Below are 133,034 nucleotides of genomic sequence, written 5' to 3'. Positions count from 1 at the left end.
ATAAGAAACACAATACATAGCCCCTGAAGCACCCAAAGTGCTCTTCTGCGCTTAACAATTCTCATGTTCTCAGTGAAGCGAAAAATATAATATCTCGATGCGATGTAGAATCTCCTAGTCACTGCCAATCATGCGCAATCACCGCGAACTTTCTCACCGTTTGTTCACGTAGCTGCACTCTTGCATAGACATACATGTATTGCTATATTACAATGTTAAACACTGCGCTAAGTCACGTAACCATTCAATGCCTGTTTTTGCGTTGACATAACCACCAGTTAGCGGCCCTTCCTTTTCATGCACGGTCTTTATTACACAATTGTCAAATTCAAACTTGCACTGTGCTACAGTGCAAAGCCTCCATGTTCACAGTTACCAATCTCAAGCTGTGGGACCACCTCTTACCCTTTGAAATTGAACAATGAGTTTCTGCAGAGAACGTTACATGTACCTAATGTGACATCAGACATTCATAAGAAATGCATCGTCTAATGTTTTCGGCATCACAACTACATCAGAGACTGAAATGCCAATGCACCTTATGTTTTTTGATGAGAAGACTACAGCTTTCTTGTGTTATTGCTAATGTCAAAGTACATCATACATGAATGTGTACGATGCCAAGTAGTGAAAAATTTTTTGTAATGCGATAGCATTAAATGGCTCAAGAGGCGGAAAATCCGGCATCGTCGGCGTGAGCACACGATGTACAAAGAGGTCACAAACATTCAGCCTATCATGGGAGTTGAACCCACTACCTTTGGTGGTAATCAAGGCTACGAACACACGGCCTTTGGTATTGATTAAGACACAATTATTTAAGATATAGTTAACTGATGCACTCGAACCCACTTCCCTTAGTGGAAGTTGAAGCCTTGACCTTTGGTGTTAATGAAGGCGATGTTAATTAACGCGCAGTTATTTATTATATATGTAATTAAGGCACTAGAACCCAGGACCTTCGGTGCTAATGAAGGTGATGTTAACTAAGGCGCAGTTAAGATACAGTTATTTGAGGCACTCGAGCCCACGGACTTTGTTAATGAAGGCGATGTTAATTAAGGCACACTTGACTAAGATATATTAATTAAGTCACTCGAACCCATTACCTTGGGTGGGAATCGAAGTCACGCTCTTTGTTGTTAATGAAGGCGATGTTAATTAAGATACTGTTATTTAAGATATAGTCAGTTAAGGCGCTCGAACCCACGTCCTTTGTCGTTAAATTTGATGTTACTTAGGCATATTTAATTTTTATATTGTTAATTAAAGCACTCATACCCATGATCTTGTGTGGGATTCGTGCCCACGAAATTTAGTGTTAATGAAGGCGATGCTAATTAATGGGAGTTAAGATGTTGTTAATGAAAACACTCCGACCCATGACTATTGGTGGGAGTCGAACCCATCACCATTGATGTTAATGAAGACGATGCTAATTCAGGTACCGTTAATTAGGATATATTTAATTAGGGCACTCGTGCCCTTGGCCTTTGGTGGGAGCGGTTCAGATTCATCTTTGGGGCAGTCTAAGATACAAAAATGAAGAAAACGATGTAACACAGCGTGAGCGCCGAGTGCTCTGGAAACGATTCCGATTTATCAGGACTAGGCACAAAACAGCGACGTCATTTCTTTTTCTTTTTAAAAAGCACTGTCAGTTCGTCTTAACTCATTATCACATTTGGTGAACAGTGCAAACCTATAGCGTATGCCTTATTCTGCGCAGTTTGATTTAACGGCTGTGTTACTTGTCTTTAAGTGGCAACCGACATGTGTGCAGATTGACATGATCATGACAAGGAAAATTTCGCGTAAGCGGTAGCGTCTATTTGCTGGAACGCACTGTAGTACTTGGTTGGAAGCTTATCGTACACCAGGGTACATTTCTGGCACATACCACACAGGAGAAATGCCCGCTGCCGAGACATATGAGTTTTTCGATGAATCTTCGTGGATCGCACGATCAACACCGAAGGCACGGACGACAGGAGTGCAATCCGCGCACATTAAACACACTAATACGAAAGCAAGATACGGACGACAGGGGTGTAAGCTGCGCCACACGAGCAGATTTGATGCTTTCCCTCTGACACTGCTGCAACGGCCTCTGAAGCATCGCAGACTGCACACGTGTCCCTCAGAGATCGCGTCGACGATGTCTGAGGCTATTCAGTTGATCTTAACGACAGCAGGAATTTATTTAACATGAAGTAACAGCGTAGATGGCACAGGGAAGAGCGAAATGCGTAAGTCACGGGCTTTAAGAGAGGTAACCGAAGTCAAAATCGTTCGAATAACGCCAGAGCAACGGCTTTCTATAGGGATAACATTTTCAGATCTCGAAGGTTATGCTTTTCCTGGCTGCAGATAGCAGAAGCGATTCAAATTGAAAATGCATTATAGAATTTCTTTCTATGCCAAACTATAGCTTACGATATAGACTTATCTGTGGTTCTGTTTGTCTTGCAACAGCTATGCGCAGTTAGGCAGCCGCACAAATGCTCAGGTGACGCTGGCCGAGGCATTGGCTGGCCCAAAGCGGCCTGTTGGTGGCGCCACCCACAACCCCGTTTCAAAAGGGACGCTCATACGATCCATCCAATTAGCCTGTCGCCCTGTTTACGAGTCGGTCGGGCGTGCCAGCTGCAACAATGTGCTTGTTTGATCATGTGTTTTTGTGTTTGCTGTAACGAAATCTGACTTAGTTCGCATGCGCATGAGTGCCACAGACAGCTTGTGTCTCGCTGCAAGCTCACCGTATGCGTGGCGCACCAGCCAAATGTGGACGAACGATGTTCATGCCCTGGAGTGCGTTCGCTTTGTCTCTGGTTGTCATGGAAAGTTGGGTAGGCGTCGCAAAGAAATAATGCGTATTTTTAGCGTGCCACTGCTCGTCCACTATGCACAGGCCTGCATGCTGAGAGTAACGTCGCAGTACCGGCAACTTGGAGGGCGCTGTTCAGCCGCGTCGTACCATTCAAAAGGTGAGTGACCGTGCTTGCTAACTACACATGGGCTGTGCGTGCTTCTCGTGTCGGCATAGGGTGCATTGGTAACGTAGGAAAGAGAACTCCCACGGCAACAGTGAAACCTATGCCGATGCTTGGTGGGTGTCAGAGTTGCGCGAATTTATTACCTTAATGTGGTATTGAAAATCTTGATAAGCGTTTCTGATGATGAAACGCTTATGATGATGACAATCATCATATGACAAAGATTACGTTCGGAAATAATCATGCTCATCATGCGCGCTTGTGCGTGAGCTCCCACTTTTCTTCTGAAGTCGCATGATAACGACTCGTCTACCTCTTGACCGATTCTTACAGCAATGACATTTCCTCGCTTATAAATGATTAGACGTTGTAAATAATCTCTGCTTACAAGGTTTTCGGATTACGAGCAGTATTAGGGAAAAAATGTAAGCAATCACAACGTGCTACTGGTACAGGTTTGTTATCAAGGAGTGTTGCCATAACTTTGACGTAACTAATCATTACATGGGCCAGTTACTTAAAGTCATGAAAGAAACACTGGATTTGTTATGTAAACAAACATTCATGTAATGCGCTGCTGCTGCTGCTGCGTGTGAAATTTTGCTGTGTTGAAGGGGTCCCTGTTATCGTGACATTCATCAGTGAACTCGACCTTGTGCTCTGTTGCCACCCTGCACCAGTGCAGGCATTGTTTTCGTGACTGTTTTTACATGCCCCTTGCATGTGTTTACGATGTGATAATCTTATCGTGCCACAGCTATAGCTTAACACAGAATTCTGTTTGTAGCCGTGAAACCGTGACCCACAACAGTGTCCATATAACCGTGGCCGTGGCCGCAGCAGCACGGAATGTAATCTGGACGGACATGCCAGATATGCATTAAGTGTACGCGTTCACAAAAGTGGGATCTCAGTATCATTATTGGATAAGTTTATCGACATATTACTTAATGCAGCTTGCTAAATAGGCTTAATATTCGTGCAATTTTATTCTACTTGCTGCTTATTTGTGTTTGTAGACATCATGCGCACATTATCTTGTTCTGTTAAAACTACACCTCGCATGTCCTGACGTTTAGTATTTTTCTCTCATCAATCACTTGGCTGCCAGTTCAATTTTATTTTTGCCTATTACACATTATATTTCTTTTTTATTTTGGTTTTATTTATTTGGAACTGTTTCCTATGCTATAGCACATATTTACATATTTTCCTTTCTGCCTATGCTACATACATGTGCAGTTTCTGTCCATGTAAAAATTCGAAGTGTAGTGTGCCATATATGTCACAAATCTAAGCACGGGTTTACAATCAGAACACTGGCGTCTCCTACTGCAAGCCGACCTCAGCTACAGTGTGACAACAAGCTATGACCGCTGGATACATGACAACAGATTCCACATAACACTGCTTCAATTCATACACAACACAGGCCTCACAGCACACATATAATACACATATACGCTCCAAGAATTATGCCTTAAGAGGCAAGTCATTATCGCAATAAAAAAAGCACGCAGTGTGCACAACATTGTTTAACATTGTTATTTACAATTATGTCTGTCTTGTTCTCAGACTAACTGCCACTGGCAAATACACATTTGATGAATTCGAATTTCTGGAAATGAAATAGGAAGGCTAGTATTCATTGTGCTGCAGTTACCCACACACTTAAGGTGTTTACGGTGTACGTACAGTAAGGTGTTTTCTGGTAAGCTTGCAGTATTTTATCTCGCCTTAATTCTTCATATTCTTTTCTTTGCAAGCTGCCCCTATATATGCTAGTAGGCACTGTGGTAGTTGTGAGTGTGTCTGCTGCAGCAATGTCGCAGCTAGTTTGCACACACTACAGGATGCCAACAGATAGTCATCACTGTTTTTGTGCATTTCTGAGAACCAGCCGTGTCCACTCGGCGACACTTGTAGTGTCCATTTGAATTTGCTGGTGAGTTCATGCAACTTTTCAGGACAAAATTTACGCAGCGTGGGAAGGGAGACCATAAAACATGACCTTGGCTAACAGCTGACTGTTTAAGTTTATGGAAGTATTAACAAAAATAGCACTGGATGTGCGCTTCTGTTGTGCACCAGTTAATTTGAGAGGGAAGGCAGAAGTTGAAATATAAAGGCATAAAATCACAATAAACGGTGTTTGCGTAAAAATGGCTGTGGAATAGCTAAGGTTAAGCCCAGGATGCGAAGCATACTAGCCTTTATTTTAGTTGTTGAACCACTGTGTAGCCTGGTGAACTGCTGTTGCTTGGCTATGTTTGGTTCGGCTAGACGAACAAACAACTCATGCAGGCGAGCGAAACGAGCTGAGACCCGGGCTATATAGCTACACGGCCGCAAGCGAGCGTACGAGTTTAGCCTCCACTTTTGCAGCTGTTATGACGTCATACGGTAGCTACGCGGCCGCGCGCGGCGCAGCAAGGAAGAGCGTGGTTGTGCGACTATTATGCTTCGCATAAAAGAAGTAAGTAAATATGCCCAGGCTAATTTCTATTCCTTGTAATCTACAAAGGACGCCTTTCTTCATGCATTGACAAGGGGGGCTAGCTCAAACTTCTTGTTATTTATGTGGTGTGTCTGACTGATTTCTCTTGCCAATTTTCAGCCATGGGTGAAAACATACACAATCCTAATCCGGCCTGAAGCCCCCTTGCAGATATGTGTGGCCAAGTCGGACGAGCATACTGGTCTTTTGAGTGAAATATGGTGATCTCATAGGTACATATTTAGGCACCAGCCAGTCCGCCCTATGTACATTTGATCACATGTGAAATGAATACAATACAGTGCCTCTGACAGCTACCGGACAAATTTGGTGCTACCTTTAACCACGCACGCCTCGCTTGCCTCCTTGCCTTTCTCAATTCAGTTGTGAACTGTTGCGCATATGCTGCCTAATTTATTTTTGGTGGAAATATATATCATTGCAGTCCTCAAGTGAATTGTCAAAAGCACCCAGGCGTTCGAGTCTTGCTTAGTTAAAGATACCGGAAATTTGTCTCGTATCTGTAAGGAGTATGTAGGCTATTCTTTTGATCACGTGCATATTTGGTCCAATGTACATCGGGCATGCAGACTAGCCGGTGCCTCAGCATGCGCCTAGGAGAGCACCATAGTTCACTCATTTGCACCAATTCACTCATAATTCACCCATTTGACCATGCATTGACACGACAAGCTGCGCACTGGATTTAGATTGTTCATCTGTTTTGTTCGCCTATGGCAACCGATTGATACAACAAAATCAGTGAGGAATGCCACATCCAAAAATGGGACGTGTGTCAGTGAACGCTTATTATGATTGCATGACAAAGAGGTATACTCTCTAATGACGTGGGATAGCAATCACCATACTTATTTATTCTTTTTATGTAAGCTTGTTTATCACAGTTATATGCATTTGTTTTTTCAACTTGTGCCCTCCCTTTGAAAGCACCGCTCGGGTGTAAACGATAAAAAACTCCAGACATGGTGTGGTGTATTTCTTGATTGGGATATGTGCCATCATATCGGAGGCTAACACAGGCATGACCGTAGGCTTGGAATGTATGAGAACAGTGCCGATAGCTGATGCACATATTCTATAATGACTGGCACTTGGATGTCTCGGGGATGCATTGGGTTTCCCGTACACAAACACTCCTATGCTCATTTTCATGCCAAGTAATTAGTGAGATTTCCTAATTCCCACTAGCAATCCACAGACACTGCTGTCCTTTTTCAAGTGGAAACCGATATAGCTGAAGTAGTTCGCAACATGTACACACGCCTCAGCTGATCCACGTTGCACGTTTGTACAGCCAAGAGCAATTTCTGCTTACTGTAGTTACTGCTCCACCCAAAGGCCACACAGTGGTTCCTCAACAACTTTGTGCGAACCGACATAACATAATGTTTTCGTAGAACTAGCTATACCATCTACAGATCGTTCTGCAGCATGTGATACAGCGTGCATTTCTGTGGTTGATTGCCAAGTTTTGTTAATTTTCTGTACTTTCTACCATGCAGGGTACACGTGCACTCACTGCAAGACGACGACCCTCCACCTCAAGAACAGCCTCTCTCAATGATAAGCAGCGTGATTATATGAAAAGAAAATATCACATCCGTAACCAGACTGACACTGTGTTTTCCCTTCATTTAACCTCCTTCTGCATTTAACGAAGTATTGATATGCCCAATAAATGTTTTTGTTAAATTTCTTTCGTTGAGTAATGTCTAACATGCAGCATAAGTACGGGCCCACATAAATGTTGTCAAAAGCGCTGCATCTTCGCTGGACATGCATGCATGCATACAGGCTGCATATATCAAGCACCAAAGACAGTCACGCACAGGACGCTTCTTTAAATAAGGTTTGACTGCCATTGGGACACATCAGAAAATGTCACCAGACGCGATGGCCAATTTTGTTGTAGGAGTGCTTTGAGCACCAGCAGTCTAATGTATAAGCTCAGTAGATATTCATTAGGAAGACATGAGAAAGTCGTAAGAAAACTGCTTTGGAGCGCACATTAAGAAGACATTTCATGCTCACAAGAAAAACACTCATCAAGAATTCAACATAAAGACGGTGGCCAATATGTTTTATATTGACCTTAGGAATACATCAGAAAATTACAAAGAAACTCATCAGAAAGTCTAATGGTTGTGTTGTCAAAACTCATCAGACTCATGTGAAACTCATCATCTCATATTTTCTTAATGGGCGCCCCTCAACATGTGCGCAGCGCTTACAAAAAAGACGTAGGTGCAGAGCGCTGGACTACTGTGTGTAGTTTTACTGGTTTGGCCGCTACTAGTTTAATTTTTCCAATGTTTACGAAAACAGAAAAATTCGTTTTATAAGAGCGAGCGAAAAATAGGAAGCTCCGTGTCATTCATAAATTTCAGGTGGCAACTGCAAATCGTAAAGCGAATTCTTGTCACAGCCCTTTTGTACTACCATATCTTATTGAAAACCAAGGAGGCACCACTGACTCATTACTGTGAAGATCGGGTGAGCCTAAAACTGATTGGACTAGGAACTATGCTCCTAATTGACACCGGTGTTGCCGCCGTCTGTACTTCGCAACTGACGCAAGGAGCGCCTCATATGTCACCGAAACGGAGTCTATTTTAGCGGTCACTTATTCATTCACTTTCACCACAAGTAAACCAAGTTCTTAGACTTCATGTAAGTGCAACTGAACTGTTCATACCGCTGCTCTCACCAGGTTTAATGTTTTAAAGGGAAACACAAATTTGATAACTTGGCGGAAAAGCAGTGGAAGCCTACAAAATTAATTACATTAGCCAATAGCACCGCGGTAATGTTTACTGCTTATGAAGAGATCCGATCCGTTCAGCTTACAGGTTCCCACAGATTGGATTCCATTTGTTGAGACGGTAACAAAGCAAAACGGACACACAGACAGTGACCTGTACTCGCCACGATCATAAACCTTATCAGTTTGGTTATTTCCAGTAATCGTTGACTACAATCATGGTTATTCGCATCAAGCGCCTGTCACACGCAGAAGTATGATGGGCGAATGGGCCTAATGATGCGAAAATCTTTGCAACGATTATCTCGCGTACCAAACGTATTTGACCATGTGGCAAGAGGTGGAGCTTAAATGTCGCCGTGTTCTTCTTTTTATTCTATCACAAATGTCCAATAAAGAACATCACATGATTGGGCATATGAACAATGTTTCAAAATATCTAATTGTCGGTGATAAATTGGTGCTAAGATGTCATTTTAAACAGCTCATGCAGCTGTGGTAATGGGCGCGGGAATTTGAATGCAGCGCCGTGTTTGTAGTTTGGAATGATCGCTGAAATTTGACTACGTGAGCTCGCAGCGGGTAAAGCGAATTCACGTAGCTAGACCAGGCGATCTATTGATAGAGCTGAAGTGGAATAGTGCGATATGACATTGTTGGCGAATGAGAGCATAAACAAACTTGTGGCGATTGGCCGAGATAAAGAAGCTTTGAACCCAACTGCTCCTTCCGGAGAGGTTGATACATCGGCGCAGTTGAGGGCTGAAAAGCAACAAAGACGCCCCCCAGTGGTGGGCTCTGGGTTGATTTCAGCAACACGACCTTAGTCATCCTCTACATCTAAAGTACCAGCACAGAAGCATTCTTGTATTCTCAAGCCATGCAAGCCTGTATATGCACACACAACTTTTCAAAAAGAAGCAGCTGAAATGGAAGCTGAGCTCAACTATGTCACTCCTCGCTCACCAGTTTTGATACTCACCCTAGATAGTTCTACATATAAAGATATTCTATTTTTTTCTTGTACTCCGTGTTAACAAATCTTTTACTCAACGGAACAACTTTGCATTTCAGGTCCCATCAAGTTTATTGAAGTGGTATATACTGCATACTATTCTAACAAAACCTTCTCGATCTCGCGGAAAGTCCCTTGGGGTTTATATCAGCCGTGCTTGGGGATGTGTATGCGTGGCGTGGAAGATACTGGGTCACTGTGCCTGTGTTTGCGTTACACCACATAGTACGTGCCTCTTCGCGTAGCATTTTACTGGCTAGAATTACGACCGTTTTCGAAAGTAAAGATTGTTGGGCCGTGGTCGTCCGTGTGGCTGGCGTATGAAAGTAATGACTCGTATTCAGCACGAAGCAAAAGCTCTGACGAAGATAAGTATTCATGTAGTAAAGTTGGCTCTACCCTATTGTTTCTTTTTGCCTTGTTTAATCACTGTTTGTCAATTCGCACAATATAGGCAACTTTCTAAGTGGTACTTAAGAGGAACTGGTGCTCAGTAAGTGCGTGCGATACGTAGCGGAAATGACTTAGAGAGACTAGTAACACGACGCGGACACGTGTTTCAGCCTTCATGATAAAGCATACGTATTTGCAGCTTTCGACTCGGGCCAGTTGGTGCGAACACTTCAAAGACCACAAAACGACCGTAGTTTCCAGTGTGCGAGACGTTAGAAATAATTGGCGCTATGTGTGGCGGTATTCAGCCCTCTAGAATATGTGGTTGATGTAGCGAAGTTAATTATATAAGGACGACTAGTTTCGACTACCCTCCTCTTCGATATAAGTAATCGAATGCGTTACCTCGAAGAGCAGAGTGTGAAGCGTACGCACCTACACAGATCCAAAGTTATGCGGTAGTTATTGTTAAGACGATGTTTATGATGTATAAGCCCGATATAACAACTTCAAATGTTTTTAATTAATTATATATAATTATTTGGGTTCAGTGCTTCCGAGTTAGCAATGATGACGCCCTTTAGATAACAAGTTATAGATGCAGCAGATTGTCTGTTCTCTGTGGTAAGGAAACTTGATTTCGGTGCGAGTCGAAGACCAAGAAGTTTTTGCGTAAGCGGTGACTTTCGTTCTTGTTCTCAATCAATGTGAAGGACACTTGACAGGCAACCGGACGAAAATATCAAATAGCTTTGCCGTCGGCATGACCACTTTTGAACCATTCATTGCATTTGAATCGTATTCCCGTGCTAGAACCACCATTTCTCCGTAATTTCTCCCGAGTAACGGGTGGTTTTGAAACAGCTACTTAGACTGCTAGCCACAAATAACTGGGACGGCCTGCCTCGAACGCGTTAAACGCGAATACAATAGTGATGTGATAAACTGCTTCTGACAACATTTATTGACTTAATCCCATCACTTGTCCACTAATAGTACCACTTCTGGGTATATCCCATAAGTTCGTAGCACTCCAGTCATCCTCAACAACCAAAAAATTACAAAAAGCGCTGGTGGGAAGATTGATGAGTGAAGCACATGGAGGGCTTGCATGATAACTATCCCGTCTGTGTGGCGGAGACGCTGTAGGTGAGAGAGAAGGAGATTCTTGATGGGAAGGAAAGGTTGGGGTAAAGTGCTGCGCAGTAACTGTCGCAGTTAGTGCGCAGCACTTTACCCCAACCTTTCCTTCCCATCAAGAATCTCCTTCTCTCTCACCTACAGCGTCTCCGCCACACAGACGGGATAGTTATCATGCAAGCCCTCCATGTGCTTCACTCATCAATCTTCCCACCAGCGCTTTTTGTAATTTTTTGGTTGTTGAGGATGACTGGAGTGCTACGAACTTATGGGATATACCCAGAAGTGGTACTATTAGTGGACAAGTGATGGGATTAAGTCAATAAATGTTGTCAGAAGCAGTTTGAAGTGACGTGAAATGCGAGAAGGTTTCAGTGAGAAGGTACGCTAGGGGAGCGGTCGGTCCTAGTATTTTCAGAGGTTCATTAAACACCGTGCGTAGCTCGGCTTCGAACAGATAACATCAACACAAGGACTCGACAGGCCATGACACTGCAAAGAAAGAAATCTTCATTTCCTATTTTCCAGTATCTGCGACGCCTCGCTGAGGATGATCAAACACTTCCTGGCTCAGCTGTCCCATTCTGCCGGTAAGCTATCAAGTGCTAAAGTCGATCATGCATTCATGGATACGTGTACCCAAAGAAAGAGATTTTATTGTTGAGTAACACTCCAGTGAATCCGCATACCACGGCTTTCCGACGCCGAGTCTTAGACATCTTTTGTCAAACCTCGCACAAAATGTTTTATTCACAAGACCAACCATTTGCGTTATCCGTTTCCTGTGCCTCGGGCTCTTCGTATCACAAAATCCACTGAGGACATGTCTCATGCCGAATGCTCATAAAGGTATCAAGGTGATTTGCATACAGGAGGAGGGGGGCCATTGCTGGGGCGCACCCTTCAACTCAATGGTCATATTTGCATTCGCTAAAAAAACATCTGAATGTTTGCAAAACAGCAATTTCAGGTCTCTTTGTTACTGTCAGATTTGATTCTTTATAACTAAACAAAACCAATAGTAAAAAGGGTATGCATTTGGGATGGTTAACTCATGACTAATGTGGTCTCTGTCCCTATCTTCTTCCTTCTCTTTTTGCTCGCAATAGTCAAAAAATGTGCTTCAGTCAACATTACATTCTTTTTTATATATCACTGTAAAATATTATTGCATCTCCTTGTTCTCCCGCAGATAAGTTAAGGTTTTTCGTATACTTGGTACTCTTTTCTATTACTTGAACTATTCATTATTATGTGCTAGCAAACTTGTTCTTTAATGTCGTGCATTGTATCTATGTTTTAACTGTTAGAACACACATATTATTTGCGAATAATGTACTTAAATAATTTATTTTAGAAGAGAGATGTGTATTTGCGCAGCCACAATCTGCAAGTTCATCTTTCTTGCAATAAAATCAAGAGCGCCTTTCATTCTAAGCATGCACTCATTTTGTACAAAAAGACGGGAGTGAGAGCACGTGCGTGTCTTCCTTCGTGTTACCGTCCTCGAAATAGCTAGCACGGTATCAAGGCACCAATGTCTTCTAAATATGAATGAATCGAAAATAAGGAGAACCTTCTTGCTTAAGCAATCCGCCTTTTGCGACGCCGAACTGCGCATGCGCAGTGCCCTAGCGGCTGAGGAGCGAAGCGATTTGGCAGGCGCTAGAGCAGACGGCGGACAGCCGGGGCAGGCGCTGCGATTCTCAGCTGCGCTATTCTCGCTGCCGCGCGCACGGCACGCCTTCCTAACATATTGACATCGAAATTTGGCGCGATGCCAATGTCGTGTGTCGCGTACGGCTGCAGCTCACGTGACAGTCCCAGCAGGACAGTGCGGTTTTTCCGATTTCCGTCGGTAAAACGAGATCGACAGCGCCGTGAAGCCTGGATTAGGGCTGTGAAGCGGCAAGATGCGCAAGGGCGTCCATGGCAGCCGTCAGCAGCATCTCAACTCTGCGGGAAGCACTTTGTGACAGGTATGCATCCACATACGTAGTTCTCTGTTTTTGTAGTTACTGACTCATACGAATAATCTCGAGAAAGACGCAAATGTGTTTGAGCTAGCGAAACAAACGATCTCTTGCTCGCGCGAGCCGGCCGAGTGAAACGCGGTGCTTTATTTTTTTTTAAATTCTTTTTTGTCGTCATCTCTGTGCGGCCGCCGCGTTGTGCTTTACTTTGTTTTTTTTTGCTGTCATCTCTGTGCGGCCGCCGCTAGAGCGCCGTCTTTAGCAACTTTACACCGTGCACACTTTTACTACTTCATAAGCGTTCAGCGAGTGCTCGTGATGTCGGCGTAGTTATCTGTTGGAGCCAAGCGCGCCTGCACTGCCGGGCAGATTTGGAAACGGCGTGCACTGTTTAAGTAGCTGATGGTGCTAGTTAGCAATCGCTGCTATTTGTCGTTTCATCATTCTTGTCGACACCGAGTATAGTAATATTTCTTGAAGAAAGCTTATGTTCGTTTAGCGAATAGCGATGTAGTACGGTTTGTACTATGGCTCATTTTCCCGTGCTGCGCTTTCTGGAGTCGAGTGGCGCGTCTTATTGTGTAACAGACACATTCCAGGGGCACCTTCACTGTCACCCAGACATCCGGACTTCATACCGACGCTGTTCGTGTATACAGACCAGTTCAGAAAGAAGGACGCGGTCGACCGCCATGTTCGTACCGCGGCGCGTTCCAAGAGGAAAACAGGCGCTCCACCAACAGCAGGTATCACCGGTTCCGGGCATACTGGCCATTTTCTGGCATTTTTGTAGGTGTACACATACTTTATGTGGGTAAAACACGTATGCAAACTGACATTCTGTTGGCCTCCCCATTGCCTGTGTATGTACGCCAAGCACATGGCACACTATAAAGGAATATATGCAGTGGTGAAACGTGATATTTGCCCTAAGAACTACACTTCATGCCCTATCCGAGTCATGCGTTTTTGTGTGTACTCATACTATTTTATTACTCACTTTACGTCACAGGTACAGAGGTTTCAGGTCAAGGAGGAACTTGCAAAGGTCTCAGTGATGGGGAACCAGACACGTCCTGTGTTCAGGGTGAGCAGTGGCTTTTGAACTAATGGCAAGCACACTGTCACATTATGCAGCTGGAAATGTTTTCTGAGGCTCACCTTATGTTGCTCATTGCGAGTCTTGCACGTTTGCGACATATGAATTATCCATAATTTGCTTTCAGGTGACCAGGTCATTAGAGTAGTGCACTCCGCACAAAGTGCGAATGCTCAGAGTAAATGTCAGTGTTCAATGAATTGTGTCTAAAGCAATAGCGTCACTTTATTGCATTTGTTGATGCAAATGCAGGTGCAGACTCTTCATTCGACGAGGAAGGAGCAGCTGATGCACTCTTGCTGCTTGCAACATCCCCAATGCTCACTGAGCCACAGGAGGTCCTAGAGCCAACGCCCTTAAGCAGAGAGGAGAACACTGACCACGTATTAACTGAAAATGTGGTATTACAACGGAAAGTCAGGGATCTAGAACTGCAATGCAGAAAGCTAAAACGCTGCACGTTTTCTGTGGATACTATTCACAAATCGTCTTTTAAGTTTTATACAGGACTGCAAAGTAAGGAACAGTTTGAAGCACTCTTTAAGCACATTGAAAAACATGCAGAACGCATGGTTTATTGGGATGGAGGAAAAACACAAGCAAAGGAAAGACAGCTCTCCAAGCGCGAAGAACTTTTCATGGTGTTGTATAGGCTCAGGACTGGTGTTTGTGCCAAGGAAGTGGCTCGAATCTTTGGAATTTCTCAGTCATGCCTTAGTCGCATCTTTTGTACATGGGTAATTTTTCTCGATAAAGAGCTCTCAGCATTGACAAGGTTTCCCACATTAGCAGAGATCAAAAGGCACATGCCAATGGCATTCAGTGACTTCTCAAACACTAGAGTCATCTTTGATTGCACAGAGGTGAGAATCCAAAGACCTTCAAAACTACAGGCACAGAGGCATACTTTCTCCTCGTACAAGCATTATAACACGTTCAAAGCACTTGTTGGGGTAACACCAGATGGCTACGTTTCATTTGTGCCAGATTTGTGGGGTGGGCATGTTAGTGATAGCGAAGTTGTCGAAAAATCGGGCCTACTGGGTTTATTAGATGCGGGGGACGGTGTGATGGTCGACAAAGGCTTTAGGTTGGAGGGCGTTTTTCCACCATCTATTCAAATCCACATGCCACCATTTAAAATGGGGAACCAATTGTCAGCTAGTGACGTGATTGCCACCCGAAAAATAGCTGGCGCTAGGATCCATGTTGAGCGAGTCATAAGACGTATCAAAGAATTTCATTTTTTAGACAAACCACTGCCAATCAACATGCTCGACATTATTGACAGCATTTTTAGGACTTGCGCCTTTTTGTGCAATTTTCTACAGCCAATCATTTCAATCAATAATGAGAACAAGTAGCCAGCTCGCACATCTCTACTTCAAATGAGCCTCCTTTACCATGCTTATGACCAGAAGAGACCAGACTGTGTAACAACAGTGTACTCTCATACTATATCACGTGTACTTACGACGACGCTGTGTACTGTGCTACCTTCTGAGGAAATTTGTATTTTCTATCTCTAAATAAATGATACTGCTTTTTCAGTTATCTTCCATGTACACTGCACATTTATTTTGTTATGTCTATAGACGTAACGGCTATAGTTATCACCAATGCTACACAATTTGCTTAGGCCATGCTATTTCTTTTCATTTTGCCATAGAAAACAAAATACTTCGAAACAGTTTAGCCGAGCTACGAGCCGAGTTTGAAGCTTTTGAGCGCACGGCAAACAACAGCACATCACAGCAACCCATACAAATTGCGGACCGCACTTCCAAATCACCACCACAAACATCACTGCAACAAAGTACCGCCTCCAGCACTCATTCGTTAACGCTGCAACAGTTAGCACAAAACATGCAACTAATGTTCGCAGAGCTACACAAACACCACACAATTCTTTTAAACATTGAGGCAGTTAGCCGACCAATCCGCTCCATGTGCCAGGTTGGATTTGCGGCCTGTCCAATCGTTGACTCGAGAACAACTGCTCTGCCGTCCACCGAGAGGGCCTGTATAGCTGCAAAAAAAACAGTATTGTTAATTTATAGGTTTAGAATCCGGTTTACAAGTCGTACAGCAAGCATTACATTGTATTAAAGCAATGAGAAGTAGCATGACGTCAACAAAGCATCACTTGTCATGGCAATGTTGAGCTATTTGCTGGGGATTCATCGTGGAAGGAAGTAAGGGGTGCAAACATGGACACAAGAGAACCAGACAACACAAACACTGCAGATAGGAGCTAAGTGTACTAGAAATGAAGCTTAAAATGAGAGAAAGTTCAGCTAGTTTGTAGCGAATCGCACTAAAAGAAAGTAACGCATGCAAACATGGATACAAGAGAACCAAACTAAGTAAATGCCATGTTGTCTAGTTCTCTTGTTGGTGTTTGCACGCCTTACTTTCTTTTATGTTGAATCACTTGTCAGAAACTTAATACCATTAGGTTAGCTTTTATTTACTCCTACAAAGAAACCCCTACAGGCCTACTCAAAGAGGCTAAAGTACTTAGGTTGTGTCAAATGACACAACTGCATATTGCAACGATTAAAATGTAGGTAGATACTAATCTCCTACAAAATTGTACAGCTTACTTTCACAGTGACATAAGAATTTTTCTGCAGCTTGTAACTTGCATGTGCTAATTATGTTTTATTTTTTTTTCGCTAATTATGCTGGTCAACATAGCTAAATCGTAGAGTTGGTTCAGTATTGCAAGTATTTAAACATGCCTAAAAACAAGAGCAAGACAAATGTGCATGCTTTCAATTCCATGCTCTGCTAAAACACAGTCAACATATATATATGACAAATGCCGTGCATGAATCCAGGTGATGGACTCATGCTAAAGGAACATCCATTATACATTCACACAGTGCTTCACAAACATGCCATAGATGAAGCAGATATGTTTGAGGACCCTGTGGGTGCTCACACACATCGAGTTATGCGACAGCCCTGTAAAAGTTAATAAATGACAAGACACTAAGTCTAAAAGTGACTGCTGCATTATCTGCTGCTCAGTGGGATACTTGTGAAGGTGATGCCCAGAGACATAGGTGGGCATTCTTATATAAATGAGACAGCCTCAGAATGACACGTGCCAAGACAAAAAGTTGCGAAAAAAGTAATAAACAAGGAAGTGGACTTTCTTACCATCAAACCTCTCTTGTATGAGTCTTTGACAGGTCTCACTGTGGATGTCTTCAATGTCTGAGACCAGTGGAGTGTCTGAAGCTTCTGGTGCCACTTCACTGGGACTGTGTTCATCCTGGAATATAGTGCTTTACATTAGACAGCGCAGATAACATGCAAATGTTAGCTTAGTGACTACCTTGAATAGTAGTGCAGCTTGAAATATACGAAGCAGCATAGTAAAGATTTGAGGATTTTGTAAACAGGTCTTCGACAGCATCATATTGCGCCAGTGGTGAGAAGCGCAACAAAATAGGTTCAGATTGTGGTCTCATACCTGGCATGCCTTATTGCGCATGGTTGTTAAACAAGCAAACTCAGTATTGTACTTCTGAATCATTTTTCACATTTTATTTATTCGTACTCTAAATGCCTTCTTTCAGGGTGAGCAAAGAACAGTTTTGAAAGTAAGCAAACTACAAGCTTACTAGCATTAGAAAATTAAAAAAAAACATTCAGATGCAGTGACATGAACTCGTGCTAACATGTGCTGTAAATCAAGAGCAAATGTAAATATGAAAGTGCAATAATGTGCATGTTGCAGAAGGGGATAGAAAAAACTCAAGCCATACGTAGAGGTAAACAGTAATCAATGCACATCAGATATGCCAACGCAAGATTTAAAATTCTTTAAAATTAGGTTCAGCAGCTCTGTGTAGAGAAGTTATTCCATTCAGCTATAAAGCATGGTATGAAAAATCAAGGGACACTTAATACACGTAACTAAGGAAACTATGTACAGATAATTTAATAAGACTTGCCCAGCATGCTATACTCACATGCTTTGCTGCATAAGTTGCAGGTGATTGGACAGTCTCGCATGATAATTATGTGAATCACATGTGGCTATAAGAATTTATGAAGCAGGCACTGGGGAGTTCATCACCGACTTGATACCTACAGTATTACAGGAGGCGTCAAAGGTCTTGTCATTTGTAAAGGCACACAGCATTTGAAAGCCCTTAAATGTATCACACTTTGGAATTCACAGTCCCTTACTGCTGTCATGGACAAGACAAGCTATAGAATGGAAGTTGAACAGATGTTTGTGTCAGTTTAACAGTGTGTATGTGCATGAATGCTCTCGCATTATTTCAGTCATCACGAGATAGGTTCTGCCAGAATTTTTAAAATAACTTTGGCTTTAAAGAGGTTTAGTTGCCTCAATTAACCAAGACTTACATCACAGGTTTGCTGCATCATATCATTGCTAAGCTTGCAGATTGTTTAGTGAGATATAAAAAAGAAAGTCACCGTATATAAACACTACTGACATTAGTGTTATACTGATGCAAACTGTACTTCGCATAAAAGCACAGTAAAAGGGGCTCTCAAACTGTTCCTGTCTGTCGTCACATGCTGATGGAACACTGCTAACTCTTATTTTAACAGATCACAAGCATACAGAGTTAAGTGTAGCACTTACAAGTGATTCTCCTGAGTTTTCTTTGCTCATATAACGGAGAAGCAGGCAGTTTGCTGCCACCTTTTCGAGATCGGCAGCAAGCAGAGATGGGTCACTCGGTGAGAGCCCTGGCAGTGGATCAAACCGCCGCCTTTTCGCACCTTCATGTTTCCTTGTATGAAAAGTGATGTCTTGCAGAGGCAGAGGTGGCTCATGCTTTTTGACTGAAAAAAAAAAGTTTTGTTTGTACAAGTACAATAACGAAATTTTAAGTGCTTCCTGTGATGTTTAGCCAACGACCACATCCATTGTAAGAAAATTAAATGTTGCAGTTTGGGATTATTTTTTCTCTATGCAGGTCTTGTAGTTAAGAATTTATGAAGCGACACCAATATGTGTTCTTAATTAAAACCAGTAGCCTATATTTGTCCACATACCAATACTCATGTACGCTGTAAACAATGTAGCTGTGTGAATGAGTTGATATTCAACAGCTGCTACCACGAATGCAAACTTTACAACACGTTAAATGGTCAACACGGTGCCACAAAGAACCGTTTGCAGAAAGGGGCCGGAAGTGTGATCACAGATTTTTTAGGCACTTTTGCCGCCTCCTATGTTAACTAATGCTTGCTAAGTAGTAGCATTCTTACCTTGGGCAGGAACAATCCAAGCACATGGAACTTCCGTGCACGTTGCCGCATCCTTTTGCGCCAAGTGAATGGCATGAAGGATTAACCCAACAAAATGTTGGCATGTGCCGCTCAGGCTGCAAGAATAAAATGGAAGAGGAGATGAGTTTTCATGCTCAACAGGTATTCATCAAGGAAAAGATGGGATCAAGTGTTTATGAATTCGAAAGAACGGGTTTAAGTTCACGTCACTCAACGTGAAATACATGCGCCAATCTCAGACATGAGCCGCACACCACCACTCGCGCGTTGGCCTTGTAACACCATGTGCACACATTAACAGCATCATTGAACGATGCGATGCGGCTTGTCAGACAGCTATGCCGGCACGAAGTTAGGTACAACTAGCGGTTTTACAGTAAACAGCCAAACTTGGAAGTCATTCTCGTTATATGCCTCTAAATAGTGTACTGTGTGATACCGGCAATCCAAGGCTGTGTACGGTCGCAGACAAGTGCAAATTGGTATGCTGCACGACCGTGTCGATCGGTATACATGCAAATGCGCAAAAACAAGAACTCCCCGCTTTCTTCATTTACAGTATGTGTATTTTTTCAACATTTAAGCAACCGTACCTTTATATAAGCAAACAGCTAGCCCAAAACGGCAGGGCCGGTATAGTTATGAATTCCAAAATTTAACCCATCAGACTTAAATGTCCAGCACGCGGTTCATGCAGGTCGCGCTCCAGATGTAGAATAGAAAGCTTGCTCACCCTGCGGGGCAGAGGCAATGACCAGCCAGGATGGAGCCCGACGCCTTGGAAATCGCGGCGTGCACGATGTAATAGCCGCCTTTCATTGACGGTAGGCAGATACTACGCAAAAGTCCGCACGTGGATTCTGCTGACACGTCGTTGTACATGACGTTGCGCACGTATCCTTCTTCTTGGAACATCGTTCCTTTCATTTGCTGTCGCGCGAAGCGCGCTCCGCTCGACACCATGTGTTTTTCGAGCTGCGCTTCCGTGGGTATTTTGACGTTACCGAAGCGCTTTTTCCAGCCGTTCGTCACGCTGAAGAAACCTCCAGGTACAAAGCAGTCACCAGCGGGCTCCATGGCTAGCGGACGGCGACAAACTGTGCGCACACGTTGTTGCAGTTTTCACTCACACGCTGCTTGCTTGCACACGTGTCTCGCGTGCGGCGGCTGTCTGTCGCGGCGAGAGCGACGCCTGCCAAATCGTTTCTCGTGGCCACCGCACAGTGGCGCCACAATGCATCGCAAAAGGCGGATTACACATGTGTCGAAACTTTCTGAGGAGAACATGGAGAAATTCTGCTAGGGGAGAGAATGAGACAGCATCCTCAAGAGATAAATTTAATAATGAGTTGTAGCCTGCTAAACAATATGCGCACTGTGGGAAATGTCATAGTGGAGGGCCTCAATTTATTTTTGCCGAACTTGGGTTCTTTATTGTGTGCACCAGGAGCTTAGCACATGGTCAGTTTTAGCACATGGTCATTTGCACCTTTCAAGATGCTGCTGGAAATTGAAGCCGCGTGCGAGGACTTTACTTAAGAAGCAACTCCACATATATAGGGTGTGCTGGCTGTCATGCACTAAGCCTTTAAAGAACGGAAGCTTTCTATACGGATGAAACCAATTGCATGCCGTTAGCAACAACCTGAAGTATGTACTTCTCTTTTAAATAAACATTTCGTAGCTAATAATATACACGCATTATAATTATTATCCGCTTTGTTAACATTAGGTCTCGGAGCGAGTGTGAAAACATAAATTTAATTGTTTGCCACACGCTACCTTGTGCACAGTGTTTTTTCTCCACGTGTTAAATACATCCCGTGAATATTAAACGAAAATACGCCATATTTACTGGTTCTCAAGCACGCGACGCGTATGGGTCCAAAATCAAACTGTTCGGTTGATGCACAAGTTCTCTTCATTTGACTGACCACCAGAACTAATTAACGCCAGTGACATTTTGTCACTCAAAGCAAGGAAAGAGAACTTGCGCTTTCAACTTCTCAAACAGCCAATTATCAGAAAACTAGCCCTCATCGCTTCATCGTATGTAACATTACTTCTAATCAGTCGTACTGGTTACCACCGCCAGTATACCCGATCTTCCTAGTTCGCCATAACTCACTCACATACTACTTTCTCTTCTCCAACTCACCATCAATGATTGGATCTGTTCAGACTACACAATTCCACCTACCGCTTTGTTTTCTGCTAGCAATTAGTTTTTGTTACTGTGTTTTATATTTTACAATTTTTATCCTTACTCAGGTTGGATCTTCAGTCTGCCGTATGATCTTCAGTCTGCCGAGAGGGCTTTGATACGCTTGGCTAGGCATTGGCATGGCGCGTTTCGGTTTGGTCTCACCGAGGCGCTGTTAGAATGCAGGCTAGAGCTTGCGCGGAGAAGCAACACGCGTATACCAACGGTTATCGAGGGTGAGAGTGAAGGTAATGGGGCGTCACACAACACCTGAAGCGCTAAGCGGCAGCAGGTCTTCCCTTCCACTCACTCTGCACCATCGAGGCGCTGAGTACGTGGCGTCACAGCCAATGGCAATTAAGGCGCCGTTTTTCGCTTGTCGAGAGGACAGACGATGCCTCTTTTGCTCAATGGGCGCCATTTTGTGCTTCTGCATCAACAAAGAGTTAGGAAGAACCTAATAAACACGAGACAATCTTCCTAGAGAAACGAGGCTTCTGCTAACGACATGCAATTGGTTTCATCTACACAGAAGGCTTCCGTTCTTTTTTTTTTTTAACAAGGCGCATGATATTGGGGATACCAGGTATACTGAGCGACAACAGCGCGCTTCTGTAATAGCGGCCATGCATGCACCTACACGACGTGTCGAATGTTAGACTCCATAAACTTAAGCGTCGACTTCCAATATGGAAACTGCTTTATCGTCACTGAAAACCTGTACCAAACTGTAGCGCGTTATATTAGCAGTGTTTGACCTTTCTTCTTGGTTGCGTTTTTCTATCTCCTGAGATTTCTGCTTGAAAACCGTGAATTAGAGTGACAAACTTCATTTTCTATGAGCAAGCGTAACGTTTTTCGTTTTCGTAGGACTCTCTCGGTATTTACACAGTCCCGGTTTTGTAGTAACAATCGCATTTACGCCACTTTTCATGCCTTTCGAGAAATAAAAATAATGATTTTCAAATATTGTAGTATTCACTTCCTTTTGCTCATCGATAGATTTGCCAGAATCCGTTTCCGAATGCGGGAATGAATCATTGCCACAAGGAGCTCATCCTTTGACTAGGAACTGATGTGCATGCACAATAATGCACATCTAATAGAATTGGTCGTTTTAGAACAAAAAAAAAGCGTGAACGAAACATACGATACTGCAGAGAAACGGACAGTTCTGGTTTTGAGACACTAGTGAAAGTTTTGATACTACAAAATAGGTGAAAACTTGTGTACCGAAAGCAAAAAAAATGTATATTAAAATTAATCACTGACAGAATCGAACGTCTATTCGATAGACACTTTACAATGTTTTCTAGCATAAATTGCTGTCTAGCACAAAGCTTTGGAGCTTATTTTACATGCGACGGGTTTGCAAGAAGTGTGGTCTCGCTGTTGAGTCAAAATGACTGCACCAACAGGATTAACATTTAATCTGCTAACGCCGCAGTGTCCTGCTGAATGGTAACGGCAAGATACTGCTTAGGAATATATTCACATGTTGCTTTACATGCTTATTAATACAGCGACCACTTCCACTGTCAGTGTGGTAAGGCGCATTAACAGTGATAGCGAAAGCACCATGTCAGGTAAAGCAGCTGCAATTCGTCGGCAGAATATGGCAAGAGGCTGTCTCACGTGGCCTACAGCCTACCTACATGTCCGAATTTAAAAGCAGTAATTCACAATACAGCCACTGTTATCACCATCTGTTGACATTGCCATGTTTTCACTGCTTTGCGCAAATAACAGAGGTGTTATTAGAAGCGAAAAAAAAAAGAAAACACCCTCCGATATTGTTCCGGGCACACAAAGGTGTTTATTTGAGGATCAGATTAGATTATGGGGTTTTACGTGCCAAAACCACTTTCTAATTAAGAGTCATGCCGTAGTGGAGGTCTGGAAATATCGACCACCTGGGGTACTTCAACGTGCACCTAAATCTAAGTACACAGGTGTATTCTCATTTTGCCCCCATAGAAGTGCGACCGCAGTGGCAGGGATTCGATCCCGCGACATCGTGCTCAGCAGCCCAACACCATAGCCATTGAGCATCCATGGCGGGTTTATTGGAGGAGGCTGTACGGCAAGTGCCATACGGTATGCGACGTCATTTTTCTCTTCATTCGTCTTCAATTTCTACTGCTACTCCGATCGCTTCAACATCTTCGAAGCACTGTGGCCTTGCTGCTCACACCGACAAAGCCCTCCGGTTAACGAGTCATTTCGGCAGCCACTGCGTAAGCTGCTTAAGGAGGGCGATATGCACAATTACGTCGCTGGGTGCATACCTTGCCCACACTTCTATCCGACGGTTAAGGCCCTGTAAAAGGAGTTTTTCTGAATAGGTCACACGGGAAGTTGTTATTGCCTTTATCGTATCAACAACTTGCGCTCGGCCTCTGCAAATGCGAAGCGGTATCGTATGCCTGGCATTCTACAGTGTGCCGTTTCGGTTGTTTGTGCCATTGCTTCCTCTGCCTTAGCACACTGTGGCAATGTTACCAGCTGGCATACAAAGCCAGCTGTGACTGCCTTTGCATGTAGCAAAGCAAAGTCAGTATTGGACGATTCGGTACGTACTCTACATAGATGCATCATTTGCACCTGCTTCTCAACTAACACTTGCCATAATTACCAGAAAATTATAAAGACGTCAAAATAAAACATCTGCATGCTTTCCACGACAATTTGCGTTGGAGAACACAAATTTATAACCAGTTTGTTGGAGATAAAATCAACCACTTCAGAGACTCGTAAGAGAAAAAGCTGTTTTTATATAAAGAATTTAGCACGCTCTTAAAAAAACATACGCAGTGCGACTTCTATTTTCGTTTCAACTCGAAACGGTGTTTTTAGAGCATTCAAGGTTTTTTGGTTTTCTCGTGCCCATTTTACCGCGACAGCTGTGGCATTCCCAAAAATCTGGGTTTGAAATGTTGTAGTGGCTTGTAGGCGAGCTAGTTTGTTTTGGGTCAAAGGGAACGTCTTTCAGATCGTGTTGATCAGGTTTTTTTATTACGCCTGCGTCTTTCTCGGTATCATGTCGTTGTCTTCATCGTGCATTCTCGTCATCTCTGGCGCCACCCCCGTCACATAGCGAAAGAAAGCAAAACGCTTCCCGGCCCATGTGGTCAAACTTTTACCCAAGATGTACTTGTCTCCCAAAAGGAACCGCGACAGCGAATTAGCTTCAAATTGTATATAAATAAAGCTATGCAGGGAAGTTCGTAATTAAAGAAGGGACAAGGTTGTGTTCACGTAGGCTGACTCGTACCTGACTTCATAGTGCATGATCTTTCACATATGGGGAATGTGGAGTTTAGGCACATCCACGTGCTGGCCTCGTTCACATGCTCACTCGACCTACATACTGTCGGTGAACCACGAGCTTCGACCGAAAGTCGCCCAAGCGACAATTTTACAAACCACTTGCCTTGTACGTTCTATCAACGCCGCCATTGTGGCAGTGGCGAAAAAGGTGCACAGTTTTACTTAAGCATCGCCTCCGAGAACGTGCAGCGCCTCCCAATCTCTGAGGTAATTACTGAAGCGAAATGCGTTCAACACCTAATGGATAAGCATTTATAATAGACGCGAGCCCATTGACGTTCGGTACAGAGTTTTATGGGACAAATAGCTTCGCGGTGCATAATAAAACGTATATTGTTCGCTCTCGTTTGGGGTCAGAAATAATGGCAAGTGGCGTCCTCCAAGCGAAACAGCGCATTACGCGCAATTGTGACATCTACCTACGCCAACATGACGAGGCTGCCAGGCAATAAAGAAGCTACACAAGTTGGTGGCCGAAAGTAATGGGTTAGATATGTTCTGATATGGCAGCAAATCCACTGCCCCAGAGCCTAATAAAAACGCATCAAGCTGTGCAAGTTCATCGGCTCTCCAGTGAAATATTTGAGCAGCTCTGGCGCCCCGATGAGCGACCTTCAAAAGTACGCATACGCCTACCCACGGCACGCGTGTGACCTCGTTCAAGTTGCTCTCAATTCTACAGAAATCTTAAGGAATGCCTAGGAATGATTTCTGTAATGATAGCCGCTAGTATATATAGTTGCATTTGTCAGAAAATACGCTTTATTATTATTTTTTTTCTCTGGAAATGCCGTTTTCAAAACAAGGACTGATAACAATTAAGTCTCGTGAGCAATTTCAATGTTCTTTCCTTTACGAATTCTTACGAATGTTCTACGAAATTTATTGTAGCAGCTTGCTATAGAAGCTATAGGTTTAAACGTGTTGGGCAGCTAAGCACGAGGTCGCGGGATCGAATACCGGCCATGGCGGCCACATTGCGATGGGGGCGAAATGCGAAAACACCTGTGTAGTTCGATTTAGGTGCACGTTAAAGAACCCCAGGTGGTCGAAATTTCCGGAGTTTTCCACTACGGCGTGCCTCATAATCGGAAAGTAGTTTTGGCACGTAAAACCCCATAAAAGAAGGTTTAAACGTGTAATCGCATGGTAACATTTATAGCCTAAATTTTAGCAATGTAAATGTTTCTTACGGCTATGATCATGTTGTTTAATGCCCCATATAACTTACTTATTTCAAGACACAGAAATATGTCTGTGCGGCCAAAGATTGAACTGCAAGCAATATTCAAAGTCGAAAGCTCGAAACTAGTGCCATGTGCATAAGTGTGGTGACGTCGGAAACTATGCACGTTCATACCACATGCGTCCTACAGTAATTTGCATGTAATTGTGTGTGTGTTTGTGTGCGTGTGTGTGTGTTCGTGCGTGCGCGTGCGTGTGTGTGTGTGCGTGTGTAGCTTGCCGAGCATATCGCACATTGCACCTCAGTTCTTCATTGCCCGTTTTGAACACTGCAACTTTGCAGGTGCTTGCAATGTTTTCCTCATAATATTTATGCAGTCCAAAGAATACATTCTTAAAGGCGGAAATACCTTCTCGCCAAGCGATGATCCTCAGAAACTGTGCACATTGACACTTCGACCATCAGGAAGTGACCAGATGTCGTTGGCACGGATGTACGGCTAAAAATATAGATAAAAAGTCACCGATGATTACGATGCTCCCTGATGCAAAATTTGAGTGCAGCTCTATACGTGTTTTCATTTCGCGATGTACTCATTGGCGCTGACAATGTCTCGTGCGGCACGTTGCAAACAGAGCGTAGTGTGACGTGACTGCCTATAGCTAATTGAGTGATCTCGAAAGGCAACGCGTCGGAGTGATTTAAAGCAGCGGCCGCAGACAGACCACCGCTCATGCAGCGCTTTGTTTTCATATGTCTGACGCGCACTACTCTGGCGCCATCTCATAGCCATCATCGCTGTAGAGCCCGTCTTGTACATAAATAAATATACGAAAGTTATGTAGCAGCTTGCTATAGAAGCTATAGGTTTAAACGTGCAACCGCGTGGTAACATCTATAGCCAAAATTTTAGCAACGTAAATATATCTAACGGTTATGATCATGATCATGTCCGTGATATGACCATGCCCTCCACCTTCACTTTCCGCGTGATGGTTTTGCGGCACCCTCCTCTTTCGCTTTTCTACTCGCGCTCTCTTAGCTATCGCCATCTTTCATCACTCGCTGCTCTCCGTGCGCGTTCGCTCATTTATCCTTCGCTATGCTTGTTCGCTCGTTTACCAAGTACGCCTACGCTCGACGCAGGAACGGGAGCCAAGAGCTGCGCTGTAAGAGCTTAGGAACTATCCCAAGGCAGAAAGCAAACATCTACGGCACAAGAATCACGCAGATTATTACAATCATATCATAGGGCGGCAGCAGTTGCGGCGGCATGTCCTCCTTCTAAGAAAATTCTTCTTGCCAACAGGTTGATCAGTGGCCTGTGTTCCTGCTCGTCCTTGGTTCCTGCGTCGTCTGTGGCCACCGTGGTTTCATGTCCACGTGCGCTTGCACTCGCTGCGAATGCTTTCAAGCGCCGGAGCCCTGTACTGCCTGCTGCATCTGCGCGGACTGCACGTGACTTCAACGAGGGCCATATAATGACGCACCTAACGGCACTGGCTCAATTTGGCGGCATCAGTTGCGGCGGCATGTCCTCCTTCTCAGAAAATTCTTGCCAACAGTTTGATCAGTGGCCTGCGTTCATGCTAATCCTCGGTTCCTTTTCTTCATGGCCTTGCTCTACCCCATTGACTTAAAATCTCGTCTTACCGCAAAAAAAACGATCACTCATTCACTTCAATGCTGGTAGCCTTCGTAAGAACATAGATGCAATTAATAACTTCATTGCATCACTTCACCATGTCTTCACTTTTGTCTGCATATCGGAGACTTGGCTTTCTGATTCCGACAACAACATGAGCGGTTTGCATCTTATCAACCAGAGTATTGTCATCGTCCAAGTAATAGTCATGGTGGTGGCGGCATTTTTTTTCACAAGATGTCACCTACACTCGTAGATTTGATCCGGCAGTTAACGTGAATCATTGTGAGTCAGTGTGGATAGAAGTCGACCGGTCATTCCTTAATCACAATAAGAACTTGATCCTTGGTTGCATTTATCGCTCACCGTCTTCTTCCCTTTACGATTTCTTGCTTTCTCTTGATGCAGTATTGTCCGAGCTAGCTTTCGAAAATAAGGATGCACTGATTGTAGATGATGGTAATATTAACTTACTTGGCACTGAAGCTACCTCGTGCACAACTTACACTGATTGTTTTGCTGGATTTGGTTTTGAATCACTCATTGACTGTCCAACTAGAGTAGTCTACCGTGGGAACAGTACCCTCATTGATCCCGTGTTATCTAACATTACACCATTGCCTTGCTCCGGGGTTATTGATACTGACATAACCGATCATTTTCCTGTTTTTCTTACATTTAACCATGAAATACATGAGAGAGTATTAGCTACTTTACTTCCGTATTTACTGCAGGTACCTTTATTGAAGGTATCAGGGAAACTGATTGGTCGCCAATTAATTCTCTGTCTGATCCCGAAGCAGCACTAAACAAATTCTGCACTTTATTTTATTGGCTGTTTCCACTAGCACACGCACTGTAAAATGTGGGAAAAAGTATAAATATCCGCACAACCCATGGATGACGGATGGTCTTCTAGAAAGTTTAAGATAGAAGGAAAACATGTACAAGAAAACTAAACGTCAGTCATTTATTACTGGACTAGCTAGACGCTATAATAGGTGCTGAAAATTGCTGAACGTTTTACTTACACAGGAGAAAAAAAGGTGCTACGAAAATAAATTTGCTCAGAATAAAGATAACCCCAAAAAGCAATGGCAGTTATTGAACTATTTTATTAACAAGTCATCTGTTGATGCCTCTATAACAAAAATAAATTACTATGGTCTCAACCTGCCTGAGCCCAACGAAAGTGGTAATGCTTTTTCGGACTACTTTTCTTCAGTTTACACTAATAACAACCTACATGTGCAGTTGCATAATACTTTGAGCCGAACGACACAATCATTCTTCTTGTTACCAGCTACACCAAATGAAATGTGCTCCACAATGGCTAACCTTAAAAATACAGGGTCTGGCTTAGACAATATTTGTGTCAGACATTTAAAACTGGTTGCGCATTTAGTTTGCGACACGCTCTGCAATATTATCAACCTTATGTTTAAAGAAGTTGCATTCCCTTTATGCCAAAAAATGCCAAGATTGTTCCTGTTTTTAAAAAAGGCGACAAACACAGTTAATAATTACCGACCAATTGCAACGATTTCCTGCCTTAGTAACCTCATTGAGAAATTATTTGTTAAACGTTTTAATAACTACTTAACAAAGCTTAAATTGCTAAAGAACAATCAATTTGGTTTCCGCCCTGGAAGTTCCAAGAATCTAGCCGTTCTATCTCTGACTACATAAAAAAAATTTATTGATTCAGGAAACTTAGTCGGATCTTTATTTTTAGACTTCAGTAAAGCTTATGACACAGTTAACCATAAAGTCCTCTTTAATAACCTTGACTCTTATGGTATAACCGGTCCTGCGCTAACATTCTTACAAAGTACTTACTTGACCGGCCATATACAGTACATGCAGCGAATACTTTCTCAGTAACAAAATGCCTTAACCAAGGTCTACCACAGAGATCAATTCTGGGCCCTTTGCTTTTCCTTCTATACATAAATGAACTTCCGGATTCACTTAACTGCACCAAATACGTTCATTGCGTTTTATACGCAGATGACACAACCATTTCTTCATCTGACAAATCTGTTCCTACTCTTACTTCTAAGTTAAATATTTCATTAGGTAACATTATAAAATGGTATAGCAACAATTAGTTCTTAGTCCTTTAAAAACTAAAGCTATGTTATTCAAAAGTGGCTCAAGGGTTGTAATTTATATTCCTGAAGTACAGCTTGGAACTCATTCAATTCCGTTTAGCACCGATGTCACTTTTCTTGGCATACATCTTTACGCTAACCTTACATTTCGCTCTCACTTCCAAAATCTCAAGCACAAGACTGCGTTTGGTATACGTGCATTAATTAAAGCTCACCCTTTTTTTTCTCGTGAGGCTCTGCTAGCGTTGTATTATGCGTTCATTTATAGTCACAATAATTACGCCATTGTTTAATGGGGCAACACGTACGCTTGTCACTTATCATCAATTCAACATATCCAAAATCAGTCAGTACGCATTATCACTTCTAGCTCCATGCAATCCAATGTCTCTTTGTTACTTCGCGGGTATAATATCTTGCCTATTAATAATTTGTTCCAGTTTAACATACTCGTCTTACTGCAGAAGTTGCTTCATAATAACCTTACGTTTCCGTTCATTGCAGTTGACATTTTGCAGAATAAAAATATAACCAGATTTCTGGCTAACAACAATTTCTTGTTACCCATGGTTCATACCAATTATGGCAAAAAAAACATCTTTTCGCTGCAATTTCTCTTTGGAATGAATTACCATCAACAATAAAATCCTGCACTTCTCTTGAAATCTTTAAAAATCACCTTAAGCATCACTTCCTGTGATAACTTAACTACGATCTGGCGGTGTACCTTTGACTTTTCTCTTACATGTCATTTCTTGTATTTCATCCATGCTTTTTTCCGACTTTCTTTTATAACGTGTTTTTTCGTGTTTGATTTAAATGACATGTCTAATGACCTATTTGATCTGTAGATAGTGTTTATAATAACGCTAATTTGCTGACTATTCACGTAGTTGTTATTAACCGAGGGTCCCACTACAGTTCTTTCACTTTGGGACCCTCGTCTGCATACTTGTCATGTTGTAATTACTTCTTTTTTTGGAACCAATAAATCTGAAATCTGAAAAAAATCTGAAAGTGCGCCGGCAGTAGAGATCACCAGCCCTTTAGCCTTTGTACGCTGCACGTTCCAAGAAATTGTGGTCCAGAGTTTCCGATGTGCTGGTTATCGTAGTAAGTGATCATGGTGAGCCAAAGGCGCCACTTTATTTGCTTCATAACATTGACCTAATTGGCAAGTTTTATGGTATTTACACCAAGGCCATCAATTTGGTCTCATCTGTACATAGCCATGATCACATAATTTCTAGCCATATATCTTCCTTTTGCCAACTTACTATTTCTAGGGATTTCATCTCCCCGATATTTTCCCCTATGCAGAATAGCGCATAGCCTACTGCATACAAGGCGGCAGATTTCTCTGCGTTTAATGAGCCTTTTTTTTCTGCCTGTCTTAGGAATCTGTAAAATTATTGCTTCTTTTCCGAAATTCTGTCGATAAAATGAATATATTGGACGGCTTCATCGTTGTACGTACGTCCCTTGACGTGGGTCTAGTGTTTTGTATTTGAGGCAGCCAAATCAGGAACAGTCACCGCCTGGCGTTCACTTGCTCAATCACGTGTAGTGTGGATTGCGCTGCGCGTCGTCTGCTAGGCCTCCCGCTTTTGCATATACGTGTACGGCAGGTGTACCTTAGAAGACCATTTCTGTGTAGTGAGATTACCGAATGCTCACATCAACCGCGTGATGTGTGAACGCGGCAACCTCTGTTCACTACAATCGCAAGAAGTTTATTGTCGCTTTGTGTTTCAAGTACACTACAGAAACCATTTTGCCTCATTTTAAACAGATCAAGCGGTCGCAGCGATTCGTGAATGCCACGCTTTAGCAGCTTATCTTGATGTGTTTATCACTCCACTATCTCTGTGATACCATGCAACATGAACAAGATGGCACGACTGTCTCTCAGCGACAAAAAAACCAAGAGTTGCAATGCACTCCGCTCATATAGCGTCACATAAGTTATATTTCGATCACTGCATTATGATAAGCCCTATGATTGCGCAAGTGTCGCTTAGTGGTTGCGCGATGGCTTTAAGTGTTTTTTAGCTTGTGGTTTTGATTCGAACAGGCTGAATTGGCTCAGCCTTGCACAACAATCTCTTTGACTCACTGTTTCACAACAACAATCTGTTTGTTCTGTTTTGACAATAACAATCTGTTTTGTTCAACGATCTGTTTGACAACAACGTTTTGACTCGCTGCTAAAAAAAGAAAGCTAAAATATGGTATCACATCACAATCATGTGTGACGCAAGACGCCGTGACACTGAGTTGAAAGGCAGATAATAGAATTTACTTTCTTTGTCCGGTGTGGAGATATTAGTTTGACGGCAAACAACGGCCATTATTAGCTTAAATGAAACAACCTAATGGTTTCAGCCTCTCAAATAATATCAACTTCTCCCCTAACAATACAAGGACAGCTTTGTACTTATATAACGTGCTTTTAGTGCTACTGCACTAAACATACTCTCGCCTGGAGCAACCAGGTGATCCTAATATCGTGTTTTTACCCACAGGGGCCTAGATTGTTCAATTGAACTCATTAACTATTTGCATTTCACAGCCATTTAAACACACTAAAAAGAAACGAATGTCTATGCTTACTATACGCGACGTCAAGTACGTTAACTTGTTACTTTACCTTCATCGTACAGATATGCAGACGCTTTTTAAAGCCATGGTGCAAGGTGCACAGCAAAGGTGTTATTCAATAAATTGCCCAACAACTTCAGCGCTGTAGGCGGATCACCAGCGAAACATACAGAGAACGCCTCAAGGAAGTGCAGAAACACAGATTGTTTCGCAGAGGGCCAGTCCCCTTTTGAATGTTAGCGTGTGCTTCTTTCAAGTAAAAAGGGACGTGCTGCAGATTTTGAGCAGATATTTTACATTTGAGAGCACTATATGATCAATTTACTGAATTCGGTGCGCTTCATTACCATAATATTGAGCCAAATTGCTCACAGCGACGCGTCACCTTGTACATTTCAATGCATGCTACCGATCACCTATCAACACTGACGCGGAAATTGTGCTGCCACCTGTAGCTCGATCTGGCCTCGAATAGTGGGCACTTGTGTCTTGACATTGCTAAGATCCCAAGCATATAACAGCCCGTTCACATCGCAACGTACGTAGAAAAGGCTCTGGCCCGTTTTTAATTCACACTGACAACTGGAATCCTTACTTACAGTGAATTCAAATTTTTACATTCAGATACATATGAAAGCAAAAAGTGTTCTCGTTAAACATATACTCAGCTGATTTGGATTAAATGCGTTGCATTCAACAGAAAAGACAGCACCATTTAATTTCACCGCTTGTGCGAAGATGTATATTGATTTGGCGCATGTCCCTTCATAGGCGCCACCTTCTGGGACTGTTACACAAACAATTTCTATGTTTTATTAGAATTGACGTAACATGGTCATGAAACGCTGAACGGATTTATACAACTATTTTCATGCTTGGGAATCGACTGTAGTAACGTACACTTCGTCGTTAAAGACACAAAACAGCAGCGTTAACAGTCCAAGATGGCGGCATCTAAACGTTTCCGTAAAATAGTCTATCCCTTAAATGTTACGGAAAATCGGTAAGAACAATAAAGCACCTATTTGCAAATATGTAACTAGACTTTGCACTTCTCCAAACTACACCTGTTGGGACATCTGAAAGCCATTAATATTGTGTGTGAATTGAAGTATTTATTTATTTATTCATTCATTTATTTACAATACCTACAGCACCCGAATGGGCACTATATAAGGGGGAGGGAGAGTACAGAAAAGCGGTAAGCAGATTAATCCGTACATACATCCGTATAAAAACGTTTCCAGAAAGCGCGTACACAGACAGATCAACAACACGCTTCATTACACATATAGAAAAAAAATTCAAGAATAGCATACTATTATACATATTAATATGAAAATTCTGCGGGACAAAAGAACACACATAAAAAGCCAAAGCGAAGAAAAAGATCAAGCTGCACAGAGCAGCTTATAGACAAAACAGTGCATCAGAAGTTGAACCACAAACGCTGCAGGTGAGTAGAGAAAGATGAGGGAGGAGCTGTGACAATGTGGTTTGGTAAAGCATTCCAGTCATGAATTGTTTTCGTAAAGAAAGCATACTCAGAAATATTCACCCTGCACCTGAATTCCCGCATTTTCATTGAGTGACCTGTTCAATGAGACACATAAGTTGGTGACTTAACATACATGTCCTTGTCAATGCCGGTTCTGCCACGGAATATGTTATAGAAAAGGCATAATCTGAGATTATTCCTCCTATATTCTAGTGATGGATAACGCAGATCATTCGGAATTGCGGTAGTGCTTTTCCTGAAGTCATAGTTGCAACAAACGAAGCAGCCTGCACGTTTCTGCACACGCTCAAGCTTATTTAGTTTTTCTTTGGGTAAGGTTCCCATGCAGAATGGACATATTCTAATACTGGACGGAGATTAGTTAGGTATAATAGTTATTTGAGTTCATGAAGACCATGCTAAGAATTCCTTCTGATAACGTTGAGCGCACGGCTGGCTTTCGATGATAAGTAGTGAATGCTTGTGTTCCATGAAAGATTATTGGCAAACATAACTCCCATATATTTATCATGTGACACCTCAGTCACGCGTTCACCGTGAACAAAATTGCTATTGATTTGAGGATGTCTATTTCTTGTGTGTGAACATGATTGTATTGCATTTCAACAGACTGATTGGGGGCCATTCTCCAATCCTGGCACTAGGAAATAAGCGTTACATTACAACTTAAGCTAACAGGAGAGTGCTTACGATGGTTTGGCCAAAGCTGTAATCATAGAATATCGGTTTCGTCCGCTTTTTGTTCCTCGACAGGTTTAGCTCACAAAACTGCACTCACCCTTTCTTATTTTGTATTCGCTCAATTTTAAAGTTCTTCGCATGCTGTTTTACTTATAAATTCCGGTGCTTTCATTGACACCTGTGCGAAGAAATATGGCTTAAGTCTAATTCAACTCTATCCAATTTCGACAATGTTTTTTTTTTGCCAAACATTTCGTCAAGCACTGTGTAGCGGTTGCTAAGAGAAATAATTTGTGTTTCCATGTATTCCATGTGTTTTAGTTCCTGAGGCTAAACTTTCCTCTTTCCATAACGTAACGTCGAGAAGAAAAAAAAAGCCCATCTCCATCACTACAAATAGTTAGGACACAAGGCACCTGCTTCCACGCCTACCTGCAAGCTTCACACAAGTATTTAAAACTGCAGCGGAAACATTGAGATACGGTGTGACACTTTCTCTTTTCTTCTACCATTCATTATAGTTTGAACCTCTAGTTCAAACTAGTTGTTCTAGTTGTTCGCTGCGGCAATTTCCCATTGGCGTATGCGTAGCGGCCGGGTTCCACCAGCCCGCGGTAGGTGATCCTTAGAAGAGCCGAGGTTCAGTATCCCTATAGCCACTAGACGGAAGCACATCTTTACATATTTTTTAACTACCTTCTATGTACCAGTAGCTAGCTCAGTCTGCCGCCACATATGCTGCAGACGTTGAACCATATGCCACGCGCGCGACCGATGGAGGTGCTCGAGCAGCGCTTCGGTGACGTCAGCAAGGGATTTCGCCGTTGTCGTGTGTTACACTTCCGATGAAATTGCTGCGTTTACTCTCGTGTACTGTCGCTAATAAAGCCAGCACGTGTAGGGTATTGCTCTGGATGCTTTGTCTATATCTTTTCGTGTAGTTACCCTATAAAAGTGAGCATTGGTAATGCAGCATACGTGACGACTGCATTTGTCCAGCTATGTCAGAAAACCCAAGCCGTTCTCCGTCTCGTGACTTTTAAAGACCCAGCAGCCAGATGGATTTAGAGTCTACGCTGCTTGGAAACTGAAGTATACCACATTAATGTTCGATCGCGAATCAAGCCACCATGTCGCTAATCGCAAAATGAAAGTTTTGTCCATATTTCACTCTTTGGAGTTTTATAATTAGGCTTATCGCGCAAAAATATTAAGATTTCACTGACATGTGGTTATATTAGCAACGCCGGAGCTACACTTCTGATGTTAAAGCGTCTTTTATTATCCCTCCCATTGAATCTCATACTCACTTTTGATTGCGCAAACGAAACTGAATTTGTCATAGCATTGTCTAAAGTTTCTTTTCTGCTATGTAAATTTCAGGAACCTTCTAATTAAAAGAACTTTAAGCTGGTGGAGCTGATATCGATTCAAACTGCGGATTGCACAAAAACCACATGTACGAAAAATGCACGGCACGACGAATCAGGTCGCAATTTTTTTTCCTTCAATCCCATTCTGTTACTAGCGCAGCCCACAGTATAGCAATTAGTGGAAGAACAGAAATAAGCAAATTAGCTTAACTATAGAAATATACGATTTCTCGCCCAGGCAAACGGAATGGAGATGCGCACACTCCCGCATGTCGTTGCAACACCCCCCTCTATGCTGTTTATCGCACAATGTTAGAAGTGAGCATGCAAGCTGGTTTATTAGACTAGACGAATGCTTAAATTTAACACAAGTAAATTTAGATGCAAAACAGATACTTTGCCAAGTTTCTAAAACCTACAGTAGCTCACTTCATGTTAGGATGAACCCATGAGTTCTATCAGTTCTCTCTTTTGTGTGTGTTTCTCGATTTGTGGTGAAACAATTTACACTTCTCAGTATGTTGTAGCTTGTAATATTTCCCGACAAACTCCATTACATTGGCAAACACGTATTTTTCAGTTACAATGATCGAACTGGAACACTGTGCTCTCAAGCTTGCACTGGAATCTGCATTTTCAATATTTTTGTTCTATATTTAACAACATATTATTAAACAGGCTAGGACAGTGATTTACTTACCACTGGACAGCATAATTCCTCCTTTTTTTACCGCAAAACCTTGTGAGAACGAGGCAAGCGAACAATATTTGCACCGAAAATCTTTGTATTTTCCTTTCCAAACATACATGTAAGCAACAGCATTAAGTAGTGCACTTGCTCAAATAAAGAAACGCCCCCACGATAAATAAGAAGCGAGCACTATCACGCTGCACATGAAGCAGGATAATCTGAAGAAAAGGGGAGGCAAGCTGTAGCATATTATTCGCATAAAGCTTAATAATATTTGGGGTTTTACGTGCCAAAACCACTTTCTGATTATGAGGCACGCCGTAGTGGAGGACTCCGGAAATTTCGACCACCTGGGGTTCTTTAACGTGCACCTAAATCTAAGCACACGGGTGTTTTCGCATTTCGCCCCCATCGAAATGCGGCCGCCGTGGCCGGGATTCGATCCCGCGACCTCGTGCTCAGCAGCCCAACACCATAGCCACTGAGCAACCACGGCGGGTGCATAAAGCTTGAAGAAAGAAAAACGGGCTGCGCTGGAACTTCCACTGAATAAAGCACATTGGCTCTCCACACAACTCTTATCTATGGGAAAAACAGATCTTCTTTAGAAGCTATACTTGCGTCGCTATAGAAAACACAGCTATAAGAAGTGAGTAGGTTTGAAGTCTGTGAAAGCAGAGCGCGACAACTTGATTTGAAAATAAATCTCGCCTCCATTATAAGAAACAACCGCTAAGTGCTTATCTTGATGGCTTTGTTTTGTGTAAGAGTAAGTACTTCCCCTTACAGGCATGCCTCAAAACTGCTGGGCCGGTAAAATCTAGCAATACAATTCGACCGATTCAATTTTTATCTTTCGCTCGCTGCCAGCCGATAAGACTGTGATATGGGCGGAGTGCTACTCCGACCAGCGACGCCGAACCGAAACGGGATTGGAATGGAGCGGCTACGTCATCATGGTTGCCTCTGGAGACCTCGATGCCAGGAAGAATCCACTTACAGCAGGATGCCCATGGCACAACGTAATTATATGGATGCGCGTACGGAGCATGACGCTACAGAAGTGAACTACGTTTCCGTGACGAGGCATATAAAGTCAGGTGGCCATGAGTGGGTCCCACCTCTGTGATTGTCCAATCGCAGTCTAAATCATCACCGCCACAGCCTGAAGTAGCCGACGTTACGCTGTTTAGGTGACCTCGGTTAGACATGTCTGTCTTCTCAGTCCTCACGCACGTTAAATGTTTCCAATGACGGCAGTTACTCGTGTCAGCGTGGTTTTCTCAGTTGACATCGTCGTTGCGAATGCAGAAGTGACTTGGTCTCACGCAATCACAGTAGGAACCTGAATGACAGTGACCTGCAACTGATAGTTCCGTTATTACGTCGAGCACTCTGCCACGTTTCCAGCGGACACGTCGCTGCTTGCACGCTCTTTCAAGACCGGAGACAGCTCCGCGCCTAGCGCCGTGTGCTCGTCATCCTCGGACTTGTCGCCTGAAATTTTGAATGCCTTCGACGTTTCCACCTGCGAATGGAAAAAGAATGACGCAAACAAAGGCATTTTTTTACATTCTCAGTGCATGTGTCAATGATATTCAACATGACTTAGACTCGAATACCTTCTATTATGCCTTTGGCGTTGGTCTTTCGCATGGGGCCCGGACGAGACATAAAGCAAATTCCGCCTATTAGCAAGACTGGTACTTTTTCAGGAACATACATCCTGACCTGGTGGGTAACCATACATGAGGCAAGCGTCACACCTCCCAGTTTTGTCTTTCTTTTGTGTACGTATGCAAGTGTAAATTATAATCTTGCGCCTAATGAATGCAATAACACAGGAACGTAATTTTAGGAGTGGTAAGGAACGGCATAACGATAAAAAATGAGCTGGAGAGTATTCTGCAAGCTTAATTAAGAAAGGAACAGATATCACGAATCTGTGATGCCTAGAACAAATAACAGGCCTCCGGTTAAGGTAAAAGAGGTTATATACCAGTGGAGGTGAACATCAGGGATGGAAGCTGAGATAAGGTTTGATTCCTTAACACTTCAAAAAGTGTCAGATTGGAGTATGTCACCTAGCCAAGAAGAGCTGTGGAAGAATACTTTTACAGCAGCCGAGTTATAACACCTAATGGTGATGAACGGTGTGCAAAGTTTTACCAACGGGAAACGTTGGTTATTACGAGAACGAGAACGCTAGACTTGTGCAGGGCCGAATGCAACATAATCTAAAATACTGATATGCGCGCTTGTTTATCGTTCTGGAGAGACGGCTTTTCACCGGCTAATAAATGTTAAACGTTCTCGCTCAGCGCAGGAAGTGCTTGCATGTATCGGAAGTGTCTAGAATGTTATCCGTGTTTCTATCCGTTGCCTGCTGTCTTCGCACCTTGTGTAATATTGTTGTATGCGCGACGCGAATTCGGTAGCACTTTCTCGAAGACACCCGGGCACCCGCGCTTACTCTGGAACCTTTGCTACTGTGGTATTTACCATCAATACTATGTGAAAATAATGTCCTGCGTATTCATGCAAGAGAGCGATCAATGCATTTGTTGTCTGCGTCCTCACCACACTTTAACTGCAGATATAAAACGAGAATACTTAAATAAGTAGACACAAGATTCAAAATGACGGTGCATCGTCATCTTATATCACTCGCCTAACTAAAGCTACACGACAACAAGGCTACTGGTTTGGGCTAATTGGTTGCGAAAAGAAGATTCGCAAAGTCGCCACTTACGTCAAATTTTTGACTGATGAACTTGAATCTTTTCCAGGTGTCTATAAATACAGGGCTGGTGAAGCGTAGCTTGTTTCTGGCCTTCTGCCTTCCACCTTGAGATATCGAAAGAAATATGAAATAGGAAAATTTCAGAGCTTTCTGTATATTACTCATTCATATACCATTCGTTAAATAAAAATGACACGTTGACAGAGTTCCCAAATTCAAAGAATGAACCGCGACCTCTGGTTATTTGTTAGAACAAATATTAAAGCGGTGAAGTATATTATGAATAAAAACAAAGACGATCAAGATTTTGAGTGACAACGCGATTGCAAAAGTTAGACAAAACAAAGCAACACACTTGAAACAGCATAAAATTATAAAGGTCACGTACGTAGAAATGTATGTACCAGGTGACCAGGAATTGCGTAAACTTATTTTGACAGGCTTCAAATATCTCAGTAGCGCATTTATGACGAAAAGGTAAAAGATGTCAAAGCACTGCGGCGATTGTACAGTGAGCAAGGTTAGACATTTTTATACAATACGGGAGCGCAATTGTTTTTAAGCATTGAATCAACAAATATGAAACTCCAAATTTTCGAAAAAATAATGTGATAGATATCATGGCAAAAGATATCACGCAGCAAGAACTTGCGCGTAATAATTTCAGTCACTTGTTGCGCACATCATAAATCTATAATTTTTTTCTCCAAGGAAGGAGAGTGACTGAAGCATTCACAACAAGCCTTTACACATGACAACGAACAGATGCGCCCTATTCGTTATCATCCCTTGAAACCTGCTAACAAAATATATGGTATTGAGCGATACATTCCGCCACACGGTCAGAAACGTACACTTGTATGCATGAGCACTTACGATGACGCTTACTTCTATAGTATTGCAATATCATGGCATACGATGCGTAGGAGAGCGCGCGGCCGGTGTACTTCTACTTTGTCTGCATTGTATACCTTATTTGACCAAGGACTATTGCACAATAAACGCAGCACAGCTATCGCGATTCGTCCTATTCAGTAATCTAAGCGATTTGTGCGCCAAAATGTATTAAATGCGTACCTGTTGCGAAGCTCAACACCATGGCAAGCAGTATCGTCAGCAGGGAACCGAAAAAGGAACTCCAAAAGAAGGAAAGGCGATACAGCGGGAAGACGTAGGAGCTGTAAACGGCAGGAAAAATAAGAGTACACCATCATGCTTCAAAACTGCTTTGAAAATTGCTGAAAACCTACGTGACCGCAACACAACACATTGCAATCTATAAAGAAAATTTCTGCGTGTTGTATACTGCCTTTGTATTACGGGTGACTGACTGTCAGACACGCGCAAATAGTCAGGCAGTTTGTCAGTGAGTCAGCCTGACTATATAGATATACACGACTAATAAAGCTTCATAATTTTCCCGTACCCAGCCCTATAACAGTCGCCAGTGTGTAACACGGTTAGCAGCTGGTAAGAAGGAAAAGCGAGGTGCATCTTTATGTTCCGTGTTCGTTGTACCGCGACTTGGGTGAAGAAAATAAAGCACGTTCTGACAGAAACGTATGTAGCATCTCAATCATGCCATCGATGCCAAAGGCCTCGAACCTGTGTGCGTCCGTAGTGTACAGATTCCTCGCTATTTCGGCGGTCACGTTTTCTGGTCCCGGGCACCTGTCGAGCGTTCCAGGAAACACGGGCGGCTTCACCACACTGGACAAGCTCCTGCCAACCGCGTGCCACAGCTGGAGCCCACAAACGACCACGCTCGCCCAGGCGGCACCCTGCGAGGCGAGAGGGCCCCATATACAGTGAAGCGTGTGAAGCGTAACTTCAATTAAGCGCACCGTAATGTGCACGTTCGTGTCCTTTCAGCGGAAACCCTTCGTTAGTATTCTAGCCAGTTTAACATCGATATATCGTATACTTCGTGAAATAAAGAGGCTTTTATTCAGAGTAATTCGCATACGTAGTAATAAATTAGTGTCACTCTTCTAGATTTCAGGCCAAATCAAAGCTGGTATGATTTCTTGAACAGTAAGCAGCCATATCCGCTTAAAGTGGACGACTCTGTACACCTTAACCGCATACGCATTTACCTTAAAATAGTGCCTACCTCATCACAGAGCAGAGCACAAATGGCACATAATACTTGATGTTTCAATATTAAAAGAATGACCAGATTTCTCTCTAACAGCCCTTACACCCTAATAGCCGGCCTTTAGGCTCTATATAAGTGCCCAGAAACAAAAAAAAAATTAGGTACTTTACACTAAAACACAGCAACAGCAAATAGAAAAGTCACAAAAGCAGTAATTCCTGGCTTCAAATTTTCAGGCGTCACAAATCTTTCAGCATTGCCTTGCAATATTCAATACTGCAATACTCGACATCCGAGCTATCAGTAAATATCGAACGCATTTTGTTCTGTTCCCTCTCGCGAAACACCCGTGACAAATATTGAAAAGCTTTAGGAGTACACATTGTAATCGTCCGCAAAAGAAAACGGAAAATTCATTGTACATTTCAAAAACACTGCAGCGATGAGGAGCCTCCAAATGTGCCTTGAAGTGCACGCTCGCTGCAAGTACTTGCTTTGTGGTTAACACTTCCGTTACACATTTATGTGTGCAGCTAAAATTCTGGATTAGTAATAGAGAAATAATGTACAGAAACAAAATTCATTTACGTATAGAAAAGCCACGAACCTTCGCATTGACCCATGGACTCGAGACAGCCAGAATGACAAGCGCTGCGAATGGTCCCGAAGCGGAGGCATAGAAGTTTAAGAACAGCTGTGGACCAAAAAACAGACATAAGACTGGACGAAGCGCCCTCACGCGTCAAAACACACGAGGCTAAAGAAAAAGATAAAGTAAAGATGGCGCACCCGAGTCGCGGTACCAATAGAGGGCACTGCGATTGCAAAAAGTGTCATGATCGTACCGCTGGCAAACGCTGAAATGAAAGAACTTGCATTAGTGAGCAACATTGAAAGAGACTAGAGAACTGTGTAGTTTCAGGGTGCTGAATTTCACCGATAAACCAACAGTAGTGTTTTAGAACAGAAACTAAAGTCATCTTTCGGATACAGTGTTTCCGCAGTGCAGCTTTAAAGATGAAGCTGAATACAAAAAGAAAATGGGCACTACCAATCCAACTGCGGAAGTAGCTGTGTGTTTCCTTCAAAGCATCATGCTTATCATTGCCTTATTCGTTTTTCAATAAATGTCTACGTTCTATTACTGGCCGAGAAATGCCAATAATGCTGAGAAACGATCATCCCAGTCTTTTCTCCATCCCTAGCTTTCTTCCGTTATCCATATAAAGGTCAACATATTCATAGCCTTTCATGAAAAGAGGCCATTCGCAAGAAGTGAAGAAAAGTTCCACGTACCAAGCAGCCGCATTACAATCAAGGCCTTCCCCTCCGATAAAATGTAGTACGGTGCAATAACGTCGATGAAAAATGTGGCCGCATGAGAATTGACAACTGATGAAACCGTGCTGCAACAAAGATCAATACTTATGTGTTGGTAACGAGGGATTTGGGACATGAGTTACTCAAACCACGTACCTTGTTGTTTATTGCTCTTTTTCTCACTACGGGAGCCCTCCATTGTTTCTGTTAAACATATGACGCTTCCGTATTTCTTTGACGCGTTCTTTTTTAGAGAGGACGCATACCATGACATAGGAGGACTTGAGAGCCACCATTCAGAGATTTTCTGAATGGGACAGCGCGGAACGTGCTGCACATAGTTCCCTCGGCAGTTACAAAAAATCTACAGCAGCTCTTCGAGATGCCTAAAACAAAAGATTCATATTTACTTATTCGTGGCTGCTAACATCGTGAAACAACAGCAATACTAGGGGAGATGGTTTCATGGGGGCCTGGATGTTGGCGCTTTTGTTCAATTTTGACCACATCGCGCTAATTAATTTCCCGTGTGCCGATAGCACACAAAAGAGAGCATAATGTCAACAAGCTTGCTACGTATTTAAGCCACCAGCTCCTATGATAATACTTAATACTCGCGAAGAACGAAGAAAATGTAACCGCCTGTATAGGGCTGGCACACAGCCTGTGAAGATGCAACATAGTCACGAACAATGTCAATGTCCACACTGAGGCAGAGAACCCCACACAGTGCAAAGAAACAGTTTGTCGCACAATGTGGTGTACAAGGTACAAGGCAGCCAACAGTACAAGGCAGCCAACACGAGATGTCCTTTGGTTAATCCTCTTGTCCCTCGTCTGCTTTTGTATCTACCTTTCTCTCAAACTCGTGCATGCACACTGGTAAGGTAACACATTTCCTCTTACTTGGAGCATGAAATCATTGCGCTGTCCTTCGAGGCGGACTAGGTGCTCGAAAACATTTGGGCCCTGCCACCCCATTAAGTAATGCTAATTATTCTCACGTCAATTCTGCATTAGGCTGCAATTAAAATAGCAAAAACAGAATATAGTGTGTAGAGAAGATAGTCTAAATAGTAAGATGTTGCTGGTAATAACAAGCATAGTTTATTATTCTTAAAACACTCCCGATTTCAAGACTGCAGAATTTCAGTCGACCCGCTCACCTTGTTGTAGCGCCTAGGAGGCCTGCGAGAAATAGCCCCCGCAGTGCTGTGACCTCCGAAAGACTTTCTTTTAGGTAGTAAGGCACAACCTGAAAGGCAGAGCACTTTCAATTTATGCTATGTCAATACACAGAGCCGTATGGTGATTCTGAAGAACGGCAACGACCACTCATAATGATATAACACACCACACGCCACAGCATAGCTAATAAAGAAAACGCCGCAGTCTCTATAGTTTGCAGCCGTGAATATCCAAATGTCATGAACTTGGTGTATACTTAAACGCAGTCCCCACTAATGTTATACGTCTAAGCTCTTTGTTTCGCATTGTTGGGTTATGATAGGCGCTCGCAAAGAAGTAAAATTGCTCATGGCTCGCTTACACTGACATCTTTGCAAAATATTTCTCTGTCGTTATATTTAGAGATATGGGAGAAGGTTTCTTCTACTTTCTTTATCTTAGTTAGGGCATATTTACTACTTGATTCTATTTACTGAATCCATATCTTTGTTGATGAAGCAGCTGAATTACGTAAGGGAGACAGCCATAATCATTCTATATTAGAAATTATGTTCAGCGCAGCGTTTTCTTGTTTATTCTTGGTAGAATATTTATTATAGCAGCTTTCCGCTATCCTAGAGTTTTCCTTGTTTAGTGTCCACCCTCCAAGAGGTATCCCCTTCATTAACCAGAGTTACCTGATCATAGCTCTTGATAGCGCCAGACAGGAGTGGGTCACAGTCTCTGTACCAATAAATTATTGTCCCACCAGCAACTCCAACTAGGAAGAAAAAAAAGACCACGAACACCGAACTGACGATCGCGATCCTGGAAAGATACAAAATATTTTATTTTCTGCGCGAGGCTCTGGGGAATAACCTCTTTTCGCAAAATAAATAAGGAAAGAAAAGCAGGTACCTTTTGGCATCTTGTACAGTTCTCGCTGCCATAAATCTCTGCACAACCATTTGGTCCAATCCTACCCGCACAAAAATGTACGGCAGGCCACCGATGAAGCAACTCCATATGTTTTCGTCGAGCGTCATATCCAAGTTTGATCTGGGGAATTAAATATATAACTTTAATGAAGTAGATAAACTGCCACATTAAGGTCATGTTATTTCGTGCTATGTTAAAGTAGTAACGTGAAAAAAGAAATAGTCAAATTTGTAAGCCACTCGCATTTCTGGCTTTCTGGCGCGGACATTTGATTTGATACGGTATCCCAGCTGGGTACATCATGAGGAAAGTGCAGATTTTAAGCTCATAAACAGTCAGAACTCTTAACTTCTTCCCGTTCACGTTCCCGCCTTATAAATGCTGTTTTTGTGTACTTCCGTATAGGTGCCACATTCCTAAGGATAGATATGGAACAAATAGCTCGTGCCAAGTAGCTTTCTTTATGAGCGAACAATGTCATGGGACAATGGTTGGCCGAGATATATTGGTGTTTGTTGCGTTCGCAGATCAATTTATCTCATTTCTACGAAAAATTCATTGATCAGAAAAGACTACCTTCAGCGCTTTATGAGCTGCTTCCATATTTTGGACATTATCCAGCCATAAGATGTAATTAAACAAAATTTTCAACTCGCTCGCCGTAACACTAGCATAGACTAACATTCTATTAATGTAAATTTGCAATAGGCATGCTCACTGATTAAGCGAACAGTAAGAACATTGTTGGCCGTTACTGATAAAGCGTTGATTTTGCAACATCTTCGCATGAAAAGAAGAAAGAGCCCTACTATTCATGAGACACTGTAGGCAGCCATGTGAGAATGCCACTAATGCTACGCATTTTGCTAATTACAGAGAAATTAGCCTAATAAGATAAATATCACTATTACCGTGGCCACAGTATGAATCCTAAACACTTTCTACTACAGTTTTAGTATGGGATCTTTTCCTGAGAGAAGTGCGTTCTTCACAAGCGTTTTTTAATGATATAAAGATAAAATACATTGAAATGACTGATTTTGCGGCTCTTCAGCACTTCTACGATATGCGCTAAAAATAAAGTATAATAACCCCACACTTCATCCTGTAATTGCATGTGTTACGCTGTGTGCGTACGTACGCATTCATGGCACCGTTATTCGCCCAGCAAGTGACATTTCAAAACATTAGGAGGTCGTGTAGCAAACTCACCTATACTTATCTGCTATGCGCAAATGATCTACTTCAATTTTTGACGACTCATATACTTCATTCACTATTCATGGTTCGCAACACAACAGTTCCCTATATTGGGCTACAACATTAGTAACACAAATCCTGATTGTCACTTGTGACGATTTATGGTTAGATAATTTGAAAATTTCGCTTATAGGATTATAGTTACAAATTGCAAACATCTTGAATTTTTCATTAACATTTTGCGAATGCATTACTGGATTGGTCATATACAAGGGCGACTGCAATGTCCTTGCACCTGTTTTTTTAGCCAAATTACGGCTGTAAACGCGAAGTCAACGTAACAATTCCCAGCGGTGGACCGTTTTTGGACCGGCCCGGCATTATCTGGCTGTAGCTCCACGACACGGCACTGTTGTCAGTTGTTTAAGATGGCGGTTGTACTTTACACGTCCACGGCGTACGAGCAACAAATTGTGATTCGTTTTCCATGGAGCAAGAAACAAACGCCCACCGAAATCCACAGGGAAATGCAGCCCACGTGTGGGTAAAGGTGTCTCGCTTTGAGAAATGTTAGGTGGTGGTGTTGTCCGTTCGCAAAAGGACCTTCACGACAGGGCGTCTAGAATTTAGTGCTGCGATGGGAGAAACGTCTGAACCGGTTAGAGGACCATGCGGAAAAATAATGTAAAGTACGTAGAATAGTACGTATACTTGGTACTATCTGTATATACCTTATTATGGCTAATGAAAAATAGGCGCAAGAACTTTCTGGTCCGCCCTCGTATGACCACTCAAATGTTGCTTTAGGTCGATGCTTGAATAGTCATATATGACTGAAATTAATTTCTGCTTATACACAAATTTCTCTAAGTGTTAACTCAATTGATCTGACGCCCTCCGACATCAAATACTGCATATTGAGTTATTAAAAGATACGTGAGCAAAAAAGAAGCACTCATTCAGAATAAACATTTGGCGATTTCATTGAATGAAATGAACTGGCACATTGAAAGTCACTTTGGGCAAGCCCACTTGTCACATGTACAAAAAAAAGAAAACTTTCCTATTGGCGATCCAAAGGTGCAACTATTTTCACATTCTAGTGATTTGTCAAACACTCTTAGCGTTCAACACATATCTCACCTGAACATGTACTCTGTAACATTGAGATCACGCATGGGTCTCAGCGGTGGATCCACGCGGCCAGAGTCGTAAAGGACCTTCGCAATAATCGTCAACGGCGCTATGAACATAACGAGTGCTTGTACGCAGTCCGCCCAGACAACGCCACGAAGTCCACCCTAAATGGAAAGTAAACGCACCGAAAGGTAATAAATATACCACCACCATTTACCTTTACTAGGTTTCTCAACTTTTTTTGCTTATGTCATTGACAGCACTGCCCTTTACGCTAAAATTGTATCTTCACTAAAGTGCATGCAGTTAACCTCCCGTGATATTGTCATTGTTCTATATTATGTGGCAGTAAAAGAAGGTACGCGAGAATAGTATATCCTTAACCAAGGAAAATTCTGACAGCAAATATTTCAACAAGAAACTTTCTCCACAAGCTCAAGTGATGAGAGAAATGCGTTTCAAATGATTATTACTCGTAAGACGTTTAAAGGTACAGTACACAGTTTACTTACGCAGCACACATATTCTGCGTTAAATAAATGTCGGATGCATGCAGGGTTAGAAGATCAACGGAGAGCTTTACGAAATTCATGCGATTTCATTTGCAGGGAGCTCTTATTACCCGTTGTCCTGAATATTCATGCGCTGAAGTACACAAATCATAATTTATCACTGAAACCTTTACGACAGCCGTGGCTGTGGCAGTCTTCGCGCACTAGATTGCCTAAATGAGCTGATATTGCTTCACACAGTACCATTCAATAATTTGTAGCGCATGCGGAAGCATCAGCTAATAACAAAATTGAATACTTGCGTTTGTTTTTTCCTTTTTGTTCTCATGTCGCCATTTATTGGAGCGAATTCTTTCCTCAAGTTCTCAGGATCATCCTATGTGGTGTATACTACGTATTTAACGACAACTGACTGCACAGCTTCATTCAACGTATGTTTTGACAGAAGGTCGTAGTTCCTTATGTCGCCTAAATATTAGATAAACCCTCTAGTTAAGTTCATTGCCATAAAGGACTTTACACGCACCTAATGCACCTGCGTTAAAACCCAAGGGACACGTGCATTACCTACGCGCAGGGTTTTCTTTTTCTTTCGCAGCCAACGGCAAGTCATTCCTTTTCTTTCAAGTGTACTGGTCTTTGAGAGAGTGACATGATTTTGTAGCGTGAAAATTCAGAAAAGGGAAAAAAGAACTAATGAAAGGAAAGAGCAAACAGAAATAGAATAGAATAGAATTTATTCACAGGAAAGACAGAGAGGTCGACCTGAGCTAGCGCGCTCTAGTCTGCTACTCTGCACTGGGGAAGAGGGAAGGAGAGTGAAAGTACTTTGATGGATGATGATGATAAACAGAAAGTCAACAGAAAGCAAACAGAAAGACATACGTTAAAATGGGACAAAAAGAGAGCGAGAGAGAGACCGAAAGAAAAGAGGGGGAAACAGAAAGACAAGCGTTACACTGGTTTTTCTTCCACTCAATTTTTCTCTTCTGAATTTTCGAGCTCGAAAATCTTGCAGTAAACACCTACTCGCCCACGAAGTAATCTTTGAGACAGAGATTGCCGGGGATGACAAAATTCTGTTGCCGTGCATAGGATATCTGGACAGATTATAGACAAACATATCTAACGGGAGGCCAAACAGCCGCTTCACCACGCGTACGTCGCGCGCAAGCATATGGGTACGCTCTGGCGTCTAACACAAACATAAGTAGGGGGGGGGGGGGCAATCTTGTAGCGATGTGGGGGATACATAAACAGTTGACGTAGTCGAGCAAGCATATGTGTGTAACAAGAGCCCTGGCGGCAACGTTGCGCGCAAATAAGAATTCTGCGGCATCTCAGGCATTAGTTGCTCGTAGAGCTATTTTTGTGCTCACTGAGCATACTTTGGCGCCAGGTCAGGTGCACCGAGATGTGTGAATTCCAATCACCACAGCCATGTGGAATTCCTTTCAGTGTTGGGCTGTTTGTTACACTGGAAAAAATTGCGTCCATAGTGTGGATTGCTCGTGGTGTCGCCTACTTAAGAAAAGGCATGCCACGTATAAGAGCTGATTGGTAAAATTTCAGCAAGAGTTAAAATAATTGTACCACCCCAATTCCCAATGGAAATCAAACGAGTGTGTAGAAATAAGTGATGGGTGCGAGCGAACTAATAATGGGCCGCAAGTAAGCAATGTATCTGACATGTTTTTCTTTTTTTAAATAAATCTAGATATTTGTGAGTCCGACTCCCTTAGTGCAATATGTCATCGGACGGGGACAATGACCACGTGAAGCACCGTGAGCCACGAGGAAGGGGACAACGAATTTAACTTTAAAGGCGTGTGATAAAGTAGAAGATCAACGCTTATTAATAAAACTTTCTCGCTTGAACTTTCACCCAAATGTCCTAGCATAGATAAAAAAAAATTATTAGTAACCGATCACAGACCGTCATTGTTAACAATACTACCTCAGAATTTCTTCCCGTAACATAAGGCGTACCCCAACGTTCCGCTTTTGGTCCCCTCTTGTTCCTAATATACATTAACGATCTTCCATTGCATGTTTCCTCTCAGATTCGTATTTTTGCTGATGACTGTGTTGCATTTCGAAATACCACTGACAGTAATGACTGCATTTATCTCCAAAATGACCTGAACAACGTTACAGTCTGGTGTGATCACTGGTTAATGGTCCTAAACACAAATAAATGTAAATCTATTTCAATTTCCCGCAGCCGTCATCGGCATGACCTTCTCTACACAATTAATGACATCCCAATCCAGACTGTAAACTCAATTAAGTACCTAGGTGTTACGATCACGCATGATTTCAACTGGTGCTCGCATGTAACCACCATCGTATCTTGTGCTAACAACTTGGGATTTCTGAAACGCAACCTCCGCAATGCTCCTCAATAGGTAAAATTACTAGCATATAAAACACTGCATGGTTAGACTAAAACTCGAATACACCTCACCCATATGGCATCCTCACCAGATTTACCTCAGCGACGCATTAGAATCCATACGGAATCGCGCAGTAAGATACATTCACTCGTCTTACTAAAATGATATCAGCGTATCACCATTAAAAGTAGAGTGTCTGGTTTGGACAGACTTGCGCACCGTCGCCGTATCGCGAGCTTATGATTATTAGATACATTTTACAGCAATTCGCTTCGCGACGCACCTTACATTTTACCACCTTCACCCATATCGCGGCACGCAGGCCACCCACTAAATGTTGCTCGCCCTAGTGCACGCACTGTCACCTGCTCATCATCATTTTTTCATCGCACAGCTGAAAACTGGAACGGCCTTCCCCACCACGTCGCCGTGGTCGCTACCTCATCTGCCTTCATGGAAGAAGTAACAAGTGTTATGAAATACCCCGCAAGCGGTCTTTAAGGAAATAAAATGAAATGAAATGAAACTCTCCTCTACACATAAGGAGAATGAAGTGTGACTTCGTTGTGTAGAACATAAAAGAAATATGGTACAATCTCCTACCCTCATGCAAAAGGCACATTTATCTGGGAATCGAAACCCAATAATTCAGACCAACCAAGTTAAGAGAATTGTTTGCATCTACCAACGCTCGCGTATGCGTGTCTTAAATTTCACTTGTCAAAGTTAAGCTGCTATAAGGCGATGGCGAGCCAGACGCACAGACTGCACATAGGCGAAAACAGACTGTTACGTTTCAGTTTCAAATCCCATGCATACTTACCAGGGCTGTGTAAATTGTTCCCGCGAGGCCAATTACGATATTGGAATACAACAGCGGAACCGAGAGCACTGAAAACAGTACAAAAAATTGGAAATTATGACCATGCAGCACTTGTACAGTACGCCGATTCGACGTTTTATTGGATGAACATTATAACAGGATAAAGTATTTTACACATGCTCTAATTTTGATTTGCCCATACAGGCACCAGCCGCGATTGAACTCTGAGCGCTCACGTAAACATCTGTATTTAGCCTTAAATTAACAAACCAACTTACGCGTTTTCAATTGATATGGTAAGATCTGGAAAAATTGGAAAAATACCCGACATCTCCCAATAACAATGCAATTCATTTTGCTCAAACTAATAATAACAAAACATGCGAAAACTAAAATTCTTTTTTTTTATTTTCAACGCACCATGCCCGTCAGCCGCGATAACAGGTTTTCACCACAGCCCTCCTTGTGGAAACAGAATGCTGAAGTAATATCTCGCTTTCAACCACTCATTGACAAAAAAAAGCAAAATAAGGTGAAGGTCTCATATCAACAAGGATTGAAGTAAGAACATGCAGTATTCTACCCTCGCTTTTCGCGAGTTCCAGGTTGGGCTAGCTCGTTCTTCAGACTTCAGGCAATAATATGGTCTAGGAGATAGCACAAACGACCAAGAGAAAGAATATGAGTACCGACCAACCAGAAAGGCTATCAACAGTGCCTTACGAACAACACATTTCAGAAATGACTGGTGTGGTATCTGCATAAAACGGGAATATCCTGACACGCATTTTCGTTCCCACAGTTTGAAACCTGGCAACGCAGGCCATTAAAGAAAGAAAAAGACACAACACTAGCACTAACTTCCTTCATTGGGCTCGTCTATCGTTCTGTCGCGTTATTCACGTTCCTCAAAAATACGAGGGGGTACCAAATCCTGAGATGGTATGATGAGGCCCCCCGACTGGCAGTTTCCAGGTAAATGAAGAAAACTTCTCTGCTTGAGCATGATGCATCTTAGCGCTGAAGCTTGGGCTTGTTGGTGATTCTTTGGAAAAAGTACACAGCGCAAAACATACAAGGACAGGACAGAGCGACACGCACACAGCGAAACCGTTGTAAGCCAGCGCTATGTGCGTTTTGCCCTCCAGTGTTCCTGTCTTTTTTCCGCTGTGTCCTTTTTCCATTTAGCATGATATAGCCAACTTTAGAAACACGATTTTTATTTATTTTTAAATCATATAATTGTGTTTTTGGAGTTACACACTAAGAGCGAAGCATTGATGAAGACTGTGTATTCAATTTAGGTGCCGCGGGTGTTTTGACGCAGGCCTCTCTATATGTGCACTTAGCTAATTGAAAAGACCTTTAGCAATTGCTAGCAAAGGTGTGAAGTTTAAGCTTTTGTTTAAGTAGAAATCAGAGGGTATGATGAACAACTAGTACGTACTTGTAGCCAATCCAATCGCAGCACTATAGATTCCCACGGCGCCAAGTGTTTGCTGAAAATATGACATGGGTTTCTGATTTCCGCACTGCTGCATCTTGACAGAGTCTGCATGCAGTGATTTCACAAGCATCGGCGACCTCATTTGCTACCCCTCCCGCCTTACAACGAATGTAAAACTTCAACCCGAGCTTAGCTGCTTAAAAGAAAAAAAAATTAAATTGATTGCTCTTACGCTTAGGACGAAATAGACGATGCTCGCCGTGATTCCGACCTTGTTGTCGAAACGCATACGAAGATACTTCAAGTCATGGAAAAGAAAACGAAGGAAAAGAGTTAGTAAGCACACTGCAAGTCACGCGCATGCCGATGCGGTATTACACGGTGTGTCAAAGCTGGTGAAGCAACGACCGCAGAAATGGTGCAGCGATGAAACGTAGAACGACGTTGGTTTCGTAGAAAGGAGTACGTTTTCAGGTAACGACAATAAAAACAATCGGGTCACGTCTTCTAATGAGCGTGGCAGCGCCTCCTGGTAACGACTACGACCAGGTTTAGCGGCAGCCATTCTCTCGTCCGGTGCTTATGTACTCCGCACAACCACCCCTTCACTGCGCTACGTAGAACGAAAAGGGGCTTCTACGCCGAGGGAAGACGACAAGTGTCAGGTGGTACTGGACGGCCTCGTGCCGTTCTTTCATGCCACAGTTTCTGCTGCTGCTGGCGGTGCTTCACCAGCTTTGACGCACTGTGTTATTAAATATCTGGGTGAACATACCACGAAAATACCGAAACCACAGTAACTCACTTTGCGAGTTTCTCCACAATTGCGAGCCACGTATGTTAGTTAGCCTTACATCAGAAATCTGAGCGAAAGGTGTGGTTCTTGAGAAGGAAATTACGCACTGCATCGCCACCTGTCAAACTACATTGTTACAAGACACTAATAACGCCATGCTTAGAGTGCGTCCATTTAATCTGGGGTCCACATCAAAAACATCTCAATAATAACATATACCGCATGCAAAACTTAGCAGTCAGATTTATATGCTCGGATTACTAAAGGCACTCTAATGCTTCAGGTTTGCTCGCAATTGCAAACCTTAACCCACTTTCGCGGAGATTAATATTTTAACCACTGAAATTCATTCATCAAATATACCTTAGCCATTTCAACATAGCACGTTCTGTTTACTTGCGAGACTCTCACAAGCACCGATCGAGACTAAATCATTCCAAAACAATCCGCCAGCCGGTCAGGTTAACGCTCACAAAAACTTCTTTTTTTCGTTCGCTATCTTCCACTCAAACAACTTGCCTAACGATATTGTGTGTTCTGATAATATTGACTATTTTATGAACCTAATGTAGTGCATTGAATTTTCAACAAGGTAAATAACTATTTTTATGTACCTTCTACTACTGACCCATTTATGTGTCCCCTCCTGCTCGGGTTGTGACGGGCATGCAGCACATCCAAATTAAAAAAAGTATAATAAAGCCACAGATCCCAAGAGAGTTTACAAAAACATCTGACCTCTTCTTCCCCCCGCCCCACCATTCAGAGCCACGGTTAATCTGCCTGTAACAGCGAATGGCTTAGGCGTCAAGCAATGACTCATGTTTTTTGTTCTCAGTATCGGTATCTGAGTGGTAAGATGTCCAGCTCGAGGGATATTGCCATGTCTCCATTTACATATTTTTTATTTTTCTCAAAAGTGGAAGAGTTTATAATTTGCGATTGGTGTTCAGTGGTGATTCAGTGATTTTGCAATTTTTCGTCCGCATAAATTAAAGTATACGTAATGGTATTATGAAAACAGTAGCGCTCATACTGTATTCATGTGCGACAGGCTTACGTTGCCACTTGCAATATGGCAGCTACGTATACTACAGCGTAGCGTTCAACATACAATGTTCAACGACCACAATTATTAGGTAGAGTTTCACACCAACCCAGCATACTTATAGGGAGAGCCAGTTTATTGCGTTTCCTTCGCACTTGGTCTTGATTACGGTCGATAGGTGGACTTTACAAAACTTGTGTTACACGCAAGTTTTACATGCCGGAATGTGTGCAGGCGCGTTTGAGAGGCCTAAACGTTTGTGGCTATGCGACACGTGGGTCCGGCAGCTAAAAACTGGGAAAAACTTGGAAACCAGCCACCTCACTCGACGGTATTTCTGTAGGCGTTATCAAATCAGTCCAACTAAAAAATTACCGCAAACGCGCCCGCACGCCGTTCGTTCAGTGTCATTAAACAACTCCTGTACAAGGGAGCTTGACCGCCCATTTTAAGTCCCAGAAGCTAGACTGTTCCACTTTTATAGAGAACTATACTGCGAGGGAATCAGGAGGCAGAAGAGGAGCAAATTTACGCGGTGCTTACAGATAAACACAAGATGGGTAAAGCAATATTGCAGAAGCTTGAAGAGACCTACATTCTGGGCGTTTTCATCGTCCTATGAAGCGTCTCCTTCGTCCTCGTACCCTGTCGCTCCGTAACAATGCAGTCGATACGAATTTACAAAAGATGAGGCTGCAATGGATACGTAATGTATAGTCTGACGTATAATATTCGCGTTGGCTTTCTCGGAGTGAGCAACACCGACTTTACCGCAGCTTGAAACAGCAATACGACAATAAAAATGCCCCATGCGTACATACACGCGTAGCGTAAAGTGGCTCTGGAGCTCCCTGGCCGCGCATGCCGACGATTGTCCGTCCTTTCGCACTTCCAATAAGTTACCAACCGAGAGATGGTTCCCATTTTCCTCGCAAGTTTCCACCATCCTCTTGGCCAACGTGCACTTCCTTGATACTTTAACACATTCCAATTAGAAGAAATTAAATTGATTCTTTTACTGAGAAATACTTACGAGCAAAAATTACGCGAAGAGTAAAGAGCATCGACCATCACTTACATGACAGTGTACATTTCACTGCCGCGCAATCTAGTGCAAACTCTGTAATGTGGCCCCGTGGTTATGCAATTGCGCTGATATGCATGATCGCGGATCTGCTCCCGGCCCCGCGGTCTATGCATTCCGGTGGGCGCGGAATACAAAAACTGTCGTGTACCGCACTTGAGGTGCACGGTAAAGTGCTCCAGGTGGTTCAAGCCATTTCGAAGCCCTCCCCTACAGCGTCCCTCCCAACACGCTCTACCGAGTTTCAATTCATTAACAGCCACAATATTCTAATGTATTGCAAAGCCGCGACAGCTAAACAACATTCAGGCGACCGACCAAACCATGATTTGAGTTTGCGGATTGCGCATCACATCAGCATATATCACCCTCTCCCACCGCGCTCGCACGGTCCGCACAGAGCACTTGCCCATATGGCGGGAAGCCAAATCACATTTGGGATTTTTGCCTACAACGCATTTGCGCTTCACGGTTGCTCCGTCCGCGCTTTCATCTTCTGTATAGTGCTAATGCTAGCTGTGAACTAATCCGACGTGCGACACGTGTAAAGTGGCTGGTAAGTCCGCGATCAAGTCCATCGAGAGAATTCAGCTTTACGGCAAGCGAGCGATTAAGCCATTTAGAAGTTATAGACGCCAGTTTTGACGTTGTACTCACCTGAAAGATGGATGCCACGCCGAGGCGATAAAGAAGCGGAACCATCACAACCACCGCAAAGGTGGTCGCCAGTGGAGTACCCACCAAGATCCACAGCGCGTGGAACCCGTGAGCGTAGTAGTGACCCACAAATCCGACCACGTTCATGCCGTTCGCCACGGACGCCAGAACAGATACGGCCAGGGCAGCGGCCGGGAGACTGTGGCCTCCCAGGAACGCTTCAAGTTCCACGCTGGCCACATTACTATCACTGGACACCAGCTGAAGCGAAAAATGTTGATTATAGTAGTCTCTTTATTTTTCCCTTAAACATTTTGAAAATCAAATCATCATTTTTGTCTGAAATGTTCTTCTGGACTCACTTATGCGTGCTGCGAGTTTTAGAGGAGCGTACAGAAGGCATATTGAGTGTGCGGATATATTATATCGATAGCAATTATGCGGACATACAAGGGGAATTTGTGCCGTCGCCGTGATGTTCTGCATACATCTATGTATATGTAGGCTGAGCTTTTATCTATACAACAAATGCAAGGTGGATACAATATTACTTAAAAGACAGTTGCTCCGACCACATTTATGGCCTTGACTGGATTATTCGCCAGCATTTTTTCACAGTGCCGAGCGCTAACAATAGTCATAACACGTTGAATTCACAGCGCATGACTTTTATCCTAAATCATATCAGACAAACAAAATGTGCAATACAAAATTAGTGCTGACAATCCGAAAGTGATTGACTTTCATCTAAATTAAAGATATAATTGAACTGGCGCCATGATTTCGGCTCGATGTCATTACAGGACGGCGGTCAAACGCCTTCAAAGGTCCCAGAAATTATGGCGTACGCACCCTCGTACGTTACGCCAACGAGTGGTTGCCCCAGCCTATAGTTAGAACATCACCTGTTGAATTCCAGCACAACGTTAAACCTTGCCATCTCTGTAAATGCTTGGGCCTTCGGGTGAAGCTACAAATTCCTTACTGTTCATTCCTCTTGACTGCTTTCACTTTTTTTTTTAATTTTGTATATCCTTAAGTGAAAAATGTTGCCACCAACACGATGCTGTGACTAAATCTCCTTTCGCACTTTCGTTGTAACAAACAGGGAAAAAACATACGAAGGGATCACAGGATGAATAGGGGCATCATAACCAAATGCTTTCTGCCTCTGTGGTTTGCGCTAGCATTCCTATTGCACAGAAACTGTAGTGCGCCACGTAAGGTATATGACACAGAGTGGAATATAGTTCCAATTGCCGCCATAAGCTATCGCACGACAGCCATTCTCGTGATTATTCCCCGAGAAGCAAGCCAAACAAAAGAAATGACCTGAGCCTGAAGGTATAACTAGGGCAAACATTCGCAAGCACATGAATTTTTTTACGAGGAGTATACTACCCAACCCAGTTCATTTGAGCACGGCTACGTTGACTGTTTAAGGTTCAAATTTGTCTGCTTCGCCTCTTGTGTTAGCGCGTTGGATATAGATATTTTCGCATAATACTGACAACCATGTGCGCACATTGGTTTTCCGCCACCATCATGAAGGGCCGACATGCGGACGGGCGCATGACGTGCCTAGAGCGTTGGTAGGCCGTGCGCGCTCTGCTACAGGTTTACCGTTTACATTGCTGAGGCATTCCGACACGCACGTAACGCGTTTGACTCATGGCACCGCCCTGCTAAGGAAGTACTGGTTCTCGCATCGGGATAGGTGTGATACATTTTGGAGTGCTCCCCGCTTGTGACCTATGATGGCATGGTTTCCTGCTACAAAGCGAGAGCGACGGCAGGGTAGGGGCCTTCCCTGCACGAGGTACAACTTCTGTCGAGTCTCACGTCATTCCTGTTTCCATGATAGCAAACCGCACGCAGAATGAGGAAGGAAATCGAGAAGCGTGGCATGCAGCGATATCTTGCGTACTACGCGATATCGCAATACCGCGCGATTGTGATCTAGCACGGCCGAAGTGGCCTCGCAAAAGCAAGAGTATTCGGCCATATGATCGGATCAGCTTGCCACTGACACCGTGGGCGGGCGTATAATCCTTAATTGGCTCAAGGAACGTGACTGGGGTCGCCTAGTTGAATTTAGGCGAGCACCCCATTACGGCGGTGCACTGCAGGTCATTAGTGCGAATAACGAACGCTCTACTCCTTCCATTACATTGACTGTTGGCTGCTGAATCGAAGCTCCTGCAGTTAACTGTTTCAATTAGTTCAAATCTAACGCAGCACTGCATTTTGCGCACTTATGTACCATTCACGGCCGGAGCTGCACACGCATACAAGCTACTTGAACGCAGCTGCGGGCCCACATGTCGCACTTCAATGAAGTAACGTTGTATTATTCTTGTTTATTGTTAAAACATATATACATTAGACAGACAAGAAAAAAGCGAGGAGCAGGCTGGCAACAGCCACCAAATGTTTTCTGCCTGTGTTGCCTCTACAGTAGCGTTTCTATTGTACAGAAAGTCCAGTGCGTCACATATCGTATATGACACAGAGCACAAAACCTGCATGCGGGCGGTAGGGCAGGTAACCAGCTACTGGAACTTACTCGTATCTTCCCCTCACATTGGCGGCTGAAAAGCAACGTCGCCAGAGTGACGCACAGGGCTATCGGCATAATGCAATTCCTTTACAGACGTTAGGCAAGGAAGACCATTTTAGGAAAAGGCTTACCTCAGCGTCAGCAACAGTTACCTTATTCAAATACATGCGAAATGCTCTCCTTTGACAAGCGCGCTGAAGCTATTTGAATGAAATGCGTTGTGTTTCGGAGAAATAGCCTAATTCCACCGACTGAAGAAAGCAGGAACTTTATTTGCAGTCTCAAGTTTTCTACCAATATAGTCAAGAATCGGCCACTTAGAAAAACTGAAACACGAAGGTTACCAATCCCTCACCCAGTACTGAACCAGGTATTGCAGTTCTGTAAGCAGCACCTCCTAAATCACTTAAAACAGACAAACGAATGTGATATATAGGCCTAGACCTTCTGTGAAACATTAATATTCCTTCACGAGTTTTTCAAATGTGCTACTCAAAAGTCACTAGTATATTGCGGTGTGCCTGTATTCTGCGTACAATATATCAGTTATAGTGCAGATAACATCCTGTTTGTATGCTTTAGAGAATGGATTAGAGAATGGCGGTTTCTAAAAGCTGATTGAGTTACGAGGTCGCAAAATTCATAACCTAGTGTTTCTTCTTATTTTTATTCTTTTTTGTGATGTTCAAAATTTTTTCCCTAAAGTTCATGGCCTACATTACAATTGTAGCTCATAACATCGATGAATGTTTCACTTTATTAATGCAACATACTTTATCAAATTTGTTGCAGGAGATGACGATAAGCACTATTCTTTGTTCAAATACATATGGCACCTCCCGAGCTAATGCGTCCTTCTAAAGGGACACTAAAGACAAATATTAAGTGAAACTATAGCGATAGAATAGTGCTGGAGAAACTCTAAGGCGTCAGTATTACCGCGAACAGAGCCTTAGTAGTCGGAAAAGTGGGCTAAAAGCAGGGCACGATTAGAGCCTCACCCGGGACATTCAAGTACTTTCCCGGGCACGAAGACACTCCTCATTTAAATTTTGTCGCTAGTACTCAACCACTGGTTATAAAACCACCTCTGTATTGCAATGTAGGACGGAAAAAAATCCTGCTTGTCGAGTTCCGTTTCATTTCTGGAAAAAGCGATTGTTATTACCCCTGAAAACGACGCGGACGGCCGAAAGGTTTCGTTTTCGCTCGACTCTGCGCCGCCCGCGCTTTGGGGTTTCAGTAGTGTCGTTCCACTTCACACAAAGTGCAAGTATGAGATAATTCCACTCCCATGTGACGTCGCGGGATGCCCAGAAGGTCCACGCCACTGGACAAAATGTAGCCGCAGCGGCGAATCCACCGCTATGTCGCGGCTCGGTTTCTCCATGTCCGGGCGTTTTGTGTTTCGCGCAGAACACCGTACCGCCCTCTGTCGGGCGCCGTTTTACTCACCGACGGCAGCGCCGGGAAGTGACTGCGTACGCAACGTCACCACTTCTTCGGGTGGGTGGCGGGAGACTTGAATTGCAGGAAAGTTGTGCTCGCAATTCTTGCAAAGGACTTACACATGAAATCCTCCGGTAAACTAAGTATTTTCTTGGCACAACACAAGCGTTGCGAGGTTTCTAGGATGGTACATAAACACTCCGTGACGAGTTAGCGTTTGCTTTTAGTGTCCCTTTAAAACAAAAGTCTCGGGCACCCGCGGTGGGCTAAAAGCTGGGAAGTTTGGTGTCCATTCCAGAAATAGTGGTAGAGTAAGCTACGGAAATATTTCATGAAAAGAAAACTAGAAGGTAGCTGGATTTTATGGCCTGGGTGCACCGTCAGAGTCGCTGTTCATGCCACAACAGCAATGATGCATACTGCGTGGAGTTACCTTTTATATAAACCTATTTTACGGGCTTTTTTTTTCGGTTCTCCGTGACGCTCAATTTGCATCTCAATTATCTTATCTAAGCATTACTGCAGCAATGCTTCGGAAACAAAAAAAAGAAACGTGAGCAGAAGTACTTCACACTGCCTATACTTCTTTACCGCAGTTTATTCCTGCTGCTTTTGTACGATGACCATACCTAATATAGTGCACTCGACGATGCTCCCTCAACGACGTCGTGCCTGCAAAGGCATCCCTGGTACTCAGCAGCAAAGCGCGTCACTTACCACAGTTCTCCCTGTCTCTCCCTCCACCTCTCCGTTTCGCTCTTTACTCATTAAACGAGTTGCGATGCCAGCGAGTGTAGTGTCGTGTTAGTCCATGCCGAAAATGCGTTATCCCCTGTCCCGCGTCTCGGAGATCTCGCATTACGCCGTTGCTACATAGCTGCGTGATTCGTCGGCATGGAGTTTTGTGAAAACGCTGGGCACACTTGCCTTCGCGAGCGTCCGGAGCGCAGAAGGTAGTTTCCTAACTTGCGTATACATTTTCGCAGCATACTTTTCACGTCTTTGCTCCAACAAACAGATCATGTAGCCAGCAGCTTCGCTCTCTCGGCGAAGCTACGAGAACTCTTTGGGATGCAGTCCAGCCTGCCTTTCCAAACGTCCCGTGTAATACGCCGCTTTGATTTCGCTTAGTAAAGAATAGCCCAACTCTCCCCTCGGGCCTTTCTCTATGACGCACAGAACAGCACGCCATATATAAAAATGAAGGCATAAGCCAACTTGCTTTGCTACCATGAATACCTTACGCAATTGAAGCACACTCCATATAATGAAATAAATCATTGTGATCACCCTCTCATTTCAATAATCATTCGTTGACTGAAGTCACATGTCCCTTGTATTAAAAAGACATGCTCAAGATAGGGAGAATATGCGGAAGACAATAGGATGATTACTCGTACTATTCCGTGCTCGTCTTCTCGTTATTTTGGTAATTATTGTGTTATTATTAACTTAGTTTGTTAGTGATAAGCTGCCCAGCTGACAGACTTCATGCTGAGTATTCATTATTAAGCTTTGTTTTGATAGAGCTGGAGGACTTACCTTCTGCCGCCGCCTGGAAAACGAGAAGTATATGCCTACGATGTAACCCACAGCCGTAAGCACGCCGAATACGACGCAGTCGGCGGTGTCCAAAGTTTTTTGCGAGGACATGCTTCTTGGGTGTTGTGGTGACGTTTTTCTTGATGTTCGGTAGGATCGATCTGCTGTTCGTGAGAGAGAGAGAGAAAGTGTGCAGGAAATTTAGGAAGTCATATGGAAAAAGACCGCTAATGAGACACACAGAGGACGGCAACATAAGCGCTTACTCAAAAATAGTTTAATATTATTCTTATTCTTATTGTTGTTGTTGTTGTTGTTCTTGTTGTTGTTGTTGTTGTTCACCGAATCAAATAACGAACACAACCGGGATAGAGGGCCCAATAACAAGAGAAATAAAAAGAAAGTTCCACATAAGCAACGAATATTTATCACACTATTCAGGTAATACGACACGTGGTTCACAAAGCGAGGTCTTTATCGCTTGATGAAATCGATGCCACGCTGACTCATGTGGTGTTGGTAACAACTTTAATGAAAACCCGAAAAATTCGTGGCGTGGGCCTTGGCTGCCCCCGAGGAGGTCCCATGTAGCGTTAGTTCTTTTAATGTGGAATACTTAGATTAGTTCAGGCGATGTGCGATTACGATGCCTCGATAAAAATTTGAAGGGCGCTTAAGCTTAGCATTTAAGAGTGGCACTTAGAGGGCATTCAACAATCCTTGATTGCGTCTCGCGTTTCAAGGTAACTGAAGCTGAGGTAAATGCAATGTTTACCGAGAAACGCGGCCTCTTGCGTGGTCCGCGCTGCTCTATGGATGGTAGAAACGCTGGCACAGGGGGTTGTGTTTGAGTTTCCGCGAAACAGAGTTATGTTTTCTCGCATATTGAAATTGCAATCCGGCACAATTATGTCCGTAGGGCCTGTGTAAGTCGTAATTTACGTTTCTTTCTGGCGCATTTTACTTTGACAAACTCAATTAATTCAGTAACGTCGCTCCGCTACGCGAATGACATGCGTGGTTGGGCACGTGTGGTTCTGAATGATTTTACGCTCACAAGGTACTCGACGCTGGACGTGGGACGCGGATCGCCGAAGCCGGATATTATGCGCCACGGGGCTCTTAAAATAATAGACCTGTAAAAATTGGGGGCACAGACGCATGTACTTCAATTGCAAATAGATAGCACGCCATGGAAGGCATACAAGGCATATTCATTTCAAGCGCTCACAACATGCTCTCGACGCTGACAGTAGATCAGACCGACTAGTGCAACAACGAAAACGCAAACATTTTCTTCCTCCTTGGAGGCTTAGTGGCCGTGTCGTTGCGCTGCTCAATAACGCGGCAGCGTTCAACCCCTGTCATGGCGGCCACATTCTGATACGGGCGGAATGAAAAAAAGAACGTTCGGGAATGCTGCATTAGGTACGCTTAAAAAAAACCCTAGGCGGTGACACAACCTCGGCGTGCCCCTCATATTCAGATGCTGCTGTCGGCGCTACAAGCCTCGTATTTAATTTATTGTGAACACTTCCACGTTAAACACCTTGTATGGAGCCTTTAAAGCGTAATTTACTGAGCGCACGTACACAGGAGAATAACAAAGTGACGTTTCACGGGCACAACATGTGATGCGCAATGACACTCGCGTTCACGTGTCACTAAATAAAAACTGACTGTGTGCTTGTTACGTCACGTTTCAAACTCGCATAATCATTTTTCAAATATTCATCATCATGATCCCCATGAGGCTATCTTATGTCTCCTTAAGAACGAAGGCCTCTCCAAGCGACGTGCATTTCCTGCATTCTTGCTTCATGTAACTCCATTCACTACTAACCGATTTCCAAATATCATTACAGTATACCTAATTTACTGGCACCCTTGACTAAGGTTCTTTTTTCCATTGGCATACATCGTGCCACTCTGCAAGACCATCGGTTATCTGCTATACACATTACACCACCTCTACATTTTCATTTACTCTCCTAAGTTCAAGTAAATTATTAGTTGTACCCATTGAAACTGTATAAGGAACCTCTGTTTTCCTGTATATTAAAGTTATGCTTATCCTTTCTAGTTGCTCCTATCAATTGTTGCGCTGCCTTTAGCTTATATGTGGTAGAACGCAATGAGTGTACAATTTTTCTTTCAACACTGACGGCAGCTTCTCCGCCATCAATTGGTATTGAGCCCAATCAAACTTTATTTGCCTGAAACGTTCTTTCTTTCTAACATTCTAGCATCAGTGTTGTTTCTTTAACTTAAAGAAAAATTGGAGGGCTCACCGCGCTTGCGGGGAGAAGCTCGAATAAAACACCAAAGTGGAGCCAATGCTTCTCAAAAAACACGCCGTTGTTGTGTTAACCGCAAGGGTTTTGATATCAGTTGCGAATAACCACTGCCGTTCAATTTGATTCCTCATCTTCTCGATAGCCCCAACTGAATCAATATTATGAAATAAGCATCTTGAAGTGCGGCAGTATCGGCGCCACTTATCTCTCAGGAAGACATTATTGCATATACCTTTTGGCATGCAAATCCCTAAGGAGGCCTAGAGATTTACGTGCTCGATTAAAGTGCTTGTCTTTAGACTCACAGGATTGAGGGTCCCACGGGCACAGTACACAGCCGGTTTTATGTTGCGCACTCGAATAGACTACTTCAGCGTTATGCCACTATGAAGGACTCTATTACTACTCCGGACAACTCATCATTTCCCTCGAGTTCTCAAACGTCGACAACAACACTGCGAAGGCCCAACGCTGATAATCTATGCCAGAGAGTGTTTCCCAAAAAAACGTGGACATATTTCCCTATGGCGTGTGACTCAGCTTGTGTTGAGAGGTATTTGTCAACAGCGCTCTTTTAGAGCAAGAGCTTCCTAGTAATAAAAGGCTTAAAACGATATCGCCGCACAGGCGTTGTCCGGAAGGCCGGCATTTGCAGGCGGGTGTTTGCTTTCCCCGAACTCCAGCGTTCGGCAGGACACAACATAGCCGCCATTATTCATGACTCAAAAGGGCAGTTGGATTTTCCGCCGTATGAAGCAGAGACACTTGTGAACGATTACACAGAGTCACTCACAGAACTATCGGGTCTGCTAAATGCGCTGACAGGGACAAGCTAAAATAATGTCGCTATCATCTGAAGATGTCTGGAGCCCAGAAAATGCGTTGCCCCTCATTGGATGTTTTTGTTTGTATTTTACCTGCAGAAAATTTGAAAATAGGTGTCTTCAGGCTGTGTTATCCTTATATGGCCTGCTAAGCTTCAGTCTTTTTTTTTCCTCCTTATGTGAACCAGAATATCGCCTACTACCCCCGTTTGCTCTTTGATCTGCGCAGCTCTCTTCCTCTCTCTCAACATTACATCTAATATTTTCCGTTCCATAACTTATTGCGCGGTTCTTAGCTCTTAAGGTTCTTCGCTAACCTTCAAGTTTCTGTCCCATGTGTTAGTACCGATCAAATGCAACGATTGAAATAGATAAACGTACACTCTCGCAATATGTCGTCACTCCGTCAGCAAGGAGACAGTGAAAAAAAAACGTAGCGTAAGCTCCTGCCTCAACTTTAGGAGGTTGGCCTTGAACATGGCAATGTATCACTCACGCACGCTGAGCAAAGAGCACACCGTTTTGCTTCTAAGAGAACCGACAGCCACAGTGCAAATGAAAGCGGAGCCAGCGCTCTACTTTTTCACTCGGAGTTGCCCCACCCCGCGCGCCCGCACAACATCGCGGAACAGCACAGCACCGGATGAATGTGATCCGTCCAGCGAGCAGGAACGAAAGCCATCCAAGAGAGACCAAGTGTGTCTGCTATCTCGCGTCGCTGCGAAAACAGGACAGTCGTTCGTCATTCGGTGGATATAAGAACAAATGCTCCCCGGTAAGTGAATTCTAACTTATGTGCACGTGTTGCGTATATAGCATGCTATTGCCAGGAAGTCATGGCCACAGTTAGCCGAAGCGATTGACAACGGACTAGGCAAGCGCGCTGCGTCACTCGATGTTAATCCAAAAAGCCACTGGTCACGGTAACAGCATGTGACTTTATCATTTGCCGCTACCCGTAAGAGCTTTGAAATTCACAAGCGGTGCCAGAACCATGGCATATTCAACAAGACCTGAGGCGATGGGACGCATAAAATGGTTTACCAGCCTCTGATTCCGAGCCTATGCGGAGCGTGCTGAGCGTGCGTTTTATGTGTTTCCATTTATCCTGTTTGGCAGTCAACTGTATACGAAACGCTGTTGAAATAGGGAGTCACAAAATAAACGGCGCCATTTTGCTGGCAGCATGCTTTCGTTATAATAAGCCGTGCGCTTGACGGTTTCTTTCGACCATGGGTAGTCTGCGACCATGCACTGAAGTTACGTGTAGCGCCAGTGCTGGTTAGAAACCTTGCCGCAGGCATTCAGCTCCGTGCTCTGTGAGGTAAATTGGGCACGTAATCTTGGGCTTACTGAAAACGCACGAGGAATTCATATTTTAGGCTGAATAAGACTGAGCTGTTTGTGTTCATGTATTGAAATGGTGTGATTATATGTCTGATTTTATTTCTCATGTTGAGGTTTTCGAGCACATGTATACGAACTCGGTGAGTTGCAAAAGGTGAGTTCTGCATCGGAATCGAACACAACGGATGCTGTGTGGAATTACAAATGCCGGAGCTTTCGGATACGCTCACTATTTTGGACATGCCTGTGCATTTGCTAATATGAGTTGGCGCTCCAAAGCTATGCCATATGAACAGTTAAATCACCCTTCCTCTGGGGGTTACAAGCGTCATCTCTGCATTTTGCTGTTGCATGGCAAATCAAAATGTGTTTATCGCTTTAATATTTTTATTGGACTAATAAAGTATCAAAATAAAACGTTGCCTTAATTATGTTCTGTCATACACAATACAGAGAGTTGGTCTAATAAACTCATAATTGTGGTGAAACTTTCTTTTTTTGTTCATTGATACAGTTTACCCCCGAAGGATCATTACAGGAATGGAGCGATGCAGTCAATATTTACAATACAATAAAGAATCTCACGCGCACAATGAAGATAATGATAATAACAGAAAAACAGGCACTGCTTTTCACATATATTTACAGCAGTAATAATGCGAGCACAATTGCAGTCGTCGCAACCACAGCGCGGTGTTATTGATCTAGCGGATCAGAACACATATTCACCTGAACATACAAGAATCTGCAGCTCGTCTAGGAATGTGCTTAAAGAAGAAGAGGAAACCAGCGAGTCGGGCAGCATGTTTCATGCCATAACTACTCGAGGAAAATAGCTATATTTAAACGGCAACTTTTTTCAAGGCTTCAAGAATGTGAAATGCTAGATTTCAAACTGAAACAATAGTAGAGTCGTCAAAAATGAACTCCATTGCGTACCTCGTACATGAAAATAAGTTCATGCCTTTTAGTAAGCTTAGATGCAAGCCGCAGGGATCTGTTGCTTGTTAGTCTTGACATGTGCGTAAGCGTGCCGTAACAAGCCTTGTTACCCATTCTTATAGGCACACCAAGTAATATCCGTTAAACTGGAGGACCATATTTTCATCCCGACTAAGCATGCTGTTTGCAGATATGATCCTCAGATTATGGCTTGAGAAGTGGCGCAACCACGAATGGTGCAGGGGGTACACTGGGCAGGCGCGTAGGATGTCTCACAAATGATGCACCAGACTGATGATGCACCAGACTAATGACAGACTTATGACATCTGATAATGACCAATATGCTGTTTATTAGTAGGAGTATTGTCACCTTGGTATTGAACGAGGATGAACTGTCAGTTATTTCTTTTTTCTTAATATCTAAAAATTGAAGTTCGGTTATCAGCTGACTATTGCAGTCAATTAGACGTTTCGCACTTATTTCAGCAGGAAGACTAAGAGCTAAGACTTTCTTTTAGTGCAATGACCTTATTTCTTGACTGTTTTGATGTGGTTTTACACGATGTCCACGTGTTGACTTCTGCACACATTTTGTTTTCTGGCACCAGCTTTATATAACGCAAGAAGGCAGCTGCAAGGACACAAGGATGTCAAAGAGCCAGCCCAGCACGGCTTCACATGATGCAGACGAGTGCACTCCAGAAAATGAAAATACATTGCCATGCTATTTGAACGCAATGCAATTTAGAAAACTAAAATGGATGTATATTGGGTGTACCATTTTGACTGAATCCAAAACTTTCAAAAGACATTATGTCACGCCAAGATGAAAATTTTGATATGCTCGAGGCAGTGATCTCGACATTGTATGTTTTTCAATGTATGTGATGGGAAAGTCAAGATTAAGTATGACTCTGGAGATAACTACGTACCAGCAAGTGTCATTGCAAAGTTACAAATAAGTTTTAAAGAAAAGCTGATTAGTTTTGTGAGAAGTGACCGCTTTTTGTCTTGCCTCTCAATGTGTATATCCATGGGACAAAGAAATGGTGGTACAATAACATTGCAGAATTCCTTAGTGACATAATACATACTTGCAATGAGCACGGTGTCTGTGTTGACTATAGAAGTGACAGCTCATGCTTGGTTAAGGCCGATCCACACGACGGACCAAATCGCTCTTTTGGACCGTGGTCCGCGCATCACGTGATAGGACGTCACCAGTTCGTGCGTATCGCCGTTGGCCCGCGCAAGACCGCGGCCCTCGCGGTCCAACAAATCGCCGAGGCTTTTCCCGCTTCAGTTTTGGCGGCGGACCACATGCAAACTGCAGCGTTTTTGGCGTAGCCAATGAATGTTCTCCGGCCACAGAGTGCCTTCAGTCAAATCCCATCTAGTTTTCGGCTCAGCAAAAGCCAGTCAAGCCAGTCGTTTCATGTCCGCCGTTCCGCCTGCACGTGCGTCCAGCAGATATATTTTTTAAACACCGCGTCCTCTTGGAGTGACAAAGAGGTTTTTTTTTTATTTTGTGTCCCTCGTTCAGCAGCTCCCGGCTTTGTGGGACTCGAGCCGGAGTCATAACAATGATAACACTCTGGCCGAGAGTGTAGCTGGTTGGTCTGCTCTGCCGTCTGCTATGGCGGGCCGCCGTGTGGATGTGCTCTGCGCCGCACCGGACCGCGGCGGGCCATGACGTCGCATCACGTGACCGATCGGTCCGCGGACTTGGTCCGTCGTGTGGATCGGCCTTTAGCTGCTGACATCATTTAACAACACGTAAATGCAAAGGTGCGAGCATAAACCGCTGTCATTCTGTATTTTAAGCGCTGACTTGAAGCAGACAGATTTTCATCGCTTACCTTTTATCTATTTTTTACACCTAATCTTAGAAGCATGGCTTCCTCCTAGGTTCCCGAAAGGGAAGCATTGGCGGCAGAGTACCCCAAGTTTAAGAAGCCATTTAGGAAGCAGTTCCGTTTAGTCTGTAATTGGGCTAATTTTTAAATCTTTGTCCACGCGCCAGACGAAAGATTCCCAGAATTCCTTCCAGTTTTAAACTTGGTGCATCACTTAGTTCTACCAGGACACCAGCAAGGCACGCATGTAAGGCAGCAAAACACCAATGCGAATCAGAATCAATGCGCACAATTGTAAGCAGCTTCTAAAAGCTATGCCAGAAAAATTGGTAGTGTCGTCCCAAGGCCGATACCCAATGACAGTAGTAGCAAGGTTCAACTCCTCGGATAGTGTTGTAACTATAAGCGGCTGCGACACGTTCGCGCGATGCAGCATGAAAGGCAAGTCCTGATGGGCAGAGGGAACAGCGTCCCGGCAGCTAACAGGCGTCTCGCCATGAAGGCGTGACGAGGATCAGCGCTAGTGGCGCTGCAGGCGTTGCAGTGGCATTCGAGGCATGATGCACGAGATATATGCGACCGACGGGAATCGGTCAGCGTCAGAGAGCGCCGAGTGAAATATTAGATAACCTGAGCTTAAGGTTTACTGTTTGTTCCACTCCAACGTGTACACACACCCACCCACCCACACACACACAAACACCCACCCACCCACCCACACACACACACACACACACACACACACACACACACACACACACACACACACACACACACACACACACACACTCACTCACTCACTCACTCACTCACTCACTCACTCACTCACTCACTCACTCACTCACTCACTCACTCACTCACACACACATCTACGCGCACGCACACACACAACAGCTCCGCACAATGCTAGAAAGCTTACGATGTAGCGGGCGGGCGCAAAGAGCTCATGTCAGCAGAGAAAGCCAGAAAGGTGCCGTGGCTCCGCCACTTAGGCAACCGAGCTAGCGTAGCGTTTTTTCTCGTCCCTTTTTGAAGGCCAAGTGTGCTCCGCGTCTCTGGAGACCTTCTAACCCGTACGCGCGCGATCCGCGCACGCACTGTAAGCGGGAACCTCGAGAGCGTAGGTGAGCAGAACGAGCGGACACTCACCGAACAATATTTGTATAGGATCATCGAAAACTCACATGGGAAACTGATGTGTGCCGACACGCATCGGCACACATTCGTGCTCCTACTCATTCACACCAACGTTCACTCGCGCTCCATAGTCGTTTCCATTCGCACTTGCTGACATCCACTTAAGGTGATACTCTACTCAAACTCACCGTCACTGATATTCGTTGTTACTAACGTTAACCGGCGCTCACTCCTTTTCCTACTCACTCCCACTCAAAGTCGCGGGCACTCACTACCGTCCATACTAACGTCCACTCACGCCCTCTGTCACTGACTACCTCTTTACCCTGTGAAATGAGTGTGCAGCAAGCATGACTCTGTGCACTCGCGAGTGATTATGCCGACCTATGCTCGAGCGTTTGTATATTTGATATCGTAATAAAATTTTCTATTTCACCCAGCGTGCCAATACGCGCAGACATCGTAAAATAAAAAATATATATGGAGATCCCACGCACTGTGGTAATCAATGTAAGCGAAGCTTTGTGTACTTTTTGCGTTCATTAACGTTATTTGGAGGTGATATATTGACGGCATACTACAGTCGCGACGGGATGTGAAATGTTACCTTGCCTATTCCGCTCGACGCTCCACGCGAGCCTTTGTCTCGTCGGCCCTAAGGGCACGCTTCAGCGTCAATCTGGGTTGTAGCGTCGTAGCTCACAAAACCACCACCTCCACTCTCTCTCTCTCTCTATTCACTCGCTAATATTCTCCCCACCTCCTCCCTGTACTGTCGTTTCTCTTGCGGGTGAGCACGAAGACAAGCGCGGCAGCTCCTACAAAGCATTTGTGAGGGGCCACGCCTAGTTACGGCACCCAGAAGGCGTTGTGCAGACACGACGCGACGTAATTCTAGACACGAGCTTCTCTGGTCGTCTTTCCTTTGTGCCAGATTCATGTCACGTACTGACGCGATAGCGTTGTAAATGCCGTGCCGCAGATGATCCGGTGTCGACGCCGCAGGCGTCGCAATAATCATTCTGAACCACAACCACGTGGGCCATTCACCTGGCGCAAACATTGTCTTAGATTCCTTACAAAGTTATTCCTTGGGATTTCGAGACAGCTCATAAACAAATGTCATCAAACAAAACACCGACAGCGCATGTCTTTTATGTTTTTGTGACATGGCCACGTCTCGACCACATCCCGACGCGACCACCGGTAGTGGCGCGGGTTTCAACTACGTCCTGACATGGCCGGTGTTACAGCAGCAGTAGCGGTAAAGTCGAAAGAAGAGGCAAAGAAAGCTCGCTTTAAAATTCTAAGGCGTTTCTCGGGCGCGCGTCATTGAAAAGTTCCGTCTTCGCCCGGCGCCCTGCGAACACGTCTGCGTCTCACTGACATCATGAGCGTTAAATTGGAAGGCGCCAGCATGTCGCCGCAGCTGCAGCTGCTCCATTTCGCAGCCGAACCGCGTCACTATACAGGCGGCATTTCCCCGAGGGTAACGGAGGCAACACGTCTGGAGACGCCCCGGCGCGCATCGGCCTAAGTGGTAAAAGACAGCCGCGACGACATCTGCGACCTTGCCGCTGAATCAGCTTGGAGACGAATGAAGTGCTGGTTCTCCCGCAATCAAGAGTAGATGTAAGTGTGAAATGGCTACCGACAAAGCAGATTGGTTGGAGTTGATACTATAGCCGCAAATTTAAAATTGATGTAGCGCATGTTCGCAGCGGCACAACGCCACCACACCACACTACACCACGCCATGCTTTGCAATGGTCAATATGGACGCAGTAGTTTCCTATCACGGGCAGAACATCATAGGAAGTCTCGTCTCGGTAAAACAGCCATCCGCTGTGTGCCGAGCGCTACCGACTCGGACGCTGCCAGATGCTGCCAGTGCACCGCGCCGCGGACACCTCACAGACCGCTGGCGTTGAAAAGAGCACCGTCAACTATGTCTCGACGCCAAAAGATGCCAACCAAGTCTATAGTGCCCTGTCTCTGCCTTTTGAACATCGCCTATCAGAAATGACAAATAAAACTTCAGGGTACTAGAACTTACAGCTTGAGCGATATTGTGAACAAACATTTGGAAGAACTTGGAAGCAATATTTCTGTAACCTGTTTGAGAAGTAACTAGCGCATGTAATGCGGCCTTGTCTGGTTACCCGGATGGTCCTTTTACGGATGATCTCGATTCAGCTTGGCTATTAAATCTATTTGACGGCTTTCCATAGAGAAAAATTTCAACAAGAGCGGACACTCCCATAGAGCCCACCGGCCGAATTGACTATAGCACACCAAGCGGATGTTGTTGACTCCTTCCGGTTTAGGGCGCGCGCGTTTTGAACACCAGTTGGTACACGCGGCGCCGGCTCCGCTGCTCGGCGCGGCATTCATTTTTTTTTTTCGCTTCTGCTGAACCTCGTGTGGCCTTGGCGTGGAATCGTTTCATTATTAAGTAGAAATGATTGCGATTGACCTTTACAAGACTGCACCGAATCTGTCAGGTGCAATTTCATAAAGAAAACGAAAGACGTCTTCTGAAATGATGAAATGTTTATTTTGCTCTGTATAAATGCTCGTTCCGGGCTTCTTCTGGATTCATCCAAAGTAATGGCACTAGGTAAGCAGCAGTTGTTGCCGTACGATGCTCCACCGGATGCCATCAGCTGAAAGAAAGTAGATTACAAGCATGTATCATTTTGGTATATTGACCTAACAGGAGTATTTCGTGTAGAGGTGAAACGTGCGTAAGTGGTGAATGAGCGGCATTACAGATAAATTCACTTTTACGTACATTTGGCAGCAGGCTCCTCCCAAACAATGCCATAAAATGTGAACATCCGATTTTCAAGCACACCTCTTTTCCCGGGCATTGTTTCCTGCACTTTAAGTGAACAAATACACGGGTGACTGCGCGTTTCCAAAACAACTAGGCCTCAGTCGACACGATGGTACGCCAAGTACACACACAGGCTCAGCCAGACCATGTTACACGCTCGCAGAATGCCTTCTAATCGCACTCAAGTCAGACTCGTGGGTGCAGAGCCTGTTTTCAGTCGCTCAGAATACGTAAATGTCATGTTCTTGAGCTCCTCCGTGTTATCTTTGACGCGTCCTGCCGCCGCATGCAACGCTCCCTTGTTATCACTCTCGGCGATCGCTCGTAGCGTTTGCGAGAAGCGTGAGTACCGAAATAACGTATATGTTGCTGCAGGGCTATATAATGCGTCACAACCTTTTCCCACTAAAATTAAGTACACGCAAAACTAACTCACTATGGCCGGCTTGCTTTTTTGCTAACACCTTCACAACCCCAGGCGCGGCGAGCAAGCCTCAAGATATCCCGAAAAGTTACCAAATAAGTTACAATACTTTTTCGGGTCAGAGAATACGTCACGAACTTCTACCAGTAAGATTCAGCACACGCGAAACTGACTGCGGCACACAGCCGAGCTGCTTTTCGCTAACTGCGTCAATAAGCCGGGCGCGGCAACCGTGCTTCTAAACTACCCCAAATATAACGACGCTAGTTACAATAATGTTGGGGGCCACAGAATGCGCGAAAACTTGTCTGTCTTAGGCGCTACGACGTAGTACACGCATGTAAGTACATACACGCGCAAATGCGTCACACGGCCGAGCCGGTTTTCGCTTACTGCGTCAATAAGCCGGGCGCGGTAAGCGTGCCCAAAAACTACCGAAATAGGTTACAGTACTGTTGGGGCTCATAGAAAGCGTCGCAAACATCTCCCAGGACGAGGCATTTACTCAAATTAACTGCGCCAGGACGGCGGAGCTGTTTTTCGCCAACTGCACCACTCAAACTAAGCCTAAAAGTGCTTAAAATGCGCCGCACACTGTCAAACACAATTTCTTACCTTGCCGTAGTCCAGTAGCGCAGTGGTGCCGTGTCGAGATGCAGACGATACGCAAGAAAAGCATAAAGAAGGCCGGGAGCCCAAAAAAATGGGCTATATCCAAAACAGACGGGTCGCCGAGCACGCGAGCTTCGCACGTACGGCCGGCCTCGCTGACTCCTGCGGCTTGTCTGGCGCATGACGTATGCACGCGCGTCTGGCGTGCCGCTAGCTTGTTGCTAGGCAACGCAACAAAAAGTTGCAAAGTATAAGTTCATTTACATGCAAAACTCTTTCACTTTTAGAGGGAAGGAATAAAAAAATAAAACGTTGTCTGGAAGTTTATTTCACATTCTTTTTTTTTTTTCTGATTCTCGCGTCAACTAACGGATGTTGTTGAAACTAGGAGTGACGTGTTTCCTGTTGCCAGTTTTTGAAGAGTGTCCCCTCTTGTTGAATTTCTTTCTCTATGGTCTTTCTTTCGAACCACTGCGAATGCGCCCAGTGTAACTGGAATGTCTGCGCATAAGTACTGAAAGACAAAATGAAAAAAGGCGGATGTGGCTGGCCTACAGAAAGCGACACAAAACCAGCGAGACAGTCATTGGGATGCTGACGAAATAGAGGGGGAAAGTGTCCGTGCCTAAAAAGCAAAAATATACATCAGAGTCGGAAAGCATTCACCGAAAGGTTTGTGAAATTAGAAGACGGGCTCATGTCGCCAGTTCAAAAGGCGGGCGACAGCGTAGTCACCCGGCCCGATCTTTAGACACGCAGCGGGTGATGCCCCGCTTGCGATTCCCCTCAATGGTCTCCCCGCTCGTGCGAGAAAAGATATTTCGAGTAAAAAAACGCGATAAGAACGACCAACCCCGGCGTAGTGCAATGACCTGAAGCGGTGGTCGAACACGCTTCAAGCACTCTACCAACTTCGAACAATAGTTTATACATGTCATGTTATAGGATATATATATATATATATATATATATATATATATATATATATATATATATATATATATATGAATAATATGAATAATATGAATATATATATATATACAGTAGTATATACCAAACGTATTGAGAAAAATGCGAAGCACAACTTCGCGGTTATCGTTGGTTTATTTACCCAACAGTTTCAGAGGTGGGCCGACTTCCTACAATTACCGTCGACTCACCAACCTATATATATATATATATATATATATATATATATATATATATATATATATATATATATATATATATATATATATATATATATATTAAGCAAACTAAGCGTAGCGAGTTGGCCTGCATGCGCTTTATCTGTATTCAATTTTGCTTGACGAATAACAAGATGGGGAAAGAGTGTGGCGACGGCGCCTGTGCACGTGGCCTGCGCTTCTGTGATCGTGACGTCACGCGCGTCCGAGGCGCCGGTGCGGCTGCAGCAGCGGTTGCGGCAGATGCATGGGAGGTGAGGTGACAGCGGCGGCGCTAGCGTCAGCGCAGTGTGGTGCCGTATAAAAAAGTGCACGATTTCGTAATGTACGCAGCCCATGTATTCAGCTCATGTATGCAGCCTAAACAGCTTAGCTGGTATTCGTTAGCATATCAATGTTGCGGCCGCTCGATTTTTTTTTCATTGATGATAAGCTAACGAAGTATTCTTAAAACTATAACATAAAGAACAGCAACTCTAAGGGCCGCGTGTGCGTCGCTTCTGATATGACGCCGCTGACGTCATAACGCCTGACACCACGTATACAAGAGCCTGAAGGCTTACACCACGCACGCTGTTTTGTCAGCAGTTCTCTGCTTCAGCCCACTCATCGGTTCATTCAGCTTCACCAAACAGCCAGACCAACCAGAGCAACCGTCTATACCACCTGCCCTCTTTGATGCGTCTCTATATGCCAACTGGACTCCACCGAAGAGAGGCGACTCTGCTTTATCGCTTATGGCTAGGGGTGGCTTTCACGAAATCCTACTCCTTCCGCATTGAAATGGCCGTGGTGAAGGCTCCTCGCAAAGACAGGCTCTCTGCGATGTCTGTCTTTGCGAGGAGACGCTGGAACACATTCTGTGCGACTGTCCCGAATATAATGTTCAGCGACAGTCCCTGGCATCTGCTCCAGCGCACCTTGACACAATTTTCACATGCCGCCGACAGACGACATCGCAGGTGAAGGCGACGAAGGGACTACTTTGGTTTTTGAAACAGACGGGATTGGACAGGTGGCTGTGACAGTGAAATCATGTACCATGCCAGATTGATGGACTCCAATGGACGCTGTGTGTGCGCTGTGCTATGTGCTCTCTCTCCCTCTCCCCCTACCACATGTTTCATCTCCCCCATCCCTCTCCCATGTGTAGGGTAGCAAACCGGTTAAGCTAAACTGGTTAACCTCCCTGCCTTTCCTTCTCCACTTTTTCCTTCCTTCCTTCCTTCTCCGGGAGGGCGGCATTTGCGCATTCCGCTGCTAGCCAGAGAGTTAGTTTTACTTTCCCAGCAAACTTTTCCGCTATATTATGCAGAACCGATGCGGGTGCTTTCTTCCCCTTTTCTTTACGAAGGAAAGAAGACAAAGAGAGGTAAAGAAATTAGTAGGGGTGTGCGAATATTCGAAATTTCGAATACGAATCGAATATTTTCCTTATTCGAAGCGTATTCGATTCGAGCAATGCATATTCGTAAATTCCCGAATATTCGAGGATGGCCGAATAATGGTCGAAACGGCGAATATTCGGACAGACTGTGAATAATTTAGCAATTAACGAATTATATGCTTGCTCCACATTCTCCTAAGAACATGTTTATTCACTGAGAGCTTCACATGATCCGCTCATTATGTGTATGCTCCGCATCAAGATGGCAAGTTGGGCCAGTTGGTTGGGATTCATAGTTAGGTTCGTTACAGCGCAACCCAGAACAAGGACAAAAGAAGTTACCAAACGCCGACACAGCGTTACAGCACTGTGATCTTAAGTGCTGTAACGAACCTTACTATGAATGTGTACGCTCTGTTCCAGTCTATCTGCGTCAGGCCCCGTGAGACATGATCAGTTCCGATTTTTTTTTACCAAGCTTTATTCCAGGGCTCTTTCATAACAATATATGATGTACTTTCGGGCTTTGTAAGTATGCGCAATAAAATATGCACCTAGAAAATGTTACCTGGACAAATGTTGTCGCAGTGCATAGAGAGCCCTTACTTTCTGAACATGTTGAGCAGTCAATTTTCCTTCGCGATAATCTGTAACAAGCGTTTACCTGACAGAGCATTACCTGACATTACCTGAGTGCATTACCTATAATGAGTGCCTCTTTAACCTGAAGCAACCTCGTAAAATGCAATATTATTTTTAAAAGGGTTATAAAGCTATTCTTACCTCGTTTTGCAATTTTTTAATACTACACATATATTCGATATTCGATTCGATATTCGAAGACAGTTTTTCGCCTTATTCGTATTCGATTCGTATTCGAAAATGTCAATATTCACACACCCCTAGAAATTAGTCAACAAGTACACAGCAATGCGACGCAGAGAAAGTTACAGAGTTGCTAACCCTGTTAAATAGCAGGTTGCACCACTGCGGGAGGTGGGGCGACTGTCGAGCGTCGGTTAACCAATTGGGAGCGGATTGGAAAATCCGAAACGCTGTGGGAAATTCTGATGTGTACAACCACAACAAAAGACAGTGGACGGGAAAATATTGCGCGTCTATGGCATTCCGCAGGTTCAAAACGTGGCACGCACCACATTAGACTGTCCTGTCCAATCCTGTCCAGACCTCCCACCTCTACCTGCGTTCTCCCGACGGAAGCCCACGCTCTGGAACTTTTTTTTTTATTGATATGATATAAGGAGATGTTGGAACTTATTTCTCGCAGTGTCCTTTACCAAAATCTGCTCGCCCCTTGCAAATACCATGCAGAGTCTCCTGGTGTCGTGGGGGGGCAAGAAAGACTACCAATGCTCGAATGGCTTTTGGTATTAAAGCACAGGTGGCGCACGCGTAATGCGCACTGAAGAGGAGCGGAGATAACGAATGATGCACTTGGAATTCTACCGCAGCTGGTGCGGTAAGCCGCTTACGGAGAAGACAAGCATAACTTTCGCCACAAGATCGGAGATGCATAATTTCTATTTCAAATTACAGGTTAATAAGGAGCATCCTTATGCGGTCAATTTAAGGCCTTTCAATTGCCTTCAGTCATCTTTGGTACGGTCCTAGCCTGTCTGGCGCCACGTTTCATGAAAAGATGTGCATAATGCTGAACTTCCACGACTATGATCGAATGCCGTCCGCGAGCCCCTCAAAATGACCTGGGGCGGCTTGCACGAACATTTCATAACGAAAATAATAACGAATTTAAGAACGCGTTCTTGTTCAGACTACGCTGCCTATGAAATATTTGTGAACACGTTCTTAAATTCATTATTATTTTCATTATTAAATGTTCGTGCAAGGGCTCCCCGAACTATATAAGTGTATACGTATGATTACGAGAAAGCGTTTGATTCTGTCGAAACCTCAGCAGTCATGGAGGCATTACGGAATCAGGGTGTATACGAGCCATATGTAAAAATACTGAAAGGTATCTATAGCGGTTCCACAGCCACCGTAGTCCTCTATAAAGCAAGCAACAAAACCCCAATAAAGAAAGGCGTCAGGCAGGGAGATACGATCTCTCCAATGCTATTCACAGCATGTTTGCAGGAGGTATTCAGAGACCGGGATTGGGAAGAATTGGGGATAAAAGTTAATGGAGAATACCTTAGTAACTTGCGATTCGCTGATGATATTGCCTTGCTTAGTAACTCAGGGGACCAATTGCAATGCATGCTCACTGACCTGGAGAGGCAAAGCAGAAGAGTGGGTCTAAAAATTAATCTGCAGAATACTAAAGTAATGTTTAACAGTCACGGAAGAGAACAGCAATTTCCAATAGGCAGCGAGGCACTGGAAGTCGTAAAGGAATACACCTACTTGGGGCAGGAAGTGACGGTGGATCCGGATCATGAGACCGAAATAATCAGGAGAATAAGAATGGGCTGGGGTGCATTCGGCAGGCATTCTCAGATCATGAACAGCAGGTTGCCATTATCCCTCAAGAGAAAAGTATATAATAGCTGTGTCTTACCAGTACTCACCTACGGGGCAGGAACCTGGAGGCTTACGAAAAGAGTTCTACTCAAATTGAGGACGACGCAACGGGCTATGGAAAGAAGAATGATAGGTGCAACGTTAAGGGATAAGAAAAGAGCAGATTGGGTCAGGGAACAAACGCGAGTTAATGACATCTTAGTTGAAATCAAGAAAAAGAAATGGGCATGGGCAGGACATGCAATGAGGAGGGAAGATAACCGATGGTCATTAAGGGTTACGGACTGGAGCCCAAGGGAAGGGAAGCGTAGCAGGGGCGGCGGAACGTTAGGTGGGCGGATGAGATTAAGAAGTTTGCAGGGACGGCATGGCCACAATTAGTACATGACCGGGGTTGTTGGAGAAATATGGGAGAGGCCTTTGCCCTGCAGTGGGCGTAGCAGGCTGATGATGATGATGATGATGATGATGATGATACGTGCGACAGTCATTGCCCTTCAGAGGAACCTGAGTTTGGCCGAGGTAGAGCCTACTGCATATCCTACTGTCCGCTAATAAAAACGAAGACAGCGGAAGAGAAGACAAAACGACCACATGTTATCACGCTATCTCTCACTCATATGAAAAATTTTGCTCGGCTAATACAAGCATTATTCATAAGGCTGGAAGTGTGAAGATGTTAGATGATACATTTTTTGTTGCTTTTGTTCACTAATTCATGACGAACTCAAAACGATACGCGTCAGATATCACAATTAGGTAGCTTTTCGTATTGTTTTAAATCATACAGACTGCTCTATTACTTAAATAATTTGTCCGTACAAATTAAACCGAGAACGCAGGGGAATAGTTCCAGTAGCGCTACGTTTATTACTCCGATTTCCTGAGAAGCTGGTTACGCATCGCATATAAGATTACTAGACTCTCTTGATGGCAGATAACACCAGCATTAGACATCGGCAAACACGAATTGTGACCATAGTTTACTTACAAAGAGTGGTGTGCGTAGCACAACAGTGAACGTAGCAATTCCGAATGATTTCGCCTTAGTGCCACGTGGCACTTCCAGCAAGAAGTGTTCCTTCCCACCATGATCAGCTCGCACAGCGTGACAGGCAACACGGGGACGAAAATTACGTGGGGCAAGCGTAGACTTCCAATTAACGACGTCGTGATGGGAAGCTAGCGTTTACCCTTGCGCACAAAAGACAGGGCGGAAATGATTACGTGTAAAAACAATAAAATCACTGACCAATCGCGGTCACACCACGCGCACGCTTCCGCCTTACGAGAACCTTTTTTTACCGCGATAGCGTTAAGATGCCCGTCTCGCAAAAAATACTGTGTTGGACGTCATTACGGCGAAAAGAATTTCGAACCACCCATACCCAGGGCCCTCGTGTGAAGCAATGAATTCACGGAAATAATTGACTTTCTCAAGCTAAAATACGTAGAAAAATCGTAAACTATGACTTACACAAAACCTACTGCCATTATAGCTCTCGGATTGTAATTTCACTATACGAGAAAACATAATTCTGTTAAGCAAAAATTCAAATAAACCCCTTTTGCAGCGTGTCTACCAATAATAAGCCATCCGCGGCGTTCGCCATTCGAGCGCGCCGGCGCGCGGGTGTCTCGGGGGCCACGGAACGCTGCCGCCTGTTCCTCGCAATAGCTCAGCTGGCGGTCGCCTCCGTCGCGTCATGGCCCACGCAAGAGGCCGCGTTTCTACCAGAAAGCCCGCCTTCGTGCATAGCGTCCGCTGCCAACGTTTCCCGGTAAACATTGCGGTTACATAGGATCCAGTTACCGGGAAGCCATCGCATTCCACACTTAAAGGCGAAGCTTAAGCGTCCTCCAAATTCTTAATGTAGGGCTACCGATGGCTTGCTAACACGCGTCTACTGTGCTCTTGCCATTTGTGCTCCTTCGCTAACTTATTTATTTATTTATTTTCTGAATACTGCAGCCCTATTTAGGGCTACTGCAGCAATAAAGAATTCGGCAATAAAGAAAAAAAGAAAGACAGTGGCTGAATGGCTTAAAGTGCTGGTCTCGCAACCCACATTTCCTGGGGTCAAATCCCCGGACCGCAATTGGATGTTCAGGTTGTCGTCAAATTATTTATTGCCTTTATCGGATATTTTCGCTCACAGCCAAGAAACACCGATAACGCCAACACCAGATTTTCTGCGAAACGAGCTTATAAACGCTGTCGCGTTAAAAAAAGCAACAATCTGTCTTATTCAAGGATATAGCGTTATATGAACCTTAAGAAGTTAAGGTGGAAGAAGTCAACATTCCATGTCAAGGTCACCGCTCTCGTGCGTTGTCGTTCACATAACCGTGATATGTACGTGCATTTGTTCTGGGAATATAAAATCGTTTGCAGGTGCTAGAAAGTACGACTCGACTTGATATTTCAAATGCGTTTCATTGCCCGCAGCGTTAGCTTCTATGAATGAGCGTAACACCTGTTCTCATTGAAGGAAGTGAAACAGCTTCCGATGGATGTACAGTTGGAAGGAATGAGAGCGAGAAGACTGAATTGGTCTTTAAGCAACACTTACTCATTCTGTGTGGATTCAAATCAGTCATGCCACAAGGAAAAAAGCTCTCCCGTTGAAAATGCACTCTTAGCGTGACATGCGTGTCTACACGTCACGCCCGTTTCTCTTTTCTCAGCCGTTGAGTTTCACTTTCCGATGTACATTAGTGTTAGCTCGGTGCATTTGAGTCCGTGAGAAGAGAAACGCAACTGTTACGGCGCTCCTTCGTTAATCGCTTACGTAGTTTATTGCTACGTAACCGCTTTTTTTTAGCGTAACGCATCGAAAACCAGTTTTTGTATTGTCTCAGATACGTGAGTGACTACTCGCTTGTGCGCTAAGCGTGCGCTAGCTCAGCTAATTAATTGTCATGACTCGTACAACAAATGAACAACTAAACAAAAAAGTGCGACTGTTAGCGCGAGCGCAAAAGCTCAGGGACATTCAAAATCAGGCATGGAAAGACCTTTGCAGACGGCGACAAAGGACCGGGAAGCGTAAGGCTCCTCGGCTTCACGAAGGCGCCGGCGAGTCACTGACACGACCGATGGAAGTCATGCGAGCCGGGTGTCTGCGTGCGTGTGTGTACCAGCGGCGCCTACTCTCCTTTCGGACGCGCAGCCCTTCTCGCCGTCTGCCGACGCGACAAGTTGGTGCCGTGTAAGCAGGTGCGCGCATGAGATAGTTATGTCCATTTACGGTCTGATTTGCGCCTGCGTTCCTGATTGGACCAAACCGTGCCTGGTGACCTAGAATTCTGGGAGGGTCCACTCAGACATTTCATATTTATTTTTATTGTTTTTTTTTCTCCCACTCTTTTCTGGAATCTTTTAATCCCATTCCCCATCCCTATACAGAGTAACATGCCAGCGGTTATATACGCGCCGGCAAAATTCTCTGTTTTTCTAATAAAGAGCCCTCTCTCTCGCTCTCTCTCTGGGAGGGTGAAGCTTTTCTTGAGAGAGAGAGAGAGAAAAGATTTAATTTTCGTCAGATTGGGAGACTTCCTCGCAGGGTGGAGCCCTTAGTTCAGGAGAACTGCCACGCCGCTGCGCTGGTTTGGAGGTCCCCCGATATTTCTCTGCTGTGGAAGCATGCGCCCAAGTGGCGAGCGTCTATAATGCGCTTTACATTCTGGTCGCTATTAGGCAACATTGCGAAAATTTATCTCCTATAATATATACAACGTCACTACAACGTAACACTGCAGCGACTCGCCGCACAGAAATAGGGTTTGTGTGGTGTAAATACGCGGATTTTGTATACTTCATCCTATGCGTGCAGGTTTGTCACCGCAATGATCCTCGCTTACGGGGCTGTTTGAGGAACACATTCAGCGCGCACTTCATTGTAAGCAGAGGTATTCTAATTCACTTAAGTGTGGCATGACGAACGTAAAGGTGCTGCAAAATAGAATAAGCATGAGACGATGCGCATAACGAGAACGAAGCAGGTATAAACGACTTGCTCATGATAACTAAAGCTGGCGCCTTTCATTCAGTTTCTTTTGCGTTGTATTTGCGTTAAAAGACAGCCTCCCGCGCTCAGCTTCTTCCTTCTTGACATGAACGTGTATTTTCGTTCGTACATAGCAACTATACCTGCTGATCTTTTAATACGTAGTCATAATTGCGTAATGAGACTTATAAGGACGTAAACTTTTCACGTTTTACTGCCATTGAAGGCAATAGTAGTACTGATAATAAAGTTAATAGAAATATTTGTAGTGAATCAAGGGTGGTAATTTATTGCAAACACAAACATCGTCATGTGCAAATAATGCTTGCTAGTTTACGTAACAATCCTACGTAGGCAGTAAATTAACCATCCCATTGGCGGGCCATTTGCATATGATACCATGAGACAAGTTATATGTTTATGATTTAAGAGAGGACTCACGTATTATACAACACTGCTGTCATAAGAGACAAACTTTCACATAACAAATGCGTAAACGGCTGGGCCAGTAATAGCTGTGTGTTCATTTAAATCTAGAAAAAAAAATGTGTACAAATGGAAAATTTCCTAAAAGGAGGAGGAGCCGAAACGATATAGAAGACGCAGATGTGAGATTCAATGCTTCTGTCGGATTCACAGGATGTCTCCTCGTCTTACCACCTCCAGACCTCGCTCATTTCTCTCTTCTCATTGACCGATCGTACATAAATTAAAGCCCCGGCAGCATTCTAGTTATACGGCGTAATCTTAGAAATATCGTCTCCGCATTACATCATCCCCTCCAGTGTCTTAACCTTTCACGCTTCTTATATTAAACTTTCACACAGCCCGCCACTAGCCCGCCGAAATGTCCCACTAAAACCAGTGCAAATAATAATATCCACTTGCCCTGATCACTTTAATGACAACTTTCGTTTGATTATTTGTCGCAGCTTATGTCGAATTAAAGAACATTGCGAGCGTGATCTCAGGAGCAAGTGCAGCTTCATCCATGATGCTTTCCCGCAGCCACATAAGTCCATTTTCAATAAGAACAGTCTCGCTGATGCATGACTTTCGGAAACAAGCTTGATTTAGGGATGACTATTTGTAGTAGGGGATGAGCAGTTTCCATAAATCCCTCGATCGATTTAAACATCTAGGCTAGCGGCCTCTGCGGTGCCCGTTGATTTATGTTTCGCGCCTCGATCCTCACTCGCGCCATCTGTCGTCGAACTAGCGAGTCAGCCCACGGCGCCGGCGCGGTAAATGCGCCTCCGACTGCGAGCCGCACACGCCTGAAGCATTCGCACATGTATGGCACCCGACCGAGCAGCTGTGTGGCCATCGCATTAACATGTTCAGTGTGACGCATGAGCTCAATAGCCGGGCAGTCAACTCAGTTTTTCTTTTTTTTTTGCGGCTGAAGCACAATGAGTGTCGGGAACCAGAAAATCAATTTCTCGTCGCGCAGTTCTGCACACTTACAGCGCACACTGAAAGCGGTAATTTCCAGTTTGACTACCGCGTGCAGATGGGCTAACGAGGCGAAAGAGCAAACACTGTAGAGGAGAAAAACCCAGATATAATTTGCTGCAATCAACGCCGACAAAAGGGAAATCTTTCTGAGCCACATCATGTAACGTACGCTGCAGTCAAGGAAACGCCGCTCATCCGTCCAAGCCATATCGCCAACCGGCGAACGGGTTTTCCGACTAACCTGAAAGCCGCTTCGTATCCGTACGTCGCGGTGAAGTTCAGGGTTCCGTCGTCGATCCCGATGATCGATTCTCTTCGTTTTTTCATGCCCTGGAGGTCAAAACTTCGTCCAGGTGTGAAAGACACGGGCTGCTATACCTGTTTTCACGGCTACAAACGGGCGCCGTTGAAGAGAATCGCGCCGCCGGTGCTGAATGAACCGTCGCCGCGCTTATTTCAGGAACGGCTGTGCCGGAACGATGGCAGCCAGCCAATGATGCCGCCTCCGCGATTCTCGAAATAAGAGCTTTGAATCTCGGATGCTGAGCCCGGGGTGCTGCGTCTCTTCCAGTTGTCCACAGTTGACGCCAAAGCCCTGCACTCTAGCGTCCTCTTCCGTCGCACTCTCGAAGCCGTGCTATTTCCGACGTGTGGGAACGTCGAACAACGGCGCAACGTCGGCTGTATCGATCTTTTTTTCGGTTTCGAAGTCTACAATGAATCGCGGTGAGAAGGGACGAAGTGAAATAATTCTACAACGGCTCTCTCGCATCACTGCCATTATTTCGTGGCTCGTTCTACATGAAACACGGAATTTGTTGGGTCCCACAATTTGTCCGTTTTAAAACTCTTTTCTTCCTCACATAACGATTTCAGACTTCGTCGCCGCAGAGCCGGCAAAACCAAACCCAGTGCGAGCATGTACACTTGTAGCTTCGCAGCAGCGCGGCGAACTACACTACTGCTTGCAGAGTTTGCGCTTACCTCAAGCCAATATTTCCATTGTTGGCAATACGTCGCCTCCTGTTACAGCAGGCACTTATTACCGAAGCCAGCCACGAAACGAGAACTTGATATCCGCCCGGACAGCACTAGTCCTAACGTTGGCACATGTTAAATGTCGTCACTAAGTTCAAGTTCAAACGATTCCAATTACTGAAATGGTCTTTGCTTGTTTGATTGCGTTCTCTCTATCTTTTTATCTTCTTTTTTCGTTTTGTTGCAGCTGGAGAAAGCTGAACTTCGATAGGGGCTTGGGAGCTACGAGATTTTGCAGAAATTACATAAGTGTGAATTTCAGTTTCGTAATCTTTCAAATGTTGTTATCTAGATGTCGCAAATGTGTAACTGCTATAAAACAGCGGTGTTCAAAGTACACAATGTTATGCCATTTTAGATGTATTCGTTTTGTAGAGAAAAATTGCCGAAATGTCATCGCATATCCAAATATTGCAGTTCACGTACATGCTACTAGCTGTATTTTTTTTAAATTGAAAATAAAGGAGTCCGAAAGCGGACGCTGAGCTAAGGGATGACGGCCAAAGCAGGGAATTTTGCAAAGGAAGTTAAACTTACTTCACAACGAATGTTGCGTCGTGTGTTACTCGCTCACATCGCGCAGAGCGCGCGCTATTAGCGCAGATGAATATCTATTGCGGCCATGATACCTTGCTGGTGAAGCAGCGCACTGACACGGACACAGTGAAGACAAAGAGAAAAAGACGACACTCGCTGCTGCTTGAAGTTGTTCGAACATATAAAAGGGCCCGTTGTAATGGAAATGAAGTTCAGTAAAGTGGAAAGTTGGGCTAGTTGGTGAGTGATCATGATACCTTGCTGGTGAAGCAGCGCACTGACACGGACACAGTGAAGACAAACAGAAAAAGACGACACTCGCTGCACTTGAAGTTGTTCGAACATATAAAAGGGCCCGTTTTAAGGGAAATGAAGTTCAGTAAAGTGGAGAGTTGGGCTAGTTGGTGAGTGATCATGATACCTTGCTGGTGAAGCAGCGCACTGACACGGACACAGTGAAGACAAACAGAAAAAGACGACACTCGCCACTCTTTCTGACACTTTTTGACAAACAGAAAAAGACGACACTTTTTCTGTTTGTCTTCACTGTGTCCGTGTCAGTGCGCTGCTTCACCAGCAAGGTATCATGATCACTCACCAACTAGCCCAACTTTCCACTTTACTGAACTTCATTTCCATTACAACGGGCCCTTTTATATGTTGGAACAACTTCAAGCGCAGCGAGTGTCGTCTTTTTCTGTTTGTCTTCACTGTGTCCGTGTCAGTGCGCTGCTTCACCAGCAAGGTATCATGATCACTCACCAACTAGCCCAACTTTCCACCTTACTGAACTTCATTTCCATTACAACGGGCCCTTTTATATGTTGGAACAACTTCAAGCGCAGCGAGTGTCGTCTTTTTCTGTTTGTCTTCACTGTGTCCGTGTCAGTGCGCTACTTCACCAGCAAGGTATCATGATCACTCACCAACTAGCCCAACTTTCCACTTTACTGATCTATTGCGGCATTCCACGAGTAAGCGCTTCGTTCACAATGTACGTGTAGCGCTCTTTTGCTGTCTGCTACAGCTGTCATGTTGTCACGGGGAAGAGTTGACTGGGTGCAATTGCATTTCCCTCGCCTGCATACAGACGGCCAAGTCCTTATTACATTGTTTGTACTGACGCTGAAAAATAAAGTACTCTGTACGCTCCTGAGACTACGAAGAAGAATTGCGCGTGCAATATGTACACGCACATTATATTGCACGTTTATTTCAATCATACTTGGAATTAAAGTGGAAGTGCTTACATCAATTGTTCGTCCAAGATAGGCGGTTCGGATTCACATGAGTAAAAAAAAATTAACTATGCGGTTTTACGTGACGAAACCACGATCTCATTACGAGGCACGCCGTAGTGGGGGGACTCCGGAAATTTGGACCATTTGTGGTTGTCTTAACGGGCGCCTAAATCTAAGTACACGGGTGTTTTTCGCCGCCATCGAAATGTGGCCGTGGTTGCTGGGATTCGATCCCGTGACCTCAGGCTTCGCAACCCAATCCCACAGCCACTAAACAACCACAGTGCGTGATTCATGTGCATCAGTAAGACAGTAGTTTTATCCTATAGCCGGCATTATATTTCGAGAAAGCTGACACGGATTTATGAAGACCGTTGTGTCGTGACAGACGACGAAAAGCACTCGTCTTGTGGACTTCGAACATTTTGAGATGACATAGGTAAAAATTCAGAATGCAGCTGCAGCACGGGAACATTCTTTTTTTTATAAGAAATGCAAAATTACATTGATGAAATAGTGCTATTCAAAGCTGTTCGTTTTTCATTAGTCTACTGATGTAAGCCTGGAATGGACCTTCCCACTCTCCAAGTACGCTTGTCTTCTAAACTTATATGTTTATAACACTCATGACATCCGCGAATTGATCGTTTATTTTTTTATTGTTTGGGCCATTTAAAAATAGCCTGAGCCATAGTTGGCAGCAAAACAGAGTGAGCAAATAACCACTAGAACCCGGCTAGCACATTGCACGCGGCGCTCGCTACGACATTTTGTGTAATGTCTTCTTCTCTCTTGGGCCTTTACGGTGCCGAACTAAATAAATAAATAAATAAATAAATAAATAAATAAATAAATAAATAAATAAACTCTTAACCTATGCCCTGCCAACGTCTCTTCAAGTGTTCTTATCGGCAGTGCCTCTACGGCATTTGTTGCTTGCTTATAATAGGAGTAAAGTTTGACGCCCTGACAGCACATCGTTCAAGAATGAACCCCGCTATATCCTCTGGGTGATGTAAAAAAAGAAACGAAGACATGGAACGCTCGACCCTCGCCGGCCACGTTAATGGCGTGATAAAGATAGTCGACTCCTGCGTGGCTTCAGTTTTGCAATGTAACTTCAGTTTTCACAGCTCAATCAATCAAGGGTGCCTAATTGGAGAGCCACCCCACCGGTATTGATACAGATGTGAACCATTATTTATAATGCAAAAACACGAATGAATATTCATCTCCCTAAACTAGTTCACCTCTGCCCTCCATTTATCGGCTGTCTCAAAGGATAAGGTCACGTAATTGCAGTTATTTAATCTCCCGCCCATCGTATACGGCAGTTATTCCTGCGGCGACAGCGCTGTTAAAAAAAATAGAAAGCATGAATATTCGCTTACCGCGTGTTGCAGTGAAATCGTTGCTAATTCTGAAGCTGCCGCCGCCAGTAGCGCCCGCACGGTTTTTCCCGTTTCCGAGTCGCCGGCGCACGTGACCGTTTCCCTTCTCCGTTTCCCCTTTTTTGTTTTATTTACGCCTCACTGCTCACAGGCACGCGTAATCTGAACTCGTATCCTGCTCATCCGACGCGTACAGCTGTCGTCTCGTATCCGCAGCGGCAAGTCCGTCGGCGAGCGGCGTCAAAACTGGCTTTGCTTGTTTTTTACGGGGTGCGGGGAATGTTTTGCGAGCCGCGCTTACGAAACCGAACGCTTGCCAGCGCGCTTAGGCGGTCTGTTCTGTACACTGCGTGTGTCTACTCGAATGAGAAGGAAGACGCTTTCCGTCGCGATGCAGAACTGTGTGCGATATCATCGTTGAAACAAACTCGCAACGTATAAGGCACAAAAACTAAGTCCTCAAGGAGAACGCAAGTGCTGCATTACTAATCATTTTTTTCCAGAATTTAATAACATACTGTATACCATGCTCCATGTCAAGCGCAATAAACAGAGACATATGGAGAGTAAGACGCATGCCTCTGTAGCTGACGTTTGTCGCTGTCTTCTGCACTTCACTTGCCAATGTATCGCATACTGAGGAATTTCCACCCTTCTCATGTGTACCAGAGTTGCAGTGTGGAGCCGTGGAGCTGGAATGGTTCCGGAATCCCGCATATTAAAGCGCCCGGAATGCACCAGGAATGCAATGATGACGCCGGTCGAGCAGACAAAATTTATGTGAAATCGGAGATTGGGATATAGGGGTGGAATTGGAATGAAATGCTACGGGGTTATGGAAAGCTAAATGTTGCTTTTAAGTCAGTCAAACCTCCCCACACTTGAAGCATAGTTTGTAGGAGTGCCAATCTTTGCTTTCCCATAAGCAGGAGCTCATCCAGGTACGGTCTCTCTGTGGTTTAGGTGATGAGGTCTACAAAAAATGTTGCACATCTAATAGCCGACCCGTGCACACTACACCAGCTTTATTCTGAAGACTTATACACGATTACTGAGCCTACCATGAGGCGGTACCAGCACTTCCGTTTCCGGTCTTTGAGAGCCCAGACACTTGGGCGAATATGAAACTGCCTGCACGAAGATATTTGACAAATCCGCATCCCGCACATTTCTGCGACCAGTGGCACGACCATGGGCGCTGAGGCAGGATAAATAACTATGCCCACACTTTGAAGACCCTCCCCTGGAAACTTGCCCGCGGATTGTCGCTGCCACGCATAGGACGCTATTTAACGCCGTTAAGGTCTACTTGTCAGGCCAGAAAGATTTTGAGAGACTTTGGAGGAACTTTAGAGACTCCAGGAAATGCCATCCTCTATTACCTCAGCAATACACTTCTTTCTTTTTTCATCATCTCGTCCCCTTCCACCTGCTAAGAAGTGCACCTTCCCCAGAAATTTTAAACTAGTTGGCAGCAATGATATGTTGTATACCATGACTCCTGGTTTAACTTTGTTCAGTACTTGACTTTATTTGGAAATGTGCCAGGTATTAGCTCAAGCGTTCTCTAAACTTGCGTTTTATGCACACACATGCTCCTCTCGAATATTTCCTCGTGTCATATCCTTTTAGGAAAGTAATTATCCTGGAATAACCATCGGATTTAAGCTAATTCAAGGAGCCAGAGCTGCTATTACATCGTGAGGAGCAGGAAACCGAGTTTGAGAAAAGTAAGAGAAACCCGAAGCTTATTAAGGCGAAGGAGAGTGTTAGAGCCCTTGATGACAACAGTTCATTATCACGAGTAATAACAGAATAAACGAAACAAAGCCTGCAAGCCAGAAGAATTGCAATGTAGATAAAACGAATTAGAAAAGAGGCGAAAACAAAGAAACTTAACAAACTTCGAATTAGGCGAAAACCTAAGAAAACAGGAAGTGCAGGCCCTCCTCACCGCGTATTTTGCAAATAACCTGGCAATAAAAGAAACAAAAAAACTAGATCACAATCAGGAAGAGCGCAAGGGCGAACACGAAGAAACACAAAAGGAAAGACCAGTTGCTGAGAGCGCGATGAGCGTGGCGTATTAGGAATAGCGAAAAGATAAAGCATTTTCTCGCATATTCTGAGTCGCCTTGCGCAGAAGCCGTGCAGAACTGCAACAGTTGGTCTGGCGCTTTATTAGCGGTATTTCCTTCTAATATAACTGATGACCTGGAATGTCTTTCAGACGTAAAGTTGAAAAATTACAGTGTAGATAAGAAACGTAAGTGGCGGTGTTTTAGGAGAGCCGCTAAGGCTTCTTCGAACAAATGGGCGCAAGTAGGTACAATTGGCTTTTATGTAACTCAGCGACCGAGCGCTGAAGTTGCGTTCTTAAATGCAGAAGCAGAAAGTGTGTTAACATATCCACTAGACATTGCCTTTCTTCAGAAAAAAAGACGCATTTAGCGGCTCAAAAGGTGAAAGCAAATACCAAGGATTTTAAGGGTAGAAAGTGAGTCATCTGTTTTCGTTGCAAGAGTCTTTGACAATAGTGAGCGGCTGTGGTAAGTGAAGAGCTGTTTTCGTAGATCCGAAGGACCCACTGTGGTTGCTCAGTGGCTATGTTGTTGGACTGCTGAGCACGAGGTTTCGGGATCGCATCCTGGCCACGGCGGCCGAATTTCGATAGGGGCGAAAACACCCGTGTACTTAGATGTAGGTGCACGTTAAACAACCCCAGGTGGTCAAAGTTTCTGGAGTCCTCCACTACGACGTGTCTCATTATCAGAAAGTGGTTTTCGCACATAAAACCCTATAATTAATTTTTTTTTAGATCCGAAGTCTGAGGATGTACTAGGCCCACGTCTTGGGCAGCGTCATAGTATTTTTAAACGTGTCGCCAAAGTCAAATGAGAAAGTAGCTAAATTTTGTCTAAATGTTGCTGCAAAGTTAAATTATTGCTTAGTTTTTAGAGTAAATGTTAGCTTATTGTAGGTGTTTCGAAACGCAATAATTTACGTCACCACGGCGTAATACATTTACCGTGGTTTACAAAGCAAATTCATACTCACCCATGGACATGCGATGCTCTACTAAAAAATTGTTTTTTTTTTATTTTATGTCCACTACATTCGCGGAGATAAATAGTACCAAATTGTTCATGAATTTTTGCTCGATTGCACGGAGCTGGGGATTTGAAGTGTTCCGAAGCTAATAAATATGTTGTCTATACGGATGATAACTGTGGAATTGGAACTCGAATTATTTTCTTTCAGATGGTGTTTATTATCTTGGGAACTTCTGAATGTTACGGAATTTGAAAGAACCCTTTATTATGCTGTACTATGTTGTATTATTATGATTTATTATGTATTATGTTCTATTATGTTGCCCTCTCGAACACAGGTGCCAGAGCTGGCTTACTTGAAATAATCTTGCTGAACGAATTTCACGTAAATGCAATGCGCAAAACGAAGGGATTGCCACAACTTCATGCGAGATGTACTGGTTACTATGATGACAATTTGAAGTGTGAATCGAATAGAGCAATATTGAATTCCTTCTTGAAAAGTTTTGAGTATTCGCACACGAGATGATTAAACTATTATGATGGCCTATAAAGTGCATGCGATACACTGCTAAAAACTATTGTAATTCACGATATTCAAAGTTCACTTATTTTCATTTCTCCGCAACGTGCTCGACACAAAATTCAAATTTAAGATTTTATAAGAGCTGTGTTGATATATTTCTATTAGTGGTAAAAACACATGAAGGTCGAATCCGTATATTGGAATTCTTTCCCTTCTCTATCTTCCCCTTCTCCCTTCCCCCAGCCTAGGGTAGCCAACCAGACCCTTGATTGGATAACATCCCTGCCTTCTTCTATTCCTCTCTCTCTCTCTGTCATACGAAGTGAAATATTAATAAAGCAGTTAATTATAGGCTGCACGACTGAATTCAATTCATAAAATTGGATATTGGATTTTTTGTCATCCTATGTAGAGAGTAATCTCGTGTACTGTTTATATCCTTGCACTGCACTGCTGCCATCTTTCATTTCGTGCGATAAACAACCTATTCAATACAACGATATACAACTGCTATATACAACCTATTCAACCTATTATATACAACCTATTCGGTATCCTTGTTAATGCACTACAGCTTCCATGAGCTATCCTGGCATGCAGACACAGCAGGCGGAGGCACAACGTGAGACGTTGACACCGCAACGTCACGAAGTCAAAGCCTACACATTGTCACGTGGTGGAGACGGCAGTCGCAGGAGCAATGAAGACTGACAAAAGTTATTCAACAGAAAACTGTTTATTGGGCTGACTTGCGCCCACAGTGAACTGAATCACTCGGCCGCGGCGAAGTGACCAGCGTGCTCGGCGGTCGTTGAACAGAATGCCCGCCGCTGTGTTCCGCGCTCAATTTAAAGCTGATCGCGAGCTTTCTAGATAGAGCGTGCAAAGTTACTAGAACACTCTGGAACAACCCAGAATCAGCTTAGTCTGGATGCTATCAATCGAGATAAATCCGGGCGCGTCTCGCGTCGCAAACAGAGCGATAAAGCGGCATGGCGGCAGGTTTGAAGAATGAACAAACACTGCAAAGATTCGCGACAATATGACACCACAGGTGTCATATATATATATAGGAAGGTTGGTGGTGAGAGGTGTACAGTGAGCGGGATAAGACGTGGCTATGAACACATTTAAGATTCTATATGCCCCTTGCATCAGAGCAGCAGTTATGCCGTACAGATGCCAAAGACTTGAAACTGGGGTAGCCCAAATGTAAAAAAAAAAAATAATGAAAGTTGAACAAGCCGCTGAATATAATGAGCGATGCATATGAATAGTTTGGTTGCATTAGAGATATTCACGAGATCAATGCATTTCTACATGTTATTTGTCGTGACGTACTGCTTAATTGCACAGAAGAGAAAAGCATTGACTGAACCCTGGGAATAGTGTAACCAGAGCGCTTTATTACTTTTCTTCTAGTGGTCGATCATTTTTTAGTATTACGGAATTTTGAAAATTCACCCATGGCAGAGAACATAGTTGCGGTCCTTGAGCTGGATTATTCCAAAAGACGGACATTACAATCACGATGAATCCAAACAATCAATCAACTAATTAACGAAGAGAAAAGTTTATTAATTATTAATCTAAATAATTACTTTATGGCACAGTTACGAATTGTAGCCGGTGAGTTTTCAAGGTGCATCCACCTGAAGTTAATTTCCAGGATGAGACCAGTTTCGAGATATTCATTCCCAAATTATGCGACATAATAGATGGGCATTCCAGTTACTTTTGGGCGTCAGCGGATGAAAGAGCGTCTTGTTTAAAAATAGGTGGAAGAACAGTCGCTTCTCACGCCTAGTTTGATGCCTCATGTCTCCAAACTGTTGTTATTATGGAAATGCGTTGTTACACTTTGCAAATTCAGCGGCTACAATTCGTCAAGCGCGGTATGCGCCATGATGTCAATAATTAGTCCGGTACTTAGTGGAATTTTTATTTGTTCGTTGAATATGTTTCAATCTCTCATGAACGTATTGTTTGCTACTCTGAATAATGCATCTCAGAGGACTAGAATTATGTTATATGCAAAAGGCGCATCTTAGAGATTCCGTAGAGGTTACGAAGGATCACCCCGTATTCGGTGTCCCAGCTAACGATAGGCCTCTGTCGATCGATGTTATGTGTGTATCTTGTAGTCTGCTTTTAAACCTCGTTTTCTTGAACAGCTGGGCTATACCCTTCGCTGGAACAGAGGGTACACTCGCGGACGACAAGCTTCCTGTGGTAATGAACGGAATGCCACGCAGGCATGGTGCGCTCAAGCGAGAGCGCTCTTTAAAAAGTGCGGCACTTTCATCGGCGTCAGCTTAAGGTGTTCACCCGCCGTGGTTGCTCAGTGGCTATGGTGTTGGGCTGCTGAGCACGAGGTCGCGGGATCGAATCCCGGCCACGGCGGCCGCATTTCGATGGGGGCGAAATGCGAAAACACCCGTGTGCTTAGATTTAGGTGCACGTTAAAGAACCCCAGGTGGTCAAAATTTCCGGAGTTCTCCACTACGGCGTTCCTCATAATCAGAAAGTGGTTTTGGCACGTAAAACCCCAAATATTATTATTATTATTAGCTTAAGGTGGGCAAGAGAAAACATAAATGCCTTGTTTAACAGAGCTAAGTAAAGCAAGGCACGCCACAGCGTGTTACGACTGATTTGTTTTGCGGCATTTGCCTTCCACGTCTGGGCAAACGCGAAACCGTCGCACGTGGAAGCTGCTTTGGTTCAGCTTCCTTTCCGAGGAGCGAAAAGAGCTGCCAAGCGCTGCCGGACTGCCTAGCGTGATGACGCATGCGCAGAAGCTTCACGCCTATGCCACAGAAAGTCGTCCGTGAGTAGAGACAGGAGACTTGTTACGGGACGTGGCAAGATATGGCAAACAAAACCTTTGTCAAAGCCACCGGCCAATCTCTGCTTGGAGATGCATAAGTAGTGTGTTCGAGAAACGTATTCTCAAACTGGTTGCGTCAGCACTGTAAAATAAAACGTCCTCATATTGCATGAGCCCGCTATACCAAAGAGAGCGGATTACTGATACAACAGTGTTGACGCTGTTATGGTAAAACTTTCGTTTAAATAGCGCTAAAACGGTGATATGTTTCTTTTAGACATAAGAAAGCTGTTTGATACTGTTAAGCATGCCATTTTATCTTACAACCTATAATGTTATTCTTCTAATTGTTTAAATCACCTAAGCTCGCTTGGGTCTTGGCGATATCTCCACAGAAGTACCCTAAGCCTCGGCTCCTTGGCCAATATTCTCCTTTATATATAGTGATAACATTCCATTGGTATTAAGTAACTCGACCTAACGTTATGAATTCTGATGACGCAGTTTTACTGTGTACAGGTAATTCCGTGGTCACAAACGTCGATGCCACCAAGACTGCGTTACCACAAGGCTATATTATTTGTTTTCCTCAAATGAATTGACAATAAATAAGACTGGAGCTAAGTATACTGTATTTTGATTGCATAAGAACTAGAGCAAATTCTGCGTTATTTATTTGAAAAGCGGCAGCGCTAACCAAGACCAGGGCCAAGAAACAAGACAAAGCACTCGTGTTGTATACCTACCTTATTTTTTCGTCTTTGCTTGCGTTAGAGCTGCAGTTTATGAATCATAAACCTTGCCTTATGCTTGCCGCGCCAAGCAGTGCTACATGAATCTATAATGTTTATGCTGAACGGCTTTCCACTTGAACGTGTGCAGAGGGAAGAAATATTTAAGGGTAATTTTGGACAAACCGTTTGATTAGAAATTTCAGGTCGAGACACTCTCCAAAATGTAAGTAGAGCTTCTGTCACATTGTACAAATAGCGGGATCCATTTGACACTGCGACACTCAGATTATTTATTTCAGCATTTTCCTTCTCATGTATGCTGCTGTGCTACGCAGTATGGTCACACTTTAAGCATTTCCTTAAAGGGCCCCTCACCAGGCCCCTTAGCAAATTTAGATTTTATGCAGGAAGGTGTTATGCGTCCTCTAGGGAGCATTGTGCCGCAATTTGTTTTTCAAATCGGCCCATTAATAGCAGAGATCTAGATATTTTAGTGCCGCGAACCCATGATTTCAGCAGGCGGGCTCCCCTGCCAAGCAAGACGCTGTCTCCACTTGCCCCGTCTAGCCTACGCAAGCGAAATTCCTTCGCTGGGTTCTCCCATACCATACCTCGAGGATCGCGTGACGCGTACGTCAAAAGCGCCGCCATCATTTTTTTTTTCTCCTCGCTTTTTTTAGGCGCTACGCACTTCCGCTGACGGCGTCGCGCGCCGCTGTTGTTTCGTTCGCGCAGCGCAGGAATTTGCACGCTGTGCACAAGGAAACACGACTGGCGGTATAATTCAGTGCTTAATATATTCAAGATGATCGCAGAACATGATCATGGGGCTGGAACACGGTATAAAATGGCACAGTTTCGGTACCTGCATACGTGACCGCACGACCGTGGGAACAAGCAGACGAAGCGGAAATACATCTCTCTTGCTTTGGCGCAACGTAAAGCAAAAAAATATGCAGACATTCCGTTTGGGTGTTTTATTATTTCTCCAAAATTTCATTCGTCAATTCAAGCAATAATCGCAGAGATAACAGATGTCTTGAATAATTCTCGAAGTCACGTGTCACCACGAGCAACGTCACACTGCGGACACCAGTACGTAGGCGCGGGCACGCGAGTACGTCAGCCTCCAGCTTGGAGCGCGGCGGCCGCGATTAAAATGAAAAACGGCGTTCGGTTTGAACATTCAGATCTTTCCGCGGCGCACAGAGATGTTATAGTTTGCAGACACGATCGTTATCGCACAATGTGTGCTCTGCGCTTCTCATCTCAACATGACCAGACCTGGTGAGGGGCCCTTTAACCCAAGTAACCATCCCATAACAAAAAGAAGAGCCACCATTTCAAGATACTTTCCAGATATACTTCTCATATCCTCCCATCAGATTCAGTACTTGAATATAATGACCATTTCGTGCACTCTTGCATTTTATTAATTTATTCATGCCGCATGAAAACGGAGTATTAGCAACTTTTTTTTCAATCGTAGCAATGCATGTGGTCTTGTTATGACACACGCAGCCAGCACTGAAGTCGCCTTCTTCACCACCATTCGAGCAACGTTTACGAGACAAAAAGGTCGACTAATATAGGCGTCTTGGTTTGAACTGACTTTCCCACCAATATACAAAAAAAGAAAGACGTTTTATTTTGCCCTGGACACATATCGTCATGCACCACTCTGTCCAATGTACAGCACATGTCTTATTCTCAATACATCCCTGAATGATGAATATGTTCCACCCACGACGCCTGATTTTCTGCACACACATGCTTGGCTACGAGTTTTCCGTTTTAGAAGTGTGCATTTTTCTTTGCCTTGTATAAGTGCTACACCTTTTGAAGTGAAGCTGCCATGCCGACTTCTAGGATTTTTTTTTTCGTACGTATCTGGCCTCTAACGCCAAATGCGTTGATGATGATGGTTATGATGACGACTTATTGACAGCCCTATGAAACGGGGTGGTGAGAAATGGTCACCTAGCCTGACTGAGTAACTCAGGTATGCTACACATGCTTTTCATTATAGAACTTTCGCATACAACTCCTTAATCGTTGTTTCTTCCTCAAAATTTCTCTATATACGTTGGCCCCCTACCTAATGCCTGTAACAGATCCGGTGGTATCAAGCTCTTCGCTGCTTCTTTTCGCACCATTACTCCAAACGTCTCGGGCTCACCTCGACTGCTGACCAATTGATGCCTCCCTCCACTTTATATATAAGCGCTTCTGGGAGGTGTACGTTACCTACGGATCGCACTGGGTGAAACCCTTCGAATTCCATTAGGATGGGCTGAGTGTTCTCCGCATTTTCGCTGCAGGATGCACGTTCCTCGCAGTTCCCAATATTTGCTCCATTATGTTTCTGTCCTTAGGCAACCAACTCGAGCACAATTCATGGTCTCTGTTTCTCTCCCTTTCTTTCTGATCACTCCTGTTGTCTGTTCACACATTCAGTTACCCTGTAGTTGTCAACTTCCTTCACCTCTTCTTCTATTCTGGTTTCAAGCATTTCAAGTACAGCTGTTTGTGCACTTTATCCGCCTCAACAGCGTTAAGGGACCATGTTGCAGCAACTTTGGTATCTGTGTCCGGCGTCCACTGCCGACCGTCTTGTCAACGAAAAATCATTGCAAACAATGCATGTGGCACCCCGCAGGACCTCCGTGTAGCGCACAGGCGTTACCGAGATAATTGAATTTTTCAAAGTAAAATGTGTCATAAAAATCGTCAAGTACGACTTACACACGATCTACAGTCATGATTGTGCCAGATCGTAATCTCAATATGCAAGAAAACATAGTTCTGTTGCGCGGAAACTCAAGCAGAATGCCGTTTTCCAGCGTGTCTAAAATTCCGATAGCGGCGCGTTCGTTTCCTTGCATCACCATCCAGATGGCGCTCACCTCCGCGCATCCGCTGCCCACGCGAGAGGCTGCGCTTCCACCAGAAAGCTCGTCTTCGTGCATGGCGTTAGCCTCCAGCGTTTACTGGTGAACATGACGGGTACATAAACTGCAGTTACCGGGAAGTGTGACAAGCAGTCAGGTATCTTCGAATGCTACTGCATTCCACTTTTAAAGACGATGCTTAACCATCTTCCATATTCTAACGTGGAAGCGGTATGGAGCCCTTGTCGCACAGAATCCGTTGTCGGCGTCGGACGGTGAACATGTTTTCTAACCGACCATACCCAAGCTCTACATGTGACGTAAGAAATTTCCTGAATAATGTGAATTTATCAAACTACAATAAGCGGAAAAATAGTAAACTATGGTTTATGCACAACTTACAGACATGATAGCTCTCGGACTGCAATTTCTCTATGCGAGAAAGCATAGTTATGTTACGCGAAAACTGATAGAAGCACGTTTCCCAGTGGTTCTAGCATTCACAAACCAGCCACGGCGTCCGCCATTTGCGCACGTCGGCGCGTGCGTGTCTTGGGGGCCACGTGTCTTGGGGGCTCCCGGTTCCTTGCAATAACTCCAGCTGGCGCTCGAACCCGTCCCATCGCGGTCCACGCAAGAGGCCGTGTTTCCACCAGAAAACCCGCTTCCGTGCATAGCGCTCGCGGCTAGCATTCTCCGTTAACATTACGGTTACACACGCTCCGCTTGGCGGGAAGCGTGAGATGCAGTGAAGGATCCTTAAATGCGTTCGTGTTTCACTCTTAAGGAGAAGCTAAAGCGTCCTCCACAATTTTTTATCTATGTTTCTGAGCATTTCTTCAAAACTAGTTTTGCTCTGTGCATCTCCGACTTCAAAAGACGCCCAAGCCATGAGAGCCTGCCCTGCCACATTGGTGGTTTTACGTGGGCTCCCAAAGCCAACCGGCCTACCCAGCTTTGGTTAACTTCCAGCCCCGAGAACATATATCATTTTAAACACAGATTTGCATTTGCGAATGTCAGTGCTGGCGCCATTATTTCTTTCCATATTCCACGCACAACCTCATGTTTATTATGGCCCCAAAGTGATGTGTGTTTCATTATTGCTGCCATTATGCTTCCCCATTTATTATCAGAATATCTTGGTTGGTGTTTCAGTAAGTCTTTCTATCGTTTGTGTGTACGCCGAGGTATTTATACGACTTGACTATGGGTACGACTTGCTGTTGAATTGGCACCACGTAATTACTCATCTCTTGATTCAAAATCACAATTCCCCATTTCTCTGTTCTAAAGTTAAAGCCTAGATTTTGTCGCTGCGTCACCGGACATATTCGCTAGTGTCTGTAAACCTCTTTCATTGTCTCCTCTTAGCGCTATGTCGTCCGCGTACTTAAGTCAGGGGACCTTCGGTTGCACCATTTCTCCGTTACGCATTTATGATATATCAAACCCTAATTCACTGCTTTCCAATCGTTTTTCTATGCCCTCAAGAGGATTGGTGGTACCATCTAGGAACGCTGCAGCAAAGTAGTTTGCTGTTTCAAGCCTAGAGCTAATACGAAAATTTGGCAGAGACACGTAACGCTTCATGCGTGCGGGAATGCAAAATCATTATAGTCCCTTTGGGGAAGTAGGCCATACCATTGCCACCCAGATGGCTGCGACTTGACGTGTGCAACCACGCACGTACTAAGCACACATTTGGTCAGCAGAACCTTGGAGCCGCTAGGCGTTGGGGAGGCGTGCTCATCTTACACTCCAGTGGCCTGTGTTCTATTCCCACCCAAACATAAATTTACCAAATTTTCTTTCAATTTATAGTTTTGCGTCTGGTGATTGCACCTGTACTTCTCGACAAGAAAGTGAAGAAAGTGTGGTAAGAGTGTAAGAAGAGCAGGCACACTCCAAGCTATAATATTCAGTGGATGCTTGCAGAATATAGTTAAGGTAATATAGTTTGAATAATTAGGTGGAAGGGTTGCAATGTCTTAGCAACCTACAGTTTGCAAAGCACTGTGTCTTGTTTAGCGACACTGCAGATGATATGCATTTAGGAACGTGAACAGGTAAAATCGAAGGCCAATATTCGTTATTTCTCGATGTGGCTTTTCTTCAGCAGTAGACGTAAATATACTGGCAATAGCGAATCAGTTCAGTGGAAGCCCGCAAGGTGGAGTAAGTTTTATGAAAGGTAAAATGACCATCCACTCATTTTATTACAATTCTATGCGAAACATTTAGATGGACTCTAGATGGATGACAATTTACCCTTTGATAGGCTAAAGATGATGAAAGTGACATAATCATGACCGTTTTATATACACAGCAAAGGACAGTTTTAGTGAGTTAGCCTCGGCCAAGCGCCACAGGAACTTCTTGTATTTCTGGCACGTTTGGGATGTTAGTTGCCGGCACAGCCAGCAAGATTGGCAACGTTCCTCTTTGATATGTTTTGGCGGCAAAAACTATATATAATTCGCAGATTTAAACTGTTACCCACTTGTCGCAATACTAACCGATGCTCTATAGTTGCTGAAACAAACAATAAAAACAGTTTTCCTACCGAACGTAGGACGAGAGTTCTCCAACGCTTCTGACTATAATATTGATCTCGCTGCGTTTCACGTTTCAGGCATGAGGCTTAATTTGCACTTTCCATTAAAGCTTATCAGCACAAGTCAAATAATAATTACATCACTCAACACTGAAGGCTATTGTTTCGCACTTATATTGGATAAGCGATCATTTTGAGCGCAGAGCGACAGGTTTCTGCATGGGTCAAAAAAGCGTGTACTACAGTCTTTTGTTCTGTTATGCCTGTCTTCTTCGACAACTTCTATAGTATTCAAGCGGCAAGTGAGAAGAGAAGTCGCGTGCTGTCTTTGTTCATCGTGTTTGGGGAATGATGTTTTTGCCCGGCATTCGGCTCATGACGGTATGACGTGCACACATTTCTTTACAAATAACGCCCAGTGCTTCGTAATTTATTTTGTATTTGCATGCTGCTGACACGAAATTCACTGTCTCACTCGGAAAGCAGCCGTTCGGTCTTGACAAGCACGTGTCTATTATTTGCGGCGGACGTCTACAGGTATTCGCAGCCTCGGTTGATGCTTAACATTTGTGTCCAAAGCATAAATGATCTCAAAGAATGCACGTGGCACAGAAAGCTGGGAAGGTACGCGCAGACGGTATTAGCGTTGCTGACTAGCGAAGCTCATCGTCTTTCTGCACGTCAATTAACCCTTGCTCGGTAGTTAACATGACTAAACTTCAATCATGCCTCGTAATTGTTGTTGGGACACTATTTCTGGCGGAATTATCTCGGCAATCACTATCTTATGATTATGCCCCTCTCAAGAACGGTATGCCTACATTTGACAATTCTTTCTCTTTTTCAAGTAGTTCCATGAAATCTGCGTTTATTATGATTAACTAGCCCAACTCAACCTACTTGCCGCGCTCACTAAAGGAAGAATAAGAAAAATAATCGTATGCCTACGGACAACATCCTTGTGTTTTGCGACTCTGCGAAATACGATTCATGAAATTGCAGGGACATACACTCATAAATTTGAACCACGATGTGTTCTATAAGGAGCCTGAGCAGTGTACATCACCCTCCAGCGCTTTTACTGCAGTGTACTGCCTAAATTAACAGACAAGACATGAATGAGGCAGGATGACACATGGCTCGCTAGTAATTCACATTTTTAATTACGGCACATCAAATATACATTGAGAACCCTAAACCCTAAGAACCCTAAAGGTTCTTTGTTTCTTTCTTTCTTTCGTATCGCCAGTCGTTTTTTCATTCTTTCTTAACGTTCTTACTTTCTTCCTGCCTTTCTTATCCTTTCTTTATTCATATTAAGCCATTGCTTGCTTACAGGTGCGTGAGCTATTCCTGATGATAACATTTTTTGCATCACTGAGAGAGAGGGAAAACATTTATTGTTGATGGGGTGGGACGACTTCGTCGCAGGGCGGTGCCCTCAGTTAAAGGCCCCATTGGCTCGTGCCTCTCCGCATCACTAGACTAGACGACGTTTTTTTCGGGTATGAGTCATTGCAACGACTCAGGCTGTCCCCGTAATATGGTGCCCGTCGGTTTCTTTATTTTTCTAATTAATTACATAACAAGGTTCCCGAATCTAGCAGCTTTGATGCTTTCGGGCAGCATGTGTAAGTTCACTGACTGGTTGCCTTCACCCAAAAAGTTCGCTTTGATATGGCGCCTGCGACCGAAGGCATGGACCACATACGCCGCCAAGGCAGTGAGTGGTGGCGCTGGCTATCCGCTCCCAGGGCGAATTCTAGCCCATAAACATGAATACCCGAGAAAATGGATAGAGAATGTCAACGCGTAAGCTCAATTGGTAGAAGCATCGAACGCGTATGCGACCACGTGTCTTTCTATACCACCTGCAGCAAGCTGTTTTCCATCAAGTTTTAATTCCATCTATTTATCATTTCTTTATTTCAGTTATGAACTGCAGGCAACGTGTTCTTTATGATGTCCATGGTCTTTGTTAGCTTCATATGATATGGCTGTGGGCAGGATACAGCTGCAGATGTGAGTAAAAAAAATCGAACCCCTGAGATTACCCTCTTCTCCCTTGTGTATATATATATATATATATATATATATATATATATAGAAGAAGAAGTTGAGAAGAAGAGCACAAGAACAAAGCCAGCCAGATCGTCTCTGCCATGCCTGCCGTGCAACCAGTGGGCCAGCCGGATCGCCAGTGCTTGGCACGAGTGTGAGCCGTTCGGGCAATCAGCTGTCCCTGCTCTGCATCACCTGCCTCCTCGGTTACGAAGAGACGTTACCCTCGGAACTGTTCAGTGCACTCATTACAATTGGTGGAGGTGCGAGGTACTCAAGAACATCTACACCCTGGAAGTCCGGTCTCGGACTCTGCCTCCCGTCATGCCTGATTCTCCCCAGCCGACGTCGCCGCCACCCCCAGTTGCCTGCTCTGGCGCTGTCCCGCAACGCCATCCAGAGGCTTTCAGCGGTACCGATGAACAGGACGTCAGTGACTGGTTGGCTATGTACGAACGGGTGAGCTTGGACAATCGATGGGACGATACCGCCAAGTTAAATTCCGTCATATTCTACCTTGCGGGAGTGGTTCACCTGTGGTTTAAAAATCACGAAGCCGACTTTTAGTCCTGGTCCACGTTCAAGGCCAGTTTCGCTGAAGTTTTCGGTCACCCCGCCGTCCACAAGTTGCGTGCCGAGCAGCGGTTACGAGAGCGAGCGCAACAACCCGGTGAAACATTCACCTGTTACATCGACAAGGTTCTCGAATGTGTGGATGCTTCTATGCCAGAAAATGAGAAATTGATGCACATTTTGAAGGGCATCGCCGAAGACATTTTTCAAATGTTGATGGCCAAGAGTCCGCGCACCGTAGCAGACCTCATAAACTTGTGCCAAAGCTACGACAAGTTGAGAAGGCAGCGCGATTTGACCAGGCGCCCCTCAGTGGCTGACGAGGCCCTCTCTTCCATGACCGTCCTCCCTGATCGTTCCCCCCTGCTCACACAAATCAAAGCTTTCGTGCGGGAGGAAATTGCACGTCAGCTCTCTCTAAAGCCATTCGCTGCGCTACAGCAGCCGCTGCCGTCACAGCCTCCTACACAGCTCGCCCCTACGCTCCAGCGGGTTATTGAAGAGCAAGTAGCTGAGGCTCTACCTATGCAGCATCAGCAGTACCCTGGCGCCGCGCTACCTACTGACGCATCCGTCGCCGCGCAGCCTCCTCGTCAACCACTCGTTGCGCTCCATCCACGGCCGCTACCACCTGTTCGCAATCCCGTTCATCGACCTGCTCCTGCGTTTGCTAATCCTTGGCGCAGAAAGACAACAGGCCCATATGTTATGCCTGCGGTATTCCCGGCCATGTTGCACGACTCTGCCGCCGCCGCATGCTGCACTCTAATGGGTTGGTGCAGTCACCTCCCTACGCCGACGTGCAACCTTTTCAAGACACTTATTTTAGTCGGCAGTCGAACAGGCCACCAGCCGAGCGCCCGGTCCTTGCACGTCGTTCGCCTTCCCCACGTCGCCGCTAGTTGTCCCCCATGCGTCGGCACCCTTCACCCACGCAAGAGGAAAACTAAGCGCCGCAGTTCAGGAGGCAAGAACTGCGTCACCATCGATCTGTACAAGTCCTCCATTGTCGCCTTCGAACGTTGTCGACCTTACTGTGGACGGCCTCCCTACCGTTGCGCTAATTGATACTGGAGCAGCCGTGTCTGTCCTAAACGAACGCCTCTCGCGAGCCTTACGACAGGTTACGACGCCACTTTCTGGGTTTTCTCTTCGCACAGCAAGCGCCCAGCCAGTGCAGCCTTAAGCAGCATGCACAGCTAGAGTCCTTATTCAGGGCGTTCTCTATATTTTGGAGTTTGTGGTTCTGCAGGCCTGCTCTCACGGCGTGATGCTTGGGTGGGACTTTCTTTCGCGATATAACGCCGTCATCAATTGTGCACGTACTGAAGTCGAATTATCGCGACCGTGTGACGTACCCCTCGTCGGCGCCACATCTCTTGCCGCTATGCTAGTCCATCGGGAAGACATCGCCATACCGCCATACTCGTCTGCCGTTGTTCCCGTCTGCTGTGGCGTGGTCTCTGAAGGCACTGTCCTCTTCACTCCTTCGGAACTCTTCATAACACGCAAAGATGTGCGCCTCCCTTTCGCCACGCTTGGCATTACAGCCGGTCTCAGCGCCATCGTTGTCTGCAATCCGCTTCCTACAGCCCTGATGGCTGTTTGCGGTGAAGCACTTGGCACTCATTACAATTAATATATATATATATATATATATATATATATATATATATATATATATATATATATATATATATGCAGCATTGACTTACATGAAGAACGTAGACATGCAGAAAAAAAGAAAAAGAAACACGTCTTCACTGACGTTCTGGCAGTGGGACCGGCCTTAGTCGGAATGAGCTTTTTTTTTTGTCATTCATTCGCCTGAGAGGCTTAGGACGCAACCCAATGAATGCGACTAGGAAGGTGTTATCGGCTTGTTGGTCGGTCAGCATTGAAAGGTATCTGTATAGCGCAACAAAACAAAGACACAAGAAGAAACAAAGACGAAGACAAGCGCTTACCTCGTAGAGCGCTTGTCTTCGTCTTCGGTTGTTGTGTCTTTGTTTTCTTGCGCTGTACAGATACCTTCCCACGCATGCGTTCATGTCGAGTAACCGAATCACTTTTCACCAAATTCGACTGTTTTGTTCTATTAGCGGCTGCAAGGAAAGTACAAATAAATATTATCTGTTATTCAATGTAGGGAAGTGCTACTACGAGGGAGAAGTATATGGAGTTGGAGAGGCGAAGTATCAGAAAAAGGAATGCATGATGACGGTGTGTTCACCACTGAGCAGCACTCATGGCAGGATGAGCTTTGAAGCGTGAGTCATAGTTCAATTATATTATGCATATTTACAAATATTTGTTTTTTATGCTTTCGTTGGGGCAATATGCATTGAACTTCTTGACAACAATTGGTAAGGACAACACAAACGGTCCCAATGTCATGCCTTGAGGTAGAGAATGGGGCATATGCGTAATCTGGAGGCTACCGTTAGAAACAGATGTGCCTTCGGCATTACCAGCCTTCAAATGTCTTATACCATCGTCACACACGCAATAAACTTAGGACATTTAGAAAATGCTACATCATAGTTTCTTTTCTTTTTATTTCGGGCAGCTAATGTCAATATATATGCGTGCAGCACAGCCAGTGTTTATTGATTGTGAGCTGAAATTGATTTGACAAACCTATAAAACTTCCTTGAAACACGAAATCGCTTTTGCAATTATAGTAAATAACGCATACAGATGAAATAAATTCTGATAAAAATTTGTTGAGTATTTCTAAAATAAAAAAACGACGGCGCTGTTTCTAAGACTGAAATGTAGCTATTGGCTATCTTACAAGCGTTCCAATTTTTCTTTTTGGAAGCATCGAGCCTACTCTAAAAACACTAAATTTATTCGTACCTAGATTGTTGAAAATCATACTTTTGTAAAAGGAAGAAAACTCATATTGTTAAAATAGGTCAAGAGCTCTAATCACTCAGCATTTGTTTTCAGAATGTTGGTTATCATGCAATTATACGATTACTACTCCAGCCCACGGAAACACGGGATCGCCTTACCTATTTATTCGTAACGCTAGCGTACTAGTTGAGATTTAGTGTTTCACAGTACGCAAACGCTTTATTGGTGCAAAGTTGTTTTCTGTGGCCTACAAGGATAATTGATGCGCCAGATGCAGGTATGAAAGATAATATTTAAGTACTCAGCTGATTTGAAGATTTGCTCGCTCCATGCTGACACTTTTTGTTGCTTTGCTCGAGTTATGCCAGATGTTACTCCTTCAGTTTTAGCTATAGCAAGGATAACTGCAAATTGAAATTTATTTCGAAACATTTTACCAAGTACAACGTAAAGCAAAAGCTAATGCAGCATGATTCCGCGCTAGTCTTCCTAGGCATAGAATGAATTTGACTTTCAAGACATCACAAAAAGAGAAAGAAAAACAAACGAACAATGTTTACAAATGGCGATAGTGATGAAGAACCGGCAAAAAATTTCGACTGCAACAGAAAGCTATAAGGTTGCACAGGCCCTTTACGAACGGTTTTCTAATTATACGCGACACCTACTAACGCGGACGCGAAAAACGCAATTGTGGCTAAATTTTCGGCAACCTTAAGCACATTAACACGCCGTTTTGAGGCCCTACACTAATGGCGCCATTCATAGCGCCACTATTTTGCCCTAAAGAGCCACGCCATCAAAGTTACATCACTTGCAGCTTTGAATACTGGTATTGTTTTGCACTTTTTTATATTTAACAGTCAAAGAATGTTTATGGCCCAAGGCATGCACTGTAAACGTTACCTTTCATGACACTTGCTTGTGGGCTGCCACTCTCCAAATTCCAAGGAATAATTCAGTCATAAGCGAAGTCCTGATTTGAACAACCTCTGCGACTAAATAGTAACGCAATCTACCTTGCATACACGGCATGCATATGCCTATGGTGAAAGTTCGCCTGGAGTATGGATGAAATTTGTATTGCCATGAAAGAACAACAGCGTCCAATTAACACCCCTTGGGCTATAACTGCATAGGTAACCATAGTGTAATGAAAGTTTGTCGCCATGGCTGGCTAGTTGGACTATTTCATTTCTTTTCAGGTGCTCAACTGTGGCCGCAGCGCCACCGTGCAAAGTGACGCCTGCCAGGGAAGGTATCTACCCAGCATGTTGCCCGAAAATAGAGTGCCCAAGCGACCAAAAACGTGTGTAGACGTTTTGCACTTGAACAAATAAAACATAAGTGCAAAGCGCACGTTGTGATATTGTCTCAGCAGTGCTATCTATACTCGACAGCATATAACTCTTCACTATTTAGGAATACACTTGACATCGTCTCGGCAACACCTGATAACATACGCTAATTCATTTTGACACTCAAATGAACACGTCATGCAGCGTCTCCCACTGTAATTATCCCCCTCGCCACTCTTAAACTACCGAATAAAGTGATTGCGATCAAGGAAATTTGTCGTGGGAGTTTCATTAAATGCCTTCGAAGGCAATTTGAATACTGTAGATAGTAATATGTATATATATATATATATATATATATATATATATATATATATATATATATATATATATATATATTTAATCCGGCTTTTTTGTTTTGTTTGTCTGTTTGAGCCAGAGAAATATCAGCAGCGACAGCAGCAGCGTGGCTACGCCCACTGCAGGGCAAAGGCGTCTTCCATGCGTCTCCAACTACCCCCGTCCTGTGCTAATTTCGGCCATGGTGGCAATGCATACTTCTTAATCTCATTGACCCATCTAACTTTCTGGCACCCCCTGCTATGCTTCCCTTATCTTGGAATACAGCGCGTAACCCTTAATGACCATCGGTTTTCTTCCCTCCTCATTACATCTCCTGCCCATGCTCATTTCTTTTTCTTGATTTTAACTAAGATGTCATGAGCTCGAGTTTGTTCCCCAACCCGATATGTTCTTTTCTTATCCCTTAACGTTACAGCCATAATTCCTTTTTCCATAGATCGTTGCGTCATCCTCACTTTATGTAGAACCTTTTCGTAAGTCTCCTGGTTTCTGCCCCGTAGGTGACTTATGGTAAGACACAGTTACACACTTTTCGTTTCAGGGATAATGGCAACTTGATGTTCATGATCTGAAAATAACGGCCACACGCACCCCAGCCCATCCTTATTCTTTTCATTATTTCAATTTCATGATACGGATCTGCGGTCACTACCTGCCCTAAGAACGTGTATTCCCTTACCACTTCCAGTGCCTTGCTACCTATCGTAAACTGCTGTTCTCTTCCGAGACTGTTAAGCATTACTCTAGTTTTCAGCAGATTAATTTTTAGACCCACCCTTCCGCTTTTTCTCTCCAGGTCAGTTGTATGCAAATGCATGCTCATTCATTGCAAGTGGTCCCCTGAGTTACTAAGCAAGGCAACGTCATCAGCGAAACACAAGTTAATAAGGTATTCTCCAATAACTCTTATCCCCAATTCTTCCCAATCCAGGTGTCTGAATACCTCCTGCAAACACGCTGTGAATAGCATTGGAGAGATCGTGTCAATTCTGCCTGACGTCCTTCTTTATTAGGATTTTGTTGCTTTCTTTGTGGAGGACTACTGTGGCTGTGGAGCCGCTATATATATCTCTCAGTATTTTTACATACGGCTCGTCTACATCCTGATTCCGTAATGTCTGCATGAATGCTGAGGTTTAGACTCAATCAAACGCTTTCTCGTAATCAATGAAAGCTATATATAAGGGTTGGCTATATTCCGCACATTTCTTATAACCTGATTTATAGTATGAATATCGTCTATTGTTGAATAACTTTTACGAAATCCTGCCTGGTACTTTGGTTGACAGTAGTCTAAGGTGCTCCTGATTCTTTTTGCGATTACCTTAGTAAATACTTTGTAGGCAACAGGCAGAAACCTGAGCGGTCCAGTCTTTGGCATCCCCGTTCTTATGGATTAAGTATTTATTGGCGTTCTTCCATGATTCCGGTATGCTCGAGGTCATGAGACATTGCGTGTACAGGGTGGCCAGTTTTTCTAGAACAATCTGCCCACCCTCCTTCAACAACTCTGCTGTTACCTGATCCTCCCCAGCTGCCTTTCCCATTTTCATAGCTCCCAAGACTTTTTTTACTTCTTCGAGCGTTTATTGTGGGATGTCAAATTCCTCTAGACTATTCCCTCTTCCATTAGCCTCGTGCGTGTCACTGGTGCTGTATAAATCTCTATAGAACAGCTCAGCCACATTAACTATCTCATCCATATTAGTAATTATATTGCCGGCTTTGTCTCTTAACGCATACATCTGATTCTTGCCTATTCCTAGTTTCTTCTTCACTGCTTTTAGGCCTCCTCCGTTCCTGAGAGCACGTTCAATTCTATCCATAATTTGCTTCCTTATGTCAGCTGCCTTATGCTTGCTGATTAACTTTTAAAGTTCTGCCAGTTCTATTCTAGCTGTAGGGTTAGAGGCTTTCATACATTGGCGTTTCGTAATGAGATCTTTCGTCTCCTGCGATAGCTTATTGGTATCCCATCTGACGAAGTTACCACCAACTTCTATTGCACATTACTTAAGGATGCCAATAAGATTGTCGTTTATTGCTTCAACATTAAGGTGCTCTTCCTGAGTTAAAACCGAATACCTGTTCTGTGGCTTGATTCGGAATTCCTCTATTTTCCCTCTTACCGCTGACTCATTGGTCGGCTTCTTATGTGCCAGTTTCTTCCGTTCCCTCGTCATGTGTAGGCTAACTCGAGTGCTTACGATACTGTGGTCAATGCAGCGCACCTTGCCGAGCAAGTCCACATCTTGTTTTATGCCAGGGTTAGCGCAGAGTATGAAGTCTATTCCATTTCTAGTCTCACTATTCGGCCTCCACGTCCACTTTCGCCTATCCCGCTAGCGGAAGAAGGTATTCACTATCCGCACATTGTTCCGTTCTGCAAACTCTTCTAGTAACTCTCCCCTGCTATTCCTTGAACTTATGCCATATTCTCCCACTGACTTGTCTCCAGCCTGCTTCATGCTCACCCTGGCATTGAAGTAGCCCATCAATATAGTGTATTTTGTTTTGACTTTACCCATCGCCGATTCCACATCTTCATAGAAGCGTTCGACTTCCTGGTGATCTGGACACGGTGCAGGTGCGTAGACCTGTACGACCTTCAATTTGAACCTCTTACTAAGTTTCCCAACAAGACCTTAATAAGGTCCCGTAGATAGTGTAAAAAGACGTTTATAATGTCTTATACGCTATCTACGGGATCGGCCCCCGTAATCCTAGGACTGCTTAACGCCCGCTTCAGTTCTAAGACGGGTCGGCTGGTGTTGCACAATCTTTGAGATCGGCCCACGTATGGAATCCTTAACGAGAGTTCTTAACGCCCACCGCACCTCCGCCACGGGATGGGCCGGTATTGAACAGATATACATATATATACACACGGAGTAGTTGGGAATAAATATATAGACGCAAACAATATATATAAGTAAAAGAGATGGCTGCCTTGTCGGCAAGCTCAATAAATTTGGGAAACGTTGTCTGATCAGTGGCATACGGGTTCAATTCATTCCTTTCTCTTCCACCTTGCGGGAAGTAGGAGAAAAAGAACGCGTCATTATTGCAGGAAAACTCTTCTAGTCTATTTGGGTGCATCTGCCGACTCCTGTGAGTGGTTTTAAATTTTATGAAGTCTGAGTAGTTTAGTTTAAATGAGTTGTGGAGTAGCATATACAAAAACTTGAAACGCTGTAGTTACGCTCTGTTTCCTAGAGTGTGAAGGCCTGCAAACTGTGAGAGCTCAGTTAGTGAATCGGTACACTTCATTACATAAGCTACGGCATGTAATGGTCGCTGCCGAGGTCGTCGCCGGTATTATGCCAGGTGGCCATGCCAGGCTCACTTATTTGCCTTCTCCATGTTTGCTTTCTACTATGGTTCCGGAGTTTACCGCCAATTTGGGTGTGACGATATCGCTTGTCGCAGTGTTCCTTCTGACCATGGGGGAGGCGGTGGAGTTGACCGATGCCGTGGAGTGAGTAAAGACGGTTCTCTCGAGGCCCTCGATCCTGGCGCCGAAGCCTTCTCCATCACTTCTATAACCTGCTCGTCTGTCGCGCTCTTCTTTAGTGACTCTACATCGAATTGGAGTTGACCTAGTGTACTAAGGATCTTGTCCACTTTACCGTCTATGTCCTTGGCAGGCGTGTCGCATTCCGTGGTCTTGGCCTTGCGTTTCTTGATGGCTGGTGTGCCCGCGGGTGGGGTTTGTCTAGCCGTTTCTGATTCCGCTACGCTGGAGGGATTCGGACTGGGTGAAGTGTCCATGTGCATGTCGTGTGTCTGTGCATTTGGTGTGCTGATTTGCGTTTTAAGCAATCTGTTCTCGTTAGCCAGTCCTGTCATTGTGCGTCTGAGTTGAGCGTTTTCGTGCTCGAGTGCTTTGATTCTCTCTAAGATGTCTTTGTGACATTATTGTGTGTGCATAGATACTAAAACTGGTTATGTCTACTTTATGAAGCAATTCGGGAACAAAATGCTTTCCACGGGGACATTGACTAAAGGTGATATTCTATCATAAGCATTTCAAACGCGGGAGCCACTCTTAAGAAAAACAACGAAGAGGTTCCTATTAAAAGCAACTAAACTGGTCATTCTCAAATCGGATTCCAGACTACTTATCCGTACTTCTGGCTGCATTTTTAGCTGTAGTGTTAGCCTTACGTATACTAAATTCATCAATATCGACGGAGTACTACTGATACTTGCTACCAGTAAGGTTTTCTTTCTTTATATTTTCCCCCACCACGTGTTCTTTTTTTCTTGACATTGTAATTTCCTGTCGTTGCCGGCTCTTCTTGAGCCGCGGCCCTGTTCTCATGTTTTCTTATTTCGAGACTCACGATCGTGCTTGAGAATAACTCCGATTGAATTCCATTGCAGACACTCGAGGTTACACTGCGAGTATAGATATTCAATAAGGAAAGCGAGTGCACAAAAATAATCAATGCTGCTCAGCGAAGACCTTGGTGCAGTCCGTCGCTACGGTCAGGCCCTAAGGAGATCAGTGCTTTGTCTCCCAAGTCTCTGCCCACACTGTCCACCGAACCACGCACTTTCCCATCCCAGTCAAGGAACCATGAGTCTCCATAACTCAAACCGGCGGTGAACGCCGCTCGAATCACTTGAGCCACCAGCACCGCTTCGCCCACGACATAAAACACTCCGCCGAAACTACCGTCTCCCCATGCAGGGAGCGGCGTGGTGCTCGATCCATGTTTAATGAGAAGGAGGGCATATATATACATGTCTTAGAATAGCAGCCCCAGCCGCCGCCTACGGGAGTGAATGAACTTCCGGTGACCATATTGTTAGCGGCAAAAGTGCGCGGCCCCATCATTGGCGGTCGCGGTATGCGTGCGGTTATCGCTGTGTATACAGTTCCGCGTTGAAAATTTAAAAAACAGAAGCCTCTAGAAAGTATACCAGCCCGCACTCGCGTGCCGCACTTGTCGATAAAAAAATATTGCTGCGTCAAGTTGTATTACCGTAGGCTATGAGAAGAGCTATCGGCGGAAGACTTCTCCAGTCGGCACTTGACCCCTTGGTTAAATTAAGAACGGTACCTCCATACAAACTAACCTTGTGTGGTGTACGTTCATAATGAACGTGTCATCACTGTTTACCCAGTAAATTGTATGAACGCTAGAATAGGTGCTGTTGTGCGGCATGTAAAGTTAACAGTCTTTCAAGCCCCGAGCTGCATCACCGCTCAATCAGCGCATGGCTTTGCCGGCTTTTGTTGCTTGGCGCACAGTTTGTTAGGACAGCAATTATATGCACGCTCCAGACGCATTTTCGTGGTCGGCGTCGCATCACCGTGATGCTTCGTGTAAAGGCCAAGGGTGATAAGACATTCCCCGCGCGTCGTATGCTGTATATTCAAGTGAAAGCGCTGAAGGGTAGCCGACGATCGCGACCCAATCTCGCGCGCGCAAGGGAGGAAAGAGCGAAGGAAGCGCGTCGTCTTCCGTCGTGCGCTAGGTTCCAGGAGGAGCACAGGCAGGGGTGCGACGTGATACTCCGCCAGCCCTCGTGTATTTCGCCGCAGCACGCGGTCGCACGGGCTTTGAATGTGATCTGTCCCCCTACGTGTGCCAACGCCTCATACCACTGTCGCCGCTCAGTTTCAGTTGAACCGAAAGACCGCACGAAGGTCACTTCGCTCGCTGCTGCTGCCGTGCTTCCTCACACCAAAGGTTGGACAGTGAGTGTCCGCGGCGATCCGGTGTGACGTCTTCATATTTGTCCGTGCGTGCTGACAATATGCTTGTCAATTTAATTAGTATGCGAATGTTTACTAGTTTATACGGCTGATCAAACTACTATTCCTTCTGCATATAGTTCTCTACTAATTTGCTATCCCAATCGGTGCTTCCCTTTTCGGGCGAAACTTGACTTTTTTGAAACGATGTTTGTGCAACAACATTGCATGTTATGAACAATGACGCTGTTCTCACCTACAAGCATAAATACGTCTCTCACCCTTCAAAGTAACGATAGATAAAGCTTTGAGGGCTGTTTCCCTTTTCATAGTCATAATTCCTGTGGGCATGGTAATTTCTCTAACTAGTATTTCTTTTTTCTGGCAGAACGTGAGTTCTTCTCGAGTTATACTAGTTGTCATGTTACGTGCAAATGCGGTAATTATTCACGATTTTAGTATACAACATTACCGAGTTGGATTGCACAAGGCGCCGCAAACTATGTGTTTATCGTCATGGACAACCTGACAGTCAGTCATATAATAAAGCCAGAGCTTGCCTCATGATCTTCGCTGTGGACGTTGTCCGATATTTCATAGGTGATCCGAAAACTCGATGTCATTCATCCATCCCGTCTAGAACTTCTTATTGTAACACACACGACAACAGAAACATCAGTCAGAAATTCTACACTTACATATGGACGGCAGAATAAATTGCCAATTAACAATTGAATTTCTGCATTGCACACTGATTCAATATTTAAGTTATTTTTGTAAATCAGCTATGTCTGAAATGCTTCACGACTTCACAACGAAATGTCTCACGACTTCGAGTGTACCAGAGAACTGGAAGAATTCCAACATCATACTAATCAGCAAGAAGGGAGACACTAAAGTTTCGTAAAACTATAGGCCCATTAGCTTGTTTTCAATATTGTTTAAAGTACTTGCCAAAATCATTTACAAGAAAATAAAGGCAACACTTGACATAAGCCAACCAAATGAAAAGGCTGGCTTTAGGGACAAACAGTGGATTCCATCCATGTCATCAATCAGGTAATCGAGAAATCTGCAGCGCACTATCAACCTCTCCATATGGCTTTTATAGATTATGAAAAAGCATTTGATTCAGTAGGGATACCAGGAATGATGGAGATATTACGTAGTCAAGGAGTAATGTAGGCGTATGGCAATATCTAGGGAAATGAACAAAGATTCCACAGCTACCTTGGTTTTCCTCAAGAAAAGCAGAAAGTTACCTCTCAAGAAATGGGTGAGGCAAAGAGGCGCAATCTTTCAAAATAACTGCGTGCACAATCACTGCAGGCACTATCACTGCGTGTATGAAAGAAGTATTCAAGCTATTAAACTGGGAACGTTTAGGAGTGAGGATCAACGGCGCATATCCTAGCAACCTTCGGTTTCCGGATGATGTTGTCCTGTTGTGCAAGTCTGGGAACGAATTACAATAAATGATTGAGGACCCTAACAGAGGGAGTGGAAGAGTGGAGTTGAAGATTATTATGGAAAAAACAAAGGTAATGTTCAATAGCCTGGTAAAGGAACTAGAGTTCAGGATCGCCAGTCAGCCTCCAGATTCTGTAAAGGAGTACGTTTGCATAGGTTAATTACTCACAGAGGACCCTAATTGTGAGAAGTATACGTACAGAATAATAAAGATTGGTTGAGTCCACAAGGCAGGCATCGGCAGATCCAGGATGGGCGCTTATCACTATCATAGAAAAGAAAGGTGTACAATCGCTGCACGCTACCTATCATGAGTGACATGTTTATCTCTCTCCGGTGAGCGCTTTTCACCATCCCACAAATGTTATCGCTCAGCGCGGGACGCGCCTGCATGTCTTCGATGTTTCTGGAATGTTATTGATGGCTCTATCCGCAGTCTGTTGTCACTGAAGCTTGTGTAATCTGATGGCATGTACGCGCGATGCGAATGACGTAGAACTTTCTGGAGGACACGTGGGCACCAGCAGTTTCTCTGGAACGTTCGATGTCTCGTGTATAAAAGCTGACGCGCTTGACCGTTAGATCAGATTTTCGACGGTCGCGGACTGTGTTCGCCGCTATCTTTGTTCTTTGAGTGTAGCCTGTTTTTGAGGGCACAACTTCGCCCAACAAGACGCTAGTTTCGTCAATTACAAAACATTAGCAGTTCCACATGTCAGTATTTACTCTGTTTTGAACACACTGTTCAAGACCTGCATAGTTAGAAGAATCGGGCAAGCAACACCACGAATTGGATACGTTGAAAGGCTAACATTCTTGGCATATATGCACTGCACGACACAGACGTGTCGTTCATTCTTTGTCCCACGTCTTATCGCGCTGCACGTATGCGCCAAAATTCGTACAATTTAACAACCTCTCGTGCAAGGCGTACGCACTCATCATTAACAGTGGTGTTATTCGAGGTAAATGTTGATTTACGTGTAAGCAAAGCGAACTCACCTCGTACATCTTGGTCCCTTTCGGAGCAGGCTGGTCTCGGCACATACGGAGTAACCATACCAGTCGCCGATGCATGCGCGTCTGTCTGTCCACACTGCACCACGTAAAAACCTTTGCCACCTTCGGTGCCGCCTGTGCAGTTTGGTGCGCTGCACCCCGTCATACTGGAATACAAGTGTAAATATGATCTGCTTCGTATCACTTCACCAAGGTCCTGACTTAATATCGTCGAACACCGTACCTGCAAGCCGGAGCCGATTGTTGAAATGCACGCTCGATGGTCCGCTGACTGCAATGCCGATGGCAATGATGGAAACGACGAGTCGGCGTAGCACCCGTAAAGCTGGCTTCGCAGGGGCGCATTTGAAAATATCTGGTCATTTTGTACCGGCCTGATAGCGCTAGGCGAATAGCGGCGAAAGGGGCGCTGGAAAAGTTATGCGCAACTCGGGTCCCTGCGAGAGCATATGTAGGAACACTGGGGACGCGCGAAGGCGAGTGCATCTGGTGGTGTTTAAGGTTCAAACAACCGGGCGCCGCTCTGTGGTTGGTAGAAACGCGGCATGCGCCGTGCGCCCCACCGTGATTGGTTGAGAGTTTGCGTTCACGTTTACCACAGCTGGTGCCGGGCTCACTGCGTAACGGGGCCCCTCAAGCTATATCGCTTTAAAATTCGCAAAAATGACGTTTTGACAGAGTATAGCGCCGGGTAAGATGGTATTATCTCTTGCACACTATAGAATTCATGCTCGCCGAACGTGTTCAAGGATCTGGACGCCGAGCTATTCAGGTGCAACAGCTAGCGCAAAGAATATCCGAGTGAACCTCTAGTTTCCACGTTATGATCTACCTTTAGCGACGCTGTGGGCGATTCAAAACTGACTGAGAATCTGAATTGGCACAATCGAGCCATAAGATTAAAATCTGTGGGGTGTACATTGTTCCTGAGGATGTCGACTGTCACAAATATTATGGCTGTTTTTAACAGCAAAGTATAACCTTCTATTTGTCTCATATGCGGTCATCAAAAAAAATTGTTTATTATACTAAATTTAGGTATAGTTAATTGTAGTTTGCTTTTAGGCCTCTGAGAAAGATTGCCGACGCTAGTGATCTAGAAAACAACACAATTTGTTTCTATTCAAGTAAAACTCTTGCTTGGGCTAGTTGGTTCATGCTTGAAGTAGTAAAAGCAAGACGCAGAAGACCAGGACTCAAGAAGAAGAACACAAACGACTGGACCGGCACCGGTCCTGCCGTTTGTGTTCTTCTTCTTGAGTCCTGGTCTTCTGCGCCTTGCCTTTACTACTTGTTTCTATTCATTGGTCGCTCCACTATCCTACTACATATATAGTGACTTATACTACTTATACAGTGGCCCAAAACCACATACTTCTACACAAATTCTAATCAAACGAAAGAAATCAAGGATCCACCAATGCGATCCTCAAGACAAAACCTCTATCATCATTCCGGCACTGAAACTTTGGTGATTCGCCTGTAACCTATAATCAGAAATAACTGTGCAGCTTTCCCTAAAAAATTCCAAGCAGAAGACAATTTTTACCGTATTGAACCATCAGAGCTATTGTTTTTCTCTACATTTCATCTGTGAGTTCCTCACTTGTTGAATAATAGCTTTCTGCCAACGCCGCAAAGCACCTGCCCCTGCACTTTCTGTTCACGATGACCCGTCTAACTTCAATACTGTCGTGCTCAAGCGTCACAGAACATGAAATCTCGTTGCCTTATAGCTCTTCTCGCTTTGGCACATCAAGTCTAGCACAGTAGAAGCAGTGGTTAGCGCTCGACAATCACGTATGCTCATTTTGTTTTCCGCAAAAAGATGCACATTTTCCAAAACATCAATTCATGTTTATTTGCCCCGAGCGTAATGTAGGACGCTTGCAAGACTGGCATTCGGAATTGCTGCTCTAGTGAGGACTAGTATATCGCTACAAGGCATTTTTGCTCCGAGGTAGCCATGAGAAAAACCCACACATCACTAGTGACTGACGTCACAGGGGCATTATTTGCGATGGAAATCTCCGATCAAGGGAAGATTTCTGACCCACAGTTGGCAAGGATGATGTCTGTGATCTGGGTATTTTTTTCTTTTGAAATGAATCCCTGCAGCAAAAAAATTACAGGTTGAAGACAAGGCAGTTCGACGCAGTGACTGAGTTCAATTAAGTAACAATAAACGGAAAGAATAGTGCAACAGCTATGCCAAAGAGCGCAACAATTGTATATCTACTCTGTCCTCGCGATGTTAAGCACCACAGCCCACTAAACAAGCAACCCTGTGTCTCAGCGATTATGTTGAAGAAATTTTCTTTTCCGAATATTCGTAAATGTAGTTTTGCTTCAAATGAAGTGCTACACTTTCATACCATGACGTATGAATCAGTCAGTGGTGCGCGTATGTACGTCTAGGCGTCTTTCTTTCCCAGTGAAAGCTGCCGAGAGATACACAGTACGGGTGGGGGACGGCTCCTTTCGTGTTTTACGTGTACCGGTACGTCCTTTCTTTAGCGTGCTACAATGATTTCACTTACAACTAGAACCAACTAATCCAAACAAAATTTTATTGTACAACCTTTGGTTGTTCGAGGGGGCCAGTAAATTCTTAGAATTCAAATACCAGGTTGCGGAAACATTCACCTTTTTCTCATGTACTGTGGCCCATTAATTTCTGACGTCAAGGGTACACGAGCAGCAACGATAGGGAAATTGTACCTGCATGCGCGGAAACGATAGGCGCCTTTTTTCGGTACTGCAAGGAAAGTTATGGGAAACTCAAGTAGAAATAAAATCTATAACAAATAAATGGAAAGAATCAGTACCATGAATCTGTGTCCTGTGTCAGCGACTCTTGTTGACAGCCCTGTGTTATTAATGTTCTCCGGACACTCAAAGCACGTTTCCTGTAGAATATAACTGTTTGAGCAATAATATAGACAGTCATAAATGGGCGGTCTCTATCGCACATATATTGAAAACGACGACAGCAACTCCTGGCTAAATATAACTCAGGCCAGGTACCACAGAGAAAAAGGTATCCCACAAAATATAGTACTCACGTTATTGTTAAGCTTAACGTAAAAATTGGCAGTAGCTTAGCACTGCTATACGTAGCGAAAGCTAACGCATAGCATGGTTAGCCTTGGTTAATCTTGATTGCAAGTCCAGGTTATTCTAGCTGTCTAGCTGTGTTACTGCGTTTAGCCAGTCGTTCGGCGCGCAGTTCGTCTGTTTCGTGGGCGATTCGTTTCCTCTTCACCTCGTTCCATGTCGATTCCAGGCCTCCTCCTGCTTATCAAGATTTTCACCGTCCATACTGCCGCCTCAACTGTGCTTGCGGCGCACGCGAGCTCTGCTTTTCAATCATCCGACATATTAGACAGATTTAGTTACACCGTAATTGGAGGCTTTGCGTACGTAGAGTTTCTACGTATAAGCAGTGCGCATGCGTAGACCGTAGCGGCCGCGCACTGATCTCACGGACGTACGTGCGATTCAATTCCTTGCGTGTGTTTCTTGCGCACGTAGACAGCTTCGCGCGGGAGTTTCGCGAGATCACGAACAAGCGATAGCGGGTCGTGCACGCGCAGACGGCTCGCATCGAAACAAGGCGACAGGATTGAGTTGGCTTACCGCAGTGTTCATATTTCCCGATTGATGGAGCTAAGTGGTCTCTCTTGCCGCGCGTTGCGTACGTGCAGCTAAAAGCGTTTCAGATGGCGTGAATTTAAGGTACGTAGGCTTTTCACGTTTGCGTACGTAAAGTATCTACGTACGTGTATCTAAAACTGTCTATTATCAGGCATGCGACGCAGCTGGCGAAGCGAGCGGAGGCGAGCGCACCGACGAGGCACGCGTTGTGACGTCATATCAAACGGCGGCGGTTGGCGCGGCGCTGTGCAGCGGTGCAACACCTGTAGCTGGGTACTACTAGGGGCGCATGCGCAGTAGTGCCTAGAGATCGAGAGAGAGAGAAATATATGCGGCGACGCGCGTGTTGTGACGTCATGTGCCCCCTTGGAGCACCGCCACAGCGAGATCGCAAGTTCGCGGCCAGTAAAGCTTTCGCTTTAAAATGCAGAATTGACGGAACGACATTGATAAAATCAACTTTATGGGGAGAAAGGCGGCTAAATTTTTAGTTGTAGAAATAATGAGGGAAGCAAATCATATTTGAGGAGCGAAATCAAAAATGCTTGAAATTCTTGTGAAAATCAAATTAACATTGTACTAACAATGTTACAGTACGGCTAAATTATCACGAATAGAATTAACAGATTTCAAAATGATCAATCATTTAAAATACCATCGTTAGTATTACTGATGATAACACTATTAATACTAGCACGCTACTTTGTTCTTAAGTCTTATTGGTATAACGAAAGCTGCCGATTGTAGTATTATCTAGGATACTATCAATAGTATACAGTTTGCTATTGGCAGTGCTAGCGATAGTTTTGCGATTCTTTCCGAAGGATATTTCAAGAACATTTGTAATAACTGATTATCACTAATACATACTTGGTTTATACGATCAGAAAATGAAGCATCACCAAGTTTATACTGTTGATTTGCGTTCCACTGGTGGCGTGATCTTAATTGGCAACGCTGTATCCACAGTACGAAGCGTATCGGTAGTGCATTATTGATATTATTATTGGTCGCACGCCATCGATGGTAATATTGATTTTTTTCTTGCTTTTGATCACTCGATGACTCCACAAGTCATTTCTTTCTTCAACTTCAGAGTTTGTATTAGTGGTCAGGGCTGTTGCGACCTACTGTGTTTATTGGAACATATAGGCCCTAGGTCCTATTCAAAAAGAAACGTTGCCCAAGTTAAGCTATAGACCTATATAGTCTATTTCTTTAAATCTTAATTTCATGTTTGCTTTAATAAATGGGCGCGAGCATGCGTCATTCAGCAGAGAACTTGTGTGTCGTCAAATTTTATATTTGTCAATGTAATCACCTCAACGTAACTTTACTCAAGCTGTATGAAAAAAAAAGGTGAGCCGCAATACAGATTGTTTCTCCACTTTTATTTTTATCACACCACTCTAAACAAACATTCGTTTGTGAAAAAAGAAAAACTCCAGCAAATGATCTCGCCAACTATACAAATACCAGACGTAGGTTAGCGTCCGAAAGGAAAGATGGAAAAAAAATCTTTCTTTCTTGTGATCATATAAAAAGTCGAGCGAACGACTTTTTCGCACAGCTTGCTTTTAAGAAGAATAGTCCATTGTGATGTGCTCTTCCCGCACAGGCAGATCAAAGGGTGTATAAACAACACGTTGCATTCGTCTAGGTAGAAGGGCCGAAAGAGCAGGTGGCAGCTACTTATTTCTAAGGAAAAGAAAAGAAAAGCACGAGTTGCTTTTTTTTTACCTACGCGGAAGTGCATTATGAGACCCCTCATTTTTCTTTCTCTATGAATGAAATACATGGCCAGTTTCTAAGGGCAAATAACATGGGCAAACTAAAATGGACGCTTACGTTGTAAACGGAAGCCTGATACAGAGACGTGTGTCTTGTTTTGTCACACTGGTAAGCATTGGTAATGTAACACCGACTAGTGCAGCGCCAATGCTCAGCTTCTGCGAAAAACGTCAGTGCGGCACGACCCTCCCGCGCGCCACCAATACTCACAATGCAGGTGCAGCTTTATTTTGGTAATAAATAAAAAATAATATATACCTCCTCATGCTTGAATTTAGCCCAGAGAAACTGAAACCCACATAGGGCACAAAATATTTGTTAGTGCTTCCTGAATAAATGCCCCAACAAGCAGTTAGCACGGAAAGTAATGATGGTGAATAGGAGAAACTCTTGTACGGTCGTTTACACACGAAGCTTCCATAACCGTCCAGCGATCGATCGATCGATCAATGAATGAATGAATGAATGAGTGAATGAATCAATGAATCAATTAATCAATCAATCAATCAATCAATCAATCAATTGCGATTATTTCACAAAAGGACTTCACATATAGAGGTATACACAAGGAGGTCCCACAGTAAAAAAAAAATTGGGACCTCCTGGTCATGGTTTCCATAAAAGTTACAATGGCAAGAAACATCAGCTGGATCAGCAAAGCTACAAAAAAAGATAAATAATGAAATCCGGATATAAGTAACTAAACATATTAATACACAACAATGAATCGGCAGTAAGTAATATTGTGGAACTAGATAAAACTAACAGACAAGAGCAGGAAACGGAAAAAAGAGAAAAGAAAGAAATTAGAAAAAAAAAATACAAGCTACCTGTTGAAGTACATATGAATTGCAGGTCTGAAACGAAAATTGGGTTATACGGTACACTTTGTCACATACATCTGACATAAAAATTCTTTTTTTCAATTAATGGCATAATCGATGGGCTTTCTGGAGACTTATTGCAATGGTAATGTATTCCATCATAATATGGCTGCGAAATCAACTGCCTGTTTCCCATAATTAGTGCGCACTTTGGGCCCAGTGAACTTATTATGTACTGCGAAATGTTTTGAGTTAGTGTTCGTTAGACATGATGTAGAAATTATCGGCAATATTATTCTAATATATATTCTAATAATATTAAGTAAAATGGGAAGGTTGTACTTGACAATGGCGACAACGTCCAGAATGTTATTTGCTTGTAGTAGCTGTTTAGCATTGGCGGTTATTCTATTCTATTCGCGATTATTCTAATTGCCCGGTTCTGGATTGTTCATATCGGCTTTAGGTGAGTCGTGTACGTCTTACCCTAGGAGGTCATGCAGTAATTAATGTGGGAGTGTACAAACGCGAAATATAGGGTGAGCAACATTGGTCGTGAAAAAAACGGACATGCCCTCATGAGAATTAATATTCCATGCGATAACTCGTTTTTGGTATGAGTTATATGGCGATGAAAATTGAGGTTATAGGCAATAATAACTACTAAGTCCGTACATTCTTCACTTGTTCAAAATAAATGGTTACCAATTGAAATGGGCAGTATGCATAGTGATGATTTATTGAGATGAGAATGAAAAAAAAAAATGTAGTTTTACTGCGAATAATGGGAAGTCTATTAATTTAATTTTGCACCATTCTAACAAGTGTCTAAAATCACTATTAAGCCTGGCTGCTACCGTTGACAGATAATCACCAGAATCAGTTATTGCAGTGTTATCGACATGTGGTATACACATAGAAGGTGTGAGTCAGTCAAGGTAGATCAACAGTATAAAGTAAAAAGATAACGAGCACTGAACGGATCCTTGCGGTGCACCTAAATTAGTCATTCTGGGTTTAGTATAAGCACCGAAAACATTAACGACCTGGTTTCAGCCTTTCACTATAACAGCAGGATCTCTCATACCTATTGAATCTAGTTTAACATTAACAATCCTGTCGTCAATGCTAATAAATGCCTTTGACAAGTCTGCAAATAAAGATCCCGCGAATTTACCATCATCAATGGCTTCGTTTAATTGGTCATTAAGAGATCCAAGTGCTAGGTCGGTAATGCAACCCGATAGAAATGCAAACTGGTCAGGTGAAATAATGAATTTGTTTAAGTGTTTTATCAGTCATTTTTCGATGATATTCTCGATGAACATTTCTAAAGAAGAGTAAAACACAGATACGCGGATATTTAAATAGTAATGAGCGATCGCGTTTCTTAAAAACTGGAGCAACCTTACCACGTTTAAGCTCGCCAGGAAAGGTGTTTATTTTAAACATGAGGATATTATTTGCAGACACTACAAATGATATTGATTTTGAAATAATTTAACATGACCAGGATGAATTTTATCTAGTCAAGCACTAGGTAATTTTAAATTGTTAATTGCTGATAGTACCTCATCACGAGTGGTTTAAAACATATAAAATGACTGTCAAAGGTGCTCTGGTGCGTATATGGGCTGTTCTGCTTGACATGAGAGTTTAGGAAAGAAAAAAATCGCTGAAGGCATTAACATTAATAAGTCGTTCTAAATAAGTATTACCATCGTGAGATATTTTAGCTTTGCTATTAGTTGCTTGCTTCCTATTCAAAAATGAGTTCACTATTTGATAATTTTCTTTACATCAGAACTGCATTCAAGTATTTCTTCATAATATTTTGTTTTAGCTTTTTTTAAGCCGAGAAGAAAGTGAGTTTCAGAATTTCTTGTACCACGCATGTAGGTTTATACTGAATGGTTGTTTTCTTTATAAAGTTTTTCTCGTGTGCGCATGCCTTTTAACAAACAATCGGTGACTCATGGGTTTTGAGGTGACGCCACTGTTTTTTTTTTGCATTTGCGTATCTGATAGCAGGAATGATAGTGTGAAAATAACTTTGTAAAAAATTGCGAGAATGCTACCTGCGAATTATTGGTGTCAAGAGCAAAGACCAGTCAGTCTGAGATACAGCTTCTTAAAATAGCTTTTTTTTTATCGAACACAAGTTTGATGTAAAAGTTGGGATATGAATAGTGTGGAGGAGCAGCATACAGAATGATGGGGAAGTTGTCAATAATGTCAGTTTTACGTACTCCTGCATCAGGTGGATTCAAAAGATTCGGCTATGCTTGATTGATTAAATTGCTAGAACTTCTAAGGACTGAAGGAGTAGGCACATTAATAAGACATTCATAACCAATATCATCTAAACAAGATGAATAAATGCCACAGCTCGGTGGTGACTTCATTAGATTTACGTTCATGTCACTCATATTTGTGACATTTTCTATCTTCATGGACAGCTTTGCCATTATTATTTCGAGAGAAATACAAAAATATGCAGCTGAAGAAGAAGGTGAACGGCAAACGCAACCAAAGGTGAAGTTTCTGTCATCGGTGTTGAGAAAGTTAGGATCGAATTCCAGTCAAACTGATTCGCAGTCTTGAATGCTTAACGTGAGGTCGAGCCTTCGTTTGTACGAGATTCCAGACGAGATACTGAGAGCTGCACCACCATGGTTAGTGAACTGTCTGAGGGTAAACTGTGATCTATGACAGGGGAAAAAGTACCACTTTTTATCAACTTCGCTAAGCCAGGTTTCTGAGACAGCAATGTTTGAAAACTTAAAAAAAAATTGAAACCAGATTCTGGAAGTCATCGTGATTTTTGCGGAGGCTGCGCGCATTGAAATAGGTAAGGGAGCGATTACTATCCAGAAGCAAGCCATTTAACAAGCTCGTTACGTAAAATTATGCTATGATTCAAGACAACGGTTAAGGGAGGCACAAGCCTAACACTGATTAGTTAACAACAGCTAGGTCTGATTCATTGGCAGTGCGGTACACTCTTGCTTTCACTTCGTTTCTGGGTTAGATTGGAGAGTTGCTGCTCCACAGAAATTGCCATTTGTGTTGTTTTTTTGAAAACCGGCGCCTTGAAAATAGCGCCTCATTTCGCAGCGCCAAGTGATCATTTACGTAGGCCACGCTGTCAACAAAAGCTTTTACACCAACACCACTTAGGTCAAGCTTAGCCTTTTGTGCCTTAGAAACAAATTCATCCCCCTTTGTGCGCGAACAGAATCTAGCCAAGATGCTTTTCTTGTCTTGAACTTTTGTAGCGACCCGATGAGCGACATCAAGGTCAGCCACCGTTACCGGACACCCACTTTTAGCGCCAATGGTTTCCATGAATGCGATGTAGTCCTTCCCTTGGGTGTAGGGGACGCTGCTGACCTCAACATTGTTCATTCTAGAGTACTGTTCAAGCTCAGCCGCCCTTCGGACAGCGCTTTGTTCTCTGACATGAGCTTTTGTTATAAACTGTGAGCTATAGAATTTGTTCAAGTTTATTTTTTCAATGTCATTTATGACGCCTACACTCAACTTGTTTGTTTAGTTTGACAGCGTCAAGCCCAGTGGAATGCAACTTTAATAGGAATTTACCAAGATTGTCGTCAGCAAATTGGCTGCGTTCAGCTTATAGTTCAGCCTCAGTGGCTTCAATTCTCTTGGCAAGCTCCGAATCTGTCGGCATTTTAGGTTCGCTACAAAGCGGTAACCAAACAACTTCGGACGCAGCAGCAAAAAGGGAAAAAAGAAAATGTGGCAGCAGCCAATTCGAACAGGTCACAAGCAGAACATTGGCAAGATTTCGACAAAGCTAACCTGCACATGCAGGGGAAATACGTGAGGCCATGTTTGCTGCGTCGTGGCTACCACCAGTGAAGCCTCGGTGATGGTCGTGCTTGTTATGAAAGGTGCTCAGTAAAGCCGACAACACCTGTTGACCTTGCAAAAAGCTGTCGTCTAGGGAAATCAGTGCTTGTTTTCCACGTGCGAACGACGATAGGCAGCAGGCCAAGACAACTCTTCACATGCAGAGAAAATACGTGAGGCAGTGCTTGCTCCACCTTCACTGCCAGCTTAAAGCATTGGGAGCACTGACGATGGTGATAAAGCTTTAAGTAGCCCGCTCTCTTCCTCCGCCCTGAACGTAGCACCGACGCCATAAGAGTTCATTAGATTTTATGGTGGACGTGACACTTAACCTCAAATATCAGGATAGAGTCATAACAGTGCGTATCAGCCAATAGAATGTATTTTTGTAAATGTTTGATGCGACAAACTCACAAATTCAGGAAAAATATGGGTGATAAATATTTCAAAACATGCCAAGATGTCTGGGGCTCCACGCAGTTAATGAATAAAAGAAATGCTTTGCTATTGCGGTCAGCAAATACATAACCCCAAAAAACGTTTCCTGCGCAGCGCTTGCTGACATTCCTGAAATAACAAAATTATTCCTTCATATTACCCTATATCAAATAATAAAGCCTAATATTTTATCAATATGCTATGTCATAGATGTATGACAGTGGCTGCTCTCATGTACATGTATGGTATTGCCCACAAAAATTCACCTGGAGTGTCCATAAGTTATGTTTGCACAAAATTGATTTGATTGACCTTAACTTCTGTTACTACTAGTAACCGCCGGCCATCACATAAAGCTGTCGCGCTATGATATTGCGGGAGAATTTCTCAGAGCAAATTATAGCCAATCCGCATGCTGAAACATTTATTAGCGAAAGCGCGCGGCCGATGTCAAAAAGCACTAAATGGTGAACGAAAAGCGTTCAGTGAATTCGTCCCCCTAATGCCTTAGGACTGCTGGAAGCAATACTTTCGTTTACAGCACTGTTATTTTTTTATACTAATACTGAGTGTTCGCTCATTGAAAAAGATGAAGCAGAAAGTGTCAAGATTCATTTCGCAGGACCAGAAATGCATATAAAATTTGCGTAAGCTTCGTCTGCCTAGTCATCTGTAAGGAGAAAGCTCGTGAACGCAGCCTTCCTGAAAACATATCCACAGTGTTTACGAAGGTACTATAAGTCTTTTATTCACAAAATATTTATATATACCACAGCGGTGTACAATACGTCGTTGCTCCACCGCTGATTGTCAATAAAGGTGCAGTGCGGTATCGTTACGTCGCTCGTTAAAGGCAGAGCTTGCGTTGCGTGCTTGCTGTTTCCTTTATTACTTACAGCAGTTGCAATACAAAATTGAATACCTTCGTAAAAAATCAGCCTCCTATAAATTTAGCACATTTCCAGTATTTGTGTTTAGTCTAACAAACATCATCAACACGCGCTCAGTGAACTCGAGCGTAACAATTTCCCTTAGGCTCATATATGTACAGCAGCTTCTCTGGTACAGCTTGCTGACAATGGACGCTGAGATCCTGGGTGCCCCACATCAAAAACTACATAGAACAATTCCGACAGGAAGCCTCTCAAGGTGACTGTCGACATTATTAGGAATGTAGCGACACACAAAAGTGGCACCACCAAAACGATTCAGGTGTGAGTCGTGGGTGCAGCCAATATCTCTTGTGCTTCGCTCTGGAAAGGCTGCGCCACATTGCGGCGCTGCCAGGAAGTGCAGGCGTGCCGCCTGTTTCAATGTATATTAAGAAAATATTGTCCAGATAGATATGACGGAAGTTCAATTATGCCGAGCACCTGATAAATTTCACGCGAATGTTGTTTTTATTTGTTTCGTTTTTGCCATTACTTATGCTGTACATAACAAGCGACCGTAATGGCCGTCAAAACGGATCATCCAAGAACGACCCATACTCAGTGACAAATACACGGGAAACCAAGCTGGCTTTAAAAAGATTCGTTCAAGAGCGACGCCTACAGAACACGTACTCATTGACCGATGCTGGCGCGAAAGAGATTACATGCAGACAGGCATGCACCGCAACATGGGCAAATTCGCAAGGAACGCCAATGGCGTTGAAACGTTCGTTTATAGAGCGTGCAGAGCAGCAGCAGGTGTTGTGCTACGCAGTACACGTCTTGATGCGACTGGCATGCGTGCCTTTGGCCTGATGGCGTGTCCTCATTTGTCGCTAGTTTCTGAGCCTTGTTATATCAATTCGGCGCCATATGCTTACCCTATCTGGATTCAATCGCATACTGGGACAAGAAGGACGAACACAGCGCTTCTTTTGGTCATTTCCTGTCCTTTTCCCGGCAACCGCTGTAATTCAGAGCAACATGAAGCAACAATAAGCCCGCTCTCAAAACTTGTCGCTTCGTAGAATCATCACCACATGGTCGTCCTCGCGCCATCCTCGTTCTACGCTCTTCGTCAGACTTGGCCTACAAATAGCTTCACTTAGAAACTTTGCCTACGAATATGAAGCATTGTGCGCGCACTAGGAATAAGAAGAGAAGTTTCAGACCATGTATTTACCTATCGTTGTTGCTAGAATGGTACATTGCCTCTGATTGTGCTGTACGTTTCACGTGATCGTTCAACTGCATTGCACAAAAATGTGCTTGTTGATGGTTAAGATAATACTGCAGTTGTTGTGCGCTGCTTCCACTGCTATAATTTCACTTGCCGGAGAAACGCACGCAAGCTTAAATGAAGGAACAAACACTAGTTTTAAGCACAAGCTCACTGCAATGTCGTAATCTTCCCGGAGATCGCATCCCAACCCCGTGTGCTTCCCTGCCGCCAAGACATCGGCCTTCGTTCCGTCAGAATAACGCAACACGTGCCACGCCAACAGGTGTAGCATCCCGACTGCTTGTCCGGCTCGAGCCACATGGCTCGAGCCGTGTACGACTCGTCGTGTACGGCTGTGGGCTTTCAACAGCTTGTTCGCCACCTCGTATTCGTTGCACGCATATTGGTTAGGACAGCAACTACCCTGGAGCACATTCCAGCGGTCTGCGGAAGGTAAGATGTCACGATTGAAATCTCCAGGCAATAAATTTGTTTTTGAAGAACTCCTGCTTGCTAAGGATAGGAAAATGTCTTGTCGCGAGCACGGTAACGCAGCCAGCCGCTGCCTAGATCTGATCAATTCCGCTGCAAACAAAGATATCATAACCACTTGGAGTTGTCGAGTGGTCTTCTTTCTAAGCCTGACGAAGCCTAATGCACCCTAAATAATAAGCGACAGAAAAAAAGTTACCACTTCGAGTGCCTGGCGGTCCACGTACACACACACACACACACATATATATATATATATATATATATATATATATATATATATGTGGATTTGCTTCGGCGCGAATCGTCGCATTGGGGCTCGGGGAAGCGCCGCGGTGGCCGCAGATACGTGGGCTCTCCTGCTTCGGCTGGCTTCCCGAAGCAATGCGTTCAAAAGTTTATTCTCGCTCTCTCTCTTTGTATGGAGGGAGAGGGCGCAGAGCTCATCGTGTACGACTGTGTGCTGCGCTGGCCTGCAGACCTTTGTGGACAGTGTTTCGGGCAAAGGCGTCCGTGTGTCTAGACAGGGGAGACAGTATTCCCAAAAGTTGGGGGGGGGGAGGATACTTACAGTGAACAAAATCATTGCGCTAGCGTAAATACGCATCACAACTTAGAGAAACGCTTTTTCGAATATGCTTCCGAGTAGCCGACGGCGACAAAAGCAAAAACAAAGTGAAGAATGGGGAGACAGCAGGCGGGCTAGGGCGAATGCGCGCCCTAGGTAACAAAAAAATCACAAGGCGTAAGGGGGGGGGGGGCGCCTCATGTAGGCTGCAGCCGTAGTTCCACACTACGAATACCAAAGGCATAGAGCCACGGTTACGCCAAGAATTGAGACAAACTTCGGAGCAACTCAGTCTACAAGGACATAATTGTAGTAGGTGCATTGCTTATAAATGTACCGGGCTTGTAATCAGCCGGGACATCTCAAAAATACTGCTTTATTGGTAAATTCGGGCTCTGACTTACTAATCTTGGAACGTGGGTGGCTGGTTTTTCGGCATATTTTGACGAAAAACATCGCGTAGACGAGAAAGCACTCTATTTCCGGAAAAAGACGTAATTCCATTGCCATTCCATTCCGGACAACATGCGCTTAATCCCATTCCTATTCCACTCCTCCAAGCGTTGTCGTCATTCCATTCCCATTTCATTCCGGGGTCGCGAATATGTGGATTGATGTCGGGGTTATTCCACTTCCGGACTGGTAACTTCGCAAGACTGATCTCGACAACTGACCGATACATGATGCCGACCATTTTAAAGCCATGGCGCTTATGGGAGCAGAACTTTACCTACGGGTCTTACTGGGTGAAGCCCTTCGCATTCTATTAGGGTGTGCTGAGTGGTCTGCTCATTTTCGCAACAGAATGCACATGCCTCAACTAGTTGCGAATATTTCTCCAGCATGTTTTTCTCCTTAGACTACCACATCGAGCCTGAAATAGCAAGGCGTTTCCCTTCGTGCTATCGTACAGATTTTCCCTCATAATTTCTTTCTTCATATTCTTGCAAATCCTCATGATCTTTTTTGTTTCCATTCTTCGCATCCAAATCAGTATCTGTTTCTCTCACGTTCTCTCACTTTCGATCTGATTATGGGGCACGCCATAGTGAGGAACTGCGGAAATTTGAACTACTTGGAGTTTTTTACCGTGCACCTAAGTCTAAATACTGGGGCGTCTTCGCATTTCGGCCGTCACGGCCGGGATTCGATCCGAGAAGCCTGGCACCATAGCCACTATGGTATACGAGTAACTATGGGATCCGATCCCAATGCTGGGCTTCTCGGGATCCGAGAAGCCCAGCACCATAGCCACTAAGCAACCACGGGAGGTCATATCTTTCCTTTCACCTTTCCGGCACTACAACTCTGATCTCTCTGTGATTTGCCCGGCCACCTGTAATCATAAATAATTTTGCAGCTTTCCCTAAAAAAATTCCAAGCAGAATACAATTATTATGGTATTGAACATTCAGGGCTATTGTTTTTGTCTATATTTGATCTGTGAGCTCCTCACATGTTGAATAATAGCTTCAGGCCAACGCCGCAAACCATCTGCCCCTGCATATTGTCTTCAAGCCGATCCGTCTGACTTCAATACTGATGTGCTCAAGCGGGAAAAAAAAGAAATCTCGATGTGTTTGCACACTCTAGTTCAGCTTGCTTCTCCACTTTATTTCTAATACAGCACATATATATATATATATATATATATATATATATATATATATATATATATATATATATATATATATATATATGGCCTTTATTTCGTACCACTATTCTAAATAAAACTCATTTGACAGTACGTGAGCCGTTCAATTTTTACTATAATCACTCTACTATTCTTATGCGGTTGTTTCGAAAGCCATTGTTTCGTACCAGAAGCACTGGTTAGGGCTCGACAGGCATGTATGCTCATTTTATTTTCCGCAAACAGATGCACGTTTTCCACAACAGCAAGTTGCTGTTTAAATATACCTGTCCAGAGCGTAATGTAGGACGCTTGCAAGACAGGCACTCGGAATTTCGGCATTGCTACGCTAGTGACAAGTATCTGACTACATGGCATTTCGCTACGACGTAGACATGAAGAACGTCCCCAGCTCACTAGTGATTGCTGTTGTGGGGGTATTATTTATGACTGAGGTCACCGAGCAAGGGAAGGTGATGGTCCCCACACCTTTTAAGAATGGTATGTATATGACCTGGATATCTTTTTTTTCTTTTGAGATGTCTCCTTGCAGCATGAAATTACCGACAGCAGCCACTTCAGCCCATCGCGGGGACTGCGCTCACTGAAATAAGAATAAACAGAAATTATACTGCATCAGCTATGCCAAAGAACGCAATAATTATATGTGTAGTGTTTGGAGGTAATGTTAAGCACCCTAATCCTCTAAACAGGCAACAGTGTGTCTCAGCAATTTTAATCGTTGCACACCTAATGAGGACATTACATGTGTGCTCAAATGGTAACGCATGACATGTATGAACTCCTCGTTTATTTGAAGTTCGCTAATTCTGGAAACATGATAACCGATCGAGTATACGCGAAATCGGTAACGTTGTTTACTGTTAATAAAATTTTTAGCACCCACATTACTTTCTTTCGCACCTCGGTGCATTCTGTCAATGACAGTGTAATATACAAGCATTTTGTATTTTTCCCGAATGCAGCGAAAGTCGCGCTTAAGGTTGCCAGTAGCTGTACTTTCCTTCAGTTAAGTGTCGATTAAGGTTTACCTTAAGTAAAAGAATTGTCTATGAAACCCGCTATGCACCGACCGGTTATTTCAGTCCTAAGTTAAGGGCATGTTCCGTTTGTGAATAGGGGCCTAAATATAACTTTCTTACTGAGACTGAAAAAATGA

General features: G+C 44.0%; 3 protein-coding genes and 2 long non-coding RNA genes across 7 annotated transcripts in view; 3 read left to right on the top strand and 2 right to left on the bottom strand.

Moving 5' to 3' along the window:
* Positions 1–12,549: 12,549 nt before the first annotated feature.
* LOC139046659 (uncharacterized) lies at positions 12,550–15,460 on the top strand. Of its 3 annotated transcripts, none has more exons than XM_070523619.1 (4): positions 12,550–12,802; positions 13,396–13,542; positions 13,809–13,883; positions 14,148–15,460. In XM_070523619.1, exons 1-4 carry the CDS (start codon positions 12,601–12,603, stop codon positions 15,257–15,259), a joined length of 1,536 nt encoding a protein of 511 aa, XP_070379720.1. In that variant the 5' UTR covers positions 12,550–12,600; the 3' UTR covers positions 15,260–15,460. The 3 variants fall into 3 exon arrangements, with proteins under 3 accessions (XP_070379720.1, XP_070379722.1, XP_070379721.1); XM_070523620.1 differs by having other exon boundaries at positions 12,554–12,802; positions 13,385–13,542; XM_070523621.1 differs by lacking the exon at positions 13,396–13,542 and having other exon boundaries at positions 12,553–12,802.
* On the bottom strand, positions 14,441–20,400 carry LOC135896018 (uncharacterized). Its single transcript, XM_065424293.2, has 5 exons — positions 19,915–20,400; positions 19,161–19,276; positions 18,529–18,731; positions 17,064–17,178; positions 14,441–15,924 (listed from the first exon to the last, which is right to left on the bottom strand). Exons 1-5 carry the CDS (start codon positions 20,256–20,258, stop codon positions 15,728–15,730), a joined length of 975 nt encoding a protein of 324 aa, XP_065280365.1. The 5' UTR covers positions 20,259–20,400; the 3' UTR covers positions 14,441–15,727.
* A 12,552-nt stretch (positions 20,401–32,952) lies between these two features.
* LOC135895980 (putative sodium-dependent multivitamin transporter) lies at positions 32,953–119,084 on the bottom strand. Its single transcript, XM_070523618.1, has 18 exons — positions 119,068–119,084; positions 116,404–116,497; positions 61,443–61,606; positions 55,892–56,152; positions 52,539–52,604; positions 52,307–52,358; positions 50,860–50,927; positions 47,135–47,292; positions 44,771–44,911; positions 44,551–44,680; positions 43,852–43,940; positions 42,662–42,771; positions 42,155–42,222; positions 41,973–42,059; positions 40,873–41,048; positions 40,345–40,445; positions 39,277–39,371; positions 32,953–38,052 (listed from the first exon to the last, which is right to left on the bottom strand). The coding sequence occupies exons 2-18, from the start codon at positions 116,459–116,461 to the stop codon at positions 37,906–37,908; spliced, it is 1,971 nt and encodes a 656-aa protein (XP_070379719.1). The 5' UTR covers positions 116,462–116,497; positions 119,068–119,084; the 3' UTR covers positions 32,953–37,905.
* On the top strand, positions 71,338–107,950 carry LOC139048820 (uncharacterized). The gene is made up of 3 exons (XR_011507969.1): positions 71,338–71,479; positions 105,851–105,971; positions 107,769–107,950. It is a non-coding gene; the product is annotated as an uncharacterized lncRNA (long non-coding RNA).
* Positions 119,085–132,132: 13,048 nt separating the features above from the next.
* Positions 132,133–133,034, top strand: part of LOC135895988 (uncharacterized) — a 20,009-nt gene continuing 19,107 nt past the window's right edge. Inside the window, exon 1 of the long non-coding RNA XR_010562535.1 lies at positions 132,133–132,355. This is a non-coding gene — a long non-coding RNA (uncharacterized lncRNA). The remainder of the gene's footprint in view (positions 132,356–133,034) is intronic.

Source organism: Dermacentor albipictus, chromosome 8, assembly GCF_038994185.2.
Source record: "Dermacentor albipictus isolate Rhodes 1998 colony chromosome 8, USDA_Dalb.pri_finalv2, whole genome shotgun sequence".
In the NCBI taxonomy this organism is placed as follows: Eukaryota; Metazoa; Arthropoda; class Arachnida; order Ixodida; family Ixodidae; genus Dermacentor; species Dermacentor albipictus.
The sequence above is the reverse complement of the archived record's forward strand: the minus strand, read 5'-3'. Positions and strand labels throughout refer to the sequence as shown.

Bases quoted from the DNA above. Each gene is read 5' to 3' on its own strand.
- LOC135896018 (XM_065424293.2), bottom strand. From the start codon at position 20,258: ATGGAGCCCGCTGGTGACTGCTTTGTACCTGGAGGTTTCTTCAGCGTG. The intron at 19,277-19,914 runs GTGAGCAAGCTT...TTATTCTTGCAG, and splicing joins CATTGCCTCTGCCCCGCAGG to CCTGAGCGGCACATGCCAAC. The intron at 17,179-18,528 runs GTAAGTGCTACA...ACTATATTCCAG, and splicing joins AAAACTCAGGAGAATCACTT to GATGAACACAGTCCCAGTGA.
- LOC139046659 (XM_070523619.1), top strand. From the start codon at position 12,601: ATGCCAATGTCGTGTGTCGCGTACGGCTGCAGCTCACGTGACAGTCCC. The intron at 13,543-13,808 runs GTATCACCGGTT...TTTACGTCACAG, and splicing joins AGGCGCTCCACCAACAGCAG to GTACAGAGGTTTCAGGTCAA. The intron at 13,884-14,147 runs GTGAGCAGTGGC...ATGCAAATGCAG, and splicing joins AGACACGTCCTGTGTTCAGG to GTGCAGACTCTTCATTCGAC.
- LOC135895980 (XM_070523618.1), bottom strand. From the start codon at position 116,461: ATGGTTACTCCGTATGTGCCGAGACCAGCCTGCTCCGAAAGGGACCAA. The intron at 50,928-52,306 runs GTACGTACTAGT...TACTGTTTTCAG, and splicing joins TGCGATTGGATTGGCTACAA to TGCTCTCGGTTCCGCTGTTG. The intron at 38,053-39,276 runs GTAAGTGGCGAC...TTCCATTCGCAG, and splicing joins TCATCAGTCAAAAATTTGAC to GTGGAAACGTCGAAGGCATT.